Source organism: Brienomyrus brachyistius, chromosome 4 (assembly GCF_023856365.1).
Source record: "Brienomyrus brachyistius isolate T26 chromosome 4, BBRACH_0.4, whole genome shotgun sequence".
NCBI lineage: Eukaryota > Metazoa > Chordata > Actinopteri > Osteoglossiformes > Mormyridae > Brienomyrus > Brienomyrus brachyistius.
The window spans coordinates 12,662,077-12,792,329 of NC_064536.1; the positions used below are offsets into that span (position 1 = coordinate 12,662,077).

Below are 130,253 nucleotides of genomic sequence, written 5' to 3' on the forward strand. Positions count from 1 at the left end.
CAGTCATCTGACTTACCCTCCCGAGATTAATGTCGACCCTGTATCCCCCACAAGGGCTATATCTGCCTACCCCATTGTTAACATGAGAACTGCGGCCTTAGGCGCTTACAGGGTGAATTCCGTTGTCAGCAAGGTTTCAAACAGGCATGGCGACGCACAAGATTCACAGTCCTCAATCAGTTATATTCCCAAGGTTTATTACAAAAACTGTCATGTCCTTTGTTGAGAGAAGAACATGTCCTCAGGGCAAGTATATAATCAGAGGCAATCTGGTTCTCTACCTAAACCATTATTACAGACATCTTTTTGACACTTTTGAAAATCTGACTAATAATTAAGGGTAAAACAAATGACTACTGGTTTCACATAAAGACACCAAGTCATTTTGTGCTAGAAAAGGAGAAGGCCCCCTGTTTTTGTTATGATGCAGATAACACAATGTATTTCCTGCAGTCTTTTTACCTTTCAACATATGCATGGCATGATCATGAATTACAGGATATTGCATAAAAGTGGGGTACAGACTGTTTTCACAGTCCACAGTCACTGGGGTACTGAAATCGCTATTGTTTAGTAGGCAAAATGTACTTTGTTCCTCACTCTAGTCAACACGGGCAAAATTGAGGTGAAGAACATTTCATGTAACTTCTTTGGGGTTTCATTTTGGACATTTCTTTCCTTGAGTGTGCTCATTTGGCTGGCATTTGTGCTCATCCTGATTTACAAGGCCAAAATTATGTAATGAAACGAAGGCATCTATTTCTGGATTGGATAAGTGTCCTCAATCTCCGTGCACGGGCCGTACTAAAATTCCACAGGCCTTTTAAACATAACCAAGAAATTTCCTCTATGTAACAAAATGAATCCAGTATTGTGTTGTTTTCATTCTATTGCTATGCCAGCACTTTCATGCCGAGTGACTTTGCATATAACCGTCTAAACAGATCGGTATACTTACCTGAGTTATTCAAAATAAGTACATTAAACAGGAATGCTACACTACAAACCCCACAGAAGCTCTGGACTAGCCCATTCCACTACACCACATCAGGTTATCCACATTATTACACGCGTCCTTCACCACTACAATACCCGAACACTGTTTATTATTTATCATATGATACCAAAAAGCGAAACGCTAACTGATGTAATCGATCAGTCGTAATCGAACCAACACTGTTCATCTCTTCCCTTTTTCGTGTGTTTTTTCAAAATGCTTCTCTATTGATCTTTGCTGACTCGGGTTATCAAAACACACGTGGGGGAGGGAGATACGACTGTGTTTTTTTAGGGTTCACAGGAAGAGGGTGGAGACGGTAGTTCACCTATCTGAAACGTCACTCAGGAAGCCCGACGGCTGTCAGGTACGAGGATAACTCTGCCGTGCAATTGGTGCTCCCGTGACCTGCAAACGACTGTCAACGGGCCTGAGTCCTTAAGGTTGTGGGGAGAACCTTGTTCTCATGTCTTATGAGTTTTCTGCCCCTTCATTTCTGGACTCGGACGAGCCCTATGATTATGTCCTGCTCTAAAGCAAAATCAAGAGCGTCTAATTGGAAGCAAACCTGCCAGAGCATTGAGGCTCCCCCGGAGCATACACACACACACACACACACACACACACACACACAAGCACATGCATTACGATAAACACATCCCTCTTATTTGAGAACAGCCAGTGCTTTCTTCTGGTGAAGTCTCCAGTCACCGGTGAATGTCCCATGACTGTCCATGCTTGTAACAATCCCGCCATTCATCTTCCCTGGAATACGAAGTCAAGTCATGTAAAAGTTATACAAATAATTGCAGCGACAATTACAAATAGGTGCTGCGACTTTTAGTCCTATTGTTATAAAAATCCCATGTAAATATGGGTGAAAGTTCGTTATTTGTGCACCTGATTAGATATCAACTCCCCATTAATCTTGTCAGAGCGCGTGCTTACGAACTAAGAAAAACATCCGCTGACAGTAATGTGTAAATTATTTGACTAGACAGATCAACCTTCTGCAATGTCCCGGTATGAACCGTAAACCAAGATGTACTGGCTGCAGTAAGCATACGTTTGACCTTCCATTCCTCGCTACACCCCCCAGATATGGCTACACCCCCAAGGTATGACTATGACTGTAACAGTTACTGCAGTTTGTCCCATGCAGGTCCACGTATTTGGACTGAAAAAAACAAGAGGCTGCGTGAATTTCGCTAATACGCAAGTAAATAAGCGCTAAACTATACGTACAATTTTTCTTTGCGCATTTTTACCATTCAAACAGGACGAAGTTATGCAATCTAGACTATTTTAAAACGTTCTTTTTAATCTTGAAATGCTGTCTTTATTAATAGACTGTAAAAATAGAAGGCTGAACGACGTGTGCATGTCTGTTGCCGGCTGTGTAAAAACATATGCCCCACCCAGCAGCGAAAATACGCAGTGACCAGTTTCTAGCAGAGAACCGCAACATTGTAAATAGAATTTGTGACCAATGGTTAGTGTTTTCAGCACAACTGTATTAGTTAAAATTGATAAAAACTGAATATAAATTATATATACTACAATATAAAATATAGTATTCTATATACACCCATACACTATATACGTATTTATAAGTATATGTATATACACATATATGCATTCATTTCTACAAAAAAAATTCTAACATAGTTAATCATTCATTTTGAATCTTGATCTGCATTCGTAGACTTCTGATGGGTTTTAAGTCCTGACTTTGCATCTCGAAACGCAGTGCCATGTTAAAATCTTTCTTTCGGTCATTTTATTAATGTAAATCTTTGACAGAGGGAGGAGCAGCCGTTATGAATTATCATTGTTCTTGGTGCTTCAAAAGAAAGTACTTTCACAATACGAATGACAGCCCAGCGCCTAACGGGTTAAAAACCTTGGTCAGCAGTTAAGAGTTTTTCATTTTTTTCTGTGGTAGGGGGAGTTGTTTTTCTTTTATTACGTTAAAATCGCAGAAAACTTGTTTTTAAAATACCAAATTAGCCACCTGTGGACGAGTCGCCTCGCGCAGACGGTCGCAGCTCGTCACACGGAGGCTCGCGCCGGCGAAGCGGGCGGCGGGTATCAGAGCGCCGGGCGGATGGAGACAGCCGGCCAGCCGGGCAGGCGTCCCAGGCCGGGGAAGGAGGCAGCGGAGGGGGGCAGAGAACCGGGAGGTGTTACCAGCTAGTAGGTAATGTCGTAAAGTAAGTGTCGTAAACCAGGTGCAGGGAGGGGAGGTGGAGGGGAGGTGGAGTGCAGGGAGGGGGGCGAGAGAGGAGGTGACTCTCCGGCAACATTTAGACACAGCGAAAGGATCATGGCGGATGGCCCCAGGTGTAAGCGCAGAAAGCAGGCGAACCCGAGGAGGAATAGCGGTGAGTAAAAGTGTCGAGCTCCCAAGGGTCGTCTCCCGGCGACATGGGCGAAGGCTCGGCTTTGTCGTCCCGGGCTGCGCAGCCACTTTGGTGCTTGTTTAGTCCCTTTTTTCTGGAGTTGAAGTGGTTTAAAGTAGCGCTGAGCGAGCGCGGCGCCGTGCACCGTTATACCTGGCTCCCCCTCCGCCTAGCGGTCCGCTGCGCCCTGCCTGCATGGACCGTTATGCGCACCTTATCGGCTCGCCCGGGCGCCTCGCTTTTTCTTATCCTCCCCCCCCTCCCCGTCCCACTTCAAAGCACTCCGTCCAGACTTTCGCGGATCTCTCGGCGACGCCAGCAACTTTGCCCGTGAAATGTGGCGCTCTTCTCTTTCATTTTTTCCCATTTTTTGGTGCCTTTTTTGGCGAACTGAAACTTAACCAGCTCGGCACTTTGTAAACTAACCTGGTTTTCTGGCGGACGCAGCACTCCAACAAGTCGCTTTACAATAAGCTGCTTCTTCCGAAAGGGCTCAGATATTTCATAATCCTCTCTCGATTTCAGACCGATGCCCGTTGAAACGCTTGTGTTTTGAAAAACAAAACAAAAAATAATAAACTAAACGAGATGGCACAACTAGCTAAGCCACCCCTCCCTGGCAGTAAGATCAGGTATGACGGATATTGTTGCTGTCTTAAACGTTAAACTCTGGCTTTTAATATACTTTTAATATCATTTTTATCAGGTAGATAGTGCGATGCTCCAGTGTAGCAATTAAAGAGATTCTTCTTCCACACTTACGTTTTCTCCTTTTTAGGTAATGGTTTGCTTGTTTATATCTAGATGGGTAATAAATTACTTTTCGTCGCGAATAAAGCAGTCTGGGTTATTGCAATATGCTTTTGGGTAAATTAAAAGGGCTGCGAAGTGGAAGATAGTGTAATCGCAGTGGCTTTTTTTAGAGATGCCCTACCTGTTTAGCACAGTGCTGGGCGTTAGCTGGATAACGTTTATGGAAAGAAAGGGGCGTCACTGTCCTCTTGGATGTGTGCGGCGGCCACGGTCTATATAAGGGATATATTTACATCCACGTGCGGGCTTAGACAAACCCGATTCAGGAGTCCCAATGCATTTAGCGTATCTTTTTATCTTTATCTGCTCTAATTGGTCATCTATATACAACCACGCTTTTTTTAATTCACATTTTCCCCCAACATTTCTTTCTTAGTATCAGTTTCGGATTTGATAAAGTAGACTTGAAAGTCGCGGTAACCACCTTTTCTAGTCAAGTAAAACTTGAGTTCATCTCAGAGGTGTGGGTGTGAAAGTTTTTTTTAAATTTTTTTTTAACTGTGTGAGATATTGCAATGTGGATTATTCTCAGAAGATCATATTCGTTGCTGCCAAATAAGCTTGACGTTTAATTTATTATTGACTTTATTTATACTTTGATTTGTCTGTTACTTTCTCGATTCTCATGGTTAAAAGGAATTTCGCCCACATTGTAATTTCTACCGGGGCGGATTTGCCTGTTGAATTATTTAGCGTATTAAGATCAGAGCGCTATTTTTTTATTTTATTTTTTTTGACCCTCACTTTATAAAGCAATTGAAGAGATTTTCGTAAAAGCTCCGGGGTTGTTCAATGAATGTACTGAATGAAGCAACTGAGAATGGGTTTTTCCTGCTGACGCTGACGACATGTGTGTGACATGCAGTCAAGTATTGAGCCTCAGTGTGACTGTACAGGAGCCATAAATGTGTTTACCTGCACGGGGAAAAACGGTACTTTCAAATGCCCTCCCTCAAAGCAAAACTCGCAAATCTGACACCGAGGGAACTCAATTCGCAGGCTGCTAAAGGATATCTTTTGGCGAAAGCGATCGGTTTGTGAAAGCAGAAGGGAAAGAGGCTTCCAAATCGCTGCAGCAAATGGCAACTTGCGCAGGTAGAATAAAAAAGATGGTGTTTAGTTTTCCTCCTGCATGCTGTCCGCTTCATTATCACACCGATCCGGGTTTTGTGGAAGAAGTGTATTGTGTCTTTGCCGATATATATATGTTTAATCCCTATATGTTTTAAAGGAGAGAATGATTTTTTTGTACATTTATTATATTTGACTAACGGAGTTTTTTGTCTGTACTTATCTGTTCCGCCTTGTGTCTGCGCTGTAGCTCGGGGGTGGGGGGGTTGACGAAAAATGAAAGTGGTGCGTTAAGGTGTTGCGAATGACATGTTGTTTCCGTCTCTAATGGACGTGTCGTTAGGGTTGTGCAACGCCCTGGATATTTCCCTTTACTATTTTCCGTTTGCTGCGCTTGTCGTGCGCGCGATCGTGGGGGAATGGCGGTCCCTTAACCGCTACTGCAGTGCAGGCGGGGCTGGTGCTTTTAATGTAGGCGGTGGGCCAGGTAAGCAAGGTGATACAACACCTATAAAGGTGTTTATAATGCTAGGTGTTTCTTTTTAGATGTACGATTTACTGTATTTTAAAACGTCGTATTTTGTGCACGTTTATTTAAAACGGGACAATGTGCCGTGAAATAGTAAAAGCACGGTTATAGCTGTCCGTCGAAGGCGAACACGTAATGCATATGGTATTTATTACAGCCTGCGAATCAATGGCGTTATTTCCCATTTTGTAAAATTGTGTTATTATATTTTTGGCAGTTATGCAGAGTTTTTAAAAACAGTTTTGCATAGCCCATAATCAACGATAATTTTTCCAAAGCTCCACTTTTTATTATCTCTTTTCTTTCAAGCGAAAGGCATTGATTTCATAGCGTTTAAGTTCATGATATGGGGTGAGATCACCTGCATGTTTTGCGGTTCTCGGTCCGGCTACGGATCCACGGCATTTGCGCCGAAGGGTCACGTGGTGCTCGGCTCGAATTCTGCGCAGGAGGGTTTTTTTGCGCTTTTCAGAGCGATGCTCAGTGAATGACGGCCGTCCCCATTGTTTACGGATGCGTTTTGGGTTCAGGACCGCCGCACAGTTTTGCACGGAAGAAGGATTATTGGAGCGACGGGCATTAAGGAAGATTCAGTGCGTGCGCCGCTAGCCACTATGCCGTTGCGGGTAAATAACCTGGCAGGTGACCAAATAAAAATTAAGTGGAAGTAAATTATTTAGTCTATAACATCGGGCTGTGTAGGTTTGATTGCACTGCAGGAGAAGGATCACAGTGTCGTTGCACTTCAGTAGTTAGCAAAGACAATATACACTTTGATGCGGTGCTTTTGATCACGTGTTTGTTGAACGTTTCACTTGCAGCAAAAGCAATGTTTTGATTACATGTAATTTAAATACAGCATCTTGAGAAATTAATAGCTTCTTAAACCCTTCCTGTTCGCCCAGGTTTTGTTTTTTTTCCATGTTTGTTTTGTTTTTAATCAGATACCTGGGAATTAAGTCTAGATGTTAGAATGAACAAAAAAACCTATAAGGGATGCAGGGAATGTAGAGGGGGCCTCGTCAGCAGACCCCCAATTCTGCAGGCCCAGGAACGAGGGCTGTTCCGAGCCATCCGAATCTCTCCCCATTGGCATGAAGGTAGCTTTGTCTCGGCACAGCCGTATACGTCAAGGTGTTAACAGCTGCCTTGGGCAGCAGGTGTTCACGAGGCCACCATCCTGCACTCGGAATCCCAGATATTACGGCGGTAACGTAACACCGCGTTCTGGGAATAGAGGAATGTGGCCGCTTTAACGTACCGTACAAAATAAACAGAGCCCCTCCCAGTCCGGCGTGGCCGCTGTATGCAATGGGGCCGGCCAGGATCTGACTTCGGCTTGAATCATATCACGAGTCGTTTCAGCAACCATGTTGAAATATTTATTTGCGATAAATAGGTGTCAGCTTGGGTGTCTATCTGAGGGATCAGAGCAAATCAGAAATGCAGAAAAACACCCTCCCTGGCCAATCGGGGGACATTTGTCTGGTGACACTTTCGATTAGTTTTTTTAGGGTATTTCTGTATGAAGGGAAGCCGTCTTCCTAATGCAGGTACTCTGACAATTGGGGTGTAAAAATGTCTGCCTGCAAAAGAGGAAGCCCCGCTTTTATCAGCTCGCTTTACAGATACTTCCTCTGTAGGCTGTGTGTGTGTGTGTGTGTGTGGGGGGGGGGTAGGCAGCCCCTCCAGCCCTCTGCCTCGTTTATCCTCCTGTGAGAGGCACGGTAGTCAGTGCCGTTCGCACTCTTCACCTTTGACCCCTAGGTCCTTGTGCTCCTGTCCCCTTTAAAGGCTAATTTTATATCCCCCCCCCTTTCTTTGTCGTCCTGATGCCTCGCTGTCATTGTGGGGGCACAATTTGATCAAAAATCTCCTGAGAAAAGGCAGTAACTGCTCAAACAAAAATAATAATGATAATAAAATAAACAAAAGTTTGGATGTCTCTGTGAAAAGAGCTTTGTTAGTTTAGAAAACTAGGTGAACATAAACTCTGTTTTTAGTTACCCAACTTTTTTTTTTTGCTGGAATGGAGAGCGTGGTTGGAAGTCAGTTATTGCAAGCGAGTCAGTGTGACCAGAAATGCAAGAGCGTTTGTATGTATCATTGTGTTCATATTTCTACATGCATACTTATGTACCTTTACAAAAAATGCACTCTGAAGAGTAACAAAAACGAAGAGGATGGGGGTGCAGGCCGGACCCCGCCTTCAGACTGCCGTATAGCTGGGGGAGGGGCTGGGGGTGGAGGGGCGGGCCTGTGTGACAAGGTGGCTGCACAGCTCAGTCAGGCTCTGCATGGTAACACAGTCGCTCTTGAGATTTGCATTAATTAACGTGCAACTGGGTGGCCACGACTTGTAGCTTCCTGTGACGTGTGAGGTGCTTTTATTAAAAAAAAAAAAAAAAAAAACTTCCTACTTGTCAAGGCAGAACCATTGTAGGTATTGTTAAAATATAGTCAAAATAAAAGCACTCAGTGTGTCAAAATAAAAGTGCTAGGGCTAAATTGGGGCATACTAGCGGCATTGAATAGAAATAAGAATTTCCACAACTAGTGTTAAGAAGAAATTTTTTTCTTCAGCCGAGCTGCAGTTCTATCGTCTGATTTTTTTCAAACTGTTGTCAAAAAGATGTTATTCACTATCTGCTGCAGATATTAGCTGTATCCGTGCGGCTCTTCTTTCAGAGCAACGAGGCTTGCGCGATTTATTCCGGACAAAGACGTCATGCCGAAACGGCCTGGGAAGTAGAATCTTGAGGGAAGCTGTTTGGCGGACTTAAAAAAAAAAAAAGAAGGTGTTTTGAGTTTTCTGGCCAGTTTCACACAGTGGCTGAGCTCCTCTTGGATCTGCTTTATTGGGCTCTGTTGCACTGAATACTTAAATAAGCTATTGTTTGTTAAAGCTTAGGGGAGAGCGAACCCGCAGAGAATGGACCTGGTTACCTTCGTGGTTTGTCCCTTCTACCTCAGACAGTGTGTGGCTCTGAAGAAAAGCCCCATTGAACAGGCGGAGTGGGGGGGGGGGGCAGCCCTTTCACACACCGCTTGTGGGAGACCTTCTCTCATACTATGTGCGCTATTTGCATGCTAGCCCTCTCTTGTGAAGGTCTCAGGAAGCTGCCTGAGACGTTCCCTCTGATGTTCACGCCCCTCTCTCCACACTTATGTATGTTTTTTTTTTTTTTGTGTATGGTACCCCTCCCCGGTCGCAGCCCCTGGTCATCTCCGGCTCGGATGCTCAGCAGGTCCTGGGCTCTGCTGTGCGCGTGTTCTGTGTTCACGATGCCATCCTGCGTGTGGGGGGTGGGGCCTTTCGCTCGGCCCCTGCCGGTCCCCGAAAAAAGCGCCCTTCGTCAGTCGCTGCGAGAAGCGGGCCGACGGGATTGGCCGCAGGCCGACGAGCCCCCCTTTTGTGATGGGACGGGGGTGGGGGGGAGGCAGATTAGCGGATGCTGGTCCCGAGCTTCGCGTGCAGCTGCGCCGAGGATCAACAATGAGTTTATTCTGCTCTGGCCGTAGCGGGCAAAGTCGCCGGAGCGAAAAGCCCAATACTGTGGCGACAAACCCAGCGACTCCATCAACTCCTGAGTACGGTGATGCAAAATCACATCCCTGTAACACATAAATATTCCAGCGTCTCTGTCACACAAAACTGCAACTCCCAGTCTGGTCTGACATACCATTCATGTGTGAAGTAAATGGAGAAAATGGTAGAGATTTTTTTAAATAGCATGTTATGTTTATGTCATCTTATTGAGCGATTTGTAGCAAACAGAACACCTGTGGCGAGTTTGGTTACAGCAGCTACAGCTGACTGGTGTGTTTCCGTTATTTGTCGTGTGTTCGCCTGTGTGGGGATGGTGACTGACCTTTCGGGTCTTAAGAATGACCTGTTGTGTGTCCGTCCATCTGGGATCTGGGAGATCAGCCTGTCACGTCGCTCTCTCTCAATCAAGCGGCTGCACAGCTGGGCTGAGCTTGTATTTATATCATATTGCGCTCAGAGGTGTTATGGACGGAAATATCTAGGTGGCCCTGGGCGGAGAGCCTGTAAGCGCGAGAGGGGGAGGGGGTGGGCGTGACGGAGGTAAAGGCCCGCCGAGGTCCACAGCCCCCACCGCCTCCGAGCAGGAGTGTAACTCATCCCAAAATAAACCCCTGGCCTGTTCAGAGTCTCCTTCCTGTGTGACAGGTCTGCCTCCAGCAGAGATTACCGTCCCAGTAGACAGGAGCTCTGCGTTGTTAGACCGGCATTTACCTGCATCTCTGTCACTTCCATCTGATCCTAGATGCTCCCTCTTCTCGCTTTGTCCTGCCATTCCGACTTACGGTCTTTTAGAGGTGAACTCCAGCTTGTAAGTTCGCCCGTCTTTTTGCTCGATTATTTAGCACGTTGTGTGTGCTGCGTAATTCAGGGCCCCTTATGTGTCTCTGTGGGTTAAGAGTATTCAAATTATGTGTTTGGCAGAGTGATTTTCCCATCGGGCCCCTGAACAAGGCAAATAAACAAAACAAACAAACAAACAAACAAATGTGAACAGTGGTTGGGGGTCCCTGCTTTTAGCAGGAAAAAGATTTCACTTGCAAATTTATAGAGCACCAACAGACAAACAAATAAATAATAGAATTTGAGTGTCTCGGTCTGTCAGTGTTATGCTGCAGTCCTTCATGGAATTGGACGAAAACTTAAATGGGAAAAAATTTAACTCAGATTATAATCAGGGAGCCATGTCTATGCCTGGGAACCTCTTACTAGTTAGTCAAACATGGAAGCAGGTGCTGCGATTGGAGGATGGGTCTTTCACTGGCACATAGTCATCAAAGTAGACACTGCGATTTCACTGCCCCGCCCCCACCACAGCAGGTGCTGTGATTGGAAGAGGAGTTTTCCACTGCCCTAACCCCTACTTCTGTGTCATCAGAAGAAACCTCCCCCCCGATTCCTCTTACCTGACACAAAATAGTTCAACTAAATAAACTGTTCTAAAGGTACCTTTTTCGATCCCAAACTCACTGTCTCCGAAAAGCCATGACCCGTATGTGTCAGGATTAGGAGTGGTGTACGGGTCAGTGGGAGGGTGGGTTTACCCATTGAAGAGTGAAAACAAAGCTCTGCTCTGAGTGGGCCATACCCCCCCCACCCACCCACCATGCAGTCCTTGAAAACTTCCTCTCCTTCAAGGCGATAAGGCCCTTCTCCTATCACACATTTTGGTCCGGCTCGATGCATGGCTTAGCGGCTGTGTTTATGTTCCACATTGAAGCCTGTCTTTATTCCCGAGGTGTCTCCCAGCGTGACGTTTACCTCCCTTCCGATGCAAGGCCACCCCCCGTGATATCTCACACATGGCTGCCACCCTCCTCTTCATTGTTCGGATATAGATATGAAGCACACAGCTTTTTTAAGGGAGACGGTCAGTTCAGCCGCACTGTCTCCTTCATGCCCCCTCCCCACTTTCCATTGACCCCTTTGCTGGTTCACTTCTACTTATATGGACCATACCAGCTTGTGGGAAAAGCTGCTTTTGGGGCTGCAGTCCATCATGAAATGTTGCCAGCTGAAGGAGAACCCATGCCACGTCTATCTAGCCACACAGCGACCCTATGCACCACATGCAGGACTTAGTGCTGATAAATGCCGGTTAGGACCCCCCCCCCCCTGCCTTGTATCCAAATCCATAGAGCTTCAGCTCCTCAGGCGTCTGTACCTCTGCCACCTCCTTCCTGTACCTTCCTCTCTGCCACCTCCTTCCTGTACCTTCCTCTCTGCCACCTCCTTCCTGTACCTTCCTCTCTGCCACCTCCTTCCTGTACCTTCCTCTCTGCCACCTCCTTCCTGTACCTTCCTCTCTGCCACCTCCTTCCTGTACCTTCCTCTCTGCCATGACCCACCCAGCTCAGGCCCTGTGGCTGCGCCTGTACTGATGGGTCACGCCTTCTAAGTTTATCCAGTGTGAGCCAGCTGTCCCTGTCCCACCCCCCAGTGTTCCTTCCCACCCTGCTGAGGGATTCTCTGGGCTGGGGGGTAGACGGGTCTCTGCTTTCAGTCCCAAAATGCACAGGTGTTTATCGAAGTCATCTAGCTCCCCCCCCCCCCATCCCATAGTCTTTCCTCATGACGACAGCGTCGACTGGATCTGCATTTGTTGTAGAGTGAGCACAGCTGGGCCGGCCAGCGTTAGCCATGCTTAACAGGCAGGACAAGCCGGGAGATGCCAGATTCAAATATTATGAGTCCAGGACCAGACAGATGAGCTTGTCATTGAGACAGGAAGCGAAGTTCATAAGAAGGCTGAGTGATGGTACTGATTGGCTGGGCGCCTCAAGAACATGTCGCTGTGCCTGTTTGGGGTGGCACTGATACCCATAAAAATGACAACCACGAAAATGCCACATTTAACCCTGCAGACCCATTACTGCTTCACCCGGATCCTAAGACTGGTTTGGCTGATTTCTAAACATTTTAATGCATTTCCAGAACCTTAGCACACTATACATAAACATCAACCTATCCCTGGGTTCTGTGTGTGTCTTTGTGTGTGCGTGTTCATAAACAGAATGTGAGGAATCACAGTGGGTGGGATTACCGTCTAATGTCAATCACTGCCCACTTCCTGTCAGCTCAGCCCACTTCCTGTTGGCCTGCCCTGAGGAGACAGTATGTGTTTGAAAACATGAATCTGCGCATGAGTAATTGTTTACATGCATTAGAGGCAGAGGGAGCCCCAGGTGGGCGGAGTCGGAGCGAAGTGGGGTTTGGGTTGAATAACGGGAAGGAGCCGGACGGCGAGAGTGAGCGAGCGTGCACGTGTCCGTGAGCGTGAGAGCGCCTGTGTGATGGCGGTGTGCCTCTCGCCCTGCCAGCTGGCTGTGCGGCGCCTCCCGCAGGTTAGCGAGCCTCGGAGGGTCCTTGGCCTTCGCCCAGAGCGTGCCTCGCGTCCCCCGTGTAAACAGTGCGGAGGCTGTTATGCGGGACTGTAGATCCTGAGATGACTATCTGAGTGGGCAGGCTGTCTCCGACTGCCAGGCAGACTGGCCATAATGGAATGGTTATGGAGCTTTGTTTGCTCTGTCCCTGACACATCTGAAAGTATTTTGTATCCAGAACCTGACTGTGTTAGTTAAATATGTCACACTTTAAAATATATATATGGCTGTACGGTGTTCCTCGGCTATATATGGCCATGGATCCCGTTGCTGTGTGTGATCTCCAGCGCCATGTAGGTGACGCCCTGTACCTATAGGTAGAGTGAATGAAGTTGGGTGCTTTTAAAAGGTATTTTTTTACGCAAATTTTAAATCTAGTGTTGATGTTTTCATGTGCTTTTTCTTCCCCACTTAAAATGGTAAAAATCTAAACTTGTATATGCGCGGCTATGCTGTAGCTGTGTTGTGCAGCTGTCACTTGAATGTAGATTTGTTGGAGGGAGAGGGAGGCATTAAATCCTGCGGCGACCACATGAAGCACAACCCTGGGTTTGTCGCTAGAGCGCTGTATGATATCGCCAGTGTCAGGGCAGTTTAAAGGTTGCGCTGTGGATTGGGCCCCTGAAGGTGAAGCCTATGGTGTTTCCTCCGAGCCGCTATGATGTCATCTTACTTGATTGGCTCATTTTGTCCCTTGGGGTGTCGCCCCCTCCTAGCGAGTCAGAACCAGAGGCACAGTTATCCGAGTCCCGGACAGGTGGGCCTGGACGTCAGCTGCCTTCAGGCATGACTTTCACACTGGCAGCCTCTCGTGATGTCGCTGCCTAAATTTGGGCTCTGTTAGAGCTCTGAGTTCTCGGTCTCCTTGTTATCAGTGTTTCTCATGTTTTTTTCCTGAATGAAGCTTTTTGCATGTACATTTTAATGTGACACACCCAAGCTAAATGTGTTAATGTGTTAATTGGAAGGAAGATGGTTGGCGGAGCGTTTTGTTTTTATCGTCTTTGGGAATTGGTGTGACCCTAAAACCGTGCTGATGGATTAACAGTTCCTGGTCAGAATTGATTTGGCCATTTTTTTCTCCAGCAAAAAGAAAAAATGGCAACATCTAATCTGTCTTGATATGGAAATATCTATCTGTCTCGTAGCCTTTAATCCTGGTCTGGGTCACAGTGGGGCTAAAGCCTATCACAGACTGCACGCTGGACAGTCATACGCTATGGGTGAAGACATGCCAGTTCACGTAACTGCCGGACTGCAGGAGGAAGCGCACGGAACACAGGGAGGACATGCAAACTCCATACACACAGCAAGGGCAAGAATCAGACCCCCAACCCTAGAAGTGTATGGCATCTATGCTGTCACTGAACCCCCCCCCCCTCCCTGGGAAATTATTTGACCCTTAACCCTGTCCCTGATAAACGATGGCAGGACAGGTGGACTTGCTTGGTATGTGACTTCAGTGCAGCAATGTTGGCAAAGGTGCTATATGATGCTATATAAAAAAGAACTGTACTGAACTGAGTAGGGTGCCAGTGTCCTACTACAATGGATGAAGTGACGCTGAGTAGCATATTCCATAGCTTGTGATTGAGTGTGTGTGTGTGTGTGGGTATGTATCCGTGCTGCAGTGGGCTGTCATCCCATGCAGGGTGCCGTCCTGCCTTAGTCGTCTCTGTTTGTGTGGGTGTCCGCCGGGTTTCCTACAATCTGCAGACACGCAGCTCACGTGTTGCAGGTTTTTGTGTTTTCCTGTTATGTCGCGGAGCTTTTAGCATATAGCGATATCCAGTAGTATTATGCTGCTGTCCAGTGTTTCGTCAAACTGAATTATGTAACTCACGCAGTGATTCTGAATGTGTGGGCGCAGTGGGTAGCACTGTACGATGGCCGCCCCTGTTTGGGCTGTGTGGCATTCACTTGTTCTTCCTGTGTCACTCACGTTTCCTCCAAAGTCAGAGATTGGTGTCTCTAAATTGCCTGTTGTGTGTATGTGGCTGTCAATGGACTGGCGCCCCCCGCGGAGTGTATGCCTGCCTGGGCCCTGGGCCTTTGGAACATGGATGCATAGTGAAAAATCAAGCTCTTAGCTCTGGGTATCCAGCTCCCATGAGCCCAGTTTGGTTCACCTAGTCTACAGTCCGATCACATGATGAGACCCAAGTGGAAGCAGCTAGGAATCTGGGAGGGGCTTTCTGTGATGCCCCGGATGTCTCCGGAATTTACGGGACACCTCCTCCCATTCTGGTGTAAAGCAAAAAAGCCAGAGCCGCCCTCCTGAGTGACATCACCAGACAAAATCCACAGCTCCCTGCGCCCGCACCACCGAAATGTGAGATCTGGAGAGAGCCGGAGCTGAAAATTTACATAAGTGTGTGAGTTCGGAGCCAGTGAGGAAACACGCAAACTCAGAATATGCTGAGCCGGGGCTGGGTTTGAGCGCTCAGCCTTTCATCCGATACAATTACAGCTACCATGACAGCAGCGAGAGTCTATCATATTTACACTGGCTGTGGGCTGTTCTGCTAACTGAAGGGTACCAGCTCAGGGAAGCCTGAAGATCCAGTCAGGGCATTCTGCAGGAATGCTATCTATAGTCAAGTCACTTTACTGTCATTTCACACATCTGAAATGAAATCGCATTTCAGTGTAGCAGCATACAGTCAGAACAAGGAACAGCCGAGAAACAAACACCGAACAATAAATACTGACAGGAGAGTAAATAATGAATACAATATAAAAAAAAATAAAAAATGGTAAACATGCATAATAAACATATGGTTTACCATTGACTCAGTGGCACCTAATACTTAAGTGAAAGTGATTAATTGTCGACACAGAACGATAAAATGTGTCTTCTGCATTTAACCCATATGCAACATAGCAGTGGGCAGCTATTGTTTAGCACCCAGGGAGCAGAGCATGGGGGTGGTATCTTGCTTAGGGAACATCAGTGGTACCTTGCTGTGTGGGGATTCAAACCAGCAACCTTTCAAACACAAATGCACTTCCCTACCCATTGGGCCACCACTGTCTATACCACCATGCCAGTTTCTGTAGCCTTTGAAATGCAAATGAACAACTGATGGCAGTTTTTTCCCAGAAGAACCTTTTGTATTTCCAGGTTTTTCTTGTACAGTAGTCATTAAAAGTGACTAGGGGTGTCTGCCATCCTGAGTTCATCCTCAGGTCCTGGCAGGTGACACATGCTGACACTGTAGCCATGGATGGTCTCTGTCGGTTTGATTCCTTAACGGCCGTGAGTTTTGACCTCTTTGAGGCCAATTAGCTTTTATTGGGATGGCTGCCACTGGAGCCCGAAGGTCCCCTCCTGTCTGTTTGATCTGTGGTGTTGCTGCGGTAACAGCCTTACTTGAGGAACCCTAAAGACAACGGCAAGTTCTGTGACTGATATAGGGATGGGGATACAGGCTCTGTGACTGATATAAAATTATAGGAATGGGAAGACAGGCTCTGTGACTGATATAAAATCATAGGAATGGGAAAACAGGCTCTGTGACTGATATAAAATAATAGGGATGGGAACACAGGCTCTGTGGCTGATATAAAACCATAGGGATGGGAACACAGGCTCTGTGACTGATATAAAACCATAGGGATGGGAACACAGGCTCTGTGACTGATATAAAATCATAGGGATGGGAACACAGGCTCTGTGACTGATATAAAACCATAGGCATGGGAATACGGGCTCTGTAACTGATATAAAACCATAGGTATGGGGATACAGGTTCTGTGACTGATATAAAACCATAGGGATGGGAACACAGGCTCTGTGACTGATATAAAATCATAGGGATGGGAATACGGGCTCTGTAACTGATATAAAACCATAGGTATGGGGATGCAGGCTCTGTGACTGATATAAAACCATAGGGATGGGGACACTGTCAGGGTCTGTGAGTGATATAAAACTATAGGGATGGGAATACGGGCTCTGTAACTGATATAAAACCATAGGTATGGGGATACAGGTTCTGTGACTGATATAAAACCATAGGGATGGGAACACAGGCTCTGTGACTGATATAAAACCATAGGCATGGGGACACTGTCAGGGTCTGTGAGTGATATAAAACTATAGGGATGGGGACACTGTCAGGGTCTGTGAGTGATATAAAACTATAGGGATGGGGGCACTGTCAGGGTCTGTGAGTGATATAAAACTATAGGGATTGGGGCACTGTCAGGGTCTGTGAGTGATATAAAACTATAGGGATGGGGACACTGTCAGGGTCTGTGAGTGATATAAAACCATAGGGATGGGGACACTGTCAGGGTCTGTGAGTGATATAAAACCATAGGGATGGGGACACTGTCAGGGTCTGTGAGTGATATGAAACTATAGGGATGGGGGCACTGTCAGGGTCTGTGAGTGATATAAAACTATAGGGATGGGGACACTGTCAGGGTCTGTGAGTGATATAAAACCATAGGAATGGGGGCACTGTCTGGGTCTGTGAGTGATATAAAACTATAGGGATGGGGACACTGTCAGGGTCTGTGAGTGATATAAAACCATAGGGATGGGGACACTGTCAGGGTCTGTGAGTGATATAAAACCATAGGGATGGGGACATTGTCAAAGATGAATTTCCCTCTCAGATTTTGTTTTTTAATTTGCGGCTGTAACTGTACCGTCATTTTGACATCATTTCCTGCGCTGTGCTGGGATAGTTCGCTTCTGTGGAGACTGCAGCTTGCCCTTCCCCCAGAGTGCATGTGGCTTTTGTGATTAAGAGGCCGTAGGTGCCGGTTTCAGAGGAATTCCTGTTGCTATACTTAACCTGTCAAAAGGTAAGTACCCACTGGCATGGTGTGTGTCACATGCCTGTCACATGATTCAGCTCTGCTGTGACTTTAGGAAGGTGGGGGCTTGGGGGTCTGTCTGCAGCTCACCGTACGGACAGACAGTTGGGATTTTAGCACCTGTTCATGGCTGTCTTCAGAAAGACAGGCTTATGAGGTTTACAAGCGCTGAGATTTCCGATTTTAGTCAAACAGGTGATTGGTAATCTAGGTCAGCCTTTGTATCTATGTATGTAGCTACTGACTTGGTTACAGAAGGGCAGTAACTTTATCACAGGTGCTTAGCTGATTCTGCTGGGGTGCACCCGACTTGTTTGTACGCTTTGATTTTCGATAGAGCAAATATGGAGAGCAGAGGTATCTGTGAGACTGGGTGCCAGGAATCTGAGTCACCTGCAAGCTTTTTTGGGTTTCCCTAGATCAGCGTTTGATGTGCAGTCTTCTGGAATCCCCGCTTAGTCAGAGGTCTTATTTTCCCTTATCATACTGTATCATCAATAAGGCCCTATCGCTTTATCTGACTGCCCACAGGTGATGTACAAACAGCTTGTCTGGTGTGTGGAATTCTGTCCCGCGTCCATTGTGTCCTGTGCTCCTACTGACAATGACATGGAAGCCTGTGTAGAAATGGAGGTGTATTAGGCAGTGTCCAATACGAGATTTCTGGTTGATATTTTTCCTTGTGCGCTTTGAGGGATCCCGTCTTCTTATAAATGTGCAGCTGCACTAATTTCCTGTGGAAAGATGGAGACCCTAGTTTTCCCTCCATGTGCACCTCTGGACCGTGAATTGATGTATGATAAGCGGAGCTGCAGCAGATAGATTTGCTCGAATCCACCCGTTTTGGGAACAGGAGAGCCACCTGCCTCTTTGTGTCCGTCGTCAGGGGCAAAATCGGGGAGCTCATGGCTTCCTCCGGTTTGTCTCAGGCCTCTGCAGCCGGCCTTGCTGTCTGACTTTAATTGCCTAGCCTGGACTGGGGAGGGACTGGCTGGGCTGGTTTGGGCCAGCATGGGCTGGGGGGGGCGCAGCTGCTACCCCAGCTGTCTGTGCCTGTCCCTGAGTCCCAGCGCACACACGGACTCCAGAAACCTCCAAAACGTCCAAAACGAACCAATACACAATCCATGTTTGTCTTGTCATGTTGCCAGTAATGGTACTCTAGTTTAATGAGTAAAATGTTATTGTTAACCTTTCAGTATTGAAAGGGCTTTGAAAAAAAGCCCGGTCTGTGATACTGTACCACAATCCCCTGGTTTGGTCTAGTTTATTAGTTTATTGTATGTTCTTCTGCATCAGACAAGGTGTCTAGGAGGCTCATTTTCAGGGTGTGCTGACATTATTGGGTGTCGAATGAAAATGCCGTAGGGAGCAAGCTCATGAGCTAATGATGCGAGGGTGAGGAGCTGTGGTTAAAGTGTTGGTGGTTTTTGTGGTGGGTCCCATGCCAAGCAAAGCATTATTAATAAGTACGCTAGATTGGTGGAACCTTCAGGGGGAGTTCGCATAAAAAGAGCATTGGCCTTCATTTGCATGTGTGGTTTTGTGGTCATAATACTATCTAGTGAATGAAACAATATGATACTTGTCATGGACAGAAGCTTGATTTTCTGAATGTGTTATGAGGGGGGACCTCTTTTCTCCTCCAGTAGAGTGTACAGGAGTTTTCTCTTTGCTCTTTGTCCATATCACCATGGGCCATGTATTTCATAGGTATGGTCCATCCAGGGAGCCCGGATCCTTAACCATCCACATGTTTCCTTCCTCCTGGCAGGCTGTACGCCGTGCTGGTTGGTGTCTTCTATGAGAGTGTCTCACCGTGTCTCAGACTGCTCTGCAGGTGCTGGCCTAAGGGTCTAGCATGAAACATCACGGATGACCCATGTGGACCTGCTTTTAGCTCTGCTCTGCTTTAGCTCACCTAAGATATACCTGGCCAGAACAATCCTGGGTAAAGAGGCTGCCCCCCCCCCCCCCCCCCCACACACACACACACACACACACACACACACACACACACACACACACACACACACACACACACACAAGTACCCCAGCCACACCCACAAAGAGGAGGTCCATGATTGAGCAGACATCTGTAGCGACCCCGTGTAGATACCCCCTCCTCTTGTGCCGGCAGCACCCACAGGCTGTCTGTTACAATGACAGCGGCTGTGACAGAGAGGGTCAGGCGACTGAGAGAAAAGCCCCTCCCTGCTCTGCTACGGGGGAACAGACGGGATCGCATGTCCCCTTGGGTCAGCCTGCCGCTTGGGAACAATTAAAAAAAATGGGAGAGAGAGCGGGGGAGGAGAAAGGCAGACAGAGAAGAAAGCGAAATGGCACGCCGGTGATGGGCCCCACGCCGACAGCTGGGTCCTTAGGTAAATTGAATCAGTCTCCTCTTGCAGCCTGGGAGCGCGTCGCCCCTGGCTGCAGACTCCATCAAATTGATTTCCATTTTCCATCTTTTTTTTGCCCCCATTTGTTTAATGGAAGAGTGGTTTTCAGCCAGCAGTAACATGGCCACTGAAGCGATGTCTAAACCATCAGGGCCGCCGCTTCTTGATAGGTCTGTGTGATTAACCACTGCTCTGCCATGTGACTGGGTCCTCCCTCCTCCAGTGTGTCCACACTGCCACGTGACCGGCCCCTCCCTCCTCCAGTGTGCCCACACTGCCACGCGACCAGCCCCTCCCTCCTCCAGTGTGTCCACACAGCCAAGCAACCGGTCCTTTCTGTCCTCAGTGTGTCCACACTGCCATGTGACTGGCTCATCCCTCCTCCAGCATCTTCACACTGCCATGTGACTGGCCCCTCCCTCTTTCAGTGTGTCCACACTGCCATGTGACAGGTCCCTCCCTCCTCCAGTGTGTCCACACTGCCATGTGACAGGTCCCTCCCTCCTCCAGTGTGTCCACACTGCCACGCGACCGGCCTCTCCCTCCTCCAGTGTGTCCACACAGCCAAGCAACCGGTCCCTTCTATCCCCAGTGTGTCCACACTGCCATGTGACCATCCCCTCCCTCCTCTAGTGTGTCCACACTGCCTTGTGACAGGTCCCTCCCTCCTCCAGCATGTTCACACTGCCACGTGACCGGCCCCTCCCATCCCCACTGTGTCCATTTGAGCATTTATTTCAGCAGTACATCTTTGTCAATTGACTGTACTTTGAACGCTGCTGCACCCCCCATTATTAACCAGTATGCACAGGTATGCAACCAGGGTGCAGGGTTCCAGCTACTTATCTCGCTAATTACCAGCTTTTTCTCTTGAATTCTGTTGGTTGAAGGTCACACTGTAGATGGAAAAATGACATGATTTATCTTGATTTCTGGCTTTACATTACAAAAACCTGTAATTTCAGTTACAGCGTATAGACTTTTTATTTCCACTGTATAAGCATGTCAGACAAAGACGCTTTGGTTTAGCCTGCACGATGTGTGATGTTAATCTCAACATCATATGTTATGCACACAATTTTCAGGTGACAAGGACTGTGATAGTCAGCTGTGCTCAGATTAGGCTTGGGAGGTATTTAACCCTTTATACTGTCATACTGTTTGGACATTATACCGTGGTATACGGTATTTTGATGGTATTTTCAAAAGCAATGCTATGTTGCAATACAGTTGAGGTATTTTGAAATCTTGCCGATAAAATGTGCTAAGTGGTGGTGGGGGGGGGGGTCTTCGTGATAAGATTCGCCAAACAGGGCTCATCAATAAGTTTCCCAAAAACATTTTTACTGTGTAATAGGAAACACAGTTTAGCAAAGATTAGCCGTTTTTAATGGTTATTCCCTTTCAAGATTATCTAGTACATATTTAAAAAATCAGTCTAATGTTTCCTCTGCCGCTTCTGCATGAGCTCTGCATGCTCTGTCCGAGCCAGTCATAATCATTTCATCGTTGTTGTCGGGCTCACTCTTAGACAGTGTGGTGCGTTTGTGAGAAGTCTAACAAAATGAGTAAGGAGCAGAAAAGCGAACAAGAAATGGTGACCAAAAGACAGCTGTCTTCTGTTGTATGGCAATATTTTGGATTCCACACAGACTGCATAGAGCAAAAGCAAGTGATCTGCCGTGTCTGTGGGCACAGCTCATGGCAACACCACCAGTTTATTAGACAGATCCTGTTGGCAGAAAAAAATATTTGGCTATAGTTTATTTCGAGTACATTTTAAAATTTTGCTTTATAAATAAAAATATTTTTTTAAAAATCACATCGCAGTATTTGAAATTTTTCCATAATCACGCAGCCCTATTTGAGGTGCATCTGTTCTGTACTTAACTTCGAGAACTTGAAAAGAAGGTTCTGCCTATCTAGTCTAGGTCTACGTTGGTTCTGAGTGACAGAGGATTGCTGGACTGAGAGGAAGGATTTGTTTGCTCAGTACACTGGAGCAGTGCTCAGTGAGTGAGGTGAGCACGTTTTGAGATGACCTCCATCTGGAAGCTTGGCGGGGCATTTTGAGAAGGCTGGGAGGTGATTCACATTAAGTGATATAAGATGGTTTTGAAACGCTGTGTCCGAGCAGAAATTGCGCTGTTTTCTTTGTGGACATGTTTCGATTGCTTTTGCTTTATTCAGTATGCCTCAGTCATAGCACTCAAGCTCAAGAGGAAATAAGGTAAAATCACTATGCCTAATCCATTCCCTAAGAGGCCTGATTGCTGGATTCTGCTGTGTCTAGGCTCTCATTGGATTAATTAAAACCATCATTTTTAAAAAATCACTTCTTGCAGGTAAAAATCAGCCTCTGACCCGAAAGGGGTCCAATCAGCAAATGGTTCACACCTGAAAATTCCTCCTGCACATAAATCTCTGCTGAATAGGTCACTTTTTCCGTCAACTGCTGATTTATACCTGCTGAAAACCTGCAGTCCTTGCTGCCCTTGTAATACATGATTGGACTCCCCTGCAGTAAAGTAATAATGTCCTGCAGTGTTTTGACATCTCTTAAAGTATCAGCATTACAGCATAAGTGAATCCTTGCTAATTTGCATTTTTAACATGCAAAAAGATGGTGGGAAAAAAAAATTATCCCACAGGTGGGGGTCATGATTAGAGTGCTGTCAATTGTGTGCTTTGTCAAATAAATGACATGCAATAAATTTAGTGCTCTGGGTACTGCAGAATGACTCACTGGTGCTTACCAGAAGATCAGGTGATTTGCTCAGAAGTGCTGCTGCAGTGCTAGTGACCTTTTAACCTTTAATGCTTACCTGGTACAGCATCCAAGGCTCAGATTTAGAAAGAGAGTAGAAAGAAAAACCAGGGACCGAAAAGAAGAGCAGAGGAGAGCAGAGAACAGAAGCGATGAATATCTCCTCTTGGGTTCTGTCCCTCAGGGTACATACATAGCATCTAGTAACAGATGAACTGCTTTGGGGTGCATTGCCATCCTTGCCATTCTCCCAGCATCACATCAGACCTCACATGGATTCTCAACCACCAGATCCTCACCCTGCCCATTGATGTGCCTCTAATGAAATGCTTTTGTTCTTCCTGGCCAGGACCATTTCACCTTCCTGCCCTTTTCTCACATTGCATCACGTGGCTGCTGGGAAGATTAATTTTCGTGCGGCTTCCCGTTCTTATCCATTACGTAACTGCTGGATTTTCTGGAGTTTTTGATGTTCAGTGGACTCCTTCTATAGAGATGAACGGCTGAATGTTCACTAGAAACTTTCTGGGTTTGTTTGAACCCGTATCAGAAAGAAGGCATGAGATGGGCATAATGACAGTTTGTCTCACATACTGAGAAACAATAGCGTGAGTGGGTGGTATCAGTTAAGTGTGATGCCGTTCGGGTTGCTGAATTGCCGCCTCGCTTCACCTAGCATCAAATCCACAGCACGTTTACGTTTCAGCCGGCTCAAAAGCTTTTATTTTGTCTTTTTTGAATCAGACCAAGCCGAGGAAACTGATGGTGCAGGTTGCCACTACATGGAACTGGAAACCTTTCCCGTTCCCTTTGCCTTGACAGTTGGAGCACCGGGATGCTGACACGCACCCAGAGATTAGTCTGGATTACCTGTTCGCAGTCTGCTCTATAATAGAGATTGGTGGGCTGTGGTGTATCCCATCTGTTGGTTCCTTAAAAGCAGGAGAATGTCTTGTGGCTAATGACAATGGGTTTGTTTGCTGGGTTTTTACTGGGCTGCGTGAATTATCTCCAGATGCTGGGGAGGTATCAAGGAATAATGTGGACTCACTGAGGAATAACACTGGCTCTTTTTTCTTTCTGTTCGGATGACTTTTGCTTCAGACTCTTGAAAAAGGTCATTTCTATAATAAGGACATCCAGTCATGCCTTACCATGGCCTCAGGATTTGGCGGGTTATTCTGTTGTGTCCCAGATTTTACACGAGTAATCAAAGTGATCCTTTGGAAATTGATATTTAACCTGGCTGCTGTAGGTGAAACCAAATCACTCACTGCTTTGTCATAGGACCAAACAACTATCTGGATAAAAAAGAGGATCCTTGTGTATCATTAGAAAAGCCTGAACCTATCTGCACATACCGGATGAGGAATGGAAGGAAAATGAATTAACCGCCCACTGCGATTCCCATAGCAAATGGGTTTTGAAACTGGATTCCTTCAGCCCTCGAGAGTGGGCCAGCATTTCTGCATACTTCTTATAGTGAGGTAGTAGTATCTGTAGTTAGAGTGTCTGTGGTGGGGATGGCAGATTTTGTGCTGAACTTCTTCACCATGATGTTACAGTCTGATCAACAGGTTATCTATCTGAACCTAGGCCCGGAAGCTTGTGGATTGAAATCCCATTATTGGCAGGAGTAATCATATGACCACTGGGTCCTTGAGCAAGACCCTTAACTCCAACTGCTCCAGGGATGCCTGCTGACCCTGCTCTCTGACCTCAGGTTGTACATCGCTTTGGACCTCATAGATCAGGGTTGTCAAACTTTAGTCCTGGGGGGCTGGAGCCTTGTGTAGCTTAGTTCTTTCCTTGTTCCACCACAAATGATTCAGCTCAAGAGCTGTGCGGTAATTAGCACAATGAGTCAAATCAGGGGTGTTAAATGAGGGACAACCCAAAAATGTGCAGGGCTCCGGCCCCCCAGGACTGGAGTTTGACACCCCTGTGATAGATCATTTGATAGATAAGTAAATGTAAATGCTTAGTGGCAAGATTGAGAGCCTCACATGTTTATGTGACTGCTGTGTTTGATCTCAACCCACATGGCTTGGAGTTTGCAAGACATTTAAGTGTTCAGCCCAAGATCAGGATACCGGAAAGATATCCTGATTTCTCTGCTGTAGATGCAGGACTATGAGGATCAATGTCAGTTATTATTTAGGTGCTACATCTGATTTTATTTTTATGCAGCATTACAGTGATGATGATAATCTTTATAATCCAGTCAACTGTAAAATGAGTGTTGGATTAAAATGTGAAGTTGCTTCAGTATAATGTTTTATGTAAAATCAATAAAGAGAGAATTAATCTACTTGGTCCTTGTTGATTTTAACACGGTTCCATTCCTGGAAAAAATACACCTTTCATCGTATTTTTGTAATTGTATTTCACGATACTGCCACGTGTTATTTCAAGCCTGTGTATTTTGGATCGGTGGGGAATGTTTCAGAAGAAGGTGTTCGGGTGACACATTAGATTTGCAGACCCCTGAGAGGTAAAGGTCAGGTTTGATAAGGTCTTTGTTCATGTTCTGATCTCACACTTTGAATTATTCACCTCATTCTGTCACCGTTTGTTTTTCAAGGTTGATGTAAGTTCGGTGAAGTTTCCGGACAAGTAGAAAAGTAAGAGCGGCTTTGCTCGGGAGTCCCAGAGAGGGTAAATTAATGCTGGCAGACTTACGCCGAAGCCACAGTGCCTTCATCTTAGCATACATTTTAAAATCCTCCTTGATTTCATTTGACAGTTGCTATTTTACGCGACCTGGTGCAGGGGCTGCTCACCGCCACCGAGGCTGACTCACGAGTGATGCAAAAAACAGAAACATATGCGCACACATGCTCGCACACATGCAGCCACATGCACACGGGCACTCTGGGGCTGAGTGTGAGCGTTTGCTAAACTCAACCTCACCTCTGTCTGTCGAGTTTCATCCTCCCTGCTCCAGGCCTGACCAGGCCCAGTGACACCAACATGGTCAGACCCCCCACTCTTACAACTGTGCCTGCCCAGGCCCTCTGCACAGCTGAGGGCACTCATGCCATCCCCTCCTGAACCTTAGGACTTTAATTGTTTACTCCTTTTCTGTCTTGTGCATCACCAGCAGCCATAGTCCATCACCCTGCACCACAGCCGACAGGAAAGGAAGGTTCTCAGGCCGCCCATCCCATCGGCTTCCTGCCTTTCTGTGTGGGAGAACCTCTCCCTGTCTCTCTCCTTCTCTCTCTTTTTCTCCCCCTCTTCCTCACTCTCTCTCACTCACTCCTCTGTCTCTTTCTCTCTCTCCCATATCCTCACTCTCACTCCCTATCTCTCCCTCGCTCTCCCTCTTCCTCGTTCTCTCACTCCCTCTCTCTTTCTCCCTCTCCCTTGCTTTCTCACCCCCCCCCCCCCCCCCCCCCCCGTCTCTCTCTGGGGGAAGAATTATGGTGGGCTTGCAGCACCTGAACCTCGACAGGAAGCATCTGGAGGCACAGATTATGGCTGCTAATGACTCCAGCACTCCCAGCCACCCCACCCCCCCCCTCCCCTACGGCCTTACCCTGCCGTGCCCCATCCCATGCGTCGCTCTCAGGTACCCCTCATTGTCCTCTGCATAACACCGCCCCAACCTTACAAGCAGACAGAAATAAAAAGGTTACAAAGATACCATCTCACAGGAGCCTCACACCAGTATGGCGATCAAAGAGTTTTACTTTCACTATGAGAGAGCACCCCCCCTCCATACACACACACACACACACACACACACATATGTCTGCCACCTGAAACCTGTTATTGTTCTGTTTACCGGTCAGAGCTGATAGCTCGAGGTTTGGGTTTGACTCTAGTTGAGTTTCACTGTACCAGTACTTATCTTCAGGGCCGTGTCAGCGCCTTCTATCAGCACGATATGGCAATCGGGGTCACCCCTGCCCCGTTTGTCCACCACTGGTTCACGCAAGAGTAGAAGCCCTATTCTTTCGTGACAGTCTATCTGCCCTGGAGTTTCTTATTTTGTCGAAAGAGCCTCAGGACTACCTCTGTGTAAATCACAGTTCGGACACTGTCATGGACGGACTGACTGACTGGTACCCAAGAACCACCATTCACACTGTCACCCTTTGCAAGAGTACCCAGTGAGTGAGCTCAGGAAGCACCATTCAAGTAGCCGGGTTTCCCCAGATGAATGTAAACCAAAATAGTGATCGACACGTGAGTTGAGCAAACAGAGAACCGCGTGTGTCGAAGCAGACGAAACAGGGGAAAATCCATGCCCTTGCATTTAAAAGCTGGAAACTTCCAGAACCTTCTAGGTCTCTATAGGCTTATGCGATGTCACCTGACTTAATCTCGCTCTCACGGATCTCAGACTTTCCAGCGTGCACGGCTCGTGTCACTTTTTGCGCAACGGCGGTGAATTCCGGCGCAGTCCCGACAACGCCACCGTTAACACACAGCGAAGAGAGTAGCCGTCTCAGCCTTGTAAACATGGCTGGCTATTGCGTGGATCACCGTGGATTCCTGCGTATCGAAACGGACCCCCAGCATGACCTGAATGCCAAAACCCCTCTCTGGATGAGCTGTTTCCCGGAGGTCGGCCCACGTGTGCCTTTAACTGCCTAAGCGGGACTCTCTGTGTTATCACACAGACCTCAGCGTGCTCTGCTGCTTTCTGAGATCAGAGACACAGAGGGATCATTGTGCTTCAGCCATTGGCTCGCGTCTCCCAAACCGGACAGCTGCTGAGTTTCTACAGCCAGGGTGACCCCCACCCCACTGCTCTCCATTTGACTGGGTCTGGGGGCTGGATTCCGTGCAATATCCTCAAATCGCCCCTAAAGTGTTTGGCATTTTACCGAAGAGTGAAAGAATTGCGGTGGGCAGTGGTGACTTAACGGATAGGGAAGCGCACTTGTATTTGAAAGACTGCTGGTTCGAATCCCTGACCAGCAAGGTACCGCCCCCAAGCACTGCTCCCCGGGCGCTGAATTAGCTGCCCCCTGCTATGTCACGATGTCACATATGGGTTAAATGCAGAGGACACATTTTGTTGTGTGCTGTGGTGTGTCAACAATGACCACTGATCACCTAATTCTAAATTTCTCTGAAATCTGCCTCCCCACTCCACAAGTAGCCAAAGGTCAGGGTCAGAAGCTGGCTTGTGATATCAGCGTCTGTTCTGAAGTTGATTTCTTTCTGTGGCCAATGAGAATTCGGCCTTTCATCCAGGGTCTGCCTAGCATGAAGACTAGGTCACGCCCACAGGAAAGGTCCATTTACTGCTACACACAGGCAGAGGGCTATAGTCATTGAAGGCTACTCTGATTTACACACATTCCAACCCACAGTACTAATAAGCAATAATTTTCCTTTCAGATGTTAGATGAAGGATGTGAGGGAGGAGCATCGAACTGGGAGCCAGCTATGCTCACCTCCCCAACTGACACTCTAAATACAGTGTTGGTCACTTTAAATACAGATCTCACTGTAACTCATCCAGCTGTAGCGGATGTCTGTATCTTGTTTGTATGCACAGTGCTCATGTGTCAGCTGATAACTGTAAACCTATGAGCCATGCTGGATCTGACCAATGAGAACCCAGGATAGATGTTGTATGGAGATTCTGTCCTCTGTCGGCCTTGAGGTCTGCCTCTATTGGCACCCGCTAAGGTCTGATCTTCATCGGGTGTAACGGGGGTGGGTCTGCGTAGTCAACCCATGAGTCCAGCTGCTGGTCCACCTACAGCGTCAGGCCATCCTTGGTCAAGACCTGAGACGTGGACCGAGGTCCATGTGACACCCCCCCTCTGAATCCACGCTGGACAACAAGAGATTGTCCCTGTTTGTTTGTCCGCTCGACATTCCCGAGTTTTGGCGCGTCTGTCTTTGGGTGCCCTGGTCACACAGTGAGCAGTTTTGGGGTCGTTGCCCAGGGGGGACCACGTGTCCTTCCGGTGGGGGTCCCTCACACTTGTCATTCCGGGAACGCTCACAAACAGGGTGGTGCTGCATCCACAGACACCCACTCTCCCTCATCTGGACGAAATTCCTGTATCCTCTTAAATCATTCGATGGAAGAACGCAGCTTTTAAATTCAGGCGTGTGAGACTGGCTTAAATGGCAGTCCTGTTAATCTGACCCTTCAGTCGCTGAATGGTGATGTGCGGTTTTTCTTTGGTAATTCACTGATGTGTTTTAAGCTGTCACTGAAATGGAAAAGCTCACACATCCTTCCTGACAGTGCAGCAGGACTAACCCAGATGTGGGAGGGTTTTTTTTTTTTTACCCCTCCTGTGTGTAATCACAGCAAGGCACAGGGGGACGCATGCTTCAAAGGGGCTTTTCTGTCAGTATTAAGCAGCATGGCACCTGTGTGTGAGTGTGTGTGTTGGAGGAGTCAATGTTTAAACGTGTGATATAATTGGGTGTCAGCTCGTCTGCTTATTTCAGCGGGTCGGCAAATTTTTTTTATAATTACTGTCATACATCATTTCGGTCTTAGGATATCCTGATTATCCGATTATTTATTTACAGGCAGGATACTTCATTTTTTCAGCCTACTACTTCACTTTTTAAGGATTTAATTTGCAGTTTTTGTCCTACCATACGAACAGCGATGATGGTGATGATGATGGTGATGGAGACAGTGATGATTATGATGGTGATGGCGGTGATGACTATAATACAAACAGTGCTCTATACCATGAGCACATTCACTTTTGTTACCTTCATCCTCGGCCCAGATCTACATTCATTGTCTGGTATAACAGAGGTTGTTTTCACAGCCCAGTGTAATGGAGCACAATTGCAGGCCACGCTCTCCACTGGGAGCTCCATTCCACACTGTTAGGTCTCTCCCAAAATTCACTGGACGGGATTTTTTCTAGCCACCCAGTTTCACGGGGCCAGGTGTCCTGGCTTACTTAAACAAAGGTGATGCATTTTACAGGAAGCAGCTGTTAGACTTTTATGTAGGTGAAGAAAGATACCAGCAGGGGGAGTAGTGTTTAAGGTGTCAGGCTTGGGAGGGGGGCCCACTGTCCTTCCCTGGAGCAGGATGTGCATTTTTTGTTCAGGGATAATGGAAAGGGGCTTTCAGCATGTGCAGAGATTTTAATGGCAGATAAAAGTCCCACATTAATTGGCTTGCTTGCATCAGAAAGGCTATGTAGAGCACTTGACAGTCTTCCTAAAAAAAGATGAGGTGACCTAGGAAACTAATTAGCTGCTTAGATAAGACAAAACCTCCCGTACTGTGGGCTGAGTCACAGAGGGGCCACCTCCATCATTTTCAGGGATGTTTTCGTGGGATGTTTGTCACCACATCCTCTGTCCTGTGCCAATGACACTATTGCTTGTTATTCACGACGTATTAGCAAAGGTTACGCGAGGACGGAGAAGTGATGAAGCCTGGAGAGGTATCGCCCAGAAAACGAGTGTGTGGTGAGGTTGTGATACAGCGGCGAACATGCGGGTGGGATCTGAGCGAGGCTGAGAGTTAGCGGCGCCCTCTATGGGCCTGCCAGGGGAGTGCAAGAGAGAGAGAGAGAGAGGAGGTCTGGCAGCCAGCGTTTAAGTGCTGCACGTCACCCACGTATCCTGCCTGCTTTCTTGTTCCTTCCTGCTAATGGAACAAAACTCTCGAACCCTCGACTGGAGTTCCTGCATCCATTCTCAGCTGAATTTCACGTCCTGTTTCGGAGAGGGGCCCTTCCCTGCTGGGTTGTGGCTGAACGCCCCTCATCCGGGATGGCCCGGGATTCCCGGCTGCACTCGCGCCCCTGACCTTGCAGAACGCGGAGGAAGTGGAAGGTGGGGGGGGGTGCCTACTACCCTCTGCTCCCCTCCGACGCTGGGGTTTTGTGGTGATGTCATTGTTTGTTTTGTAGGGGCTTTGAGCAGCAACGCTGCAGGGTGTCGAATCAGCCCCGGGAAATTCACCGCGGTGAAACACGGAGCGTACAGTCATTTAGCCTGACAGCCTTTGCGTCAGCCTCAGGCTAAGCCCTAAATATAGAAGACCCTGCACTCGAAACACACTTTGGCTTTATACGCTCTCTATTTTACGAGCATGTTGTGGTTTCTTATAGGAAAATTAAAAAATAGAAAGTGTAAATATCATCATGTGTTTCATATTTAGAATGATAATTGAATGCTGGGCTTTGTATGGATTTCGCTTTGTGCAGATTTTCCCTTTGCTTGTCTGGGTTTTCCCTAGATAGTCCAGCTATCAGGCACACTGCCATGTATTAATCGCTTGTAATGTGTGATTACACACTGTGATGGACAGGTATCACGTCCAGGGTGTCCCCCTGGCCTGTGATGGACTGGCATCCCCTCCAGGGTGTCCCCCTGGCCTGTGCCCTGTGATGGACTGGCATCACGTCCAGGGTGTCCCCCTGCCCTGTGTCCTGTGATGGACTGGCATCACGTCCAGGGTGTCCCCCTGCCCTGTGATGGACTGGCATCCCCTCCAGGGTGTCCCCCTGGCCTGTGCCCTGTGATGGACTGGCATCACGTCCAGGGTGTCCCCCTGCCCTGTGCCCTGTGATGGACTGGCATCACGTCCAGGGTGTCCCCCTGCCCTGTGTCCTGTGATGGACTGGCATCACGTCCAGGGTGTTCCCCTGCCCTGTGCCCTGTGATGGACTGGCATCACGTCCAGGGTGTCCCCCTGCCCTGTGTCCTGTGATGGACTGGCATCCCCTCCAGGGTGTCCCTCTGGCCTGTGCCCTGCGATGGACCAGCATCCCGTCCAGGGTGTGCCCTGCCCTGTGCCCTATAACGGACTGGCATGCTGTCCAGGGTGTCCCCTGCCCTGTGATGGACTGGCATCCCCTCCAGGGTGTCCCCCTGCCCTGTACCCTTTGATGGACTGGCATCCCATCCAGGGTGTCCCCCTGCCCTGCCCCCTTTGATGGACTGGCATCCCATCCAGGGTGCCCCCCTGCCCTGCCCCCTTTGATGGACTGGCATCCCATCCAGGGTGCCCCCCTGCCCTGCCCCCTTTGATGGACAGACTTCAAACTCACAGTACATCTACATCAATACTCCAGTGATCCAGAACTGGACGAACGGTTTCGGAAGTTGCTTACAGTTGCCATTCTTCATACTTCAGCCCCCCCCTCTCGCTCTCTGATCCTCACCACAAGCCACACCCACCTGCTGACCATCCTGAACATTCTGAGGTGTCGCGCTCAGTTACCAGGGGGTGCAAATGCTAGCGCGTGAGTGGTCGCCTCTGTGCTGAGCCGCTCTTAGACAGAAGCTCCGTCCTCACAGCTCCGTCAAGCGTTAAATAACGTCCACCATCCAATTTCAGTGCAGCCAGAGGCCCGCAGCTAAACAGAAGCTGAGGCAGAGAGGCAGTGACGTGTGGGCTACAGATGAAAGGGCTGTGTGTGTGTGTTTATAGACTCGTGCATGTATGTGGTTGATATGCACATTGGGCACGTGTGCATTGGTGTGTATGCCGCTTGGTGCTGATGGCACAGGGCACCGAGAAATGGCTGGAAATGCTTTCTTTCAGTCTGACTGTGGCCAGAGATGGGGGTGAGGTTCCTTAAGTCCCAGACAGACCGACCCCCACTAGGCTCTTCTTGTTGTGATATGAGGACGCCCCCTGAGAGTAACACTAATCCCAGTGAGGAGGGGGAGGGGTTAGTGATGTCTTCCCTGGGCGTTTGTGCTCACTTTCCAGAATGTTCACCAAATTGTTCTCTTTGCGCTCAGTTCATACCCTAACCCCTCTATATGATGTAACATAATATGTGCTGCAGTGATTGTAGGCCTTTAGAGCACCGCTAACACGGATGTCATAGCTGCCATATTGGCACCATGGGACTTGGGCTGGCTTCTGCCAAGCTAATTCCAGCTTCTCTCTGTACCTTCGCAGGGAGCCGATCTGAGGCTCGCAGTAAGCAGAGCTGATCGTTATTCTGAGGCCTGCGTCCTCTCTCTGTATCCTCAAAGCCCTGAAGCAAAGCAGGGCCTCTTTGTAGTTTCTGAGGGTCCGTGGGCGAGTCAGAGTTTCCCCTGACTCTATGTTGTGGTATTTCAGTCTGCATTCGCTTTTTTCCTAAATGTTGTTACAACTGTAATTCTCGGGACAGGGGGCGGGGGACATGGAAGGCAAAGGAAAGTTCTGCACTAGGAGAGTGCTGTCTCGTTTTAGAAGGGCTGGGCTGGGGGCGCCAAGTGCCCCCGTCTGCTCCTCCCAATGTCCCGCTCTCTCCGTGCCCCACAGTCTCGAATTATGGCAACGTGGCAGAGGCTACCTCGGACTCGGACGACGAGGACAAGCTACACATCGTGGAGGAGGACAGCCTGCCGGATGCCGGGGACGGGGACAGCAGCCTCCCTGAGGACGAGTTGGCACACAATGGCGCCGCAGAGCACGAGGAGGTCTGGGAGGAAGGTGGGTGCACTGTGGCCATGCCTCCTCAGGCCACACAGGAAGTCGTAGTGGTCCGTCTGCCTCCATCATGTAGGGTCAAATCTATTGGGTACAGATACTGCTGGGGGTCCAGAGGGAAGGTTCTCACAAGTCAGGGATATGAATGACGGGCTGATCAGGTTTAGCCTGTGGGCTAATGATTTCTACATAGGAACACGAACAGTGCTAACTGTCTAAATGACGTCACTGGTTGACTGGGGTGACAGAATGGGGGAGGTCAAAGGTCAGGGTACCGCACAATAGTGCATGTTCCCATTCCTGACACTAATACAAGCTTTGGCAACACCAGATGTGACTCGACTGCTGGGTTTTTCGCCAACAATTAACAAAAAGATTTGTACAGCCTGATGGACTCTGGAATCTGAGGAGGCGTAAATGATCAATCTGCCGTCATTCCCGAGCAGCGCAGACAACGGGATTAAGAGTATCCGAGTCCATAACTCAACACCCTGATCAGATCTTTGTCAAGGAGCTGGTCTTCGGAATAATAAAGTAATCATCATATCATTAGCGATGTAATTATGCAATCTGCCTCTTTAACGAGAAACAATTATGTCATTTGTGCCCCTGAATTTGGAAACATTTTTTCACTGGGCAGCTGCTCAATGGGGTGATTAATACCGGCAGGCAGGCAGCGTGTTTAAGCCTGAGATGGGAGAACCCCCCAATCAAAGGCCTGTGGATGACACCTGCTTGCTGCACGCGATCGCCGTTCCTGCCCCTATCGTAGCAGCCGATAGCGGTCGATACAGCCGCCACCCAGACAAGCGTTTGGGGAAGGACAGGAGGAGGAGCCTCTCTCTGAACCTCGGGGGAGTGGCCTCCTCACGGACGAGCGGCTGATCCGTCGAATGACAGAAGGCAGAGGAGGTGAACATGTCCTCCTGCTCCGTATGAACCTCCTACTTCAGCCTGTGGGGGCGCGGTGGGGTAGCAGTAGGGAGAATTTGACCTTTTTACCTGCCTTAAAAGCGACAGCTGTCAGATCCTGGCAAACGGGGTAGCTGGCGGCCTGGGGGTGGGACTTCTGCAGCCTAAGCGGGTGCCTTCTATGACGGCGGTGTATGTAGGTTTGAACCCCTGGGGGATAAAAGGAGGTTAAGAGTCACTGCCCTGTGCCCTGTGATAGACTGGCATCCCATCCAAGGTGTCTGCCTGCCATATGCCCAGTGAAGAGGCATTCTGAAGCTTCTGGGTCTAGTCCTGAGTGGAGACCCATTAATGACCTCTGTCCCAGTGCCATTTGCTCATATGGACCCCACAGGGGACTCTGTCCTACTGCCCAAGGGGCCGGCTGAGGTCCTTCCGGTCAGCAGAGGGTAAACGGTGACCCTGTGTTTGTAGATGCCTGCACGCCCCCTCATCTGGCAAGGTCCATCCTGGCCTGTGATCTTCCACAAACCCCCGAAGGCTTTGTCAGGTGGCTGCTAATGCTGCATGTCACATCAGCTTCTTCAGGAGACACCTCGGTTCACAGGAATATCGACTTTTATGATGCAGATCATTTTTGGGCTGAATCATTCCTGATTCAGATCAGACGCTGCCATATGTCCTTACCAGCGTCTGCTAAGTTTTTCCTTGTCCTTTCACCTCATTAAAATGTCAGACGTATCAACGGACATGTGCAGAATCCCTGATGCCGTGTTCAGATTTTTATTGTAATGGTGCATTTTTCACTCGCCAGATTTGGCTGAGCTGCAGCCTCTTGCAGGACAGTGTCTGGAGGGTTGCAGAAGCGCCGTGTTATTCTCAGATTTCAGAGCAGTGCGACGACAGTGCCCTCCTTAAAGGGCACCCGCCCGTCCTCATTACCCAGCAGTGCCGACAGGAGGGTTTGCAGTATCTGAGCCCATAACTAAGATCAGAACTTTGGCAAGGCACTGATTTTCGGACTAATCAAACGGCTGTCACATCCTTACCTGACTAATTACACAGTCTACCTCTTTAACAAGAAGCGGTTATGTCCTTTGTGCTACTGACTGTAAATACATTTTCACTGGGTAGATGTTCAAAGGAGTGATTAATGCAGAGACAGACAGCTTAAGACTGAATGGAATCAAGAACACGGTGGATTTGCCTTTTACCGGGTTTAAAATATGGATTTTTAGTAACATCCCGTATCCAAGGTGTATTTTCCTGAAATAATGCTACATGAGTCACAATAACACAAATTGCGTAGGATTATTGTTTTTATGTCTTGTTGAAAACAGGCAAAACGAGCAGCTCCCTGCATTCACTCGCCGTACTAGTGGTTTAGTTTGATCTTCTCTCTCGGTTTTCACAGAAACACGAGTGGGGGCCCTGGTGCTGAAGCCCAAGCTGGGATACAAGGGTGAGTCTGGCTCAGTTTGCTGCCACTGGTGCTTGCCGGCGTGCAGGGATGCTTCCTCATGTCTGCGTTTTTATGGCTGTATTTGGGTGTTTGTAAAACTTGTTGTTGCTGATTGATGCATTATAGACGGCGGAGTGTTAATAGAGTCCTGACATAGCGACGATTGGGCCATTACACCCTGAGCTGAGATCATTCAGGACGCCGCAGGTCCTCGCTTGCACGCCTCTGGCACATCCGTCGGGTATTTGCAGTCTTTCTCCCCGCAGTCGGGGAAAGATTGCAGGGCCGTGAGTGCCTAATGGTGATGGCGGCAGTGGCGACAGCGGCGGCCGTGGGGTGCATGGTACAGGAAGCACCTGACAAAGACCATCCATCACGTGTGTCAGGGACGGTCAGCTCCCATTAGTCAGGCCCCGTGTGACGGGGAGGGTCTGTGGATGAGCATTGGCTTGCTGTTTATGGCCTAACTCTGGCATCCATCACTGTCTGATGCAAGAGGCAGCACCTGTAGGCCCAAAGCTGACTGATATCCAGCCAATGAGAGCACAGCGGTGGTACCTGTAGGCCCAAAGCTTACTGACATCTGGCCATTGACAGCACAGTGGCGGTACCTGTAGGCCCAAAACTCCCTGACATCCAGCCAATGAGAGCACAGTGGCGGTACCTGTAGGCCCAAAGCTCCCTGACATCCAGCCAATGAGAGCACAGTGGCGGTACCTGTAGGCCCAAAACTCCCTGACATCCAGCCAATGAGAGCACAGTGGCGGTACCTGTAGGCCCAAAGCTCCCTGACATCCAGCCAATGAGAGCACAGTGGCGGTACCTGTAGGCCCAAAGCTCCCTGACATCCAGCCAATGAGAGCACAGTGGCGGTACCTGTAGGCCCAAAGCTCCCTGACATCCGGCCAATGAGAGCACAGTGGCGGTACCTGTAGGCCCAAAGCTCCCTGACATCCAGCCAATGAGAGCACAGTGGCGGTACCTGTAGGCCCAAAGCTCCCTGACATCCAGCCAATGAGAGCACAGTGGCGGTACCTGTAGGCCCAAAGCTCCCTGACATCCAGCCAATGAGAGCACAGTGGCGGTACCTGTAGGCCCAAAGCTCCCTGACATCCAGCCAATGAGAGCACAGTGGCGGTACCTGTAGGCCCAAAGCTCCCTGACATCCAGCCAATGAGAGCACAGTGGCGGTACCTGTAGGCCCAAAGCTCCCTGACATCCGGCCATTGAGAGCACAGTGGCGGTACCTGTAGGCCCAAAGTTTACTGACATCCAGCCAATGAGAGCACAGTGGCAGTACCTGTAGGCCCAAAGCTCCCTGACATCCGGCCAATGAGAGCACAGTGGCGGTACCTGTAGGCGAGGACACGCTCTCATTACAACGTGGTAAAAGGTTCTGCCCAGTCTTGTTTAAACAAACACACTTTCATAGTAAATGGAGCTGCCACCCTCAGATTATCCTGAAATAATGCTTTGGACATGTTTTGTATGTGTACTCTTAAATTCTTTGACCACGTGACTCCTGGAAAGTGAGTATGAAGGCCTGCCCATACCTGTGCTCAGAGTGCTTGCAGCAGATGGGCCTGGGGGGGGAGCATGTCTCACACAGCACTTGACTTGCTGGTCTTGAACGCCTGATCAGCGGCCCAGTTCCCGGTGCTGGTAGCCCGTTTCCATGGCAGCAGCTGAAAAAGTTACACTGGGAACCCCGGGTTTGGGGGGTGGTCGTCGTGGGAGGGTGGGTGCTGAAATGACGGTGATGCGGGCAGCCAAGGGAAATGGTATGTCGAGTGATGACATCATATGTGACCTAAGACACACGTGAGGGTGGCCTCACAGTAATTACCTGTTCAAGGGATGCCTTAACACAAAGCAGATGGTGAAAGGCGTTGACTAGTCCTTAGAAGGCTTATGTCATGTTGAAACCTTCAAGACCTGCGCATGCTGGTCGATTAGTCACATTGGCGCAAAATTGGTTTCCATGGCTAATTTCCTCAAAACAGAGTGAGCAGCGAGTGGTTTGTAATTATTACAATCAGATCGATTAACTTGGCGCGCTGTTTATAATTTGTGCCTGAAGCCGTCCCTCTCAGCGGTACCTCGCCAGCGGAGTGTGGAGATGGCTGCTTTTCAGCACCCGGTGAGGCACAGGAGAAGGGCGACGCCAATTTGTTAGAGAAAAAAGGGAAGAGAAAGGCATCTTACTGACTGAGGGAGAGAGAGCAGTCTCGTATGAGGTCATGGGAAGACAGGCTGCAGTGCATCATGGGTAGAAAGCAGGCACTTGAGTCTGCTTTCCCCCCTGTTTGTAAGGGTGAAAGGGCTCCCTCAATCCGATTCGTCAGCCACCACCTGGCCCCTCTTAGAACTGCTTTGGTGTGCGGGGGGGGGGGGGAGGGTGTTCAGTTCCCATGGCAACAGCCGCAAAGCAACGGCCTCCACCGGCACTGCAGCTGAATCAGGCAATGGTGCCGAGCGTGAGGGACGTGTGGCAGTGTGGTGCGCAGCATTACGGCCGCTCTGTGCCGTGGGGGCGGCTGGGAACAGTGTCATTCAGGGGCGGCACAAAAGTGGCTTTCACTGCACCAGCCACAGACCCACAGACCTTTTATGCACAACCCCTGAGAATCCTTCAGGGAATCATAGAATAATTAGAGCAAAATCAGTTCTGTTTGTTAGATTTTTACATCTCTCCGTTCCCCAAATGGATCAGTCACAATAACATCACAAATAAGCACTGTACATATGCATTCAGTCTCAGTTTCACCAGTATACTCAGAGCAATTACCGCTATACACATTTTCTAAATGCACCATTGCAAATACTGTAATAATCAGCATCATCCAAAAAGAAGTGAAAATATACACATAAAATAAAAATGTTAATTTGACCTTAAGAAGCAGTTCTTTGTAGTGGTGCCTAACATATTTCTTTCAACACCGTAAAGAGGAGAAGAGTATTTATTCGAAAGTAATCGGATCATGTGCAGGCACTCACCTGACTTCAGGGTTAGGGTCTGCTGCAGAAAGCACGGGTTCGAGGGGAGCCCGGCCTCTGTCCTCAGATTACTTGGTGCCTTAATTGGCCCTTATTAGTGCACACAGATCTCATTAATGCCATGAGGGAGCACACATGTTATGCAGATGCTCCAGGCCTCAGCCACTTCCCAGACAGATATCGGCAAGCTCTGGGTTTTTGCCCTGTTATTTTTCCCACAAGAAAAAGCTTTGTTTTTAGAGCATGAGACTCTGTGATTTATATCCCACTGAGTCAGTCGGGTCGAAGAGCCCAGGGACAGCGGGGCTCTGGAAAATGCAGCAATACGTTCACCTGCGATTCATTCCGATCTTTTCCTGATGTTCACGCTCCTTCCAGGCGTCTCCTGACAGCTGCATCATTCTCCTAAGTCACAGTGATTCCCCTAAAAGCCACAATCACCACAGGTTTCCCTAAATAGTCATAGGCCGCTTCTGTCCTCGCTGTGTGACTCACGTCACGTGAAGGGACGCCGGCAGTACAGCACATGTCGATAACGGCATTGATATGGTACCAGTCAACAGATTGGACACGCTAAGCTGCCTATGAGATTGATAGTGTGACCTGGCCACCTGAGCAAAATACAGTAGAAATGGTTGTGGATGAGTTTGACTAGAGAGTGAAGGAAAAGTGGCCAATGAGAGCTCAGCATTTATGTGGGACCTCCTCCAGGACAGCTGGAGAAGCATCCCAGGAGGCCACCTCATGGAACTGACATAGAAGAGACAGTAGGGTCAGCCAGTCCGTGGGGTAATTGGGGTTAAGGGCCTTGCTGAGGGGCACAGTGGTAGGATCACCCTGCCGACCACGGGATTTGAACTGGCAACCTTCTGAGTCCCAACCCACAGAGCTGCCCTCCAACAAATTATTTATTTGTAATACTTTTTGCATCAGTGCATAATTCCATATGTGTTATTTTATAGTGTTGATATCTTCATAATGATTCTAAAATGTAAAGAATAGTACAAATGAACCTTTCTAAGGGAAGGCGTCCAAACTTTTGACTGGTACTGTATATGATTTCAAGGCTTTTTAAGGCTGACATACACAGACAAGCATTATCTCACGGATGACGCTGGAATGCCGTGAGCATTCTGATTGGTCAGCAGGAGGCATGGCAGCATAGTGACCCCTTGGGAGATGCATCGGCCTCTCAGGAGGATGTTCACTGTCTTGTTCGCTTGAAATGGAAGCTGCAGGGGCCAGTAGGCTTGGGAATTCAAATGGAAATTTCTAGACATCGCACAAATAGATAGATAAATATAAACAGCAAGGCAGGCCACGGATGTCCGGCGGCTCCTAATCTCTGTGCGTGATAAGCTGTGTTGCTGAAACGAGGAGCTTCTCTGTTGCATGAGTTTGCTGATTTTATGCTTGTATTTTTAGATTCCCCATGTGTATATAATACATTAGCCACAAAAAGCTCTTATATTTAAGAAAGTCACAACCTTATTGCTTTTGTCTGATGTTTGAACTTGCTTCTCTGAAAGACATAGTCCCTGATGTAATATGACAAGCAGTCGGCTTCTGTGTTACAGTGAAGGACGAGTGTGGTTCGGATGGGGAGGAGGAAGGCAGCACGGACGCTATGGTGGAGGAGATGCTGCAGCAAGGGGACACAGCCGTTATCTATCCTGAGGCCCCCGAGGACGAGCCCAGGCAGAACACGCCAGAGGCCAGCGGGCACGACGAGAACGGTAACCAGCCACGTCCGGGGCTACAGTAAGGTCTTCCAGCCACCAGGGGGCGAATGTAATTGTTTTCAAGACATATTTGCATGGGGTGTTGCTGTGAAGGTGTGTAAAAGAGAAGGAAAGTACCCATATTTTTACATGCAGTTTTAGACCAGAATACCTACAGGAAGCTTGCCAACTGTAAAAATTACCCATTTGATTTCCCCTGCTGCCATCAAGCAAAGTTATTGTTACTCACTTGGTTTCATCAATTACCTCATTTTGTGCTTTTGTTTTATTTTCTGCAATGAGGAACAAATCTACCTGAATCGAGTTTTTCAAGTGGATATTTCAAAGAAAAGGCATCATTGCTTCAGCCTGGAAATTTCTATACTTGTTTTTCCAGGAATCTTAGCCATTGCATCAGTGTAGTTCAAGGCTACCTGCCAGACGGGTGTGAGAATATATGCCACAAGGGTATGCTTGTATATATCATTTGAAATCCTTTCACATTCTCACCAAAGCTTCAAGGTCTTTACACATCTGTCAGTTTTGCTGTCCTCCACTCACCCTGAGAGGTAATAATGATCCATGTTGGGAATGGGGGAGGTATGTTCTGCGCTCTGATTGGCTGTGGCTCCAGCAGGTACCCCCGATGCCTTCTCTCAGCTGCTGACGTGCCCCTACTGCTCCCGAGGCTACAAGCGCTACACGTCCCTGAAGGAGCACATCAAGTACCGACACGAGAAGAGCGAAGACAACTTCAGTTGCTCCCTCTGTAGCTACACCTTCGCCTACCGCACCCAGCTGGACCGGCACATGACGGCCCACAAGTCTGGCCGGGAGCAGGTACAGAACCGCGTCCAGGCCCAAGTCTGCTCCCAAAGCGGGATCCGGTTCCTCTCAACCATCAGTCACACAGTAGACACTAGTAACCAGAAACTAGTATGAATCAATTTGCCCAAAAATGGATCTTGATTTCTAATTCTCTGCTGAAATTTAGAAGCTGTACATTTGGCAATTTAATTAGTTAGGTAAGTGCTGAAGTGTTTATAAAATGCTGATTATGCTGATGACAGATAGACTCAGTGGCTGCTTTTCAGGAATACCTAGCTAATACTATGCAGAGCCCACTTTTGCCTCCAGAACCACTTGAAGGGCAGACAAGTTTTGTGTTCAGAGACGCCCTTTCTGCACGCTGCCGTGTGAGCTGTCATTTCTGCATTTGTGGTCTTCCTGTTAGCTTTCACAGGTCTGCTCATTCCCCTCCCACCACTTTCATTAAGAAAATGTTTATGGTACCGGAACTGCCACTAACTGATGCTTTGTTGTGTGTCGCGCGGTTCTGTGTGAACCTCCAAAGCTGCAGTGCATGAAAACGCCAGGCTGTTTCCCAGCCACTGGATTCGCTGCTCCTGGCAGCGGCAATCGCACCGCATTCGGATTGGCTTAGATCAGGCATCTTAGCCATTCCAGTGCTTAGCCAAACAGTAACTGAACCTGACCCTGTGTGCGGCTTATATATTAAGTTGCAGTCACAGTTGCCATTTAGAGTAGCAGGCTGTTTGCATTAACGAGCATGTGTACCTAATATATTGGACACTGAGGGTATTTGTTTATGCTGTAGTGACAGCAGACTTTTAATAACTCTTAATTTTTTTCTTGTTATTTTAAATATTTGCATAGCAATTAAATTTGCCACAATATCCACAAATGCAAGTGGAAGATATTGGTACGATGGTGCAGACATATCAGTGATGCATTTAGTTACTTACTTAGAAACATACACAAGAAGAGCCTATCAGAATGGTGTGTATGTGTCTCCCTGGTTACGCAGCGTCATGTGACTCAGTCTGGGGCCAATCGGAAATTCAAGTGCACTGAATGTGCGAAAGCCTTCAAGTACAAGCATCACCTGAAGGAGCACCTGCGCATCCACAGTGGTGAGTACAGCCCCGTCACTATGGCAACACATATTTGTATGTCCCAGGCTCTGCTCTTAGATGTGTGCATGATCTCGTATATTGCGCAGTCATTGCACTCGGTCTTTGTGTGTCCCGAGGTGACTGGAACATTCTGTGTTTCCAGGCGAAAAGCCCTATGAATGTTCCAACTGCAAGAAGCGATTCTCCCACTCCGGCTCCTACAGTTCCCACATCAGCAGCAAGAAGTGCATCGGCCTTCTCCCCCTGAATGGGAGGCCTCGCCCAGTGGGTGTCGCCCCTCCGTGCTCCTCACCAGCCCCAACCTCCCTGCCTTCCGGCCCCGGACGTGTGCAGCTCCGCGAGAAGGTCGACAACGGCAGGCCCCCGCAGGAACCGCTGCCCCAGATCAAGGCCGAGCCCACGGATTGCGAGTATAAGCCCCTGGTGGTGGCCTCCAGCATCAATGGTGTGTTCAACGGCCCCACGCTCCAAGCCACCGTGGCCCCTCCCCAGGGTCTGGTGCAGGCCGTGGTGCTGCCCACCGTTGGCCTGGTCTCGCCCATCAGCATCAATCTGAGCGATATCCAGAACGTCCTCAAGGTGGCTGTGGATGGCAGCGTGCTGCGGCAGGTCCTGGAGAGCGCCCAGGCCAACTCAGCCAAAGAGTCCGGTATCACGGGCGCACAGGCCCCGGTGCAGCCGGCCAGCCACTCCGTCATCTCCGCCATCAGCCTGCCCATCGTGGAGCCAGACGGCACCACCAAGATCATCATCAACTACAACCTGGAGCCCAGCCAGATGCAGCCGGTTGTCCCCATGCCCAAGGAGGAGGCTCCCAAGAACCCAGACGTCTGCAAAGCCGAGAAGCTCCCGGAAGACCTCACTGTGAAGCCGAGCCAGAGTGAGAAGACAGAGACGGAGAAGACCGAAGTGGCGGCACAGACCGGCAGCACCTGCCTCTTGTGTGACGACTGTCCTGGCGGCCTGGCCACTCTGAACAAGCTGAACCACTGTAAAGCCGCGGCTGGTGGCTCGAAGGCTGAGGCAGCAGAAGCGGAGGCCACCGACGCCCGCATTGCAGCACTCCTGTCCGATAGGGACCCCTCGCCCGGCCAGCCCCCCCTCAATAACCTCCTGTCACTGCTCAAGGCATATTTTGCCTTAAACGCCGAGCCCACGCAGGATGAGCTCACCAAGATCTCGGACTCGGTCAGCTTACCGGCCGACGTGGTCAAGAAGTGGTTTGAGAAGATGCGGTTGGGTCAGGAGTCAGCAGGAGGATCCGGGCCCCCGAGCCCTGCTCCAGAGCCCCCACCGTCCGAGTGCCACGGCACCGAGACCCAATCACCTGGCGTGGCTGAGAAGCAGGCCGAAGAGGGCAAACTGGCGGCCAGCACCAAACCGCAGGCCGCGCCCGGCGACTCCAGAGACGCAGACGTGGAGGAGTCGCCTCCATCACCACTAAATCTGTCCTCCACCGGGCCGGTCATTGTCAAAGCCGAGGGGGACACGGAGGGCGGGGCACAGGCGGAGCCCCTCGACCTATCACTACCAAAGCTCTCGCGGGAAACGGCAGACGGCGCCGCCAGCAGCGTTTACCACAGCAGTGTTTACTCCGTTCAGGAGGAGCCCTTGAACTTGACTTGTACAAAGAAAGAACAGCCACAGACTGACACTATTTACATTAGCCCACAAAGTGCCAATCCCATCAACATCGTTGCCACGCAGCTGCCTACCATCGTGGCCATTGCCGAGCAGGGAAGTGTGCCCTGCCTGCGGGCGCTGACCACCAGCAAGACCATCCTGATCCCACAGCTGACCTACACCTACACCACTTCAGGGACAAATCCAACAGGGACTGAGATTCAGCTGAGGACACCGCAGCCTAGTGGCAACCAGGTTGGTGGCACATGCCGTCATACATAATACAATCACTTGGTAGAAATATCTTGCACATCCCGTTTACTCATCTTACAACTGCTCACAGGATGTAGATAACTCACTAAGTGTGAAGGCAAGTGTGACAAGATGATGGTTGATATGACCGAGAAATAGGATAGAGGAAATTACATGTAATTTAATGTCGTTGAAAGTTCATGTATATCTTCTCAGTATTTGTGGTCAGTCTGTAGCTTCATAGCTCATGATGATTTGTCACGGCAGAGATATGCAGCTTCTCAGCCCAAACACTCAAGGAGCTACCTAAAAAGATAAACGGATGACTTCATAGGAAAAGATGCACAGCAAACAGTACTTTATCCTTTTTGTTTACTTTGAAGAATATTTCTTTGCAAATGCAGGTTTGTCCTTTGGTAGTTCAGATATCCATTGGGATTGCAGATGTTTTAAGTCCTGAGAGGGTTCCAGTGTGGTGTGGACTGATTTGTGTGGTGTGCTCCAGGTGGTTTACTACACTGGGTGGAAGGGTGTCGTGTTTTACAACCAAAGTCCAGTCTAACAGGGGTAATATCTCCCGTGTGACTCTTCCATGGAAACGCAGAGGTTTTAGACCAGATGTTTTGGCTGGCTCCCACCTGCAGTCATGCAATGCAGTTAAGCCCTCCGTTTAGTGTTACGAAGTCTCTGCATTGGAGCCTCAACAGAATATGGCCCGTGTAGAGATACAGGGTGCTTCTCCCCCGCACCTGGTACCATACATTTGGTACATCCGTTCTTTCCCTTTTCCGTTGACTTCCAACCCTGTACCAGTACCAAAATCACCAGTACCAAAATCACCAGTACCAAAATCACCAGTACCAAACCAGTCAGCGTACTTTTTTTGGCCCTTCGGTACATTCGGGTGGGGGACTTGCAAACATGTTTATGCAGGTTTATATGGCGTCACATCAAAGTCAAAACCCGCACGCGTAAATATGTCACTCGCGAGCGCAAAAGTGAAACTTGCGAGCGCAGGACGAAGAGCCGCGTGCGCGTTCATCGTAATATCACCTTCTCTAATGTATTGTTCTCCTCCCAACGTCATGGTTGCTCTCACACGCAAAGCGCATTTGCTTCGGCCGCTCTCTGCGCGCGAGGGAAATATCTGCACTAGTGTTCTGCTGGGGGGAGGTTTGGACAGTTTGGGGGCGGAGTCACGCCGTTTCTGACAGCGAACGCTATTGGTGGATGAAGTATGGTTTATCTATGTTATAAGTATAATTTCCCCTTGCCTGTTTCCCCATCAATATAAACGATACAGTTACAGAATGCAGCCACACACCTTATTGGGATGTGAGGCAGGCATAAGCTTCGGCATCTCCGTACGGCAAAGTTCCGGCATCATGTGTTACGAGTTTCCATAAACCATACATAATTTCTATAAAAAATAATCCAAAGTAAACAGTACAAATGTTTTGGAGAAAGTTAGCCCCCTTCCCCTGACTGTCACTATCACGGTTCTTGCGACGTAAGAATTGGATGTGCATAACATTCGATGTTGGTATTAAAATCGCGCATCATCCAGTCCTGTAATATACTACAGCCATTATCCAAATTCAGGACAAAATGCCCCGCCTAGTATTGCAATAATGTCATTCAGTGCAGGTACAATCCACCGCAAAGTAGTAGCTCTTTTGGTACTTTTTTGAAGTATCCAAAAGTTCAGTACCTGGTGCGCTGAAAAAGTGTCTATAAAGGGGTGTTCAGCTGCTGGTACTTGAGGTGTGATAAGTGACCAGTGTTGGGGGAGGGGGTCTCCTCCCATTCCTCTTTCACTCGCCAGACTGTGTCCCTTTTCCGAGTGGGAGTTAGTAGCCAAGCTCTGTATCAGGTTCAGAAGGTGAGCTTTGAAGCCAAGTGTGATGTCTCTTGTAATGAAGGTCTTGGTTCTTCATGGTTGGGTGCCAATGTGGCCTAATTCTGGATCTCCCTCTCCTGCAGACTGCGCAGCACTTACAGGTAGTCTAACTTACAGGTAGTCTAACTTACAGGTAGTCTAACTTGAACACATCTACTATTCTAAGTCATGCATTGGACAATTTTCAAATATCACTATACAGTCTTTTTACGATAAATTTTGTAAAGTAAAGGAGGAGTTAAAAATGTACTCAAAACCAAACAAAAAGGATCTATCAACAGAGTCTGTCAAATAACTTGATGTGATGTTGCTTTGAAATGACTTTTGCTCAGTATGAACTTATTGCAAAATACCGTCGCTTTTGAAAGTACCATATAACACGGTGTAATGTCCAGATGGAATGATGGTATGAAAATTTAGACGCCGCCCCCCTCCCTAATCTCTGCCTAGCTGACTGTTGCAGTCTTTGCAATGTGACCGTTGCATTGGCATAACATGTGATGGCGATATTAATATCATACCTGGCCCAGCCCTATCAATGATACTCATTAGATTTAGAGTTTAACACTTGGCTGCAGACCTAGAAGACGTCATGCTGGAGCTGGGTGTAGATAGCTCAACTGTTAGAATGTGAAACTTGACTTTATCAGTTAATGGCCTGTGTCTTTTAAGCAACCCAGCAACTTTCATGTGCTACTGTGGTCACCAGGACTTTGTGCCGTAAAACGCTAATGGAACCTGGTAGCACCATTGAGCAGGTGTTTAACCCTCTGGGGTCCAGGGGTAGGGAACATGCTTTCACTGACTGGGGCATGGTCACACATTTTATTCAATATCATAAACTTCATTCATGGGAAATAAATTATTTCTTATATATTTGTTTTGGCATTAAACTCATCTTAATCTTAGCGTACTTTGTAAATATGTCAGATTTATGTGATTTGAGTATAGACATGGCAAAATGCAGTTTGGAACACTTGCAGAAAAGTACATAGTAAGCAATGGTGGTAGTTTGTTTTGATCCCAGATATCACCAAAGACTTTTACTTGTATGCATGAGCCGATCACACCTGGCCACATCCCTCCCCCATCCCTTTTATGGCGCTGATGGGGATGTATCTAGATCGCGTTTCACCGTTGCATTGTTCATCAAATTACCATGCGAATATGATTTGAATATGCGAAAATGCGGCTATTTATGATGCGGCACTAAACGCCCCCAATGCAGGTAAAACAGAGAAAAGTGACATATTTTAATTTTTTGCCGATTTAACCTAATTTTAAAAACTTTAATACTTCCGACAATGGACGTTTTGAAAAGAAGACAGATTACAGATTTAGCGTTTTTTTCACGTTTCTACAATGAGATTTCAGCGAGTCATGAACTGAATTACACAAGAAAGATACGCGGCATCACCAATAATGCCGTTCACTTCAGAGGGTTAAGGATGTGGTTGGCCTGCATCTGAATACCAGACCCCTGCCGCTGTCCCAGATCTCTCTGACTTTGAATAATGATCTGTCGCCCAGCTGTGGCGAGCAGTGACAGAGGTCTGTGGGATGACATCACCAGGCATGGCATTTTGAGGGTGTCAGTATCTCTTAGCATGTGGCATTTTATGTTCTATGTGTTCAAACAAGAAAACGCAGCCCTCTTTCTATTAATGTTACCCCAGGATCGGCACCCAATCGCCATTCAGATGCCATTTCTGCCCGGTTTCAGACTGCTTTGGTCTTGAATGTTATCCTCCATGCAATCCTGCCTCGTTCACGTTCTCATCCTTACCGACCAGGAGGAGAGGCTGGACAACAGCTCCGACGGAGCTCCCGGCCCAGAGGATCAGAACGACTCGGACTCGACTCCCCCCCGGAAGAAGATGAGGAAGACCGAGAACGGGATGTACGCCTGCGATCTGTGTGACAAGCTCTTCCAGAAGAGCAGCTCCTTGCTGAGGCACAAGTATGAGCACACAGGTAGGTACACACAGGAGACACTGTGACATGTGGTGGCCATTCAGAGCAGCTTCCTGGGGCCTGAAGCCTCCATCCCCTGCAAGGTTGCAGCACCAAGGAGCTGCAGAGCCAGTGGGGTGGTTGTAAGTGCCTCCCTTTTCAGGTCCTGAATGCCTGTTTTCGATCACTGATGAAAATTCAGAGAGGGTGACCCCCTCGATTGCGTACATGCCTCTTGAAAAGTCTCTGCATGGCCCTGTAGTCATCTCACACTGGGCACTCAGATGTTGCACCATTGTGCGGCTGTAGACCTCAGGAATTTTCAACACAGTTTATCCATGTTGGGCCAGTAAAGGCCGAGTCTTGTTGAGCAAGGAAAAAATCACGGTTAGATCCTCACTTTGCTTCCTCGCTTGGGGCTGTGCTCTTCATCGGGGTTTTGTTTGCAATTAGTCCAGTTCTTTCTGTGCGTGGAGGAGGGTCTGTCTCCAAGATTTACAGACTGGCCAGGCCTCTGCTACGCCCCAGGGAGGCCTGGCTTCTCACGGCCATTTAATGGCCAGATGACTTCAGCGCTTTTGATTACAGCAGTTTTTCTGGACCTGCTTGGGTCGGTCGAGCTGCTTTCAGTTTTGACAGCGTAGCCAAGAGTTTGTCCGTTGACTGCAGTGTTTTAGCAGCTTGGTAACAAATTGCCTAATAGGCCAGAGTTATGATTCTGTAAGAGCAGCATTTGATCGCATTCAGTTCAGGGCAGGATTCTGTCATTATGACGTTAGTTCTTCCAGTGAAGGTCCTGACAGGCAGTGACTCGAGCCACCGGTACCCACCCTGAAGCATCTCAGAGTATGCCTCACCCTAAGTCCCACCAAGGCAGCCGCTTCTGCAATAAATTATTCAGAAATCCCAGGGGCCCCCAGGGCCCGGCCCTGCCCTGCAAGCATTCAGATTCTGAAAGCCTCAGGAAGCCAGGCAACTGTATTCCTGGCCTGCAACATTGTTCCGTTCATGCCGTGCTTCTGTGCATTGCAAGTCAAGCCGCATTCCCAGTTATTGAGACATTCTGGATTTCGGAGGGTAACCGGGGAACAAGTTACCAACACAAACTGAACTTGAGAACATTTCTGAGAGCAACTGGAGTGCAGAATTAGTTCAAGGCCATGAGCGGCTCTTTTCAACCATGGAGCTCATTAATTACAAGTAAATGGAGTTGGGAACAATGCCACCACCTTTCCAGCAGTAATGAGCGGAACATGGCTAGCGTCGCTGTTAGCTTTCACTTGTAACCATATCCATCTTGTAACACCAGGCTGTCCCGCTCTCAAGATTCAAGATTCTTTCTTTGCCTTTTGCACATCAGTACACAGGAATTCCTGTTGAAGCTACCAGCCAGTAACATATACTGTAACACCCAACAGGATTACACAGCACCAAGCCAAAGACACGCACAAACATTAAAGTAGACATGTGACTAGGTACTGCAGAGATCAGTAATTTTTACATAAATATAAGATAAATAGAAGATATGGCTGAATTTATATATTCTGAAGTTATAAATATATGAAGTAAATTACATGAAACTGAACGAGAAATTCAAGATTCCTCGATTTGTAGCAGACAAACATGTACTGAAATGTACACCTAGTCACTCCGAAGACATAAATATAGAAAAATGCATAAATATAGAAGGTATAGAAGGTGTAGTAGGTATACCTTCTTTATGGTTTAGTAGTAGTACACCTTACTATACAGTGTGCATTTATTCAAGTATAAAGTAACTTGAGTTGTCAGGAATAGGAAGTACGGCAAAGTCCGTTGCAGTGTGCAAAGTGTGCTGTGCACCTACGAGTTTGTATTGTATGAAGTGTGCTGTGCACCTACGAGTTTGTATTGTGTGAAGTGTGCTGTGCACCTACGAGTTTGTATTGTGTGAAGTGTGCTGTGCACCTACGAGTGTATTGTGTGAAGTGTGCTGTGCACCTACGAGTTTGTATTGTGTGAAGTGTGCTGTGCACTTATGAGTTTGTATCGTGTGAAGTGTGCTGTGCCCTTATGAGTTTGTATTGTGTGAAGTGTGCTGTGCACCTACGAGTTTGTATTGGGTGAAGTGTGCTGTGCACTTACGAGTTTGTGTTGTTATTGTTCGGTGTTGAGATGTTGGACTGCAGAGGGGTAGATACTCTTCCTAACACAGTTGCTGTTGGTCCTGGGGCTAATGCATCCTCTCTACGTTTTTGTCAGGCAAGCGACCTCATGAGTGCGGTGTCTGCAGCAAGGCCTTCAAACACAAACACCACCTGATCGAGCACACGAGGCTGCACTCGGGCGAGAAGCCCTATCAGTGCGACAAGTGCGGCAAGCGCTTCTCGCACTCGGGCTCCTACTCACAGCACATGAACCACCGCTACTCCTACTGCAAGAAGGAGGCACGGGAGCGCGAGGGGCACGGGGAGTCCCCAGCCGAAGAGCGGCAGACCGACAGCAGGGCCACCTCACCGCCCTCGCAGCTGGACTCGGACGACAGGGAGAGCAGCACCCGCGGGGACGAGGACAGCGAAGATGAGGAAGAAGAGGAGGAGGAAGAGGACGAGGAGGAGGAGCACAGCCTCAGTGTGAACGACGACGAGATACAGGTGGTGCGAGTGGGCGAGGGGGAGGAAAGTGAGGAAGATGAACAGGAGCATGTTGGGGAAGGGGCAGAGGAGGAAGGGGAGGAGCATCTGTTTCAGGGGGCAGTGCCAATCAAGGAAGAGGAGGAAACGCAGGAAGTAGGTCAGGCTCAGCAGGAAGTGATGGCAATGGAGACAGAAAAATGCATGACGACAGAGGATGATGTCATGGAAAAGGTAAAACAGGAAGTTCTGAGCGAGACCATAATGCAGAGCATAGAGGAGGGTAATGGGAACAGTGGGAAGGGCTCGGAAATGGGGGCAAAGGACAGAGATGGAAACTGACGAGAACAACATTTTTTCCTAAACTAAAAAAAAAAAAGAAGAAAGGATTTAAACCACATTTTTGAATATAGGATGTGTACAGATCATTGGTTGCCTCTATGCTGTGTTTCAGTTCACTACTGTGTATAACTCCTGGTGTGCCTGAACTTAAAAAAAAACAACAACAAACTAGTAACTTTTCCATGTGAGAAATTTTCAGTGTTAGAACTTGTTTGTAAAAGTACATAAAGGTTTAACAGAAATGCATATAGACTCCGAAAGCTGGAGTTGACACGTTTTAGGTGTTTATTACTAAAACGTCCTGAGTTATCAGTGTTACTAACTTTGTCACTTACATTTGACCTTTTAAGCTGTACAGTTGGGAGAGATTTCTATACCTTTTTATTGCCAATGAAGTTTGCTAAATCAGTATTTTATTAAGTTGGAGAAAAAAAAAACCTGCACTACAGTATTCCTGGTTTGCCTGTGGACACAGCGTGATTTGTGTCAGTCACCCTTCAGTATTACCATTGCGTTAGTCACCGTCAACGTGTTCCGAACGTGTTCCGATTGGAATGTCAGTCTTAAAAAGGAACTGTAACACCGCGTTCTTGCTCATGTTTTGACGGATTTCCCATGCGGGATGCAGTGTTATAGCCATGAAGGCAGTTTCTTACTTTGATTGTTCGTTTGTCTGTCTGTCTGCCATTCGTTTTGCAATCTGTGATCCATGTCACTATTTTTTGTTTAAATCTGTGATCAAGGTCAAATGAAGCAGGATTAGGAGGTACAACACTGAGGATTTCACATCCCCAGCCTTATGCAAGACACGTGCCATGGGACAGTGTTATTGGTGGTGCGGCGCTCAGAGCCGCTGTGTGTGCTCAAGCGGGGTATGGCTGTGTCTGACACATCACTGTGTTTTTATTTCTGGGTGGGGTGGGGTGGGGGGGGGGGGGTGTAAGGACAAGAAGCTACACACCACATGTGGTGATGGGGTGTGGGGGGGGGGGGGGGGGGGGGGATAGATGGGGGTGGATGAATCTTGACCTGCCCAGGACGTCCGCTGTACTTGGCGACGCCACGGCAGGATGAACCTGCACTTCTGCTAGCGAGCGTCATCAGGCCCGCGCCCGGCCTCTAGGGGGCGTCAGCAGATATTACTTGTCAGTATTACTGTGTTTTCTCAGTTTGGATTTCATGCAAAAAAAAATAATAATAATGAAAAAAAACAAAACTAAAAAAAAAAAAAAAAAAAAATGTATGTGTAGTGTGTTTTCAACAAAGGCCGTATTAGTATCACTTTCATTATAAGTACCTTATTAGTTATAGAAAACTTTTATATTTATGTCTTATTTTTTATATTTCATTCTGGTTATTTATTACACTGTGTAGTGTATAAAACTGTAGCTTGTATTAATACAGTAATATATTTTAGTATAAAAAGTAATTTGGAAGGTATTAAGTCATGCGTAGACGAAGGACCCCCGTGTTTGTTTTTTAAGTATTATATGTTAACATAATTCTGACTAATCTAGAAATAAGAGGCTAGCAATTGGAACAAATAACTGATATCTTTACTCTCCCCGTTAAAATGCGATGCTACTGAACTGAGAACTAACCGTGTGACTAACAGAATGAGTCTTTGCTGCCGTATTTATGGATTTACGCCCCGCTGTTCTGTAACAAATCCAAAACTTGATCGACCGTCCCTGTTTTATTTGTGCCAAGTTATTTACTCTTACGTCTGTGGCAAGACTATTTACATTTTTTTTTAATCCCTGGTTAATCACGCAAAACATTTTATAGGTTCTCATTTTTGTTGTTTATTTTTATTTTTATTTTTTTTTTTTTTTAAAGTCCCCATCATAATAAAATTCATCAACAAAGATGCTATATGGTGCCTCATTGTCTGTAATTTTTCCGTTCATTTCTAGCCACCATCCCCCCCACACCTCTGGCCCCATTTGCTGCACAGCTCTATCCATCTGGGAAAAATATATATATAATATTTATTGTTATACTTCCTATTCATATTGTCAGAGCAAATCTTCACTGATCGGTTGAAATTTTAATTGTGCTCATGAGTCCAGGGGGTGGGCCAAAGCAAACAAACCACGGCATGCCACACCCAGCCAAGTTAGTCAAAGACGATCAGTCAAAACGAGATGCACCAAGGTCACATTTATTGATCCGTCTCTGGTTTCCAACAGGTCGCACCAATGCATGAATTAGTAATGGAGCATCCAGGAAAATCTATAATCCTGATGAGAGACCGAAAGTCACACAATGCGCTGCTACACGGGAAGGGGGGGGGGGGGGCACTAATGGGAATAGGAGGAAGCACAGGAAGTAGGCCTGAGTCAGCAGGAAGTGATGTCAGTGGAGACTGAAAAATGCGTGGCGACAGATAATGATGTCATTGAAATTGTAAAACAGGAAGTTCAAAGCGAGACCATAACGCAGACCGCAGAGGACGGGAGAACGCTGGGAACGGCTTGGAAATGGAGATGCTGTGAAGGACCCCTTGCTTATGACGCTACCTAGATCAGCACCATCAAATTAAAGGGTGAAGTCGCTGTATCCAGCTGAAGTTGGTAGGGTGGAGTAGAAGGGGAGTGGAGCACACTGACAAATGAGGAGAAACATATAGGAAAGGGAAACAAACAGAAAATCTTTCAAAGAAGAAATGAGAAAGTCACCAGAGACTCCGTCCAATCAACAGTGAAATTCAATCACCCCCATCTGCGTGTCTCCAAACACTCTCAAAACTTACTGTACCTCAGTGCTCACAGCTTCCAAATGTGCCATGACTTACGGCTCCCACATCCCAGGCGTCTTTTTTCCAGGACGTTTCACAAATTAAGATTTCCCAAAGCCTAAATCATCTTGATTACACTGGTGATGTTCTTGGCTTTGAACCAGCCATTGTCAAAACTCCTTACCCATACAGTAGGTCTGTGCTCTGTTACTTTCCAATGGTGACAGTTTGCTGTGCAGAAAACCCATTTTTGTGCCAGTGGTCAGACCTGCATTTGCTCCAACTTCGCTTACGGACGGCTCGAACAAAGTTTCTGAAGCTTCAGAACACACGTTGTTGAAATATTACCCAGAATACAACAGTGCCATTCAGCGCCATTAAGGACCTTTCAAACAGTGTTTTGTCTATTGGGGGCTAAAACATCTCAGACCTCCTAGTTCCACAAACAGTCGCTTCTGAAAAGTCCTTCACGTTCATATAAATTTAAGTAGAAGACACATCACGCATTCCCATTAGTAACGAAGCCTAAAAGAGATAACACACCTGAAAGCTTCTTTCAGAAGCTCCTAGCGAGGCAATCCAAGCGGCTCCGCTTGTGACCGTCAAAGAGGGAAAGGTGATTACTGAGCCTCAGAGAGCTGCTGGATTTATTAAGTCACAAAATCAATTTTGTGTATGCGAGCAATTCATTTGAAGGTCTGGTTTTATCAATAATGTCAATAACATCGCATGCTAAAGGCCTGACTTACTACATGCCCTATAACCAAAACACCAACTTGCATTATACACAATACTAAATGTGAACGTATGTGTACGTAAGATACTGATGTCCAAGCTCTGTAACATTCTTATGCTGTATTTCGGTTGCAGGTCACATGTACCCAGATCAGCAGTGTGCATGAAGAAGCCCCAATTCCATTGATAACAGTAATTTTCTACTAATACAAACACATTAGTATTAATAAACGTCTCAACACAGGTGTGAGCTGCAATAGCTGACTTCTGTTCAACCACAATGACAGCAGAGCTGGACTGTCATACATATTGTAGCCACTTTAGGCCCATCTATAGCTATCTCCTGTAAACCCCACTTTGCTGCCAGAAGTACTACAAGAGGAAATGAGTCCAGTGAATTGAGTGAAGCCATTCTGCACACTGAGCCACTACTTTTGCACTCCTGTTAGCTCCAGCTAGTCTTACTTTAATTAAACAAGGATTTTGGCCACGGGAAATGCCATTGACCGACTGTTTATCGTTCACCACACCATTCTCTGTAAACACCTAGACCATGTCGTGTAAAAATCTCAGGGGAGTGGCCATTCATTAAAGGTAGACCAGGTTTCACAATCGTTCAGATCAGGTTTCAAATTCAGGAGCAGCAGGAATGGTTAACATCTTAACATTTTCGCAGAACCGTGAGCAACTTGTCACACTGGTATCGATTCCCCTCAAGACCTTTAATTCATTGTTGTCCACATGAGGCAGTTTGAGGAAGACTGGCTGTCATTACCTCCGCTCATCCAGAACATCCATATCTGACCACAGAGGTGAGCCTACTGAGGCAGAACAGGGTGGGTGGATTCCATATGCCTTTAGGATCCACAGTTTTATATGGGAACTTTGTTTTTTTTGGAACCCAGCGACCTTCACATGCATATACTCACCACAAGATGGCGTTTTATTGGGAGCAAGACAAGTTAAGGCTTGGCCCCTTTAAGTTGCAGAGACACCCGGCAGTAACGGATTTCCATAAACACAGTTTCTGTCCTCATCCTTCTGTCACCTTCACCTTAATCACAGTGGTTCACAACCACTCCCATGTTGTGCCCTGGAGTGTTAATCATCCCGACGGGTCGATTGGGGATGGAGCTCTTCATCTCTGCCCTTTGTCCTTGTCCTCGCACTGCCCTTTTTTGTAGCACATTTCAATCATTAGTGTGGTATTTACTGCAGGTCTTTATTTTCCGGCCTTCATCCTAACACCTTCCCTGCAGATCTGACTCCTATCCACATCATCTCACACTGCTGAGCAAGTTCAGAAGCTCTGGCTGGGCGCGAAGGGGAGATGAACAGGCTCTGATAGGCTCATGGCTACATAGTGATGGGAGATGAGCAGGCTCTGATAGGCTCACGGCTAGGCACTAAGGGGAGATGAGCAGGCTTTGATAGGCTCATGGCTGGGCCCTAAGGGGAGATGAGCAGGCTCTGATAGGCTCATGGCTGGGCGCTAAGGGGAGATGAGCAGGTTCTGATAGGCTAATGACTGGGCGCTAAGGGGAGATGAGCAGGCTCTGATAGGCTCACGGCTAGGCACTAAGGGGAGATGAGCAGGCTCTGATAGGCTCACGGCTGGGCGCTAAGGGGAGATGAGCAGGCTCTGATAGGCTCATGGCTGGGCGCTAAGGGGAGATAAGCAGGCTCTGATAGGCTCATGGCTGAACGCTAAGGGGAGATGAGCAGGCTCTGATAGGCTCATGACTGAACGCTAAGGGGAGATGAGCAGGCTCTGATAGGCTCATGGCTGGCACAGTCCCTCACCAGATTGTACCACAGCCTCACCGGTTATCCCGTGTTTAGGTTCTCTCTGGAGAACCTGGTTTCATCCATGTAGCTACACAAACTGACATCTCTATATCGCTTGTCATTATGCAAGGTGGTGCTTTAGGTGAATTGATACGTCTAAACTGCCAGAGGTGTGGCTAACAGTGGCTGGCATTCCGTCCAAGGTGCCCCCTGCTTTGTGCCACCTGGAATAGACTCCAGCCTCAGCACAACCCTGAATCGGAAAACAGATGATAATCTGCAAGCATATACAATAGAGAGGAATTCTGTACCTAAGCCAATTAGGAAAGCCAACAATATTGCAAGAACAAGGGGATTATGGGGAGGATATCAAAACATACTGGACAGCTTTGCAAAACACATCTGAGGAAGTGCATCTGAGCAGAAGCATAGAGCCAACCACCTGCAAGACATCTGCCATTCTGGGGAATATGATGTTCTTTACTGCCCCTTGGTGGGGAAAAAAGGCATTGCAATTAGGGTGTTTGATGTTCAGAGCCAATCTGAAGTGGGATATTGCAGGAATGCCCTCCTGCATCCGCTCCGTATGACAAGTGAATCAAATCAGATCAGAGGCACCCCAGTGCGGTTTTGACCTCTACAGCATCAAATGGTATTTGTTTACAACAGTTTAAAAAAATAATCCATATTAGATATTTCTCCGGAAATAGCATCATGATGGAAATGTGAGCTAGTTATGATAAACCATTTATGAAATTAAAATAATATTTAAGATATTCAACAAAATGTTTTCAGTCTGGAATCTACCAAGGGTTCCACTTAAACTCAAGTTGCAGGTTCAAGGAACGCAGAGAATGTTGTGCTCATGCCCCCATGACACAGAAGTGGCTCTTACTCACCTATTCAGTGGGGAAGGGGGCTACCAGGCGAGCAGACTGCAGATTTCAATAATCAATACACAAAATAAGAACTCTGGGTGAGATTTAACTTTTATTCAGATTAGACAGATACAGCCGGAACAGCAGTTAGTCTGGAAAGCGACATTAAAAATGCACCAGTTGAACATAAATTTCAAAAACCAGTTTTTTTTTTCATCGTTTCAGTTAATTCATATATACTACTGAATATTAATATTATTTGATTTTGATAAGTTTCTCCCAGTTCCAAAAGCTCCAAAACATAAAAAAAACATCAAAACGACATTAGTACCACAGTTTCCAGTGTACCTTTTTTCAGGCTGTCCTACAGTCTTGTAAATCATTTCCATTACCCTACTTCTGTAGCTTAGTTGAGATGCACAGTGCATGCGTTTGCAGAATAAATACACCAGGACTCATTCCAGTGCTGTGGTCTTGGAACAGTCTGCACTTGCCAGGAAAAGGTCTGTTTGATCCAGGGGCCCGTACCTGCATGCAGGCAGTTGTGATCAAGAGTTGCGTCATCTGCCCCTAGTCCAGCGAGGTCAGGAAAGATGAGAAAAGGAGTATTTCCAGAGGGTAGCTGCAGCACACAGCTCTGTCCCACGTGATGGGGGTGATTATCCAGGGCCTGCAGCAGTACACTCTATAGAGGACTGGGACGTGTTTGAGCTCTTGGCGGACGGACACTGTCTGGAGCACCCAGCTCCCGTGCCTCAGAACCTGGGCTCGGCGGCCCAAAACCTGATAAACCAGCACCGGCTTCAGAGGCTGCATGTTTATTAAGCTCTCCTTAATGGCCCCACTCCCACTCAGCCATCAGTCCTCCACCCAGCAGGTGGCGCTGTCTGCATCGGCGTGCAGTATGCTTACAATCCGCTGCTGAAGCATTAGCAGCTAAGGGAAGGGAAAAAACAACTGTACACTGAGCTCAACAATGTTAGGTGCAAAAGTAAGATAAGTCATCTGCATGGAGCTGTAGAGATAGACGGCTAGGGCTGTCCCATGGAAGCGTGACTCGAGCGGCGTGCAGTTCAGAGGCGACCCCGGGCCCCCCTGGCCCTGCTTCCAGAAGCCCTACCTGCCGAAGATGAGGTCATACTCCTGCAGGATCAGTTCCACGATCTGGTTCTGGTAAACCATGTGCACAGCCATGATGCTGGTCTCCACCTCAGGCCTCAGCAGGGTGGGGGCCGAACACGATGGCCACGCTGTGAGAGGTCATGCGGTTCGCCTCGCCATGCTCTATCACTCTGCGTGTCAGGTGTGTGTGGGGGGGGGAGGGGGGGGAGAGACAGGGTCATCCTCAACGCAGACACCAGCTGCTAAGAAACACACCCTGTGCACAGGAGCCACCCGAATTTAGCCTCACTGGCCATGGCCAAGAGGTCAAAGGGCAGCCTCAGCGGGGTGATAACAGAGAACAGAGATGCCTGAATGTGAGCGAGAGAGAGAAAAGGCTAATCTGTGTGAGATGGGGGGGGGGTTGGTCAGGAAAAGCCCAAACAGGAACAGGAACGTTTATACCAACATATGGGCTTTTCTACAGTGTTCTAGCCGTGGGCGCTGAAGGTTACAGACCAGACCGCTGGCTTTTTAGCTGGTTATCAGTGAACCGGACTGGCAGTCAAAGTCATAACAAGGAGACCAGGTTTTAAAAGCCCTTAAATGCACGGAGTAAGCATGTGATTGCAAGCAAAACAGGAAAAACAAGAGGTCAGGAGCCAGAGTAGAATTGCCCAGAATGCAATGCAGCGCCATTAACATACATGACCTTAAGGTTATATTACAGAATACTCATACTCTGCTGTCAGACTCACTTCCTGAGATGCTTGAAGAGGACCTGCATGGTGTCCTGGTTGGGTTTCGGCATCTGCTTGATTAAATCCCTAATCAAAAGTGGCCGCTGCTTGTAGTCCTGAGATTCTGGGATGTTGGGAAAAATGGGACATGTGTAATCCTGCCACGCTGGACTGGCTTTAACATGTTTACTGCACACAACACAGACGCGTGTTTATCACTTATGAGTTTAGCTCCACCATGTGGATTATAATAAAACAGCATCCTTTACACTGTCAGATCAATATAACATGTAAAGATCTGTGGATGGAGGTGACATGCACCGGTATTCACACAGGGCACTTACTGATGGCGTTAACAAAGTCGTTGAACTGGGCGTAGGTGAACAGTGGTTCTGCAAGCTCCCGAAAAAACATCTTCAGGGCACCCGTGGTGACATGGATGTCCTCCCACTTGCTGCTCTCCAGATCCACCTTCTCATCTGAGCAGGGAATGATCACACGCGCTCCATCAGCTGGGATCCTGCGGCCACGTGCGGCCGAGCGAGCTCGCACGGGCCATGACGGCCGAGGGAACGTACCGTGATTGACCGCGAACCTCAGCTTCTGTATGACTGACAGGTTCCCGTTAACCCGGTACAATCCATCCACGTCCAGGCCTGCGGGAAGGAGAGACGTTCTCAGCACGTTGAACTACTAAAACGCTGCCCAAACCCGGACAGTGTCCGGTTCTGGCGTATAACCGAGGGTGTCCCCGAATGCAGCGGTAGCTTGCCACTCTTCTCCACGTGCTCGATGCACATCCGGACGAAATGGGGCACCGTCGAGCTTTCCCGCTGGCAGAGGCTGGTCAGGCTGCAGCCGAACACCTGGTCTAAACAAGGGGAAGGGGGGTGTCGACACTCAGCACCATATGGTCTCAAGTTAAGGAAACGACCCTGAATTCTGCTTGTTTTTAATCAGTGATCAATGATTGAAAACCAACATTGGTTTAAACCTGTAAAAACAAACAGCCGGTCTGGGAATTACAATACAGCTCGTCAATGATTGTGTCTTGTGCCTGAATGGCAAATAATAAAAAAAGACTAATACACACAGTCATTACTCAGCGTTTTAGAATTTAAGAGGGAAAATAACCTGAAAAAGTCCAGCCAGCAGAACCCGTTTCAGTCCCTGTATTTACCAGCATTAGTTAGCGTGAAATAATAATCCAAATCCTCAAAACTTCCACAATCACTCAAACTGTCGCATTTATTGTACTGAACTTCTGCAAGACCCCCAAATATAGGGGGGTGGGTTATCAGGGCGGGGGTGGGGGGAGCCAGGCGGCCTCCCAACCTTTGATGTAGCCTTTGTCCCGGACGGACTGTAGCGTGGGTCGACGTGTCAGGAACTTTTTCAGCTTCACCTTGGTCTTCTTGTCCTCTGTCGATTCCATGCTGACGGAGGTCTTCACGGCTGAAGAGCAGCAGAGACGTCATGCCGGGTCCCACGGGGCCACACCAGGTCAGACTCACGCTCACACAGAGGCCGAGTGCCACTCTCACCCCTGCCCTTCCTGGAGTCTCGATGCTCCTTGTCTTTCTCCTTTTCCTTCTCCTTGTCCTTGTCCTGCTTCTCGCCCGTGGGCATCTCAAGAATGTCCTCCTCTATGGCTTCATCAGACTCCCAGGCCTGTGGGGAGAGCAGGGTGCAATTAACCTCCAGCAAAATGAGCAGGTGATCTTCTGTGCTTGAATGCCAGGCAGACTCACGTGGGAGCCGATGGCCTCTGACAGGGCCTTGTACCACTCGTGGATGGCAGCCTCGTGCTCTAGCTGGATGAGCAGCTCTGTGCCCTGGCGAGTCTTCAGCTGTCGGAGCACAGAAATGTGAGCCGGCCGTAACTCGCTGGTTATGTGGGATCGGCGGCGCAATGGGTTAAGATTTACGAAACCGGCAATGGCAGGCCAACAATGTAGAGGAACCAGGGGGTGCGATAAACAAAAGTTCAATGAATTAACCTGTGCCAATTCATCCTACTTATCCCATTCGATATCTGTTTGTGGACAGTGTCAGTGTTAAATATAAAATTAAGAATAGACAGTCAGACAGAGGCAGATAGGCAAAGAGATAGAAATATAGAAAAAGAGAGAAAGACAGACAGAGAAACATTCAGAGACAGACAGACAAGCAGAGACAGAGAGAGGCAGACAGACAGATAAGAGAAAGAGGCAAGACAAGGAAATGGAGAGACATACATGACAGACCGATAGAGAGACAGACAGACAGACAGATAAGACAAGGAGACGGAGAAAGAGACATACATGACAGACAGATAGAGAGATAGAGAAAGACTGATAGAGAGGGAGACAGGTAGATAAGTGAAAAAGTCAGACAAGGAGACAGAGATAGAGACAAAGAGAGAGAGACAGGCAGAGACAGACAGATAGAGAGTTAGGCAGAGAGACAGGCAGGTTTACCGGCAGAGGCTGATAGATAGATAACTGACATAGCGACAGTGCCTGAGCAGCAGGGTGCAAACACACACTGATATGCACATGCCTATTTATCCCTGAGGGGGGGTTAACTGTGTGTGGATGTGTAGGACTGGGTACCTCAATGACATTCTTTTTGCTGGACTTCTCCTTCATAGCCCATTCTATAGAGGCCCCCCTGAGGTCCACGGTAAACTCCGGTTTGGACTGGCTGCTGCCAAACTTCTGGGAGAGAGAGTCAAAGGTCAAAGGACAGTAAGTGCCGCAGCCTCACGGCCACGCGTCTATGCGAGGCAGGTACAGACTGCTGAGAGTGGGAGGGCCACACCCCCGGGCCGGACCAATAGCAGGCAGAGATGCAGTGGGTAGCACGGCGGACATTTCTGAAAATCACATGCCTTTTTGGAAATGGTTTGATGATAAATTATGATAAATAATATAAAAACTAAAATGTGTAAAATAATTTGTTCGAAAAAAACATAATAAATGCATTTTTAAATAAAATCAAGGGGGGGGGGGGGCATGGGAAAATGGATGGAACAACCAGAGACTGGCCCAAGTCCAATAGGTGAAAAATGATAACTGAGCCAATAATGTTGGACAAGGATCTTAAGTTAATTAATTCAGCAAATTAAATTCAGTCATAAAGGAGAGGGACGAGCTCCACACCAAGAAGGAAAGCCAGTGGAGACCTACCCAGCTGGTCCCACCTCCTTGACCCTTAGCAAAGAGCAGCGAGGATCCATGGAGCACTGTCCAGGATGACGTCCAGTTCTTCCTGTACCAGAACCCAACAAATCAATGTCAGAACCAAACACAGGACCTCCCACAGCAGTGTCAAACAAAGGCTTTCCTCTTCTGAACAGTGCATAACAATGTAACTGAACACTTAAAAAAAGAAATCAAGAAACAGTGAATGGTCTGCAGGTTCTTTATTTTCAATGAAATAAAACTGGGCTCAACACATTGGCAGCGTGGCATACTGCTTGGGGGGGGGGGGGGGGGGGGGGCGGTCCGCCCCGCGAGTGCGGAGAGCTCGCTCCTACCTGACTTTCTTTCCATTCTCCGTGATTTTGGTCACGTTCAGCACACCACACTTCTCTGATGGCTGCAAAAGTCGTTTAAGAAACAAAAAAGTGGAACTTCCATTAGAAGGAGCAGCTGAGCAGCAGGGATGAGAAAGACAAAAGGAAAAAGGACAAAGCCCGGAAGTGGAAATAGGGAGCGCTAGAGAGTGCCGGGAAGCAAGTAAACTGGGTGAGAGGGGGCATTAACCGAAGAGCTCACATTACCAACGACAGCTGAAGCTGGCTTAGCTCATCCTGCGCCCAGGGCAGACCCGTACCGATGGTGTACGCTGGGTGGCAGTCAGCCATTGGACAAGTGTGCAGAGAGCGGGAGAAGAGGATCGTGGGGGAGAAAAAAGGTCCGAGCAGCAAAGAGGGCCAGATAGAGTGGGGGCATGAGGCGGTCGGAAGGGCGGGGTGCGGTGGTACTGACAGACGGAAGTGGCCTGGGAGACAGAGGGCTCAAATCAGAATCCGGGACGCCTTTGGGGCTCGACGGGGGCTCCTAGAAAGGAGAAGCAGCGAGTCAGATGACAGTACAATGACCTGAATGGGACGGGAAAAGAAAATCACCAATGAAAATATAGCACTAGCTCCACCTACTGATGAGTCCCAAACACCGATTTGCTGTTTAGCATAATTTCCGACCAATCACGGGATGAGCCCAGTGATCAACTCCTGACATGCCACTAGGAGGTGCGATGAGCAGCAAACACATGCATTCTCTCTCTCTCTCTCTCTCTCTCTCTCTTACACACACACACACACACACACACACACACACACACACACTCCTATCCTTTTCCCATTCAATTCAGGTCTAGCTGCTGAATTGAAAGTGAGATCAGGAGCTTATTTGCCCACGCAGTCCTGCATGCTGGAAACGTCGTCTGCCTGATTGGTTCCGGTGCAGGTGAGGGAGAGGTCATGATGGTACCAACTTGTTCCTGACACGGAAGTGAGCCGACCAGCTCTTTGAGAACCTCGGAGCGGAAACGGTTGTGCTTGGCGGGCGGCTGCAACGGAACCACAACAGTGGGAGTTTGAAGTGAACGAGCACCGGTCCCAACAAGGGGACGGGCAAACCGGGCGCGTCAGGAGAGACGAGCGGAGGGAGCTGCAGACACAGTGTAACTTTGGAAAGGGGGATAGAAACAGGACTCCGACTGGACATGAAGAGGGAGCTCATTTCAACACAGAGACATTATTAAGGTTCTGCAATATTTCCTTGTTTCACAGTCAAGCCTGTAGGCACAGTCTGGTTAGTAATGAAAATTAAATGAAGGCCACAGTATAACAGTAAATAGCTAACCGTCAGTGCTAACCTCCACCTGTGGACAGTGCTGCAGCATGAGGAGATCCTACAGTATCCTATAGTATCCCACAGTATGACAGTAAATAGCTAACCGTCAGTGCTAACCTCCACCTGTGGACAGTGCTGCAGCATGAGGAGATCCTACAGTATCCTATAGTATCCCACAGTATGACAGTAAATAGCTAACCGTCAGTGCTAACCTCCACCTGTGGACAGTGCTGCAGCATGAGGAGATCCTACAGTATCCTATAGCATCCCACAGTATTCTCTATCGTCCCAGTCAAACTGTACTCTGCAGTATCCTATAGTATCCCACAGTATTCTCCTGTATCCTACAGTATCCTATATTATCCAAGTTACTGACAGTATCCTGCAAGATCCTATATTATTTCACAGTATTCTGTATTACCCCCAGTTCCCCGCAGTATCAAAATACATCCTATATTATCCCACAGTATCCTATAGTTTCCTATAATATCCCACAGTATTCTCATGTGTCCTGCAGTATCCCACATCCCCCCACAGTATCCTAAAGTGAGACAAAGAGAGAAGCAGCAGCGGAGAGCCTAAGGAGCACGCAATCCTGTTCCTTAGTAACACCCCAGTCCTACAGAACAAAGTAGTGTCTCAGCTTCCAGTAGGTTCCTCCCTCCCAGGCTCTGTGACCGAACTGGTTCACTGGGAACTAACAGCGAAGTATCAGACATATGAAGCGGCCAATCAGGAACTTTAAATTTGGTCTCCACGCCTCGGTACCTTGTCATTGGCCTCCAGAATACAGGTGCTGTGTCTCCACCTGCTGAGCACGATGGGCTCCGGCTGCTTGCGGTCCAGACTCTGGGTTTTGAGTGAATTCCCGGAGTGCGTGGTTGGGGGGTCCAGCTTGGACAGAAGGGGAGGAGGGGGATTCAGGCTGGCGCTGGGCACAGGACAACTCGGATAACCAGCACCCGACTGAGCTCACCTTGGGCAGCTCCCACTCGGACCTGGAGCCGTCCATGTTGTAATAATAAGAGCGACCCTGATCGTCCACATGCTTCATCCACTGAAACGCAAGCAGCACAGGGCCATCAGAGCTCAGCATCTGTTCAGACTGCTATGGGTCCACAAAGAACCTGGGTTTGATGTTTGGAAGGGCTGCATTACAGGGATGATGAATAAACAAAAGATTCAACGTTCCTCAGCATCAAAATGGCAGTAAACGAGTTAAAGATTCTTGCATCTTTTTCAGAACCGAAAGGTAAAAGCCAGATCAGACCAGAGCTCAGTGATTTGGGCTAAGGTTGAACCACATGCCTGCTTGCGTTCAGTGTGGAAATACAGCCACTCGCCAGCCAATCAGACTCCAGCACCCCATCTATCTCTAGAGCTGCAAAGCCTGGCGTGACCACCAGAGGGAGCTCCCGAAAGACTTTTGAAATAGTCGCATGCCAGCACAGGCAGCTCTTCGCCCCGGTACCTTCTCGCTGGTGTGGTCACTGATGTACAGGGTTTGGCCGTGCTCGTCCAGCTCCTCGGACCAGCCACGCAGGGAGCCATACTGGCTGTCAGACTGGCTGGAACGTGTGCTGAGCCGCCGGAGCACCTGCGAGCCCACCGGCGCAGAAAGGAAGGGATGGAGGGAGAGAAAGAGAGCAATAGAGAAGGAGGGAGGAAAGAGAGCACACTGTCCATTCAGTAGAGGGATAAAGGACAAGGAAGGAACCCCTGAACCACTCGAGTGGATGGGGGTGTTTTCCTTTTTTTTGGTGGGGGGGGGGAAAATCAGAAACACCATCTACAGAAGTCAAGGAACCGCCCACCAGAACAGGTAAGCCAGACCCCATATCCCATGATGCATTTCACCCCGTTACCAAAGCCAGACAGCATTATCCACCAATCAGAGCTCCCAAGCCAGAATGAAGCTGTCAGCAAGAAATGGGCTCCATTTATGTATGCGTCTGACAACCCCTAGAAATTATTAGATGTACCTGCACCAGTGCCTCATAAACTTATAATGAACTGATGTATCTTTATATTTAATTCAGCTCAGTGTCGCTTGCAAGATGTTAAAGAACCTGTCACCTGCAGATCATTTCTGGGTCGGAATTTTAAAATGCAGAATCAGGCCTGACAGACATATCATATCACTGAAATAAACCGCAAAACACTGCTGAGTGTATATAGAGTGAGACACCAGGAGCTCCTGTAACACCAAGCTGGATTTTTGGGTTAGCAAGATAACTTGTCAGATTTAAGGTAGTCTGGGCTAAATGTAAGTGACCGAAGATAAAGTCCATTTAAACTGGGGTACCTTAAATCTGACAACCCAAATGTCTTACTGCATGATACAGACTGCAAGACTCAAACCCACTGCTTAAAAGAGGCGTTTCACCCCAAAAAATAGTGAAAAATTGTTTTAGAGGGACTTGAGTGCTGGTAAGAGACGTTGCTGTTAAAATTTTTCTAATGTTATTTATTGCCGCTTAAATCACCTCAGAAAGAATGTTATTCAGTCCCATTATATCTGAAAGAGGACTGACATTTCAACAGCCAACATTTCTCCAAAACTCGGCGAATCCTAGCAAAACAACTTAGCGACCTCTGACTCGTACGCTTTTCTCAGTTTTGGGGTGAACTGCCCCTTTAAAGTATTGGGAAACAACAAAAACTGTGCAGCCACTAGGTGGCGCTGTGTCGCAATCGTAACGGCACCCTTGTCAACATGAGAGTGACCAGCACACAGAGAGCTCCGACACTGACAGGTGCATGTGCAGGCCAGCGCTGCTCTTCTGGGTCTTTCTCAACAAACAGCCTGCAGTGGGTGTGAAAACGGAATGTGTGCATTGCGACACACACATATGCGAAATCGTCGTGCTGCGCTTTAGCAGAGTGTTAGTCCAGCAGGTACCTCGGAGTCCCCCTTGGTGCTGGTCTCCCTGCTGCGGGGGGGCTTCCAGCTGCGCTCCAGCGTGCAGCGGTTATAGTAGTAGAGCCGGCCAGTGGCATCGTGGTGGGTCTCCCAGTCGCCGGCCGTCTGCAGCGGCAAGCTGGACGGCCTGGGGGGCTGGCTGCTCTGACAAAGCTTCAGATCCTGCAGATTGCCGTAGACGGGGGAGTCCGGCCGGGTGGAATCCAAGGGGGAGGGACTCTGTGGGGGACAGGGGTGTCAGAGTTACTGCACTGATACAGCAGCGTGTATCTCTGCAGGGGACAGGAGGCACCGGGGTAACAACACTGATACAGCAGCATGTATCTCTGAGGGGACAGGAGGCACTGGTGTTACAGCACTGATACAGCAGCGGGTATCTCTGCGGGGGACAGGGGACACTGGTGTTACAGCACTGATACAGCAGCGTGTATCTCTACAGGGGACAGGAGGCACCGGGGTTACAGCACTGATACAGCAGCACGTATCTCTGCAGGGGACAGGAGGTACCGGGGTTACAGCACTGATACAGCAGCACGTATCTCTGCAGGGGACAGGAGGCACCGGGGTTACAACACTGATACAGCAGCGTGTATCTCTGAGGGGGACAGGAGGCACTGGTGTTACAACACTGATACAGCAGCACGTATCTCTGCAGGGGACAGGAGGTACCGGGGTTACAGCACTGATACAGCAGCACGTATCTCTGCAGGGGACAGGAGGCACCGGGGCTACAGCACTGATACAGCAGCACGTATCTCTGCGGGGGACAGGAGGCACCGGGGTTACAACACTGATACAGCAGCGTGTATCTCTGAGGGGGACAGGAGGCACCGGGGTTACAGCACTGATACAGCAGCACGTATCTCTGCAGGGGACAGGAGGCACCGGGGTTACAGCACTGATACAGCAGCGTGTATCTCTGCAGGGGACAGGAGGCACCGGGGTTACAGCACTGATACAGTAGCACGTATCTCTGCGGGGGACAGGAGGCACCGGGGTTACAGCACTGATACAGCAGCGTGTATCTCTGCAGGGGACAGGAGGCACCGGGGTTACAGCACTGATACAGCAGCACGTATCTCTGCAGGGGACAGGAGGCACCGGGGTTACAACACTGATACAGCAGCACGTATCTCTGCGGGGGACAGGAGGCACCGGGGTTACAACACTGATACAGCAGCGTGTATCTCTGAGGGGGACAGGAGGCACCGGGGTTACAACACTGATACAGCAGCGTGTATCTCTGAGGGGGACAGGAGGCACTGGTGTTACAACACTGATACAGCAGCACGTATCTCTGCAGGGGACAGGAGGTACCGGGGTTACAGCACTGATACAGCAGCACGTATCTCTGCAGGGGACAGGAGGCACCGGGGTTACAACACTGATACAGCAGCGTGTATCTCTGAGGGGGACAGGAGGCACTGGTGTTACAACACTGATACAGCAGCGTGTATCTCTGAGGGGGACAGGAGGCACCGGGGTTACAGCACTGATACAGCAGCACGTATCTCTGCAGGGGACAGGAGGCACCGGGGCTACAGCACTGATACAGCAGCACGTATCTCTGCGGGGGACAGGAGGCACCGGGGTTACAACACTGATACAGCAGCGTGTATCTCTGAGGGGGACAGGAGGCACCGGGGTTACAGCACTGATACAGCAGCACGTATCTCTGCAGGGGACAGGAGGCACTGGTGTTACAGCACTGATACAGCAGCACGTATCTCTGCGGGGGACAGGAGGCACCGGGGTTACAGCACTGATACAGCAGCACGTATCTCTGCGGGGGACAGGAGGCACCGGGGTTACAGCACTGATACAGCAGCGTGTATCTCTGCAGGGGACAGGAGGCACCGGGGTTACAGCACTGATACAGTAGCACGTATCTCTGCGGGGGACAGGAGGCACCGGGGTTACAGCACTGATACAGCAGCGGGTATCTCTGCAGGGGACAGGAGGCACCGGGGTTACAGCACTGATACAGCAGCGGGTATCTCTGTGGGGGACAGGAGGCACCGGGGTTACAGCACTGATACAGCAGCGGGTATCTCTGCGGGGGACAGGGGACACTGGTGTTACAACACTGATACAGCAGCGTGTATCTCTGAGGGGCACAGGAGGCACCGGGGTTACAGCACTGATACAGCAGCGTGTATCTCTGCGGGGGACAGGGGACACTGGTGTTACAGCACTGATACAGCAGCACAGGAGGCAGCAGAATTAGAGCACTGAGATAGCAAGTAACACAATGATAGCACAAAATGTACTGCAGGCATGAATTAGCCCTGCAGGATATGGGATGTTTATAACAATATTGAGTGTTACGCACATGCAAAATTTTGTCAAACTGCAAAGACTGAGACAGTCAACTGTGTGAACATAGTAAGTTTTGCTGAAACATTTTTACTCAGTTAGAGAAAACAAAACTAGCAGGCTGGGCAGTTTTAATGATTTTAATGATAACGGGTTCTTTCTCAAGATACTGTATATGTAGAGCTGTCATGATCACTCGATTAAACTGGATTACTCTGTTATAAAAAGCATTGATTAAAATTTTCATTCCTGAATACTTGGCAATATGGCAGAAGGAAGACGATGCATAAAGGATGAGAGTCCAAACAAAGAGCAAAAGTATCATTTGTGTGGACACACTTTACATTGAAAGTGAATGAAAATGCAGTCGTCTGTCAGTAATGCAAAGCAGAATTTAAATATCAGCACAGAACGACTGCAATGCAAATACATCTTAAACCAAGACATTCAGCTTTGACAGACTCGCCCAATAATGTGAAATTTGGCATAGATATGCCCCATTTAGCCTTCTCAGAGAAGCTTAGCCTGCCCTTCACATTACTTTGGCTTAAATATTTAACTGAATTTACTATCTACGATTCCTATATGTGAAGATAGTCACTGCTTAAATGCAGGTTAGCCCAGTCACTTGGCCGCATCATTCTACATATATGGTACATTATTTCAAATTTATTATTTTTCTGTGGATGTATAATGTGTGTTAGTGCTGAAGAATACTGGATAAAATGTCATATTGTGACCTTTTACGTTTTGTGATATTTAGGAGTTAACTATACAGCCAAGTTGAACCTATCGTCCACCAACAGTGTCTGACTAATAAGTGTTGCCATGAGTTGGTGCCAAAAGACAAAAAGCAGAGCCGACAAATCGCTTGCTTCTGCTCAACATCATCTCTGTGGAATACAAAATATTTCCATACAGCTGAGGATGGCTGTTCTCCTTTTCAGTTATTGTTGTTTGACTTCTCACAAATATGCCACAAGATCTCCCTGCGACCCTGAATAGGATGGATGTTTTCAGAAACTGGATGGATGCCACAAGATGAATGGGTGGGTCCCAACAGCACAGATCTGAATGATAATTGGCATGGAGAGGCCATGCAGAATCAGCAGCAGTAAACTTTAGATTTCTTTTTAAAACAGCTGCGGAAAAAATTGAGACCACAGCACAATTTCTCTCTCTCTCTCTCACACACACACACACACACACACACACACACACACACACACACACACACACACACACACACACACACACACACACACACACACACCTTGTTTTTCTTTTACAATCTCCAGCCTGGCTCTTCCCTGTTTCTCATTAATGAAGGGCTTCTTCCTTGCCCTGGCATTAGCAAGTCACTCCTGCCCTTTATCTGGCTTCTGGCCATTCCCAGTGTCTCCTGCTTCACCTTGCACTGCTCTCTTAGAAATCTTGAACCTGGAAGCAACCTGCTGCTCAGCATAGCCTTCTGCCAGCTGTACCAGGAATGAACCAGGATTTAAAAATGCACACTTGTTTGAAATAGAGTGGTTTCTCAATTTTTTTTCTGTGGCTGTACACTAGATTATGTTGAAAAGGAACCATCATTAAAATTGCAGAGCTTGCCAAGTTGTTTCCTCTGATTGAGTAAAAATATTTTCACGCAACTTGGTTTGAACACAGTGGACTATCACAATGCTCGCGATGTGCAAGTGCACGTGCATGAAATGCCAAGCCGATACTGACATCGTGCATTTTGTAGTGCTGCCACTACACATTGCTGCTTTGTGTATGTGGCGTTTGCATGTTCGTCCTGTGTCCTCATACTTTTTCGGTGGAAACTCCACTTTCCTTCCACTGTCTAAAAAACAAGCCACTTAAGCGAATTAGTGCGTCTACCAACTGAGTGAGTGTGCACCAACTGCATTGTATATTATAAAGGATTACTCATTGGACTGTCAGATTACAATCGGTAGATTACTCGATTACTGATATTATCAACAGTGACGGCCCTAAATATATGTTAACATAACCATTGTTGCTGCTTTTGCATGAGCTCTGCATGCACTCTTTGAGCGCATCATAATCTTTTTCGTCCTTGCTGTCTGACACACTCATGTTGCTCATCAACTCCACTGTATGGAAATATTTTTGATGCCACAGAGATGATGTTTGGCAAATGCTAGTGATTTGTCGGTCACAACACCAATTTATTTGACAGATTCTATTGGCGTATAAGGTTTATTTGGGGTAATTTCTCAACTCCCATTAAGATATTTATAAAAGCAAAATATTTATTGCAAAAAAATCATACTGAAATATTTAATTTCTCTTTTTCCAATATCATGTAGCCCCAGCATCAATATTGCAGCACTGACACCATCGCATGGGCAATAGGGCATCCTCAAAGAGGCACAGACGCATAACACGGAGCCAGCAGTGAAGCGATGATACTGCAACACATGCAATGGGGCACAGGTACTGCAGTGTGCGCAGCAGAGCACAGGTACTGCAGTGTGCGCAGCAGAGCACAGGTACTGCAGTGTGCGCAGCAGAGCACAGGTACTGCAGTGTGCGCAGCAGAGCACAGGTACTGCAGTGTGCGCAGCAGAGCACAGGTACTGCATGCAGCAAGGTACCACTACTGCCCTGACCCTTTCTCAGCAGGAGCGTCACGATACAAACGTGCTCAAAAGCACTTAAGCAGAATTCAGAGGGCACAGTTTGCACCTGGGGAAAATTCACTCACAGACAATAGGGCAGAGAATAAAATGCAATGAACAGATATTAAGCTTGGCAGCTGACTGTGGGCACGGGGGCATCCAGCAGAGGAGTGTTGGAGTAGGGTTTTTCGCAGAAGAGCCCCCAGGCAGACCGCAGGCACTTCCTCCCTCTCAGATGGGCCCTGATACAGCCCCTGAGCACTGCTGCCAAACAGGATATTGCATGAGAGAGAAAAACGCTGCTGAAATCCAGAGACACAGCCCCAATACACACTCCCCCTCCCCCCGTGCCATGCTGGGGTGTGTGACGGACGCAGAATGCCCAGAGCTTCCGGCTTTCAGACACAGGAAGCGTCTTGAACATCTTCCAGGGTTCTAACTCGTCACATGACCGGTGTGGTCCAGTGAGATGTCCAGTGAGAACCAGGGCAGCTGGCCTGCACCTTCATGGGACTGACCGGTCAGTCAGAAGCATGCAGAGGCAGGGCAGACACTCCCCCACGCTTCCTGCAGGTCGAACATCTGCCGAGCTGCGCAATATGTGCACCCAACGGAAGCACAGCCACAAACGGATCAGAGCACGTTTCCAAGACATTCTGATTTCAAAACAGCAGAGAAGCCAAAGGGGAAATGGCAATGCATTCTGACCCAAGGGGGACCCCTCAGCAGCAGAGGTGGGTAGATCCAGACTCACCCAGATCCAGAAAGTAAAAATCCAGATCAAGATTTTGTTTCAACCAACCAATTCAGTATAGAGAGTCACTGTTTCAGAGTACTCAACTGGGTGGTTAACACTAAATCTTGGTCTAGATTTTTACTTTCGGAACCTAAACTAGCTACCTCTGCTCAGCAGCGTTTGGCCCACACCAACACCACACTGCATCACTGCAAACAGTCAGCCCTGGAAGAGTGAGGAAAATGCTAGCCTCACTGGGGTGGTCCACACTGGCCCACCTCATCCAAAAACAGCCATTCAGAGGGAGGAACCAACAGGAAAAATCACCCACAATCCCAAAATAATCATGTAGCACCTGCGCCTCAATCTACCCCCCGGCTCACCCGCCACCCCTGACAAGCACTCTGCCCGCTGCACGGGCCCCAGGCACGGACTCGCTTACACCACCCTGAGGAGACCCCACAGAAATGTGTGGAAGTGCAGTCGCAATGGCCTAGTCGGAAAGCAAGTCACCTGAGGTGCCGACCCCGGTCCGCTGACAAACACGTCGTCGTCGTCCTCCTCTGCGGAGTGCCGGCGGGCCCAGAACGTGCGGAATCGGGACATGGCTTGTGGAGCCCAGCTGGCCGGGGCGGAGGGGGGGGGGCGGGGGGCGGCACTCTCCAAGGCTGTCTGACAGCTACCTGCGCCCCCAGCTGCTGCTTGCCCTTCCTCTGAAGCTCACACTCTCCTTCAGTTAACACACACAACCACCTAGGGCAGGATGTGGCTGGTAGGGAATCCGCAAGCCCCGCCCCCACAAAGCTGCCCGCCCCCAGAGAACTAGCTCAGTCCTCTGAAACTGGAGGGAGTGATCTGTGTATAGAACATGCGGCTCTCAGTGTGTCTGTGGGGCGTGGCTGCTTGCACAGGAACAGACCAGCCTGTGCTCAGTGTGTGTGTGTGTGTGTGTCCCTTCCTGTGAAGTCCTCTCACACAGACAGAGTGAGCCCTTCCTCCTCTAATCCTCAGCTTCACCCCAGGCCACACTGAACACCAGACTGACCGGCAGTGAAGCCTCTGTGGACTCTCACACACTCACATTACGAGTCCATGTCTGTACCCACGTTAACCAGGCGTGTGTTAGTCAGCATTTCTGTAACCGGGCAGCCCGATCCAATTCCTATTTATATACTTGTGATTTTGTGGAAATTCTTCCTAAAAAGCATCTTCTTATGTGTGGGATTATTGAACACTGAGCTAATAATCAGCCTTTACCGGAATTAACAGCCCTGCTTCCCAGACTTCGGAGCAGTCGGGGAATGATTATTGTTAATGGATAATCAAGGTCTCCTTCACATAAGCTGCAGCGTTTGTGACTGCACATTGTAAACCTGCGAGAGGGCAGTTTGGACCTCAACACTGAGAGCCAAATAAGCATGGAAAGAGGAGAGGCCCTGGGTACATGCTGCCAGAGCATGGAGGAAACACCATTCAGGAACTCAGTTTGCTTAGGGCTGAAGCCCAGCATTGCTCAGTTTGGGTGAGTTAATATGTCATGATGACAAGCATATGCTGCGTCGCGCTGTCACTCGTGATGCCGTTTGGTACGGGCAGGAGACGCAGGAGCAGAGATGTTCACCTCCATTTTGCACCGAGCTGCTTCCCATGGTTGCCTCACACAGATGAAGATCTCACGCTCCTCATCAGACTCCCTGCGCGCTTTGCAGCGGGGTTGGGGGTCATTAACTAAGCTTTAGTGTCATGTGACTAATACAAGATATTAAATTCATAAAGACACTACAAAACTCAAATAAAAAGCAGACAACAGAGCCCTTGCTTTTAGAGGAGTGAATGGGTGAAGGAGTAATTTACAGTAAGGCTGCATAGCGACTGACGCCGAGCTCATGTACTCGCGCTTATACTCGTGACAATGTACTGATGTTTATAACCACTACACGCATCAGTGACATCATTAAGGAGCAAAATAAGCAGGACCACAGAATTTCTGCGGTGTGGTAGAACTTCAAAGTTAACTACCAGCACCTGAGTACAGCAGGCTGTCAACTCTGCTCTAAGAAAATACCACGAGCTACGAAAACAACTTCATACAGCAGAACTAATCTTATTAAACATCTAAAACCTAAACGTAGCCTGACAAAACTGCCTCCAGAAGCACCTTGCGACAACCCACCCTGCAGCCAACACTGGCCTGCAGAGAAGAAATGTCAAACGATAACCCCTGTGCTGTGAAAACAACAGAAGATCTTACCCAGTATATCGTCCGTGAGAATCAAACAAGGGCGGCTGTTGATAACACTGGATTTTGGCGCCTTCTGAACGAGTTGGAACATTTCTCTTTAACATTAATTTAAAAAATAAATAAATAGTAATCTCTTCTAATACTCTTTACATAGTTTTTGGAAAAACTCTACTAAAGTTACAAGCCATGTATTTTGATATTAACAGTGGGTTTAATTATATAAATGATAAATACTTTCAAGCATCAGACTCACTATGTTTAGAAACTTTCTAAACTGTACAAATAAAATAGTGGTATCAGTACCAGTGAGTACCACAAAAGTGAGCATCAGTACTCATACTCAGTCTGAAAAACAAATGGTATTGATGCATTGTTTAAAGACAGCCGGTTTGCAGCATCGGGGTGCTTTATTACCATTATTGTCATCAATAATCACTCTTACTCCTTTTTTATTATGCCCAGCGGATGGTTTTGTCCAGTACGACATACGAAGGAGGGTCAGAGAGCAGGGTCAGCCTTTGGCAGAAGTGGCAGCGCTGCCTCCCCGGGTGAAAGGTCATGCTCAAGGCGCCAGCAGCAGTCTGCTTACTGTATCAGCCACGGGCTGCAAACCCAACAAGTAATAAACAATAACGAAAACAAAAACTAAACAGAAAACAAACAAACATCAATAATAATAATAATAATAAAATAATAATAATAATATAATGATAATGATAATAACCACAACACCAGTAAATCATCATCATCATCTGGGCTTTACATCCTTTTCTCTTACTCTCTCATATTTTCCCATGGCTTAGAAGCATATACAGTTACACTGTTAATGGTTAAAACTGACAAACACAGTATACAGCAGTAAGGGAAATGCTGGGGGCGGGGGGAATTACCTCAGGTAGGTGCTATACCCTGGGGTCACATGTCCAACTCTTTACACTCTGCTTTCCTAACCTAATATCAGCAAAGAGTGACTCTGGCCAGATGTAAAAACATCTTTTTTCTTAATCAGGCATTATGATACCCCCTAGTGGCAGGAACTGGGAAAACAAGCCGAAGTCACAGTTAACGCCCCAACTTCGAAACAATCACACCAGCCCTACAACAGGTCAGCTGTGATCCCTCCAGAAGCATTAAGCTTTGACACAATTCCAGCCAAGTACAAATTTCTCGAAGACTGTGACCCTCACAAGGATGAGTGAAAATGGACATTGCCCTCTGGGCAACACCTAAACCTGTTTGTACACAGTGCCGACAAGGTGCGCCCGCCAGTTCTCCAGCAAACACACCCCTGTCCCGGCAGCACACTGCTCCAGGACACAAGCCTCCGTAAGAGTGACGCACAGTGGAGAGGCTGCTGCCCACATGTGTCAGCTGATCATGTGACGAGAGACTATCACACCCTGTCAATCACTTCCTGGTTTACAACCAATAGGAAACAACAGCAGACACACCTGCACACAGTAAACCCATCATTTCTCCCATTACTTCAGACACTAAGCAGTCCCCGTCAGACCTCCACTCTCCTAAATGCGCCATGCTTCTTTGAAACACACTGTATACGTGTATTTAAGGATATATTGTAATTTCAATGACTTAAACACGGGGGACTATACATAACTGGGACCTTTTCTCACACACATACTGTCACGGGCAGAGCAAGCATGTCTTTTCGTTCAAACTCCAACCAGTCCTGCCACATTCCAGAAGTCTGAGCGCGCTCACACTGACATTCTGTCACGCACATGGAGGAGGGCTGCCACGCGCCAGCCATTGGCCTGAGACAGGCAGCACTTTTTCTGTAGTTTAAGCACCTTTTTGCAGGCCATTCACACACCAGCTAGGGCAATGTATTCCAACAGTGACCGGGCCACTGCCGGGGTGCAGTACTCAATACTTCCACAAGGGGGAGCCGGCTTGCAGTCTTGTATCCACCCACTGCATTCCACAAGCTGGAGGAAGCGCCAGGACAACCCAAATACACTTACCACACAATGCGAATCTGGGCGCTTTTATCCTGACTCGGAGTTCACCTCTCCCTGCTCCTCTTACAAAATGCCCTAAATCACAGGACATTCATGACTGGCACACAATCATTTATTGTGTTTGTTCATTGTCTTGTAATAAATAGATACTGCACATTAAAGTGAAACAAATGACTGTGGATTAACATAAAAGCAAATGAATCCCCAGGAGAAAAGATGGCAAACTGGCCCTAGAGCCTCCATTTCGCATGAGCACTGGGAAGTCAGAGCTACCTGAAGTGATACTCCGCCTCTACAGCTCTCCAAATCCACGCCTTCGCAAGGTATTTGCCCCCTCCCAACTGGCAAGATCTATGAAGGTGGGGGGGGGGGGGGAGCGGCGGCGCTTGCTAAATATGCGGACATTAGATGTGCGTCACGTCATCGTTGCTGCGGGAAACATTCAGGACACGTACTGCCCAAGAGGAAAGGCGAAAAGGAAAAGTCCCACGTCAGCCTCCTCTCACGATGTTTGTGAAAATGAGCCAAACATGGCACTCAGGAACAGGGCAGCATAATAAATGTAACATTCGCCTCGGGCCCTTCTTCCATCCCTCAGCCCTTTCTGAGCACATTTTTATATAAAACTGAAATTGCTTTGCTGCGATTTAGAAATTCAGAGAAACAAATCAGGCATTCAAAACATTCTTTTTCAAGAAAGTTTCGACATTACATTTTAATTCTGCGGACTCACACTTTACTACTGCTTATGTTTTAGAAAATGGCCTACATGTGGAGGCGCCCCCTTGTGTTAAAAATTAGAACAGCGACTGTGCGGCTGTCACAGCATATATGCGGGTCATGTGACTCACAGACCACAAACGGCCCCAAAACTCTCACTACAATACCCACATTTCTAAGGCTCATTGTGTCCGCTAAAACGAGCCATTCAGAAGCAAGCACTGCCCTCCCCCACAATGACAAAGGGACTAATCAGGAAAAAAACCAAGACAAGTAAGACCCCACCCACCCCACACCACCACGAGAGAAGAAGAGGGCAGCAGTCAGCAAAGGGCAGCTTTCACCTGAGCGTCTAATCTTGAAAGGAGCTAAAACGTTTCATCATTGCACTGAGCCTGTGGTATTTGTCAAGTCCTGGCTTGTCTCCCTCCTATAAGTGCGGCTGGCAGGAGTCGGCAACTGCTCACTGGGCCATGACGGAACCCCCACTACCCAGGTTGGAACGTGCCGGAACACATTCATTTAGCGGAGAGTTGCAACTATGAAGACCATGAAATCAAGGAAACACAAAAAAAAAACAGTAAAGAGGAGGAAATGATGGAGGGGTGCCTTAACGTGAGATGAGATAAGGAGGTAGCCCCTCCCCAATAGAGGTGAAGCACGTCTGGAAATGTTAACTTGGGAGGGGGAGGGGCACTTCACACGGGCCCAGGAGGACATTGTGGCATGCCCTTTAGCATTCCAATAAAACGTCTCTCCTGGTTGACAGAGGAGCACGAAGCATCCTTCAGGGAGCAAAGCAAGCGTGGGAGTGGCCTTGGAGCAGAGCAGAAACACGGCGACAGGGACCTCGGGACTGACCGCAGCGGGATGCATGACGTCCACGATCACCAGGGCAAAAAAAGTGAGAGCGGCAGTGTTGGGCTGCTTCCTCCCGCCGTGTCCCAATCCGCTTAGCAAGCACTATAGGATTTGTGCCAGTGGGTGACCTGAAACCCCCACCCAGAGAGAGTATGTGGAGTCCAGCCCAGGAGTGACACTGGCTAGCTGCTATGTTATGTTATGCGATGCTACGCTACACTATGCTAGCCACTGCTCTCTCTTTATCGTTAGCCATTCCTGCAGCAACACTACCAAAGAGCTCCAGTGTGGGTTGGTAAATGGGTCATTCAGAGTAGCGCTGTGACTTGAGGGGACCACTCTGGGCACTGAGAGAAATTCCCACATTCAGCTGGTGTGGGGTAGAAAGCTGGGATAGAGCTGAGCTAGACGTAGGGAGAACCCACGGGTTGGGAGAGGCGGTGTAATGTCATAAAAGCGGGCCAAGACCAGAACACACGGAGCAGCGGACGGAGGAGTGGTGGAGAGGATCATCAGCAGGTATCAGCCAGGACTAATACAGCCTAATACCGCAGTGGGATGTGGTGGCTGACTGCTGGCTGAGGTGGAAGAGATTACCTTCAGGCACAAGCACATAGAGAGAACAGGTAACATGCTGGGTCGCGGTGCACCAGGACAGCCGCTACCCCCCTATTCAAATTCATCTGGCCATGAAAGACTCTCATCCAGAACCAGCAATGGGGTGAGATCATGTGACAGGGGAGTAGCCAGATCATGTGACAGGGTCAAGCCAGAGCAAAGACACACAGTGTGGAGACAGGGGCGTGATGACTGTCTGACCACTGTGTGCGAGAAAACAGGAAGTCCAAAGCTAGGAGTGACAAGGGGGACAGCAATGCAGTGCACTAAGCGGACGGGATTTTTCTTTACTGGGGGGGGGGGGTCATATATTTGAGTGCATAGTACGCAGTTTGTTATAAGGGCTCATATGACAGCAGGCAACAGAGTAACAAGTTTGAAAGAAACGTGTAAAGGCTGTTTGATGCCCTTTCAGCCCCCTGAGTGGGGAACTCCAGGAGGAAAGGGACATAGCTCAGACTGCGAGTGCAGATAACATACGACACAGAGAGCTTTTTGGGACTGAGCTTGTTATGGAGATGTATACGTAGTTTCCCACATCTGCCCATTAGTTGTGCATATTGTAAGCTTCCATCACATGTCACAGTAAGCCTGAGGAACATGGCGTGAAACTACATAATATCGAGATATCGGTGGTGTGACAATTCACAGCAAGGAGGATTTTGGTCAGCACTGTCGCCTCATGTTGGGGGTCGTCAATGTTGTCTCCTTCATGGCTCTGTGTGTGGAGCAGGCATGTTCTCCCCATGTCGTCGTGGGGTTTCCTCTGGGTGCTCCAGTTTCTCCCCCACAGCCCCAAAACATGCTGAGGTTAACTGGAATTACCAAATTGCCCAAAGGTGTGTATGGTGTGTGAGTGTGCACTGCAATAGGTTGATGCACCATCCTGGGTTGTTCCCTGCCTTGGGCCCGTAGGCTCAGGGATACACTTTAAACCCCCCCCCCCCCCCCGACTCTGAATAGGACAAGTGGATACAGAAAATCTAACCAAGCACTAGCAGAAACATTGTATGGAAGAATGCTGCGAAATCATGAATCTTATACGGACAAACAATGCACAGTCTGCAATCTCTTACTGTATTTATATGTAAAATTTTATTAAAACATCAGTTTTGGAATTGGCATGTATGACATACTAAATGGATCAGACGGGGGTACAAAAAAGTGGATCGGGACACCCCTCCTTCTGCGGTCTCCCTCTGAGGGACACTGCACAGCGGCATTCCCTACCCTCAGCCTCCACCGACAGGCCCCGCCCACAGCAGCCCCCCAGCTTTGCAGCTGCATTAGCGCGAAGACCACATGAGGACGGCGTGAGGAACCTCACGCTGCACTTTAGCCTAGTCTGATGTGCCGCTACTGTAACACCACAGTGCCATAAAAACAGCAGTCTGCAAGTCTGAGCACTATTGCAACAGCATCACTCCTCTACCACTACAGATGCAGCCCAAGCTCACACCATCACACCTACAAATCTCTTTGCTTTACTAACAAGATGGCTGACTACCAGTTTTTATATATTTCACATTCACACTGTTCTGGGGTTCGTGTGTGTGGATTGCACAGATTATTCAAGAAAGTCCAAGTTGATTAACTCATTTTAGACATTTTAGTCCCTTGTACTATTAGCCAAAGAAAACCTCAATTCACGCAGCATGACCCACGGTTCCCGGCCTTCCCCTGGTGCCCATCGGGTCAGTGCGAATGTCGTCTCTGCACATGCTCTCCGAGCTCCTCTGGGGTGCATGGAGTAACTGCTGATGAACACCGGTAATACTTCGCATTCCACACACGTCACTTCTTCCGTCACTCTCTAAATGCCGTTTCTCTCTCTCGCTCATCTCCGCGGAAGGTCAGTCTCTCCGCTTCGCTTAGAAACAGAGCCCACCTGAACTAACCACAGACCACGACATACTGTAACGACGTGACCGCAGCACACAAATGGCATTCGGCTGGAGTGGAGTTGTAAGCTAAATGAAACAGCAACACATTTCAGGTCACTATCTTTCTGCTCGTCACACAGTCCTAGAGAAGCAGACTATGAGACCCCACAGCTCCACTCACCCAGACTGTGCTGGGAAAGTCTACATGGGAGGGAGAAACCCCAAATCTCCTACTGCAGGTACCGCTACCCATTAAACCATAAGCAGTCCATTATGCCGGCATGAGCTTCGGCTCCTGCAAATCACCAGTGACAGGAGAGATGGGGAAATCAGAGCAAAGCACCTTGGAAGGCATTTAAACAGAGCGCCCACATTCGCAAACCTCTTCACGCGCGTCTGACAGCTGGGGCCTGCCAGCCGCTCCAGGCGGCCTCCAGGAGCCCCTGCCAGCCATCACCCCGCACACCGCCCGCAGACATAATAAAACAAGCCTCCGTCAGCAGCGAGCAAAGTGCCACTCTGCTCGGATAAGCCGGGCGCCGGTCCTGCGCACTCAAGGACCTTTCGTGTTTCGTTGACAGTTAAAATGGTCTGTGGCGACCTGAACGGTTTGGAAACCCCCACACGCCACACACGTGGGGAGGGACTCTATGTGAAGGCCTCCGCTCGGCCGACAGGAACTTTAAACCAGATATCAGGAGCAAGTCAGACAGCAAAAAAAAAAAGAGAAAAAAAAACAGGAAAGCATCCTGTTTCCCCAAAACCCACCAGGCGACCATGAACGCTGCGCCATGCCCTTCCCTTTCCCTTCCAAATGCTCGTACATGCAAGAAGAAAACCAGAACAAAGACACACGACGGTGGCTGGGAGCTTCGGCGAAAACCCCTTGTGCGCAGCGGCAAAGGTCAACATTTTCCGGAAAAAATAAGCAGGCTGACCCCTGGGCTGTGGCATTTATGCACCGAGGCATAAAGTAGAGATTTACAGAGAGGCAGGGAAGCCACGGCGTAACCAGATAATCCCTAAACCGCCAGCCAAGGGAAACCTGTCTCAGCCGCAGGGGTGGGTACACCAGGGCCATGTGAAAGTGGCACTAACCAAACGGTATCCCTGTGCCGCCCACATGCCACTGCACTGAGGGTGTGGCCACCGCACCACAACACTGGACAGGGGCCGCCCACCATAGCCGACCTTTGGTCTGTTGCTCAAGAGTACAAACAGAGGTAGGACTTCAGTGTAGCTGTCATTTGAGGCGGCTCAGGGTGGTGACTCCCACCAGCCGATTCAATATCTATGCTGCTCTCTTTCGGTTTAAACACTAGCCGAGACCCACGAGGATTTGTGTCCACAGTCAGAGGACCAGAGCAAGGGCACTAAAACCAGGAAGCTAGGAGACTCCGCCTACTTTGTTCCATTCTGCATTTAATAGCACCTCTGTCTCCAAGCGGAGCCGGTCTTGCTTGCAAACGCTCCAAGGCATCTACAGAGCTTTCACCTGTTGACGTACTGAAGCATCCTCACCACCCAAGCAGAAATTCTCCACCTGGAGTGACTACAACTGGAAGGAGAGGAAGCTCCTTTCTTAGGATAAAAGTCGGCACCTTTCAAATCCAAACAGTAGCACCTTATGCACCTCAGGTGGGGCCCCTATATTTTGGCCCTCAATGTGCAACAGAGGATCTGTGGGTAATGCCATCGTCATATGATCAAATGATTTGATTCGAATCATGGCAGAGGGCAGGGCAGGGCAGGGGCAGTCAGGAACAGACATGGAGGGGCAGCACAACAGCACCCGAATTAAAAAAGAATTCGTCGATTCGACGACCCTTACAGGCACATCCTGGGAAAAGGGGGCTACGTTTTCACAACGAGAGAGATCTCTGCGCACAAACAGCATGAAGGGTCAGTGAAAAATTCCAGAAGTAAAATCCGCAACTTCACAGAAGTAGGTCGTCACTTTTGACAAATCTATAAATAGATGCTCACACTGCCAGCCAATCAATCAAATCGATGACCTAAAACAGTGTGTCAGTGAGCCCTGCAGGAAACAGGAAGCGATGCCTGGCGCCTGATCTGATCACCTGACAGCAGTTGAAAAATAAACAGAAACTGTGGGAGTTTCTGTCACTGGCTGCTTTGATGATCCCGACTCTCCTACCGACAGGCACCTCTCACATACTCAACGTACAGACCTTGGACCCCTTCAGAGACACTCGAAGAAAGCACCAGCAACACACCAACACTGACCAACACTGACCACACTGGGGTACCAAATTCTAAGAACATGCCAGAATATAGATTGTCCTTCCACCACAAATATATCATGAACGCCAACCAAAATCCTACACGGACACAAGGTTCTAGTCTGTCAGGCTCTCCATTGTGACCCTCAGGCTCTGGCATCCCACTTAAAATTCCACACCAGAACTCTCATTCATGGACCCTGTGACGCTGTGCTACAGAGCCCTTGCATCAGGTTCTCCTTTTCACAAACACCACTCCATTTGTTATTCACTACTTTCAGCGTGACATGAGCGTCCTTAACACCCTCTGCATTTTGAGTCAAAAAAAGGAGAACATCATCAACCATGCCGAGTACCGCAATAAACCCATCTACTGCTGCAGCATCTAGAAGCAATATTCCGCCATACTCTGCACTGTTCTGTAAGCTTTGCAGGCACTGGCATAGACAGACTTGGGAACAATGGCAGGAAGGACCCCACCCAGAGGCAGCAATGCAGCAATAGTCGGCTTGAGGTGAACAGTTGGTTTAGACTGAAGGGTCCTTCTCCATTGTCCAATCCCAGCCCCTGCCTCACATTTTGCACCCCAGTCAGCAGGCTGATCGTTAGTTACGTTGACCGTCAAGCCCCTTTTGTTCCCATAGAGAGAACTCGGACCTTAAGCGTTAATGAGCAGAGAGTGGGGGTATTTCACCTAAATGAGCTGTGACAACAGGAGTAGGGGGAAGGGACAAAACATTGCCTCTTGGTTATTCCAGAAATCCACCCAAGAAACCTCATGGCCGACACAGCCAGGCAATGTGTGAAGTGGATCACAATGCAAGTTGTGAGAAAGGCATTATAATAAAGACCTGCAGGTTGGGAGGATGCAATTTCTTATGTTTATGCTGATAACTCAAGCTTGGAAAGAAATCGAGAGTACCAGAATCATGCCTACCAGAATCATGCCTACTCAAATATACGGTGTATGCTGCTGAAACCTCCATCTGAGAACATTCTGGGCCGTTCTCACCCAATGGCTACAGTACAGCTACACCCATACACCAGCCTCCATACCTGCATGGGCTCCGTGGGACTGCTGCTCAGCTCATCTCCTGACTCCAGGTCATGGTAGTGTTTGTCTGAGTCCACCGTGGGACCCGTCACATCCACTGAGATGTCCAGAGGGACTTTTTTGTCAGATGAGGGGGACTTGGCCCGTTGTCGTGGCAATGAACCACCATTACTATTGATGCTGCTGCCATGGGGGAGGGGGTCCGGTGAACCTTTGCCATGCCCGGAGCTGGCCGGGTTCTGGTTGATGTCTTTGACTACTGTCGGCGGGGTCAGATGAACCGTTGGTTTGTTGAGGTTCTCGTTGGGCTTGCTGGTGTCCGGAGTGGCGGGCCGTGGCCTGATGGGGCCGCCCTGGGTTAGGGCCTTGGGTGGTGGCATCAGGGCCTTGCGAACCTCCCGCACATACTGGGCAGGTACATAGAACGGCTTGGATCCCTCGTCTTTCTTAACCTGCCACCAGTCCACGTTGGTCTTCTTCACCAGCATGTAGCATTCCTTAGGCTTTATGGTGATGACGCGGTCCTTGGCCTTGTACACGTACTCATACTCCACCTCGATGTATGGCTGGCCCGGGGCAATGGACAGCTCCGCCTTGTCGTCCCGGTCTGCCATGTCACAGCTGATTATTGCCAGAGGGCCGGCGTGGTCAGCATCGCTCGCCCGGCAGAACTTGGGGGTGGAAAAGGGGAGAGAACAGCGGGTAAACACAGAGACAGATCACCTGCAGTGTGTGTGTGTGCTGTAAACCTAAAACACCATTTCAACATGGCTGAATATGCTATTTTTTTTACAACAGAAATGTAACAAGTATTTTTGTATTGTATTCCAAAATCTCAAGCAACTAGGCATCAAAGAATAAGAACTGGACAAGCAACCCCAAATGAAAACATGGGATCTATACAGCTTCTGTCCAGGTTCTCAAACAGGGACTCATTAGCCAACCAGACCATCACAACTCTTATCAAAATAGCTGTGTTTTTTTCTTCCACAGTAACGGATTACAGCCACATCCGGCAGCGGTGCCCGTGACATCACTCAACCTTTAAAACGTGAGAGGACACCGGAATTTCCTTGCGCAAGAAATGCTCAAAACAAAACCAAAGGGTGTCACCCACAAGACTACGGAGAGACCCACCTGAAAGCCACTCCCTCATTTATCTGTGACCGTTTATGACTTGACATGAGAGCAGAATCTGGCTTCGTCTACAGTCAGCCAGGTATCTGCTGCAGATCCATGGACGCCCACAGAACTGGCATTCCAACAGCAGGGTGGGGGGGGGGGGGGGGGGGGGCAGAGAGAGAGATGCTCACCGCAGTGGAAACATGCAGACACATGTCTACTGAACTGCAGTCCATTAAGCAAAGTGAGGCATTCCAGACCATATCCTCTGTGCATGAGCGAAGCCCTGTTTGCTACTCTTCACCAGCGGGTGAGCTAATTGGGTGCAGGAAGAAATTAATTTTCAAACTAGCTGCTCACCTGGCTCTTTTGTGTTTTGTGAATTTTTGGGAGCAGCTAATAAGGTATTTTTGCACCATACAAAGGGGAGTGAGAATTATGTCTTGGGCCTTGTACCCCAGCTCACCACAGCCTCAATCTTGATAAGAGGTTATGGATGAATAGATGGGGAGCAGTAATAAATAACAAAGCCCCCAAAGGATGTGGGGACCTCAGGTTGAACTCCCACCTACATTAAGGGGAACTTCCCGAGACCCCAACCGACAGCCTTCACCGTACCGAGCCTTGTCTGATCCTAAGGGGGCAGTGTGTGGCTCTGCATTGGGATCCTGTGCCCGTGATTGTAAGGTCACTGACTTAAATCCCAGAGTCGGCAGAGTAATTTCACCGTTGGACACCCGAGCAAAGCCCTTAAACCCCATTTGCACCAGGGAGTGCCTGACCCTGCTTTCAGTTGTATGCTGCTTTGGATAAAAGCATCTGTAACATAAAATAACTGCAGCTAAGAGCTACCCTACTGCAAAATGGGAGGAACCAGCTTTTCATTTCTGCCAAGCATCGAACCATGTTAACGGCTCCTGCACCTCACAAGCGCCCCCGCTCTTCCACATGCCGCAAAGCCCCCTGTCCCAACCCCCCAGACTTATGATCTCCTGTCTCCGGGCCTTTTCAGAAACTCCACTTTTCCCATCCCATCCTCAGAAGGTTTCCCTGCAGACTTTTGCGCTTCTAGTCAAACACAGCTACACTAACATTGGTTTAAGTTACTTATATGAAACTAGACACACCGTCCCCAGCAGAGACAACATTAACAAGTTTAGGGTGACACTATCTGTACACAAAGGCAGACCATAGTACACATGTACACAAGGTTAAAAACTGACTGCATATATATAGAACTAAGCCAAGTCTGTAGCTTGGAAATTCGGATGCAAGTCCTACAGGTAGGGCACCATATTAAAAAAAACCACACATACATCAACAAAGGGTTCCTCAGCTAACTGTTAAAGGTGCTGTGTCATGCCAGGACAACAACACAGCCTCGGGATAAAGCCCCAGTGCTGTGAAACACTCATCTAACATTTAAACAGTCTGGCACCCGCCTACATGTTCATCATTCTGGGGTGAGATGGATCATGGATGGTTTTGTAAGAGAACAAGTCAAACTAGGACTGTTATTGCTCACTTTTGCATTTCTCTGGGTTGTTTTCCAGCTAGCAGGTAAGGGAAGGGCACATATCAGACACGCCTCTGTGTTTTAGAAAGCATCTCCCTGCCTCCCCAAAATTCAGAGCAATGTTACTGTAATTAAACCCACTGATCACACTTCGCAATGATGACAGAATACCCCAGTCACTAACACTCATGCCAAAAATACTGTTAGACAAATATGGATAGCAATTCCCGAACTGTATTACTTGACATAATTGAGCAATGCCCGGTCCGATGTAATGGACCACACTTCCTTTAACTGGGAGAACACACCCTCGGCCCGGGCCATGGACTCACTATAGACTTTCATCCATGAACAATGCAGCCTTTGTCGTCGTCGTCATTTTTCTTCGCATATTCAGGTCCGACCACCGCGGACAAAGACGGCAGTGGAAAACGACAGGGCCTCAGAGCAGGAGCGTGACGTGGGAGACGCGGTCAGTGACACCCGCAGAGCCCTTGCACGAGAGCACATGCCGAGGTAAGAGTCACCCGTGTGTTCATACATGAGTCAACCGAAGTACCAAAAAACAACAAATCCCAAAGCGTAGACAGAAGAAAGAGCAGTGAGTTGGCCCCTGCTGAGCATAGCACCCACACCCCCGTATACACATATGCCTGTATGCAAACACGCTCTCGTCCAAGGAAGAAGCCCAGCAGGGTCACACTAAAAATTTTTTGGGACGGCCTTTCAATCAGCCAATAACTGTGAGGCCCATGACTGGAGTTGAGAACCACTGTTTTATTGCTGGCTGACGGAGAGCTCATCCCAAAAACCCACACCCACAGCGGCCCTCCACAGAGCAGGTACCACAGCCCTGTTTTAATGTATAATCTGCCACATTTGTATGTCACTTTGGACAAAAACATCTTCCAAAAAAAAAAATACATATGAATGTAAATGTAACTTTCATGGCAAGATTCTTTGCAAAAGTTATAACAATATCTGGATGCTCCTAAAAATGAAGATTCCAAAAGAGTTCAGTGCTTGCATGTAACTGTCTACTTTACTGTCTAAAAAGTGTTTTTTGCCTCAAGTGTAACTCCAACTCTCATTCCCTTCCTGCAATTACATTAAATATTAACTAACAAATGACGTTTCATATTAAAAAAGTCAAGGACTGTGGTAACAGAGTAAGCAATACATGTCACTCACTCCTGTTTCTCAATCCAGAGGTAACAATTTTCAGTAGAAAAAATATGAATGTTTCCTCCCACAAAAGGACCAAATGATAAAAAGTATGTTAGGCTCACTTGTGAAAGGCTCTTGTACAATGTGACATCCATATTCCCTACATCACCACTCCTGCTACAGACCCTCTCCAAAGCTCACACGGTATATACATCAACCAATCAGACTTATAAAACGAGGTATAAAAAAAAAAACTCTTATTGTTATTATATATTTTGGTTCTTTTAAAACAATAACGATGAACTGCTGGTCTGTTCCAAAGACACAGAAGTTCACCAGCCATAAAGAGGACAAAACATCCTATTTGTCAGTGAATGTACAGGACAGTGCAAAATTTTACTGGGTGACTGACCTGCCACATTTCAATCCCGCCTGTTTCCACATGCGTTCAGCACTTCACTCTGAAGTGGGGAACTCTGTCTGCCCGCTCTGCTCTGCTCTGCCCCACCCCTCCCTCCCTGGGTTTCTAACAGGGCTACAGTGCCAGAAACAGTCCCCCCCCCCCCCCGGGAATTCGGCCTGAAAATATCAGCGAACACAGCACATCCCCTCCCACACTTAAAAACACAGCCTGCGACCTCAGTTACCCTCACTCATTAAAAAGGTCACGTTTTCTCACACCCTCTCCCCAGTCCGATGGAGAGATGACAGTCCCAAACCCATGGCAAAATACCTAGCAGACTCACAGTGCCAACACCCACATACCCCATAGACCTCCCCCTCCATGCATCTAATGAACCTGCATTCCTTCACTATCTCCCCTTCTCTCCATCCATACATCTAATTATCCCAAAGTCCTCCACTTTGCCCCCCCCCCCCCACGCGCACACACACACACACACACACACACACACACACACACACACACACACACACACACACACACACACACACATAATTAACCCGAAGCCCTTGTCTTTGTGTCTTTTCACCCTCCTTGCCCAGCACCCGCCCCCCCAGTGAATCTGCTCTTCCTAGGAGAAGCTCAGCAGTAGCCAGATCAGACACGTGTAGGCAGAAAATGCACAGGAGCTAAATGCAGGGAATTTCACTGCAAGCCCGTACTGGTTATGAATCATAATGGTACTTGGCTGGCGATAAACTCAGGATAAAAATATAATGCCTGAACAATGACTTTAAGAGACATCTAACCTTCTAAAGCGTTTCTAAACTGCACTGTCGATACTCAACTAATCAATCATTCTAAATGTTTTTTTTTTTTTTAATCGTGCAGACTGCATTTTACACCCACTACTAAGCGTTAATCTCCCACTCAGTGTGATTTAACAGAGCTGACCTAGCGCTTCTTCTATAGCAGAACAAAAGCCCTGTCTCTTAAAAGACCTGCCTGGACCCAAAGAGACCGAAAAATGATGTCCCAGAGCAAAAGTCAAGTAACAAGTACCTACTTGGTGTTTGCAGATTTACATATTGTTAAAAAAAGATTAGAGGTGGCTGATTTATGCTTTACATTTCAACTCAGTTCTTTATATGATATTTAAAATCGTTAGAGATTAGATTACCATTTTATTATTATCGTGCATGCTCATAGTCCATCAGCATTTCATCCACAACTCCGTTGTTGTGATTCAGTTAATTCACTTACAGTACAGCGAGCATTGTTAAAATGGGACACCTGGCAAAATTAATTTTCAATTTTTTTTTTGTTAATATATGTGCCGAGTAACACAATTTCTGTTCTATATAGTGTTCAATGGCCATTAATGTACTTAAAATGGTATCAAGTTGGGATTCAAGACATTGAGATAATTCTGTAAATTTTTCCAGAAAGAAAATTTTCACCAAGTGTCCCATTTTAACAATACTCAGCCTAATCATCACTATTGTATACTATTACCCAGTGAGTCTGCAACGTGGAACTCATTAAACCTTATAAAAAGCAAAACAGCTACCTGTTCTGCAGCCAGTAGCGCCGGTTACACTAGGAGTGTGATCGCACTGACCGGCAGTATAGTGCTATTAACCGAGAATATGGTCAGACTGACCGGCAGTATGGTTACACTTGGTTAAAGCAGAACATCGGCGATCAAATACTTTTGACAAGTCACTAACAACTTGCCAATCTACCGAAAAGACCTGCAGCACACTCGTTTATACCAACAGTAGTGGCGCAATTGCCAAGCGCGAGCATGGGCAGGTGTAAATACATACGGGAAAATACGCGTAACATACGTGCTCGGGTCATGAAAGTAAGTAAACTTCCCTGATAAGTCGGTTAACCGCCTACCTCCCGTAATATGCTGTTTCGGGGACAGTCGGTGTCAAACCTGCATTTATATCTACATCGACTTTGTTTAGGCTACTTGTGTCTGGATACCGCAGCCAGTCAAACAGCCAGAAAAGCAGAAACAGGTTGATTTTCATCACCGCAAAAGAGACAAGAACCATTTCACACAGTCGCACAGGACAGCATGTAGCTGATCAGATGTGAACAATATTTCTGCTTAGCCTTTGGCAATGGTTTAAAATAAAGTTAACTATGTACGCATCAAGTTACTAAACTAGCTTAAAAGCTGGGTGGCTAGCTAACTACTCGCTACCTACAACATAACTTTTTTTGCATATCAAGCAACTACAGTTTTACAAACCTCGTGTTTTGGCGTAAATGTCCCTTTTTTTCCAAAAAGGGTCCAGTTCCGTGAAGAAATAAATATAATATGTTTTTCCCTTCTTTCTCGCGTTTCACCTTAACCAGCTGGGACTAGGAGCCGTGCCGCTCCCGCATTGCGCGCTCCAGCTGCGCGCGGCCACGACCGTGCGCGTCCACGCTCGCCTGCCTGTCAGCGCTGTTTAGCATCGCGCTGCTTGTCATTCCCATTCACTTCACTAATGCCCATGCCGGTCCCCGTGGTAAACTACGTTTACAGTATAGTGGCACCACCGTGTGGCTCTCTTGGGGAAATAACATCGACGGTACTAAACATCCATTACTGGTTTGACATAAATACGTCACTGACAAATCATACAATGATCATATTATGTTCAAACACAATCGGTGGCTTTATGCCTAATTTTTTGTTTTATTAAGGTCTGTATTAATGAATAATGAGGAAAGTTTGCTCTTCTTCTGATTATCTCCTTCAGTCACACTGAGTATAAAAGAAGTAGAGCATTTAAACCTGAATTTGCATTAAATCCCCGTGATATTCAGTATCTCTAAACCACTGCGAATGATATCTGGTTATCTGACAAATGTTTCTGTACAAATCAAGCGTAATCTATTTTAAATAATGCATTTGTAAATTGGGATAAAGCCTTTTGGATGAAAAGAACTTCGTTTCGAAGTTTTTTTTCCTCATATTTCTCCCTCCTAGTTTGTAGGGGCAAATGTATGTCATCCCAAGCACCCCAGATGACACACGACGCGCCTGCCAACTCGAGAGAAGTGGAGACTGGCCCTCGCAGTCAGACAAGAGCCTGAATGATTTTCTTCTTGTACTTGGTTTTGTCGCCAGCTTATTTGTCGGTGTCGAAGATAGGTGGTAGGTTGCGACGGCAAAATGCAGTTATTTTGCAGCGGCTCCTGTAAAAACATTTTCTAAAATATCCTACCTTGCCTGCTGCACTTACAGGTAACGCAGGGTATTTTTGCGGTGCTTTTGTTCTGCTATAGAAGAAGCGCATCACCGATTGGATTAATAAATTTACACTATATTATAGATTTTAAAGAAGGTTCTATAGCGCGTATTACTTCATTTTAAGTGTATATGCAAGAAAAGACCGCTTTTATAGCATCGGATTCTTTGGGGAAAAGGAGTTATTTACATGTTTAGTGTTGGTGTTTTTGGGCAGACGCTATTTTACGTCACTTTGGACAAAAAAGTAAATGAATGCAGATATTATTTAGCGGTTGGCAGGTAAGTGGTTGGAGATCGAAAAACACGACGTTCGCCTAAGTATAAAGTACAGCAAATATTAGGAAACATTACGCGCATTAAAACGGACGTGCCAAGACACTTAAACCATAACTGGACGGGCAAGATTACAGACAGAAAGGCTAAACAGTGGGCATCACAAATTAGTGGGACCGAAATGCTGGTTGGTGTAATCTGGAGAATTACAAGGGCGAGTCAATGAAAATTTAAAGTCGGGCAGTCTGATCCTTAAATTCTGTGACGTCATTGAGCCGAGGACCAGTCTGCTTTTTCATGATCGTTTAATCACACATACATTTACATCATGCAGTCGAAAGTAGTTGACATCACCATTAACCCCTTCAGAGCCAGCCAATGCATCCTCTTGGAATGATCCAGTACCACTGTGCACAGGTGGAATCTTCAAAGTCAATCAAAATTTAGTTACTATTACACAGTAATAAATTTCAGCAACTTTATTTTAACTTAATGCAAATAATTTAGCTGATCGCCATGAACAACACTCATTTTTACATTTTTGCATTCAGTTTTCAAGAGTAAAACTGGAGCAAACAAAGGCTATGGTCAAGCACTTTGAAGGGTACACTGAGACGTGACACGACCCAAGCCGTTCTCGGAGAGCACAGCCGCGGCATTTCCAAGGCGTTTGCAGTAGCCAAGGGCAACGTCCTCAAACCAGGTAAAAATGCAGATTGAAGGCAAAAAAAAGATAAGTTGCCTGTCATCAAGTAGAAAAATAGGGCTTTTGTTTTAAAAAGGTTAATTGGGGATAAACTCATCAAAATTAGAACTGGAATGACCATTTGCGGCAACTGCTATTGTGTGTTAATACGGAGAAGCAGTTCATTAGCGTCCCATTAGCGGTAGGAGAAGTGCTTTACAGAAACATCTTACTGCACTCTAGCAGCTAATCTCAAATGCTGAAGACTGATTCTCGTTTTGTTTTCCTTCCTGTCACAACCTATCAATATTGCTCTGACAAGAGGTGGTCTACCCTTGGCTATAACAACAGCGTTGTAGACGAATGATATTTAAAACAGGAAGATATGGTTTGGAGGATACACTCAAAAAAAAAAAAAAAAAACCCACAGCGTCAGGCTAGAGCCAGCTGTTAATAAATAACCGTTTACTCTATAGCAATGGAAGTATGGTGTTAAAGCAGAAGACAAACCGCTACATTGCCACACGTTAAGCCCCTCCCTTCTGTGCCCTGACCCATCTGATTAGCCAATCAGAAGGCGAGGAATGCCACCGCAAAATAGTTGTCAAGGGTTGGAGAATCCAAAACCTTTACTGTCATATACTATCGGCAGGACATGACTCCATTAACCCTAAATGACAACAATCTGCATGTTGGGCAGACTCACCTAGGCAAAGGGACCAAAAATTGAGTAATAATAATAATAATAATAATAATAATAATAATAATCTAAAATAGGCATACTGTTAAAAACATGGTCATGTTTGGGCTTTAAGTCCAACAATGAGGACAAAATAAAGTCAATGAACCCCAGTAACACTAAAATTAAAAAAAAAAAAAAGTATAAAAATCAATATCTACATGAAGTTCAACAATCAAAAATAGTACGATCAGAGAGCCAAATTCTAAAATGGGCGGCGTTAACAAAAACAGATAATGGAGATGTCAGCTCACCCCAAACTCCCGTCAGAGGAGGAACCATCAGAAGGTGCACGATCAGAGGTCTAACGCAGTCTGAATGAAACCACTTACTGATCTAAAGGCCGACTGACACTCATTTACCGAGAAAGCAAATCATGCGGAATTATAAATGGGTTATGAGTAAGACAGGGCATCTTTTTCAATCTTTAGGCCCATCAATTGTATATGCCAACGATGCATTTTAACCATTCTGTTATGATACAGTACATTCATTTACTGAATATACAGCAATAGGATATGATCACTTACAAGCAGCTTTCTGGGTGGCGAAATCGCCTTCTCTCCTCCAGAATGCACTCTTACACTCTGCTCCTCCTCACTTCTCGACATACTTCACTTAGCCCGTGTGTTGCGCTTACCATCCGACACATTGGCGTCATAGTGTTTTCATATTCGCAGGCGAGAGTCCACTTACCTCCACCCGCCCCAACCCCCCCGTTTTCAGGAAAACTTGTAGAGTATCATTTCAAACCACACAACAGGACAGAACTTTTTCGAGCTACTATTAGAATAATTTTAACAAGCTTACCAAATCTATTCAGAGAACAGTTTAAGTTCACAGCTGCCACCCCCCCCCGCCCCGCCCGAACCCGCCACCACCCCAAACTTCCCAGGCAAAAAAAAAACAATATACATAATTTAGGCTACAACATTTCTTGTAGGATCCATTTCCTGCCATTTTTTGAAAACCTGTAACATACATTCATCTTGGCACAGTGAAAACTAATTTTAAGACATAGAAGACAAGAAACTGTAGTCATAATGGAGTCACACATGTCATTTTGCCGAAGGTTGCCTATGCTGATTGCACTCAGTGGGGTGGGAGTTGGATTCCGTCCCAACTGGAAATCAATTTCATGGGGGGGGGGGGGGGGGAGTCAGAGAACAACTGTACAGACCCGGTGTTTCTGTGTGTGTGTGTGTGTTTGTGTATATATATATATATTTATATTTATATATATTCATAAACTCCTCCCATGAATCCGGGTGAGAGGAGCTGGCTGCAGTGGAATGACAGGTTCCCTAGGCGACGTCTGCATATTCCAAAGTGATCGGTTTTCAGCAGCTGAGGAAACAGGAGAGAGAGAGAGAGCAGGATTTTAGCGTGTGTTCCAGTGGGAAAAGCAACAAAGTAGCACCCACCACAAATCGGACAACTGCAACTTGCACTGTTATTGGATTCTATACCAAGTACTTATCTCACTGGAGGTAGCCAACAGCACACCACAAAGCGAGTGCTGTGCACACTTTCTTTAGAGAGCACGCTTGCATGCAGACATTAACGCTCGTTAAAAATGGCACGCGCTGCCAATTCCAGTAAAGGGCACTCACGTCTTGTCCTGCTTGTTGATGCCCCCCCCTCCACGGATCGCTACTGACTGGCTGTTTGGGTAGACGGCCCGGTTCACGTTGGGGTGGGTGGGAGATGCCACTGGGGGCTGGCCGGGGCGAATAGGTTTGGCTGTAAACAGAGTGGTGGACATGGATCAACAGTAAGCTAGTTATTCACAACCATAACAATCATCATCATCCAGTGCTCGAGTGGTCCAATCAGACCAGGTCCAATCAGACAGTTGCATCAATAGTAACAAAATAATATAGATACAGGCCTGGTACATGGCCATGGTACATTCAAAATATTTCCGCATCATACCAATACACTTCAAGAATAATGCTATCACTGCAAGAAAATGATAGGCATTAACGTTATGCACACTTAACAGTCTTACGCATTTGCAGATTTACATTTACTTAACAGACAGTGAAAGCTACGCACTGCTTAGGATCAGAACGCAGGGTCAGACAGTCCCTGAAGCAATTGGGGTTAAAGGCCTTGCTCAACAGCCAAACAGTGGTATGGTTACTCCAGGATCTGACCCAATGACCTTCCAGACATGGCCACAGACCCATAACCTACTGAGGCACACACCTCCCCAATGCTCATAAATTGCATGAAAGTTATATAATTATTTAGATGTCACACATGAGTTCGCACACTGTTCACACACTGCAGCATTTACATTGTGGTGGAAAAACAACACTAAGGCTATAAGGGCAACACAAGCATAGAAAGCCCAACATGTAGAAACACATTTGTGTGACAATTCTCATATCCGGTAGCAATTATTGAAAATACCTGCCAACCACAACAGAGCTTTTCCACTACTGTCATTTTGCATAATTGTCATTCCATGCGGCAGGGTAACTTTAAGACACTATGAGCAGATCAAAATTAGACACCGCACACGAAGCGTAAAAAGTCATTTACACCAATGAAACCAAGCCATACACACAAACAGGTCTGCACTGACCAATCTGGTTATAGCTAACACTGCAGGAATATAATTAGCAATAATTGCCAATAACAGATATATTTCAATGGTTCTGAACCAAACTCACTATATATATACACAGCAACCTGAATGATTTATTAGAAAATGCAGCAAACGAAACTGACAGACTCCTCCTAAGTCTATCAGGCAAACTTATAATGTATCAAGTCTCACAGTACCAGTCCACAGGCACTTTTAAAATCCATTATTAAATCTGGCCCGCAGATCAATCTTTCGCTTTCCGCTGGGAATAAACAACGTACCGTCATCCCACTAATCAGCACACATAATTTTTTACCCCCTCATTGCTCTTGTGGCCCTTGGGTTAATTCAGTCCGAGACCCCTGGTCTACATGAAATATGAAATTACAAATGACAACCAGGACAACCGGCGTTCAGCCACAGAGTAGGTCGATCCATCCAATGAAAAATGTCTAAGCTCTGCCCTGCCTCCAACCTTGTCAATACGATGCCACAAACTAAACAACCCACTTCAAAATGGAATTCAAGCCTGTTACTCATGTGAGTCTTTACCTGTACTTATGCAAATGACATGAAGAGCTGGCCTGATGCATGCGACTGTCATTAATGTGTCACTGCATTATGGCACTGCTGTACGAAAACCCCTAACTCCTCTTTACTATTCTTTTACAGTTTGGCTCCATATCCCACCAAGATTATGGCCAGAATTCGCTGTATAGATTCATTCCAGCTACCCCAGGCTCTCACATAAATTCAGACTTGGACAGGTAAGACCGAGCACAAAGAGCATCCCGGTTTTTGCTGTTCACTTCCTGTTCAGCTGCCCTAACCCTAATTAGTCCTAAAAAGGAAAACCCCATCCACAAACTGTTCCCCCACCTGCTAACTGCTAGAAACGCTTCCTGTGTGAATCGCGACTGTCAGCAGAAGAGGAGGCGGGCCCCGCTCACCGATCTGCGCGGAGTGCCCCCTCCTGGCCATGTTCTTGGCGCGCACGGCCTCCTTGATGCGGTCCACCTCCTGCTGGTAGCGCTTGCGGTCGCGCGCCGCGTTCTCCTTGGCCTCCTTCAGCGCCGACTCCAGCGCCTTGACGCGCTCGGCTGTGGCGCGCAGACGCTTCTCCAGCTTGGGCAGCTCGCAGCGCAGGTCCGCGTTGTCCCGCACCAGCTGCCCGACGACACACAAGAAGGGCGGTCAGTCACCGCCAAGGACGGCACTGAGGCTCCAGACTGAACCGCAAGACCACCAGGCTCCTGATTTAAGTCCAGGGCCGTGCAAATAGAAACTAAATACTCTCATTCACTCAGGACATGATTTATTTACGGCACCAAGAAGCAAAACATTTTAAAATCATTTGAAAATCATGGAAAAAATTTGGATTTTTAATTAAGTTTCCTTGTTTCCATGTCCCACCCAAACACACACGGTGACTCCACGGCAGATTGGATCCAGACGTGCTGGCTCTGTACCTGCTTGTGGACCTTGGTGAGCTGCTCCAGGTTGTTCTCCAAGAAGGAGATTTTCTGTTTTTGGGCTGCGCTGCCACCTGTGTCATCAGAATCCATCTCCGCACTCTGCAAGGCACAAGGCATGTGGTTCTTCCATCAGTCAGAGCCTTTTCATAGATGTGAACCAACAGCTATAGGTGGACCAGTCAGAATTGTAGGAACTCCTTAAAATTCAGGCTGTGCAGCTTGAACCTCAAAGCTGACTGTCATTCTTTATGCTAAGGCTTCCCAAATCCTAAATAAATGAAGAGATTAGATAAAACGCATTTTGCACACTTATTTTTAGCTTAAATCAGCCCAGGAGGACTGTAGTTACCTTCTTGACCCGGGTTGCCAGATCTTGAACAAAGAGTTTCCTGAGGTTGTGTAGTGTTTGGAGCTCCTTTGCCTAAGAAGAGGAAAACACAGACCCCGGGGGTGTTTGAACGTGAGGAGCTAATACGAGGCAAACCACCATGAGATTCCCATGGTGCCGAGGCCCCTTACCACAGTCTCCTCAAGCCCCTTGAGGTCCTGCCTGGCTTGTTCCCTACGATCCTGCATCACCCTGAAAACAGCCACAACCACCCATAAATACCTTTCCACAAAGACAGGCATGTTCATCCTGAAATATTTAAAAATGGCTGCCGGTGAACATACTATTAAGTATGTTGTAATTTACAAATAGCATCACAAAGGTTGCATGTAAGAGCACTTGAGGTTTCCCTGTTGGCATTATTATTTAAATACAGCGCACTCATCATCAACCGCAAGGACAAAGCAAACAAGAGCGATGATTTCGAAGCGGCCAGGAGGGGGGCAGAACGTACGTGAGGTCATGCAGCTTGCGGCTCTTCTCCTGGTCGGTGGACTTGAGCTTCTCGTGCTCCACCCTCAGACGCTCCTGCTCCAGCATGATCTTCTGGTTGAGACTGGGACGGGGCAGGGTCAAAGCGACACACTTAACAGGACGTCAGCTGTGGCAGCAAGTAGTGCATCATGGGAGCCGAAGGAGAGCATGTGCGCGTGTATGGTGATATGCAGCAGTGAATGGGCGACCGACTGGATGAGGGAGGGGGTCTTACTCCTGTAGCTCCGTGATCAGCTTCTCCTTCTTATCCAGCTCATCTCGCAGGCTTCCCAGCTGCTTCTGGTGGGCCTCACGGTGGCTCTGGATCTGACGCTCCACCGCCTCCTGCAGGACAGAGAGAGACGAGACGCAAGGGTGTGAGAAATGCATTCCGCCACTTCTGCAAACCGCCAGTGTTAAACCCAAGGGTCACGCTTATAAAGATCCACCTGCATACCTTGACTTCATTAGCCGTCTGAATCTCATTCTCCTTCTCCATTGCATGGACTTTCTCTGCGGAAACAAACCTAACTGTCATTTCTTTGGATTACGATTAATGTTTTTTTTTTTTTTAGTTTTTATAAGACCAACATGTACTGCCTACTGACAAACTAAATACTGCAGCATTGCTGGTGAAGATGGTATTCATAATTAACCACACCAAGGAGACCAAGAATCTGCAGTGGGAAGCATCATAAATCACCCACGACCCCGAACACAACATGGCTGCAAAGGACGAGTTGGAGGGTGGGAATGGGCTCACCCTGGGCACTGAGCTTCACCAGCTCCTCATTCAAGGAGTCCACGTTCTCCTCCAGCTGTCGCTTCTTCTGCTCCACATTCTGCAGGTACTCCGTCAGAGACTTGATCTTAGCCTCGTGCTGTGGGGCGACACACAGAAGAAAATGAGATTAGATAGACTTTAATGATGCCAGGGGGACGTTCTTGTGTGTGATGCAGACAGATATGTAGAGCACAGACTAACATACACGCAGTGCAAAGCAGACAAGGCGCAAAGGCAGTACACATAATATAGACAAATATATATGGTGCAAACTAATCAAGAAGTACTTAGTTCACAAACACAATCCTGAAACACAGAATATCAAGGAATATTAATTAATTGCCGATCAATCAATTAATCGAGAAACTATAATAATAAATAATAATAATTGATGTTGTTGTTATAAAACCATCTAGAAAAATCTCAATGTTGACACCACCCTGGACAGGAGTCCCCCCCCACCAGCTGGGATAACCCCTCAGCCAGAATGCACGGGGTCCCAGACCCAGAGATCCCCTGTTAAGCCATTTGGCACGACACACCGCAAGTATATACCGAAGTTTTTCATTACAAGATAATTTCAATCAGAGGACGGCAGGCGGTGACAGCGCCTCCCCCGAGAGGCCCCCACCTGGGAGATCCGCAGCTGGCAGGCGGCCAGCTCCTTCTCATTCTCGTCCAGCTTCTGGTTGCTCTCGGTCTGGCAGCTCTCCAGCTGCTTGCAGCGCTTCACCATGGTCTTCACCTCCGACTTCATCTTGCTGATGTAGAGCCTGGCCACCGTGAACTCCTCGTCGATCAGCCCGCTGCCCTCATGTTGCTGGGGGGGGGGGGTAAAGAGAGTCAGTCCAGCAGGTTGGGGGGAATCATGTGACCTATGGGTTGAAGGCCATCTCAGGAAGGACCAACGTGGTAATGCATGTCATGTCTGATTTCCCCCGTGAAGGACACGGTTAAACTAAAGCTGACATCATCATCGGGTGACGACGCCTACCTTGATATCATTGCTCCCCACCGCAATACCGATTTCTGCCAAGTCTTTCAGGAGGGAGCCCATCATCTCCGTGACTCTCTTCTTCTGGTGGTTGGTCATCTCCTTCAGTTTCTGCAGCTCGGAGTCGATGGAGCTCAGGATCGACTGGGAGGGTCAGAGAAAAACAGGCCATCAGGCTCGACAAGGAGCAAGAATACAGACAAAAAACACTTTGGCACAATCTCAAGCTGCATGGCACTGATCACTGATACAACTCTAATGAATTAGCGACAAACTGACGTCTGCTTGCTGCCTGGATACTATGATTTACGTGAGGTTGTGTGTACGGCTCAGTTGTGTGTACGGCTCAGTTGTGTGTACGGCTCAGTTGTGTGTACGGCTCAGTTGTGTGTACGGCTCAGTTGTGTGTACGGCTCAGTTGTGTGTACGGCTCAGTTGTGTGTACTGCTGGTGGGAGCCCGAGGACAATTACAATCCAACAATTCCTGAAATCCAAAGGGAACAATGAAGTAATGTTGGTAACCTGCATGCTAAAGGTATTCTGAACACTACCAGCAAAGCGAAGCTCTTCATTGGACCAGGCAGACAGCCGGTGTGACAGAACCATCTCCGGGCCAGTTGGCTGTCATCACACTCACCGATTTCTGGTTGAGCTCCTCACTCAGCATCTCAAACTCCTTGGTCTTGTCTTCCACCTCCTGGCTCTTCTGGTCATAGTTAACGGCCAGCTCCTCCAGGGCTTGCAACACCTCCTTCACCTCCTCCTTGGAGGCCTCATTCTCTGCCTGGAGCCTGTTGAGCTCCGCCTGCAGGTTGTCATGGTCACGTCGCGTCGACGCCAACAGCTGTGGAATCACACAGGCCAAGTCAAGTCACATTTCTTGAGGAAAAGGAAAAAGGCGTGTGATGTCCAGGCTCCCCAGCCCTCTGGGTGCTCACCTCCTCCTGGTCCAGCATCTGCTGCTTCAGCTTCTCAGCCAGCTGACTCTGCTGGTTGATCTCATCATCCTGCCCAGAAGGGATGCACAGGACAGCCCTTAAATAGCTGCCCAGCTAATCATATAGCCAACTCACTGAATTCCTGCCGCAGCTATATTCTTTGAAACGGTCTTTAAAGGCAACGAAGAATAAAAAAAATAATAATAACCTTAATCATTACTAGATTTCTTCTTGATGTTTTATTCGCTTACAAGTATAAAGCTACGTCTTATAAATTTAAAAAACCAATGTGATTATTATAGCTCGAGTTGGTTTGATCTGGCAGTCAACAACACCGCCCCTTCCTGCCATATCTTATATGATCCTCACCTTGTCGTCCAGTTGCTTGTAGAGCTTGGCTAGTTCTTCCTCGCACTTCTCTTTCTCCGCGTCGGTGAGCCTGACCCCGGGCATGCCAGGGGAGGCCACCTGCTTGTCGTTGTTCACCACATTGTCCAAGGCCAGGACCTCTGCGGTGGCCTTCTCCTTGTCAAACTGTTCCTCCACTGGTACAGTTTCACCTACAGCAAGCGTGGTAAACGGTCAGCGCTCAGCTCCAAAACCATACCCGTAACGCTTCTGATACTGAATACGGCGTCTGCTTGGCCCACACCATTACGCCAACGATTCAGCTCGTTCTCCAGCCACGTGATGGTGTTGCGCAGCGTCTTGTTCTTTTCTTTCTCTCTCTCGTACTTCTTCTTCCACTGCTCGGCGGTGAGCTCCACATTGACGCACACAGTGTTCTTGATGGTCTTCGCTCTGAAACGCCAGAGAGCCTTACTGACAACTGCCTGAAAAACTACTGACGACCAGCAGTCTAAGGCGGCGCCAGTCTCAGGACATTAAAACAAAGTATAATGCAACCGACTAACAGCCAAAGGAATGTTATAGGCTACAAATGCATGAGCTGGTTAGCAGGCCAGCAGTAGGAACACAATCATGGTTCTTTGTCCCTTCGAGGAACAGATCTCACCTCTGTCCAAACATGAGCGTGGACTTGGTCTCCGCCTCATTGTAGGAGGAGGGTGAGCAGCAGATAACAATAGTGGTCCTGCAGTTACCGCCCAGGGAGTCCTGAAGGATCCTGGTCATTTTACTGTCTCTGTATGGAACATACGTCTGCAAGGAAACGTTTGACGAGTGGATGTTAACACAGGCTTCACGGAAGGCTTCCAAGGCCTCACAAAAAGCCGCTGTGATGTCTGGGACACCAGACACCTACAGTACGAAATATGTTCATTTATCTAGAAAGAATTATAATCAGTGCTAACAAACCTTTTGCTAGAAACATCCTTAACAACGGTCAAGATGAGCATAGTGATGCGCAAACTATTACACGTTGAAAAAAATTCCCTAAACAATATATCTAAGTATTCTAGGAATTCACTCATATTACATTCACTCTTATATTGGTTATTGGGCTTTATTCCCAAACTAACAGCCTGTCAATAAGCAGACTAATGGTAGAGGGGCATCTTAACCAATGAGTGCAGATCGCTATGAGTTACTCACAGTGCCTTCCGCCAAGGCTGAGATGACATTGCCAAGCGCAGAGAGCGACTTGTTGATGTTCTTGGCCTCGTCCAGTACTGCTCCCTCTGCTCCAGTCTTGCTGACCTGCACGCAGCCAGCCAATCGGCAAATCAGCTGAAAAACTGCAGCCTCATTTGACAAACCACATGCAGAAAATTCCCAGGGTGGTACCCTATCAGGAAAACCAACTTCATCGGATTGCCAATACAAGGTGACAGACTATTAAACACCTGGAGCTTAGCTAGCTAAGGCTGCCAGGAACACATCACTTCGTTGGCCATTTATGTGTGTGCATGGAAGGGCAAACAGATAAGCAGGTTATTTAAAAAAAAAAAAAAAAAACCCAAAGCTTTCAGAAATGTGAGGCTTCAAGGATCTTAACTGAGGAAAATGAACTGGCTCAACAGCTATTGGAAGCATTTGGGACCAACACAAATGCGTCACACTCTGATGGAACAATCCGTGTTCCTACACACAGGCCAGCAGCACTGATACACCTGTCAGCGATTCTCTCTGTTACACACTGTTAATGTGTAATTCTGTAGACCTTTTGGCATTGTCTTCCAACGTGCCAAGCAAGAACTAGGCTAAACAACAACAAAGTGTCAGATTTATTTCTCTATCTGGAACAATAACCTTGAAGATTTAGGGGAAATAAGATACTGACCTTTAAACATGCAAATGTATACCAGTCCAACTGCGTATCATCTAAACTAGCAAACCGATAAAGTAAAACAAGCCAGTGTGAAGACCTCAGATTTAGCTGCTCTAGATCAGAAATGTGGCATCACTGCTGTTCCCTGGACTTTCCTTAACCACACAACATTGGGACACGGGGGCTAGAATCACCCATCGTGCCGCACTTTGGGGATGCGGTGCACACACACCTTCTCGCTGCCCGCCAGGTCGACCAGGTAGAGCTTGCCGCTGAGCTTCTGCTCGGTCTGCGTGTTCTCCTGCTTCACGTTGATGAGGAAGATGCTGTGACTGCGGGAGCTGTGCTCGTTCATGTCTGCAAGGCGGGGGCGGGGGGGGAGGAGTCAAAAACCAAGCAGCTGCTCTGTACGCCGAGCATGTTGTCCTTGTTCTCACAGTAACAGTGTATGGCATGCAATGGAAAAAGGGAAGTGCATTTTCATATGTGCGCGTGTTTGCAGTACTGTGCAAAAGTCTTAGGCAGTCAAAGGAAATGTTTAAAGCTATTTATCTGCATGGTCAACTGTATATTTGCTCAGAACAAAAAACACAATTTAACATTACAACACATGAGAATTAAGAGTAACACAATCAAAATGAAGACGAGTTTCACTTTTCACTTATTTCACAGCTCACTTAAATATTCAATTAGTTAAAACGTCAATGCATTTGGATGGTTGCTGCAATTACTAGGATAACTTTAGGAGAGGTTTGGAAATGGCTGAGCTGACACACTTTGACAGGCATAATATCGTCGTCTTACACCAACATGAAGATCATTTAAACAGTGCTTTCTTGGACTGACTAAGAGTTTTGCAGAGTATTGTATATGGTTGCCTGATCTGGTTTTGTACCGAAGTGAAACCTATAACACACACATACAAGGCTGCACGATAGATCACCTTCCCCTGGACGCCACCCACATGCCAGCTTGGCAGGAGTTAACGCTAGAATACATCTCCTCTAATGGCTGACAGCACAATGCCATCTTTTCACAATGGGGACCATAGGCTTGACTGAGGGCTGCAGCATGATTGGAAGGAGCTGCTATTCGCTACATGCCACCAGCTGGGCTTTAGCGCCCCCTAGCAAAGTCTTGGCTAAGTGCGGAGCGGGAGAAGCCTAGCCATCTAACATGCACCACGGAACCAGAGCAAGCTGAGGTTTCCCACAGTGAAAGTCAAACCTTGGTTTCCACTGTGGGACACATCTTGCTCTACTGAGAAGATCCCTGGCTTCAAAAATCAGGTCTTAAGCTTGATGAAACTGCACATAAAATTACTTTGAAATCTATCAAGTATAAGAGCTATGAGATCTAGCAGTACATGTCTAAAGAAAGGCCCAGACAAAGACAGAGCTTTGGCAGAACATCTGGCCAATCACCTGACACTGGGCTACTCACTTGTAACAGCAACGTGGCGGTTCGATTTTCCCTCGTCGATGGTGTCCATGACTTCTTCTGGGCTACAAACAAACCGCTCAGTACATCCCTGGGTGGAAAAAAGCTCTCAGTTAGGATAAGATCATTCACATGCTGGACAAACCTAGCCACAGGCCTTCAAAGGCACCTATTAGCTAAGCAAACATGTTAGCTAACTGCTTCACATTTACACATTATCTGCTGCTTCACTGAAATATAGCGACATGCACTTACCTTAACATATGGGACTCTGTTCTTGTCTTCATGCACTGATAAATTGGTCTTTGATACTGAAAAAGACAAAAAAAACTGTAATCTACCAAAAGAAAAAAACGGCAACCTGTAAAATGAGCCAGTTTCATCCACTATCATTTCCTCTGTACAATCATCGCTACTCTATTCAAGTATGTTACTTTGGTCAACCACTCTAGATACAAAGAGCTTACCATCCAGGAGGTCTCTAATCTTATCCAAGTAAATTTCAAAATAGGAAACCTGCAAAATAAAGTCTCCCATGAATACAAATGTACATCTTTAAAAGAGCAAAAGGATCCAGAATGCACATAGTAAACAAAGTGTCAGAGACTACATCCACCTTGATATGAAACTCCAGGTTCTCATCCATGGAATAAATGTAGTTAAAAATGTCTTGAACTATTCTGGGGATGATTCCCATACCATCTGTATCATGGAGGTTTCCCTATAAGCAAATGAAAAAAAAGACATTTAAGTTGGGATGATGAATTTCTGGCATCTCAGCTCCTGCTTCAACCAAGAAGCATTATTTTACCAAACCCAAGAACCACATACTCAGGGCAATTCTGCCCCCTGCTCAATTTGCTTGATCAATGCGTAGCACGTAATGTCTATACATATGGTGCCATAACTGAATATGTATACTAAAAAAAAAAACATACCTCCATGGTGTGTGTTTTACCAGAAGATGTTTGTCCATAGGCAAAAATTGTTCCATTATAACCTTCAAGAACATCTAAATAAAATAGAAAACACAAGGATAAGGAAACCGCTATTGCATGCTAGTTCAAGTAACCATAAATACATGGAGTAAAATAACTTGCTTGTTGTAAAACTGCACTTATAAAACAATGAATAATGATAATGGAGACAGTTTTTTTCATTTTATTTTCATTCTTCCAAAGCCTATTCTGCTCTGATGAAGTTAACTACAAAGTTAACTAGTGCTCGCTTGCACCTAAACTCTGAAACAGCAAGGCCAGGCTGCAGATCACCCTTTACCTTTGACGATCTTCTGGGCACATGCGTTGTACACCTGCTCCTGTGTCGTGTTAGACTGGAAGACCCTGTCAAACACGTAGGGCTTGCCCTGCACACAGAGTGAGAAGGGGGACAATGAGGCAGCTGTGAGTGACGGGGCTTCGCAAAGTGCCACGGTACAGGATGCTGAACAATGAGACTCTTCATACCGAATGGAAAAACACACACAAAAAGAAATTCAGTAAGAGATACAATTACCTATATTAAATACAACAAAAGTATCACATATCAAGCTTTGAAGCCAAGTTTTACAGAGTTTGAGCATTTAACATTGATGCCAGAAAATGGTCTTGTGAAGAATAAAAAATAAAATGCATCTACTGATATATAATTAGGCAATAAAAAGCAAAACTCCAGTGACTCCAAATCGCCCGTGGATACCACAGACATGGACACCACTAGGTGTCCCCTACTAAACACTTCTGTGGCCCAAGCCGTGTCACACTACAGATCCCACTGCTTCGGGTCAGAAATCCCACCTCAAGCATCGCCTGCAGGCCCTGACCGGAAGTGACACGGAGATCTGCGACACTGATGGAAAGTAAAAGTAATCTCAAGCCCAGGGTCACCCGAGTCCGGGGACCTTCATGACCTCAAGCAGGATGCCACAAGGCTGCATTTAATTATAGCTCCAATCAAACTTTCATTTGCAAATTACTACGCCAACAAACTGGTTGTCGTCCTCTTATATTGGATATGCAAATAAATGCTAGGCCTAGAACACACAGAACAGCCTGGTCCCTGAGGGAACATGCCTAAGGTGTAAACCGAAATAAACACTAACAGCTCACACAAGCGTTCACCCAGCCTCAGCTTTGAAGACCTGCTCAGTGACGACAGAACATTTTTACGTAACCAGCCCACAGCCCTCATAAAGTCACTCTCGATTTTGCGCTGGTTCTTGCATTCAGGGCTGTCTTGAGCACTGCTGCTGAAGCACATATTAACAGCTATGAAACAGTCCCATAGTTCTGAAGCACTCGTACCTCTGAGGCACATCAGCTGACTTGGTACAAGCAGGCAGATGATCCATAAATGTGACCATCTCAGTGGAACTCAATGTCTTGTTTTGTTATTCTTTCTACTGTCCTATAAGCAAGACCTCAAGGCCTGTCACATATTACAAAACAATCTCAAAAAAACATATATCCCTACTGGAACAATTCAGGTTTAATACCTTCTCTATGATGAAACAGAATAAATATACCAGGAAACCTTCTAATGTACTTATGTAAACATTCTCTGCAGGAAACCAGGACTGTAGTCCATTATCAATTGAATACTGGTTCAGTATACCTACAGATGATCATCTGCCATAACAGCACAAAGCAAGTCAACACTTTTTGGGTGACGGAGCAACATTTTGAGCAACGTTGCTGACAAATGCGGCCGTTCAATGTTGCTTGGGCACTTTCCCATTGATACTGGGCAACAAATTTCTATTTGAAAACTTTGGCAGTGGACAACTTTTCGTGATCATCCAGATCCGGATGAGTTGCCCTTCGTCTTTCTTGGTCGATAATTGCATGGCAACAATGATCAAAAAGTTGCCCTTTGTATCATCCTTTCGTTTCATTTTCTTCACAATGCTCTTCCTGGCAAAGGTCACAGTGGCAGATCAGAGATGCCCAGACGTTCCCAAATCAGCTACGACATATAATCCTTTGAGTATGTCCTGGGTCGGACGGCCAGCAGGATGTTCCTGGAACAGCTCCCTTGGGAGCTGACCCGGAAGCATCCTCATGAGATGTCTAAACAAGAGCTAGCTCTTCATGTGATCAGAAGGAGCAGCTTGATTTCAAGGTCCATCCGGATTTTCAAAGACCTCATCTGACAGTGAGCCCAGTAAACTGTAGAGAAGCCTCATTTCAGTCGGCTGTACTTGCATCTGTGTTATATTGGTAATTATCCACAGCTCTTGACCACAGATAAAGAAAGGGACACCGATTGACCAGTAGACCCTAAGTCTTATCTCAGGACTTAGCTCTGGCTTCAACCAAGATGCATTAAACAAAATGCATGTGTCACAAGGGAAGGAGACTAGAGTTATAACGATTACTCAATCAAACTTGATCACTTGACTATTACAAAGCATCAATTAAAGTTTTCCTTCTCGAATACTCAGCAATATGGAGAATGGAAGACGGGGCATAGTGGATGAGGGTCCAAATAAAGAAAGCATCGGTTCTTTGGTGGTACGTGACACTAAAAGTGAATAAGAATGCAGTCGTCTGTCGGTATTGCAAAGCAGAACTTAAATATTATCACAGCACGACTGCAATGCAAATGCATTTTAAAAGAAGACATGCAGGTCTGATGGACTCGCCCAATAATGCAAGAATAGATATATGCCCCATTCAGCCCCTCAGAGTAGCGACACAACATTGACGTAAAATATTTTGCTTAATTTACTTTCTACGATTCCTGTATGTCAAAATATTTGCTGCTTAAACGAAGATTAGCCCAGTCGCTTGGCTGCATCATTCTACATAACACGGCACATACAACCATTTCAAGTTAATTACTTTCTGTGAATGTATTGTGTGTTAGAACTGAATGATACTGGAAAAGGTTCACATTGAGATGAAGAGAAAGTGGAAGACAAATGTCTTTTCGTGACCAGTTCTTGGTTTTCTCCCTTTCACTTATTTTGTAAATTTCTCACAAATGCGCCACAAGAACTATGAGTGAGTCCACCAGCAAGGACAAGAATGATTATGATTGTCTGGGAGAGCGCATGCTGAGTGCAGTGGGTAGTGTTGTCACCTCAGGCCGTTGCTTTGTGTTTGTGGAATCTGCATGTTCAACTCATGCGTGTGTATACCCCCAGTTTCCTTTCACTCTCCAAAAACATGCAACAGCGAACTGGACTGCCTAAACTGACTGCATGAGAGACTGAGTGTGCATCAACTGCAATGTATATATTATATTGTATTATATTATAAACAATTACTCAATGAATTGGTAGACTGATTATTAATATAATCAATAGTGACGGCCCTGAAGACGACAACTGCTGCTTGTCACATACTTTATACGCTGATCCTGCCCTAAAATTCTACAAGCGGAAGAGATGATCCCTTGGTCAACAAGCATAATTCTTAGCAGTTCTCAGTCCCGTAGGTTACAGATCTGACTTCATTTTTAATTAATTCTCCTAAATAACATTTGAAATATCAGCAACGGAGACTTATTCTGAAATAATTAAGGGCCACAACAGACTGGACACCAACACGCTGTGCAGCCTGATTATAGCGTGTCACCAAAGATCAGCAGAAAGATGCTACTGCTGTTTATCAAATCAATTTATTTTTTCCAGTAAACTATCAGTAAAAAAAAACAAGAATCAGAAATTCTGGAGGGTCACCCCCCCTGACATTAGCACCCCAAAGTCAAGTCCCTTTTATATGTGTGGTTGTCTGTGGGCAACAATTTGCCCAGACACAGATTCCAAAAGTCCTCTTCTGTTAGCATTAGACCCAGACGTTCCCTGAGCGCCCAGACCTCTGCATCTGTTGTTCTATAAACAGACAATGCCAGACAAAGAAATGTGCCGCAAGCCACTCACTGCTCAAATAACAAAGCCCCCGCCTTTGCCCATCCAAGGCACTTCCTCTTCCTTGTTCTTGTACCCATGGCACAAAATAAAATTGAGAAAATGGACACAAACTATGGCGACAAGAGGCGGAGAGAAGGTGACATTTTGCTCTCAAAAACCTAAGAGAATTGGATGGGTGCTTAAAGCATGTGCTCTCTGTCAAGATACTATTACAAAAGTCAGAAGTCCACAAGGACAAGGACTCCCATTCTCCTCAATAATGTAATGTTTAACCACCTTTGGAAGACCGGCTATGATAAGGAGAAAGCTGAGGTGAACTGCAGCATGCACAGGACACTGCCAGCCTTTGCAAACAAGGGGGAGAAGATTCATGTAGGAGTTTATATTGATATTCTATACCATATGCCATTGTAGTCGAGAGGTTTTTCGACTGGATGATGTTTAATTCATGCTGACTGAACAATATCAAGAGTAAATAATTCTTTTAAGTTACTTTTGCAGTTTCAAAAACAGATGTTCTACGATATTAATGACAGGGGTATTAAACTACCACTGTTAGCATTATTGTAAAACAAAATAATCAAAAAACAATTTTAAAGACCAATATCGTTAGCTTAAAGCCCAGCCCCAAGGGTATTAATTGATTTATTTTTTTATCAGAAGAACAAGCAATAAACACACATAATAACAGTGTAATGACAGTCATATGAGGGATGGGTGAAGTGTGAAAGATCTCAGGCTTATCTGTGTTGAAAGAGTCACAACAGCTTCGCATGCTGGTTAAGGAAGCTGGGTGTGTAACTCAAACATCCTTGAATCTCTCTCCAGCAAACTGACAGCTGAACAATAAAGTTATCTTTCACAGGAAGCCCACAGCCTACCTATCCAGACAAGGTCATATGTCAAGGTGTAGCAGGTTGGTTTCTACCAGTATCAACTACCATTGCAGAACCATAGCTAAACCGAGTCATAAAATCTAAATCACCTGATGCTACAGTAGTGCCAACTGTAACCATGCCTTCAGGAAACTGTAACCCAGGGCCAACCTATCCAATTACAGTAGGCTTTCAGGGAGTTCTTGTATCATGCAATAGTTCCTGGATAATGCAGTCATAGAGTAGGTGGAGTTCTCGTCGGGCCGACAATGCATCAAACTGTGGAAGCAGTTAAGGAAAATCTCCCAACGTGACTCAGCTGACAAGGCCCATAACATGTATCAAAGTGCGCCATCCACACTCAGGAAACTAGACTAGCTATTTTTCTACCAGATAAAAGCCCGGGCATAACTAACAAAACCAACGCTGTTGTAAGAAACTTGGAATTCCACCCTATCAGCATAAAGATCGCAGCTTAAGTTTCGACTACCGCAGTTGAACAGTAGCGGAGGAAGCTGGGGAGCTGGGCAGTAAATATTTTTTGGCCCTTCAGACCTGTGGAATCTGCAGCCTGGGATGCCACATGGAATCTTCCATAACGCAGCCAAGGGAACGGAGACAAGCTCTAATGGGCGGATGCCAGCTGTGCTGCAGAGGTGCATTCTGAGACTCCTATCAGAGTAACCCTTCCCAACACCCCTCTCACTGCGACGGCCTTCATGCTTCAGCCTGACAGAGATTGCGACTGCATGTCAATTAATAACAGCGCAAAAAATCCTGGCATTTCCACCATTTGTTATATCAGGGCACTGCTTTGTCTGCTATCTGCAATCTCATTAGCTTTTACAAGAAAATGGGCCTAATAAGTAACCACACACAGACATCACTTTCATACAGCTGTCACACTTATTATAATGCAAACCAAAAGAAAAGCGGTTAAAAGCCTGTCTTGTTTTTTCAGTAACCTCCGTACAAGCACCCATTCCTTGAGTTATCATGGCAGCCCCGCTGCCTTTCTCCACGCAGTCTCTGCACAGCCTGAGGCTTAGCGTATGCATCCGTGCTTGTCTGCAGGATGGCTGCCTCTCCCAAGCGCCAACACGCCAGCCTCGTGTCCTTGTCACAGAGCTCCTGTCCGAACATGCACAGCTGGTGTGTGGCCTATTAACAGGGACTCCAGTACAGACAGAAAACAACATACCAATATGGACCAGGATACTGTAAAGGCGGAATAAGATGACACTGAACATTTGAAGCCTGAGTTCCACACTGACATAATGAAAGGTCACATTTCTAAGCTGAAACTTATGAACTGCCCAAAGGAAAACACTGAGCTCTAATGGGGTTCACCGTACAGCAGACAAAAATGTTAAGAGTCTTCAATATCACAGCCACATAACTGCTGTAATATGAGTGTTTAAACCACTTCATACTGGGCTTGGATTATATCAGTCATGGAAGGGGACCAGTGAAATGAAACGGCATTCAAAAATCTGTGAAACAAGTCTGGCTTCTATACTTTAGCAAGCAATAATAATAATTCTTGCTTCCCATTTCCTGGCATACAAATCACAGTGGGTATCTGGCAGTGTCATACATTTCCCAGCAAGCATTTCACTGACTTCTCCTGAAATCATGGGAAACCGAGGACTTGAAACCACAAGACGATAGGGGTGACCCTGTCTTTTAATGCAGCATATAATTATTGAGATGTTTTAAGAAGTTAAAGAATGAGACAGAATATGGTCAGTAATACTAAGAACAGCAGCTGTCAGTGGTGACCACATTGGTGGGCTGTACTGAGTCATTGTTCACCATGCGAGCCTTCCGTTACTGAAAGATGTTGCTATGCAATGTTAGCATTTATCATTCATGAAAAACTGTCCTTTCAACGGCTGATCTTAAATCTTGAAAGCAAAATGTGCATTCTAATCTTCAGTGACTGGTATGTACATCATGTGTGTGTGTGTGTGTGTGTGTGTTGGGGGAGGGCAGAAAAATAATGTGATGACTGACACCCATTCGTAAAAAAGCGTACTACATCATGCAGTCAGGCAGACCTATTAAATTCAAACCGCAAGTCATCTCAGACACTATTACACATCCTCCAACTATACCTCCATTTCCTCCTTCCCCAAACAGTCAGCTTCAGGTTTTACAAAGATCTGATATGTCATGTGTGGTGCATACGAAAATAGTGTTTAATGTCACGCTCACATCTGTTCCTAGCGTTATTATCTAAAATGATCCAGGTCGGTAACTAAATGCTCATTCGTTTCACGGGATAAAAGTGGATCTTAAACTGTGCAAACATCTCTTGGGTAAAGAAATAAATACGCATCTGGAGATTTACCGGTCATTCAAAACAAAACGCGGGTGACTAATCCAGTTCCTCCCTGCGCCAGCCATGTAGCCGGGGCAGCGCGGACGCACTCCGTCCACACCCTATAGTCAGAATATGCCCCATGTCGGACACGATGACACCTGTCTGTTTACCTTGGAGCCTAAGAAATTGCTTTTCGTTGCTAACCTGAAAACGCGGATGTCAGTGTAAAGCCCAGTCCAAGGGTGTGGTTAAAGATGCGCATACGGACAGTCTGCACCCTTGCAAATAGCCTGCTTTCGGGTGGATACCAATGAAGAGCTTGTATTTTACAGTAACCAGCCATCGTATATTAAATCTGCCCTCTCAAAAGCTGGTTTTAATTATCAAGTCAACGACAGATTGCCACAAGGTGAATGTTCAATCACTCATCTGGCCAAAATACAACGTGTAACCTGCCATTATATTACCAATACCGTTAGGTAAGGTACGATAGAGCTTACAGGAACGATTATGATTGATCTTTCTTTTGCATATTGTCAAGACGCAGGCCGTGATGAACCCTGGGTTCCTCGACCTTGCATAAATACAACGACGTAATATATATAAATATATTCAGGTGAACATTTTTAGATGTCGCCCTACTAGCCAATCCAAGTCATAAAACCAGCCTTAGAGCTGGAAACCAGCTGGGAAGCCACTGTGCCTGTAAGCCCCCGTTCGGTTTTGCAGAAGGGTCACATTTGCAATTATACGTGAATATAAAAACAGGAGCGTCTATTCAAGCTAGGCTACCCGGTAGCCAACTAGCCAGCCGGCGAGCTGTGCGAACGGCAGCCATCAAGGTATGTTTCGTGTTAAATCTCGAACAAGCAATATAAGTGGGAATATACACAAAGCCGATATAAGAATAAAAAGTAAAGATTGCGGAATGCTATAGAGAATATGTGCGGTTGATGTGCCGGGTGAGCAGACGACACCCGGGGTTAGCTCCGCGCCAGGGCTAGGCTAAGCTAGCGAGTCACTTCGCCCTCGCCAGCCAGTAGAGGTGAGGCGGAGACGCGGCGTCGCAGGAGCGCTCACTTACCCCAATGACAACATTGTCTTCGCCTTGAAATTTCGGGATATATTTGTCCCCCCTTTCTACCTCGGCATTGTTCAGGGGCCTGAAGCGGCACATCACTTTAATCGTGCACTCCGCCGGGTCCGCCATCTTCCTCCCGTTTGGAATGAGAGCTCACAATAACGATGGTTGGCTGCTGGCGCTGAAACCGGCTCTGAGAACAGAAAACGGCAGCCGTATGCCTGAAACGCTCGACAAACGTAGCGCAAGCGGTGGCCCGCCTGTTCTCTGTGTGACAAATGCTATGTTTTTTTTCTAAAGGATGGTTAAGAGTCGCTTCCTCTCCAACATGGCAGCCATGACACCGGCAGATCCTCCTCTCTGAGCCGCTGGCTTGGGCTCAGTGACGTCACCGCTGCGGACAACGCCGGTGTGAACCGACACGCCCGAACACGAGCCGAAACGCACCGGAAAAAGCCGAGTGAGATCGGAGCACTGCCGGAACAAAACTAGTAACAGCAGACGGGTCGGCCGGTTCACAGACAGCCTGTTCCCCGACACTAAGGAGATTTGTTAATTAATAATTAATGATGGGGAAAATGAGACTTGGAGACCCACGGTGGGTGTGATTGTCGTCCGCTGTCAATCACCGACCGATATGACCTACCTCTCATTGGTTGGTTTACTGGTTCCTATTGGATTAATCCATTCAGTGGTTGACAACGCAGCTTAATCCCGCCTGTCAAGATTTTATTTCCCTATGAATACCAATTGCATATGATTTATGTAGGTAATAGTATTTGTTCACCTTACTGGAGGATTTAGCAGTATTACTAATGTTACTCTTAATCCACATTTATGGCTAGACAAAATAGAGACACGGTTATTCAGGCGTACTTATTTGTGCAGTAAATTACGATGCAAACTGTAGGAAACAGTTCTCTTCTACATTCCTAGTTCCCTATCAGAAAGAGAAATATGAAGGGAACATCAGAAACAGATACAAATCGATAAAAATTTTTGGAATAATGCTTCTATCCTGGACAATGTGTGTGTACTGTAAATATTTTTTACGCCAAGCGCCGGTTTAATTTGGGAAATTTATATGTCACTGGTGAAGAAAAGACGGTATATGCGAGTAAACTGAAATTCGTGCACTGTTCGTTGAGAACTGTCTCGAAGCTTTCCACCTCATCACACAATAGTCCAAGTATATTCCATGCAACTCCACACGTATCAAATCAACCTGTGTGAAAATTTACAATCGGCACGTCAAAAAATAATTGTTTTTTTTTTGTTGGCGAAAAATAATATTCTTGAGATGTCCCTGACTTAGAGCTTTGTCATTAACATTGAAACTGATTGCGCTAGACTAGCAAATGACCTTTAATTCCAGCAATGCATATTTCGCCTTTTTTTAGATAAAGCACCACGTCTCATAATACCCACCACGAAATGTTTAGCAGCACCTCCGTCGTTCTTCTCTGGTTTCATCCCATGTCAGTAGTAGGATTGTATGGGTTAAAAAAAATTTAAATGCTACTATGAAAAAAAAATGAGGTAGGCCTAGTATTATTACCCCGAAACCATAAAGGGAGAGACTTTCTGAATAAAAGCAATCTCACTATGAGTAATATAGGGTAATGCTTGACCTTGATCTAAATTACTAAGCTCATATATCTTATGTAATAAAATAGCTTTCTTTCACTTAAGGAAAGGTTGGGCCATTTTTCGCAACATGATTCTTTGTCTTTATAACAAATAGACTCAATTACTGCAATGCGCTTTTTATTGGTCTGCTGCAAATGACATTATGTAGAGCGCAAAAAAAAAAAACAGGCAACCGAGTCCCTCACCATTTAAGATTAAGGTAAAGATTGACATTACTCATCCCAAGCAGCTGTTCTGGTGTGTACAGCAGTAAAAAAACATCTGTAAGTGTCATAACAATACACAGTGTAAACAAAGTAGTGGAGAAAAAAAAGATAAAAATTTGCCAGTATTCTCATCCTGGCACTGCATCCATCTTCTGTAACTGCTTGTCCTATTCAGGGTCAAGGGGGCCCAGGAGCCTATGGGAACAAGCCAGGGTGGGGTGGCCGTTGCAGGGCACACTCGCAATTTGGTAATTCCAATTAGCCTCAGCGTGCTTTTCGACTGTGGGGGGATGCTAGAGCACCCAGGGGAAACCCCACGATGACATGGGGAGAACATGCAAACTCCACACAGTTTGAACTTTGGACGAGGCTTGAACTCTGGCCCCGGATGTGTGAGATGACAGTGCCAACCACTGCGCCAACGTGCCACCCTTGCTCCCCCCCCCCTTACATTTTACATTAATTGTTTTAATGGTTTTTGAACCTCTTGTTGGTTCAGTACCTGAGTACCTTAAGACTATGGTATTTTTCTATTTGTGTGTAACTTCTTTATATTCCTAGGAATGTGAAGTACTTTGGGTTGTCAGATTTAAGAAAAGTGTGATTCTAATGATCGCATTATTAATAGTAGAAACTCATATAATTTTTTTTTTCCATACCAGCCTGGGGCATAATAGAGAAACGTCTTCGGCAAAGATCGGGGGTGTAAATATATCTCAGGCATGTGCTCAGAGAGCAGATGCCACTGGGGGTGGCCAGAATAAGCCACAAGTGTGACCAGGCGTGGCAGTGACAGGTCTCAGCTTGGCGTTGCCTAGAGGCTAGAGGAGAAGCTGCCCAATCCTGCCCTGAATCAAAGCCAAGAGCATTTCCGTCCTCTACACACCTCCAAAGACCATAGAGAAATGGTATTTATGCTCAGGTTAAAATTCCTTGTAATTAATGCTTATGACTCTTGGTGTACTGTCTAAATTCAATAAAAGCGATTAAGAGCTCAACCACGATTGACTCCAGTCGTCATGCCCAGCTGTAGGGGATCATGGGATTTTGACACAGGGTCAAACTGCGGTAGAGGATAGTTGAGTCCATTAGCTGACTGCACTGGGTGGCTGACAGGCACACGGAGGTCTTTCCTGTGCTCCCCACAGGAGAACGGGGAAGAACGTCCATAGAGCCATGTGGGAGAGGGTACACAGCTAGGAACCAATGACCTAGAACTCATGCTGTCTGACGGAGGAACAATCCATCGTGAACCGAGAAGGTAAGAGTTACGTCATGGACACCCTTCTGCCGAGAACTCGGCAGCTGAATAACCTGCTATCACCAACCTCTGCACAGCCAGTAAGTTGACCTACTAGGCTGTTTTGCCAAAGTCATCCTGCCTTTTCCGAGCTTCACAAAATAGAGGGGCCTCTATAAACATTGGAATTCCGGATAGTTCATCCAAATAAAGCCTTCAGTTCTTCAGAAAAAGGTCTTCAGAAAGGCACAGGGATGGTACGATCATTAGCACTCTTGCCTCGCACCTCTGGAACCAGGGTTTGAGTTTCTGCCAGGGCCCTGTGTGTGTGGAGTTTGCATGTTCTCCCCATGTCGTCGTGGGGTTTCCTCCAGGTATCCTGGTTTCCCCCCACAGTCCAAAGACATGCTGAGGTTAATTGGAGTTACCATATTGCCCATAAGTGCAAATGGTGCATGTGCCCTCTGATGGGTTGATGGGTCGGCACCCCATCCTGGGTTATTCCCTGCCTTGCACCTGTAGCTTCCACAATAAGCCCCAGACTCCCATAATCCTGAATAGGACAAGTGGGTACAGAAAATGGATGGATAATCAGACATTCCACATTTTTATATTATTATGAGGCCAATTTAGTAAGTAGGTAAACTTAAAAAATAAAATGTTTTTTGTAGCACTTGAATGTAGAAGCGGACCTTGTGACTGCATGTCTATTAATGAGTAGATGGTACCAGACCCTCTGTGTGAGTCGAGCTGCTGCGGCGTCGAGCTGCCGATGTACAGCAGTGCATTGTGGGAATTCTGGGACCGGCTGTAACCAATAGCAAACACCGTCTTTGTTTGGAACCTTCTGTTCTCACGCCCATTACGTGTTGAGCAGGAAACGGGCATGTTGATAACACTGAGGTGCCTGCTAGGCCTGGGATGAAACAGGAAATGTTGTGAAGGAATTTCTTGCCTGAATCGAATGATTAAAAGAGAAAGGAATAAATGGCAAATTAGTTCTAAGGGTTTATCCCATTTGGTAAATAAGTCCATTATCTTACTCTTCCAGATATATATGACAGAAATTATGGCTGGTGATCACCAAATCATTACATAATGATCTAATAACAATAATAATAATAATTAATAATTATAATAATTTAATGGTAGCCTAGAGTGTATCCCAGGAAGCACAGGAACACCTTGGATAGGATGTCAGGCCATATCCACGTATTTTGTGTTATTTATAAATATTCCCATGTGTTACCGGCATCATTTTGCGTTGTAGTAGTACCTGACAGCAACCCACACGACCCAGCAAGAACCTGCAAACTCCACACACACACAGCGCTAGAAGTGGGATTCAAACCTCCAGTATTAGGGGTATGGAGCTAAGTGATATCTACTGAACCACTGGGGTTGAACCGCTGAAGAATCTCATCGTCCGTAATAATAATAAATAGCTTAGTGTATGGACAGAGTACATATAGGTCTGTAATGATTGTAATGCGGACTGAAGAGACCACAGGCAGTACTGGTGCCAAGGTAACTGCAGGCCCGTTCTGGGGGGGGGGGTAGGCCTGGCCAGCAGGGTGGGTCTCTATACCAGAGAGATGTTGTAATGGCAGACAGATGTAATCTGGCTTATTTTTACTAGCTGAGGTCAGTCCGTATGATACAATGGCACCATTAATATAAAATATTTCCTGACGAAAAGGGAGTTGGAAAAACCCAAGCTTCAGCATGACTCGCCAACCATTTCTTAGTGGGCACATTTTTTTAGTGCCTATCTGAAACAGCCGCTGCGTCAACTGCATGCTACTTGGTGACAAATGCAGTTTGTGTACATCGTCTATCAAAGGCATCCATTTCCATCCATTTAAAAAATCCTGTTCGGTTCATTTTCAGAATTCCGCGGCCAATGCTGGTATCTCGGAACTTGCCAACTATTCTCCAGTATAATGTAACAGAAGGTGCGCATTCCCAGCACCACCTTTAAGCTGAATGCCTAAAAGTGTGGTCTGTTTGATGAAGGCAGCGCCTCTTCGATCAGGATTCGACTTGTCAGGCTGCGGCTGGGTGGGCGGACCCACCCAGTCCTGACACATTTTCCCTTTCATTGCTTTTGAAACTCAGCCCTGAAAAGAACACAATGCAGAGAAACTCAAATAAAGAGTAAAAAAACCAGTTCTGTATATCGGGTTGCCCTACCTCCCCGAAGATACACCCCCTCCCCCCCATCCCAGACAAGCCAAACACTCAGAGCCACGTCTGAGAGTCTGTAGACAGTGATTTCATAACACCTCGGCAATGGGATGTGATGCCACTTATTTAGAACGGGAGGGAGTTCTGGAATTCTGGGTAGATAAGAAGAGGTTACGGAACATGAAAGACAGGATGGTGCTTTAAGGAAATGACCCTCAATCAGGGTTAATTGAGGAAAGAGGATTCCCTTCACCCTGCGAAATGCCCACCGGCTCATGCTAGGCCTATCAGCGCTCATGCTCAGCCCTCAGTGCAGTGGTTAACTATACCAGACCTTAATCATACCGTTCATTTAATGGCTAATTCTGGATCTGAAACACAAGGTGACGTGAAATTGCTGAAATGATGAGTGAAATCGTACCCTAGCACGTGACATGAAAATCTGTTCTCTCCTCACTCTATGAGAACCGGATTTCCCTACCCTGATTCCACAGCATAACCCATCTGTATAGAGTGACATCATCTTTAGCTTAACTGAGTCAGCATCTCCCTGCCAGAGCCAAGACTTAACTTGTACATCTCATAATGACTTTTATAACTCATCTCCTAATTTACATTCACTCCAAATTGAATTTATTTGAAACATTGCTACATTTTCAGTAATTTAATCATTTAATTAATTGTAAATACTTCTGTAATGTTACAGCTGGAATTCTACTGCATGTCAATTACCATCTTGTAAATCTGTACTTGTATGAACTTAATTACGTATGGGCTACATCACAATGATTATAAATAACTTCTTTACTGAAGTCCATCTATCATCCACAACTGGTTTCCAGTAAAGGCTCTGAGCCTGGAATCTATACCAAGCGACAAATGGCAGAGGGCAGGGGACGTTCTTGCAGGCATGCCATTCTGTCATAGGGCACACACCCACACACAATTTAGAGATGCCTAATTGCATGTTTCTGGACTGCCAGAGGAAACCTGCAAATTCCATACAGAGGGGCAGGATTTAACACCCCAGCCCTAAAGGCTACAGTACTGCTGACTGAGCCACAGTGCCACTCCCCATGGTTACAATATAACTTAATTTAAAGTTTTACAGGGGCAGTGTGGAGATCAGCGGACTAAGCCTCTGCATCTGTGATCAGAAGGTTGCTGGTTTAAGCCCAGCCTTGGCACATCTGCAGGCCCTTGAGCAAGTCCCTTAACCCCCCGCTCCCTGGGTGCTACAGCAGACTGCCCTTCACTGCCAAGCTTGCTCTCATGGAGAGCAAGATGGGGTTAGTGAAGAGAGATTTTCTTACCAGGAATGAATGGCCAATTCATTTCCTTTCAATAAAGTGTATGCTTTAATAAAATCATTTCATTCGTCCTTTCGAGTTCGGCTCAAAACTATGATCATTCAAAAAGAATCATATTTCCTTCTTTATCATAAAACAGTTCCACTAAGTGGACGTATGATGTAGGTGCCGCCCACCAGTAGATTAATGCATCAGTTCTCCGTAAATGCTCTGCTTTCCAGGGCAGTTTCCAGGTTCAATGTGTGCATCTACTGGATAAGCTTGCATGGAAGATGGATGCTTATCTGCTACAGGTCTGCCCCAAGCTTAGAGGCTGTCCCCAGAAGCAGATGACATAAAGCAAAGCAGACTATGGACAGGACGCCTGTCCATTTCGGGCGCCAGTCCATCTAAGCCATGAATCTTTGGAAGAGAGACTCATATAAACAAAACTTCTCAAAGCTGTGGGTAATAATTAAACCGCAAACCCGAGATGCTACTGAGCTGCAGCGACACCTTAAATGGAGTAAATTACATTATCATAAATGTGACAGAAATAAAAAGCAGCAAAGGTTAGCGAGATGCTTTACGAAGACGATTTGCCTTTCAAAAACCTCTGACCGCCTTCATATTTAAGTGAGTAAGATGGATTTGTGTTTGTCTCATTCCTTTGGCAACAGTACGCATCATGTAATGGGATGATGTAATGACATCTGATCAGATTTTTCCATCTGAATTTCAAAAGTTACAGTATGAGCCAGAATTGATTTCTTCACAATGCACAACAGTCTACACTGAAGTGTCTCACAGTAGGTAATGTCACCCATCGCCATTGAATACCCAGAGAAGCCCCTCTTACGTAACAAAAACCTTGTACTGATTTCCCAGCTGGTTCTGCTCCTGGATGGATCTAAAGCAGAGTGGAAGGCACCTTATTTAAAGCATCTCACACACACACACACACACGCACACACACACACACACACACACACATTTCCAATACAGGGTCTCAGGAAGCACAGGGCAAATCAATAAAACATGTTTTTTTTTTTTATTTAATAGTTCCTATTAAATTTACCAGCTGTGGGACCAGACATTGTACAGGACCACCGTATTGCCATGGGAACATCCAATTTTCTGCCACTAGATGGCGCACGTTGACTGTTTCTCTTTGCAAGTTTAAAAGCTCTGTCAACAGCAAGCGCCTAAAACTAGATGTGTGCATCTGTACTTAAATGTCATATATTATAATTGCTAAAATAAGGAGGACACTGAGTTGTATCTATTCAGAATTACTGTCTGTGATTTATGATATGGGTTTAAGTGGCTGTTCCACCTGTCAGTGTGTCTTTCCATGTTATTCTCACTACTGCAGTAAGCCCATATCTTATAGGTAATATTTATGTAGCTGGTGTTCATTTTGCATCTACCAGTTATGCCTCACTGAACCCGTTACCTTATGGGGTGGTAGATCTGTTTACGAATGGCCACCAGTACACCATGTGGTGCAGTGATTAAACATCCACCACAAGATTACAGGGTCCAGTCCCTTGAGACTTTCCACCTTTCAGTAAAGTGTTTCACCTGAATTGCTTCTGTCACAGATTTGTTGTCTGATCCAAATGACCAAGTGTCCAATTAGGGAAGACAAGTTGAACGCATGGACACAATCCCGCTCACCGCGGAAACATTTAATATTAAATAAACAATGTTTTGTCGGGTTCTCCACAAACAAAATCCATATGGAGATGGGCATCAGCAAGGTGGAGAACAAGACATGACCATGTCAAGGTGGAGAAGAAACACGTGACCATGTCTAAAGGAGCCTCTCTGGTCTCCTGCCAGGGCTAACTCCCACTGAAAACCCACTGTAAACTCACTGAGAACCCACTGAGAACCCACCGAGAACCCACCGAGAACCCACTGAGAACCCACTGACATCAAACCAAACCCACAAACTGCAGGACATACGCTGTGCTGGATTACCATAGCACCAGAGCAAGATAAAAAACGAAGCACATTGTGGGCATCCTTCAAGGAGTTCTCTTCAGATCACCACTAAGGTCCTGGACGCTGCCTGTAGGCCAGCACATGTCTGTTTCTCGATCAAAGACATGCTTCGCCCCAAGGAGCTTGGGAAAATGCCTTATCTGCCCTTCCCAAAAGACATTGTGAATCCACTCATCTAACCCATTTACAGACAGCACTGCTCTTGGAAGTAAGCATCGAGACTAATGCCAGTGGAAGGCTACATGCAGCAGAAGGCAAGTCTCATCGCCAGCGCCCCCTGGCAACCTTCACCTCCTTGACATGCTCCTCGCGACGACAGTCGCTAAGATGGCGCCCACTCAAACGATGGGCCCACGGTGGCCACCTATGTCACCTGACAGGGTGACCAGTGTGAGATCACTTAGTTTTAGCATTCTAACATAATATTTATCAGAATAATAGATGCAAGGGGTTATGTGAGTGCGAGAAGCATACTTCCGACTTTCAGTGCAATTACAGCCTTCGGGGCTGTTGTTTTTCCCACAGGAGAGCGAGGCAGCGACAAGCCCGCCGAGCAATTTCCACGGAGCCCTTTTCTTAGCGTCCATCTGAGGAACCTAATGACGCATTCGGCAGAGGAACACATCTCGTACCATTTTCCCGCATCGTGAGATTTGATTTACGATATTAGAATTTGCCTCCGGCCAGTTTTCCTGGAAATCTGAAGAACGAGCCCCATTACCCAGTTGAAAGGTCAGATAACATTTTCGCCGGTGGATGGAAAGTGTGATGGAAAGAACCCAGCAGGTCAGTCTGATGAAATCAGGTCACATCCTTTGTGTTTCTGTTGTCAGTAGATAAAGGAAAGGTGACTATACCAGTCAGAGATACACTGGAAGGTATTACAATATACCGGGGGGCGGTAAATAGACCTGGGGAGGTGATGCCGTCCACACTACTGCTGATAGGTTTCATCACATTCTGCAATTGATCAAGATCTTTGGCTGTTTCGGGGCATCTGAGATTAGCTGGTTGCCTGCGACAACTGATGAGATAGTATTTGAGGCCTTGCGTCAAAACGGCCTTCCACTTCCATACCACGTACATCTGAGTTAAAACAAGGAAATGTGCGGCAAAGGGGTACTTATGGGGCCAAGGACTAATCATTCATCCAGTCACTAGGCCTCAGTTTTCACTAAATATGTACATGTAAGACACTGATTAACAACAGACCGACGTTAGCCTAGCTCCACGCAAATTAGCAGTGCTAGGATTACGGCTAATCAGTTAGTTACGCCATTGTTTAGGGATTATTTTTTCCCTCCAGCTCAGCTAAAAAAAAAAATCAATCCTTAAACCTCTGCTAATACTTTATATTTCATTCTGAGGGGGCTCTTCTAAACTCTGAAAATTTTTAATGGCATGAAGTGTCTGCAGGGCAATCTGGTGTCGAGCTATATATAGCTTTGTCATTGGCCTGTCGCTAATCTAGCTGTCAGGTGTGCTCACAGCATTCTTGTATCATGTATATAAAGGGCTGGACTGAAACGAACAACTCGGTAGCCCCAGAACAAGCTTTCCAGCTCTGTCTGTTTAGTTGTATTCAGTTCAGTTCCACTTCTTCTTTTGACTGCTCCCATTAGCGGTCGCCACAGCGGATCATCTGTTTCCATTTCTTCCTATCCGCTGCATCTTCCTTTTTCACGCCAACCACCTGCATGTCCTCTCTCGCCACATCCATAAACCTCCTCTTTGGCCTTCCTCTTTTCCTCTTGCCTGGCAGCTCCATCTTCAGGATCCTTCTCCGCACATACGCCTCGTCCCTCCTCTGTACACGTCCAAGCCAATGCAATCTCTAGCTTTGCCTCTAAACCATCCAACCTGAGCTGTCCCTCTAATATACTCATTCTTAATCCTGTCCACCCTCGTCACTCCCAACACAAATCTTAACAGCTCAGGTAATGAAGGCAGCAATAAGAAAACCAGTCTTGTGTGAAAGTTGACTTCCCGTTCATCGTCGTTTATGAGTCACCTGTTCCAAGGTTGTACCGCGGTAAAGAAACCAGCAGGGCAGCATCAAGCGGGTTACACGGTGCTGAATCCTGTGGAAATGTCATAGTATCATGGTGATCACAAGACGATTGTAGTAAAGACAAACAGGAAGCATGGATACAGTGATGATTATCATATGTGGCAGGCTTTTCTGTGGAGTAACTGTGAAGATCCAGCCACCAGTCGTCACCTTCTGTTTGTTTCTTACCAGAGAAGGTCTTTGTTCTCCAGAATGAATGTCGAATGTAACCTGTATTGCATCTAGTCTGATAGAAAGTTCCACATTGCTAGATCAAAATGTAACCATTTATTACACCGAGCTTCATTATCCATTATTTACATTTTCTTCATGTTACATTTTTCTTGGTGAATTCACGTTCCTTGTTAGTATTATTTTATTTTTGAGCTTTGTCGTTTCCCAACAAGTTAATGTTGCTGTGAAATCTGCATTGCAATGGCACCTGTCCTCAAGAGGGCGCCAAACTAAACAACTAAAACAAGCACTGGTGCATCTGATCAGTGGTAAGTTCTGGTTGATCGCCTTCATGCAAGCAATGGAATGACTGTGTTCTGCAAGGAAAGGAGCTCATGCTTGGGCAAAACTTGTTAATGCTTTATATCATACGGTACCTTTGTTGGAGATCAGGGTGATCTGGTATGGTACTTGTGAGATTGGTGTAAATCACTGGCGTAGCCTAGTGAAATCAGTGTTATGCTTTCTGAGCTCTGGATATCGCTCAGCTCGCACAACTACTGCTACGCAAATAAACACAGTCACACACACACACACAGGCAGACAAATACACCCCTTGGCGCTTAAGTTCACTGTGAGTCCTTTGTCACACTCATTAGCCTGTGTTTTGGCAGCAGGATTTGAAGCAATGACAGATCATACCTCAACACTGAGTCAGAGCTGATGACAGCTCATGCGTGGCAGAAAGCTGCTTCATTCCGCGTCGTGCGTAGGCAGCGTCCCTGAGTTTCAGTAACCCTCTACCCAGCGACATGGACCGCACCAAACCAAAATACCGGCATTTTACTGGGAATCTGACACCTCTGTTATAATACCTAAACAAAGCAGAGGGAATATCACGCATACGGATATTACTGAGTGTGGTTGGTATATACTCAACACAGTGTTGGTCTGTGCCCCTATTCTGGGGTAACACAAGAGTCCCTCGCGAAATATAAAAAACGGTGCAGAATGTTATCAAACCCAGTTAAACTGGTGTTTCCCTGGATATGGTGACCCAGAACCATCTGAAACACACCTTTGGATGTCTGTAAAGGCCAAGGTCGTAGCCATGGAGTCAACACTGGGGGGGGCATTATGAATCCTACATCTGAATATTAGGGGGGGGGGCTGTCCCCCAATATGTATTATAATTATGGCCTTGGTAAAAGGCATAGCCTTCTTAATACTAACCGTAGCTTGTTGCCTAAACCTAAGGGGTCACACAACAGGCCCTTGGAAAGTATGGAAAATGGTATCAAACACAAGAACATTGTGGTTTCTCTGGATACAGGATTCAGAACTATTTTAAAAACGCCATTTGACATACGTAAACACCAAAGCCTTTCTAATCCAAACCTTTCTAATCCAAGCCTTTCTAATCCAAACCTTTCTAATCCTAGCTTTTGTTGGTTAACCATAGTAAACATGGCAAAAAGAGAAGCAAAAACTGCAAGAGGCACTTCCAAAGAACCAAGCACCTCGCCTCTATCTCCTTGATATACCGGGGCTGGACATTTGACTTATTTAGCATTTGATTAAAGAAAGGTGTTCAGTGGAAGACATTACATCACTTCTGCTACAGGAGAGGAGATTGAACCATCTGGTCTGTAGGGGTCAGGGTTAGAGGTAGAGAACAGGAAATCATTTGTCATGGTATTGTCTTGCAGATGGAGTGTCGGTTGGTGGGAAAGTGTCTGAAGGCCTTGGGACAGGAGAGTTGAGGACAGTTGATGGCGGCTGGTAGTGTACGTGACACAGAAAGCCATCAGAGCAACTCGAGTGCATATGGGGTAACTCAGCACACACTTGCTCAGCGCCCTCAGAAAAGAAAAACATCTTCAGTTATTGAATTTCTGATTAATTGGCTCCTTTAGCCATGAAGGCCAAGGCCAGACTGATGGTCAACAATGCTAAAGCACCGAGTCCAACAGGCCTGTGACCAGAAAATGAGATTTACAGAGGGAACTGGAGGCACAGGTCACATGACAGGAAAGGAAATGCTAAGCTTTCCTATATTGTGAGCACGATGAATCTAGAATGGGAAGTGTAATATCCTCTCAATAAGGACACATGGACAGCCAAGTAGATCTTGCCCTCTTTACTGAGCACCACACACCGTAAACATCACAGTGATTCTCCCCTAACCCCCAAAACGTTCTTTTGTTTCTTTTCTTCACCCATTTACATAGTTAACCATACTAATTAACAAAGCCTCTATTGCCACCTACAGGGCATCTGAAGCAATACACTCCATTTACTACAGGGAGAGAGAAGAATATAGAAACTGTTTTTCAAAGGAAATGAGTAGGTTGTATCGGCAGCCATGATTCTTAGTTTCGTGAGCTCTGAATGGACTATAGGCACCTCCGTTGGCATTATTCAGATCTCTTAGCAGTGCTCCTGGTGTGGTTGTCTGATGAGGTGAGCTTGGTCAAGACTGGGCATGTCGGGAGGATGTCCCACAAGCTGTAACCGTGTCTAAGAAAGTGCTGCATTGATGACAGATCTTCAGTCTTCCAGATCTTTGTCTAGATTTGGTAACATCCGATGTCAACCTGTAATTGTTCTTTATTCATTTGCTATATGGTTAAAGGTAATAACACTGTAACCGTTAATTTGTCTTCATACCAACATGCTCCAGCATCAGTCCCTACCAGAGGAGTCAAAGCACTACATTCAAAGCAATGTCTCCCCCTGGATGGGGCTGTGTGGGGCTTCCAGACCTTTCCTCGTGCTTAGCGGACCAATGTCTGCAGCCGGTGATGAACTGGGAAGGGCAGCCCTAGAGAAATGCAGTATCACTTGGAGATAAATGAGGCATGGGTAACACTATGATTGTGTTATTATGAGACTCATGTTTATTGCACATTTCTATACACCTGGTGAAGAATTTGGACGGTCAAGTGTTGGCTTGATTTATTCTCAGTGGAAGGCCTCATTGTTTCACTGCTGAAGCAAATGGCTTCACACCTCCTTCCCCCAGAGCTCTCCACTTGGTCCCAGCTGGACCCCCTACTCTGCATGCAGTACAGGGAGGTTCAGGGGCAGGTGCTGGTCCAGTGTGGGACACTAGCTCTGTTGTGCAGCAGTTCCCTGGACTGGGAGTCACGCAGCTGCCTTCCTCTGCTCCCAGTTAGACCAGCACCACTTTCCGAAAGGATGGGCCGTCGCAGAAGGACAAAGCCGGACCGCAGAGGTAGAATGCATATAACTCCTGTGACATGGCGGTCGCTGCTGATGCAAATTGTTTTCAGTCAGCTTATGTTGTCGCTACGTCGATCCAAGTGCCCTGGGGCGTCGCAGGAAAAACAAGCACCTGAACTGCAAATTGAAAATGGAGTTTTAACATAATTCCCAGAGGCTGCCTTTTTGCATTCTGCTGAGACGGCAGACACCAGCAGAGTTGGCTGTATATTTCAGAGCAACATGGCGTAGGTGCATAAAGCTTGCCGCTCCCCTTTACTCAGCCTGTTTAACCCAAGCATGAGCTCCTCTCCTTGCAGAATACAGTCATCCCATTGCTAAGAAGATAACCCCAACAATACAGCCTTCTTACTTGTTTGGCTGTGCTCACATACAGCTATGGGAAGTCGGAAGGGACAAAAAAATCTGCATCATTTGTCTTGTGTTTTCTGTAGCTCCGGCATACTGATGGAATATCATCTGTGCTAACAGACAATCACAGGACTGTCCCCCGCAAGGGTTCTTCAGCGAAAATGGAAGGGAATCCCCTCAAATCCATTTGCGACCCTGTAACAGCTTTACGGCTGGCGGCAGCGATACCGGATCTTCGGCTCTGCCCGGCACCTCAACCACGTAACGTCGGGTCAGAGGAGCCCGGGTAATCAGGGGCCGGCTCCACTTTGATCAGCCTCTTGCCTCCTGACTCGCCGGCATCTAATGAGGGGGAGATCTGAGAGGTCTGCTTTGTTTCACGTGCCCCCCCCCCCCCCCCCCCATTCTCAGCCACCTGGTGCCTAATTGAAAGCGGCGGCAGAGAGTAATGGAGGCAGAGGGATAAACAGAGGCTGGCAGAAAGGCGAGATAATGAGCTCCGTAATAATGGGGCCAGAGCAGAGGCTGTGCACATCTCCTTGGCGTTGCTGGGCTCTTCCTCTGTCAGAGATGGCTTCTGATGGGACCCATAGATATTACACAGTCGTCAAGCCTCTATTTTGGGCACAGCGGAAAGGAAACTTAGGGCGCTGGAAGCCTGCTGGCCGTTTTAGAGGCAGGCCACACCGGGTCTAAACACCAAGACGTGTGAGTCTAATCGGGACGTCTAAACACGAAATAATGAGAGAAACTCACCAGGACGCATCAAAAGCAGGACCGAAGACGACAGGTCGCAGCGTCGTCGGTGCCGTGACGTTCCAGTGTCAGGGTCTGTGGCTGTTCACTGCGAGTAACAGACACGCTGAAAATCGGCATGGGTGTAAACCTGGTGAAAACGATACTCACACAACGAGCGTGTTTTCAAATAAGTGCTGTAATTACTGCTGAGCATCCGTTAATCCTTACCTTTGCTAAGTATTTCTTATGTTATTGGTAATGAATAAATTGTCTAATAAGAGTTTCACCATGGTTACAGACAAAATGTTTTTGCTTACCATGGAGTTCTGCATCGGTGGAGTAATTACATCAGGCAGATAGATGAGAATGATTAATACGTATTTTCTGCTTTAACACTACAGGACTGCTGCATACTTTTCACTCGTCTCCCATTGTTGATGCGTCTACCGTGCAAGGCCACGCTACCATGGCAACGCAGATCCAAACGGATTGGCTCTTTTGTTAGAGTGGGCCTTCGCTGGTGCATTTTGTTCCTCAGAAGGAATTCAGAAAGGTCACCATAGCACCTTAGCATTACGTCAGCGGAAAGTATTTTCTGAGGGGCAGCCCAAAGGTTACAGAGTTAACAGGTCCAGCCTTGAAGCATCAACACACTAGTTTATAAACTTACATCCTTTGTTGGCTGCATCGCATCAAGCTGAAGACGCAGGACGAGCCCTTCATACCTCAGGAGATTCTGCAGATGTAGTACACCCACTGTTTACTGTGGTTTTTGCAGTCAAGATCCCCGTGTCCAGTAGGTTCTCCTTGATACAGTGAAACTCGGGCCTAGATTTAAATCTCGCTTCTGCCCAACCTCTGGGCAGTGGTGAGTGACATTCACCAGGCCCATAACTCATTACTGGGTTTATGGCTGGGGATTATAGCTCAGCCATAAAGGTTTCGTCGGTGTCCCATGGGAGGTTACAGAAAAAGTATGAGGTACCAGAAGCTCAGGTTTCCACTGCATTAGATCAATATTACAACCTCATTACTGCTGTAACTAGAAGAATTAATTAATTTCAGGATTTCGCTCGGCATTTCTCCTCTCGAGTGACAAAAAGATTGTTTTGCAGTTGCCGTCCGGAATGCACACGTTGACAAAATGACCCAATAAACAGAGAATGCATGGCTTTGTATAAACTATGTCTTATACATTATATTTGAGCGATTTCCATCCATTCGTAGGTGGCTCCAGGAGTGAGTGTATGTGCTGAATCTCAAAATATTTTTAAGGAAATCCTAGTTTTACAATCAGTCGATATTTTGGCTAAACCCCAGATACACGCTGACTCCTGAACCACCCCAGTACCCACCCACCCACCCATCCATCCATCCATCCATCCATTCTACCACTTCATTTCCTGATCAGGTTAGGGGCTGCAGGAGCCTATCCCAGACACACGAGGCTGGGGTACACCCTGCTTTGGATGCCGATGTTTCAGAAATTTGTATGAATAGATTAATATGCTTTATACGCAAAGTGTGTATTTGTCTGATATTTGTAAAGGTCTGCTTTGAAAGTGCTTCAGAAGTA

At 47.1% G+C, this 130,253-nt stretch overlaps 3 protein-coding genes and 2 long non-coding RNA genes across 15 annotated transcripts; 2 read left to right on the top strand and 3 right to left on the bottom strand.

Moving 5' to 3' along the window:
- The first annotated feature begins 2,887 nt into the window (after positions 1–2,887).
- LOC125740184 (zinc finger E-box-binding homeobox 1-like) lies at positions 2,888–50,968 on the top strand. 10 transcript variants are annotated; one of them, XM_049011058.1, is made up of 9 exons: positions 2,888–3,210; positions 32,970–33,140; positions 35,464–35,511; positions 40,086–40,244; positions 40,864–41,069; positions 42,058–42,163; positions 42,309–44,044; positions 47,735–47,915; positions 50,136–50,968. In XM_049011058.1, exons 4-9 carry the CDS (start codon positions 40,136–40,138, stop codon positions 50,846–50,848), a joined length of 3,051 nt encoding a protein of 1,016 aa, XP_048867015.1. In that variant the 5' UTR covers positions 2,888–3,210; positions 32,970–33,140; positions 35,464–35,511; positions 40,086–40,135; the 3' UTR covers positions 50,849–50,968. The 10 variants fall into 10 exon arrangements, with proteins under 10 accessions (XP_048867015.1, XP_048867018.1, XP_048867012.1 ...); XM_049011061.1 differs by having other exon boundaries at positions 3,013–3,197; XM_049011055.1 differs by lacking the exon at positions 2,888–3,210 and adding an exon at positions 3,256–3,381.
- LOC125740185 (uncharacterized) lies at positions 49,629–49,974 on the bottom strand. Its single transcript, XR_007397466.1, has 3 exons — positions 49,875–49,974; positions 49,772–49,841; positions 49,629–49,736 (listed from the first exon to the last, which is right to left on the bottom strand). It is a non-coding gene; the product is annotated as an uncharacterized LOC125740185 (long non-coding RNA).
- Positions 50,969–57,082: 6,114 nt separating the features above from the next.
- On the bottom strand, positions 57,083–90,580 carry LOC125740863 (rho GTPase-activating protein 12-like). Its single transcript, XM_049012643.1, is given in 20 exon segments — positions 57,083–58,219; positions 58,221–58,281; positions 58,849–58,954; positions 59,175–59,309; positions 59,409–59,486; positions 59,603–59,701; positions 60,166–60,285; positions 60,375–60,501; positions 60,582–60,680; positions 61,425–61,529; positions 62,001–62,082; positions 62,351–62,412; positions 62,805–62,876; positions 64,443–64,568; positions 64,651–64,731; positions 65,146–65,271; positions 66,577–66,816; positions 83,900–84,568; positions 85,035–85,149; positions 90,372–90,580. Coding segments are annotated over 18 exon segments (2,445 nt in total). The 5' UTR covers positions 84,512–84,568; positions 85,035–85,149; positions 90,372–90,580; the 3' UTR covers positions 57,083–58,105.
- LOC125740864 (uncharacterized) lies at positions 67,109–68,822 on the top strand. 2 transcript variants are annotated; one of them, XR_007397793.1, is made up of 3 exons: positions 67,109–67,262; positions 67,587–67,910; positions 68,721–68,822. It is a non-coding gene; the product is annotated as an uncharacterized LOC125740864 (long non-coding RNA). The 2 variants fall into 2 exon arrangements; XR_007397794.1 differs by lacking the exon at positions 68,721–68,822 and adding an exon at positions 68,397–68,467.
- A 3,397-nt stretch (positions 90,581–93,977) lies between the features above and the next one.
- On the bottom strand, positions 93,978–113,930 carry LOC125740865 (kinesin-1 heavy chain). The gene is made up of 26 exons (XM_049012644.1): positions 113,540–113,930; positions 105,657–105,744; positions 105,317–105,390; positions 104,995–105,099; positions 104,846–104,894; positions 104,634–104,689; positions 104,382–104,469; positions 103,171–103,295; positions 102,263–102,367; positions 101,724–101,869; positions 101,361–101,509; positions 101,078–101,268; positions 100,709–100,777; positions 100,408–100,614; positions 99,770–99,913; positions 99,407–99,595; positions 98,755–98,872; positions 98,449–98,504; positions 98,227–98,336; positions 97,972–98,073; positions 97,649–97,709; positions 97,479–97,550; positions 97,124–97,228; positions 96,605–96,821; positions 94,672–94,801; positions 93,978–94,405 (listed from the first exon to the last, which is right to left on the bottom strand). Exons 1-26 carry the CDS (start codon positions 113,663–113,665, stop codon positions 94,399–94,401), a joined length of 2,889 nt encoding a protein of 962 aa, XP_048868601.1. The 5' UTR covers positions 113,666–113,930; the 3' UTR covers positions 93,978–94,398.
- Positions 113,931–130,253: the final 16,323 nt, after the last annotated feature.

Coding starts and splice junctions, on each gene's coding strand:
- LOC125740865 (XM_049012644.1), bottom strand. CDS start 113,665: ATGGCGGACCCGGCGGAGTGCACGATTAAAGTGATGTGCCGCTTCAGG. Junction 101,870..102,262: donor CAGCCTTGGCGGAAGGCACT/GTGAGTAACTCA, acceptor GTTTCCTTGCAG/ACGTATGTTCCATACAGAGA. Junction 99,596..99,769: donor TGGGGAGCAATGATATCAAG/GTAGGCGTCGTC, acceptor CCCCCCCCCCAG/CAACATGAGGGCAGCGGGCT.
- LOC125740184 (XM_049011051.1), top strand. CDS start 5,593: ATGTTGTTTCCGTCTCTAATGGACGTGTCGTTAGGGTTGTGCAACGCC. Junction 5,771..32,969: donor TAATGTAGGCGGTGGGCCAG/GTAAGCAAGGTG, acceptor CGTGCCCCACAG/TCTCGAATTATGGCAACGTG. Junction 47,916..50,135: donor GCACAAGTATGAGCACACAG/GTAGGTACACAC, acceptor CGTTTTTGTCAG/GCAAGCGACCTCATGAGTGC.